The following is a 142,853-nucleotide window of genomic DNA, read 5'->3' on the forward strand; positions in this document are numbered from 1 at the left end:
CTCCTTAAAACTCCTGTGCGTAGCCACGTGGTAGTGGTGGGCAGGACTCAGTTACATTTGGAGAGGGGAGCCACAACAACCGGTTTTCACAGACCCTTCTGAAAGGGTTAGGACAGCTCTGTTTAACTCCATGTCAATGAGAAGAGACTTGGCCCATTACATTTTATACCTGTGTCTATGGGTAGGAAAATGTTGTCCAATGATTCTTGTTTTACGTGACCAGTTTCAAGCTGTCTGGAAGGGCTCAGGAATTTGAGTACCAACATCAGGGCAGAACAGCCAAGAAGCGCAGTGCACCCCTCCAAACTAGTTGTGAGTTCTGAACTTAGATTTCATCACCCAAGTATCAAGTGTGAACTCCTCAGGCACTACAACAGCCTTAACATGGAGTCACAGACTGTCCCCTTGGGCTCTCCGATCTATCTTGCCACCCAGGCAAACTTGCCTTTGACAGATGGTCCCTGACACCAAAAATCACAACAATAGTCAGGTTACTCCCAGTCCCAAAAGGATCAGTTACTTACCCCAGGTCAATTGCACTTTAGATCCTACACAGAAGACAACTCTTGTAGCCAATCCTATAATAAATTAACTAAAGATTTATTAACTAAAAAAGAAATGAGAGAGTTATTTACAAGGTTAAAGCAGATAAACATACACACAAATGTATTAGTCTTAGATTATAAAAGGCAATAGAAGCTTCTGTAATATGCAAGCTGTGTGTCCTTTAGGGCTAACCCAGGCCAACCGTGGGGAGCTTTTGCTTAATAATCCTTGCCCCTCAGAGTCCAAATGGCATAAAGATACAGATCTTTCCTGTCAGAGATTTTTATTCCCTTCCCCCAGAGTTCAAACTGATGGGGCAAGTCTCCATGCACGTCTCCTCTTCGTGTTTGTGGGAGAAGCCATCAGCAATGTCTTTTGTCCTTCGATGTTCCACAATGGCACATTTGGTTTCAATGAGCCACCTTGTGGGCAGGACTTAACGCCTTCAGTGGTAAACTAACATGGGAAACTTGGTAATGCTTCTCTCCTGACTGGGGAGAGGGGTTTCCAGTTTCAGAAAACACACTTGTACAATCACAGAACAAACTCTGAAATCCTCCCTTATAACGTGAAAAAAGAAAAGGAGTACTTGTGGCACCTTAGAGACTAACAAATTTATTAGAGCATAAGCTTTCGTGAGCTATAGCTCACTTCATCGGATGCATTTGGTGGAAAAAACAGAGGAGAGATTTATATACACACACACAGAGAACATGAAACAATGGGTTTATCATACACACTGTAAGGAGAGTGATCACTTAAGATAAGCCATCACCAACAGCAGGGGGGGGAAGGAGGAAAACCTTTCATGGTGACAAGCAGGTAGGCTAATTCCAGCAGTTAACAAGAATATCTGAGGAACAGTGGGGGGTGGGGTGGGAGGGAGAAATACCATGGGGAAATAGTTTTACTTTGTGTAATGACTCATCCATTCCCAGTCTCTATTCAAGCCTAAGTTAATTGTATCCAGTTTGCAAATTAATTCCAATTCAGCAGTCTCTCCTTGGAGTCTGTTTTTGAAGCTTTTTTGTTGAAGTATAGCCACTCTTAGGTCTGTGATCGAGTGACCAGAGAGATTGAAGTGTTCTCCAACTGGTTTTTGAATGTTATAATTCTTGACGTCTGATTTGTGTCCATTCATTCTTTTACGTAGAGACTGTCCAGTTTGGCCAATGTACATGGCAGAGGGGCATTGCTGGCACATGATGGCATATATCACATTGGTAGATGCGCAGGTGAACGAGCCTCTGATAGTGTGGCTGATGTGATTAGGCCCTATGATGGTATCCCCTGAATAGATATGTGGACAGAGTTGGCAACGGGCTTTGTTGCAAGGGTAGGTTCCTGGGTTAGTGGTTCTGTTGTGTGGTGTGTGGTTGCTGGTGAGTATTTGCTTCAGATTGGGGGGCTGTCTGTAAGCAAGGACTGGTCTGTCTCCCAAGATCTGAGAGAGCGATGGCTCGTCCTTCAGGATAGGTTGTAGATCCTTGATGATGCGTTGGAGAGGTTTTAGTTGGGGGCTGAAGGTGATGGCTAGTGGCGTTCTGTTGTTTTCTTTGTTGGGCCTGTCCTGTAGTAGGTGACTTCTGGGTACTCTGAAGTACCGTGAAGAACACGGCTGCTACTCTGAAACTTATAACGTGAGATACAGATATTTTAAGTGAGGTTACTGTATGCAGCACCTTGCAAGCATTTCAGAGAGTCTAAACACGAAACACATTTTTATAAATCTAATACCTATTTTAATAATACTAACACACAGGTGAGCCGGACTGGTTTCAGCTATGCAGTCATCAGTATTCAGTTGGGGCCTAAGGGCCTTGGCATGAGCTGGCACCTGTCTGCCAACATCACAACCAGATCAACCAAAGTCCCTGGCATAGCAGAGGTGAGACAAAACTCCACCGGAAATTCTGGGGGTGCAATTTGGAACCATGTTTACACCTGGCTATCTTCCCAGGGAAGACAGTACCTGATGGAGAGGAGATGGAGAACCTTTTAGGTTCAGCGTAGCACCCAGAGAAAGGGATACAAAGCCAAGAAGAAGAAGAATAACAACAACTGATGCATCCAATGAAGTGAGCTGTAGCTCACGAAAGCTTATGCTCTAATAAATTTGTTAGTCTCTAAGGTGCCACAAGTACTCCTTTTCTTTTTGCGAACAATTGTACAGTGTGTAGTATCCCTCCACCCTTGCAACTGAGGGGGTAGGGGATACGTTCCTTTAGAATCATGTGATGATCCTGCAACCTGTACTCATAGCAGTAGACCTGGAGGACTCAATGGGGTTATCTGGGTAAGGATTACTTGTATGTGTAAGGGTTGCAGGATCAGGCCCTAGTTGAGTATACCCACAAATCAGAGGTAATTTTTCAGCAATCCCTACTAGTCATGAGAAGAGATTAATAAAACTGGGACTTTTCAGCTTGAAAAAGAGACGATTAAGGGGGGATATGAGAGAGGCCTATCAAATCATGACCAATGTGGAGACAGTAAATAAGGAAGTGTTATTTACTGCTTCTCATAGCACAAGAACTAGGGATCACCAAATGAAATGAACAGGCAGCAGGTTTAAAACAAACAAAAGGAAGTATTACTTCACACAACACACAGCCAACCTGTGGAACTCCTTGCCAGACTATGTTGTGAAGGCCAAGACTATAACGGGGTTCAAAAAAGAACTAGATAAATTTATGGAGGATACGTCTATCAATGGCTATTAGCCAGGATGGACAGGGATTCAATGCCATGCTCTGAAGTGTCCCTGGCCTCTGTTTGCCAGACGCTGGGAATGGGCGACGGGATGGATCAGTTGATGTTTACCTGTTCTGTTCATTTCCTCTGAAGCACCTGGCCTTGGCCACTGTCGGAAGACAAGATACTGGGCTAGATGGACCCTTGGTCTGATCCAGTGCGGCCATTCTTACGTTTTCTTGTCATTTTGTGGTGCAGCAGCCTCAGCATGTGAAGTTCTGACCCTCACTTACCGCAGTTTTCGCATGAGCAAAAAATCTACATCCTCTCACCCAGTCCTGTAGCCTTACAAAACCAAAGCAATGTTTTTTTTTATGCTACCTCACTTTCCTGGTACTCTCTCACCAGTCCTTCAGACAATATGCTTTCACCTTGAGGCATCTCAGTTCTTCATAAAGAGACTTTCTGTATAATTCTCCCTGCATTGCCACAGCAGATGCTCAACTCTTTCATGGCCTTCAAATGTGTCACACAACCTGTCTTTGTACTTGTTTAGTAAATATAAATTCCCATTCAGGTCAGAGTGACCTGTTAGCACTCTAAATACAGTTACTTCACTTCTATCATAGCTATTAAGTGTGGCATTACCCTCAAGTTTAAAACATATTTCATACAACCTTCATCCTTTTTTCTCTTTGGTCCACAGTTTTCGTCATTCCTTCTTAAGTTCTCTCTTAACCAAACTTTTGAAGTCCTCTTTACTCAGAGTGATCTTTATATCAACATCCTCATTTTTTTAACACATTTTTCACTGCTTTATCTGCCATTTCATTGCCCAGTATCCTGACTTGTCAGCCTCCGCATCCATATTACTATGTGTATATCTAATTGTACAAGCTCCATAGCCAAGAACAATATTTCATTGATGAAGTCATTCCTGCTTTTTGAGGCTCTCTTTCTAATTGATAAAGAGTCGGGATACCAGTCACGGTTGGTCATACATCCCTTATCCAGGTCAGCGCCAACAGTGGGCCCATCAGTTTGGCCATCACAATGACCTCAAAATTGGATAGTCTAATAGATCTCTTAATTCCAGATTCAGGGATACAAAGGGCTGTTCCCTTCCCACTCTGCCTCTGATGTCATCTCTAGAGCTGTCAGTATAGATTTGGCAATGCTGAGTCCATTTGCCATGTATAAACTCAAAAATTTTCGTTTTCATATTTGATGGTCTTACTCTTTGTTTTATTGTATAATTCCAAATCCACAACTGGAGAGACAACTGTCCAGCTAGACTCTTAGTTTGATTTCCCATGACTAAATATTTTAAATTTCTTTCAGACCTTGCTTTTCACCCATAAGAACAGTCATACTGGGTCAGACCAATGATCCGTCTAGCCAGTATCTTGTCTTCTGACAGTGGCCAGGTGCTTCAGAGGGAATGAACAGAACAGCAATCAACAGGTGATCCATCCCCTGTCACCCACTCCCAGCTTCTGGCAAACAGAGGCCAGAGACCAATAGCCATCGATGGACCTAACCTCGATGAACTTATCTCGTTCTTTTTTGACCTACTTATACTTTTGGCCTTCACAACATCCCAGGGCAATGAGTTCCACACTGGCTGTGCGTTGTGTGAAGAAACACTTCCTTATGTTTGTTTTAAACCTGCTGCCTATTCATTTCATTGGGTGACCCCTGGTTCTTGAGTTATGAGGAGTAAAGAACACTTCCTTATTGACTTTCTCTACACGAGTCATGATTTTATAGCCCTCTACCATATCCCTTCTTAGTCGTCTTTTTTCCAAGCTGAAAAGTCTCAGTCTTATTAATTTGTCCTCATATGAAGGCTGTCCCATACCCTTCATCATTTATGTTGCCCTTCTCTTGACCTTTTCCAATTCTAATATATATCTTTTTTGAGATGGGGTGACCCAAACTGCACACAGTATTCAAGGTGTGGGTTTATGGTACCATGGATTTATATACTGACTGGGTTTATGCTATTTTCTCTCTTATTATCTATCCCTTTCCTCACAGTTCCTAACGTTGTTATCTTTTTGGACTGCTGTTGCACATTGAGTGGATTTTTTCTGAGAATTATCCACAATGGCTCCAAGATCTATTTTCTGAATGGTAACAGCAAAGTTAGACCCCATCATTTTATATGTATAGTTGGGATTATGCTTTCTAATATGCATTACTTTGCATTTATTAACATTGTATTTCATCTGCCATTTCGTCATCCAGTCTCGTCAGATCCCTTTGAAATTATATTATATTAATATAGATGGACTCATGCTCCAAAATTTGGATCTGGTTTGAAGGCCTGGATTATAAACTCCCTGGAGTTTGGGTGGTGTTTGGTTCTAAGGACCTGGTTTGGTTCACTATACAGAGAGGAGGCTGTCTGAAAAAAATCATATCTGATTAGCCTGTATGGAATTTTTATCACCTCAAAATAGCTGGCCAATGCTTATGTTATTAACAACCTAATTCTATAGTCAACCTGTGGAATTAGTTGCCAGGGGATGTTGTGAAGGCCCAGCGTATAATTGGGTTCAAAAAAGAACTAGATGAGTTCACAGAGGATAGGTTCATCAATGGCTTTTAGACACAATAGGATGGGATGCAACCCCATGCTCTAGATGTCCCTAAACCTCCAACTGCCAGAAGCTGGGACTGGATGACAGGGGATGGATCCCCTGAAACTGTCCTGTTCTATTCATTTCCCTTGACTCTGAAGCATCTGGCACTAGTCACTGTCAGAAGTCAGGATACAGGGCTAGACAGACCATTGGCCTGACGCAATATGGCTGTTCTTATGGTATTATTTACTATTAGTGCCTAGAGCCTGGGTTGAGGCCCCATTGTGTTAGGGATTGTACAAACACCTAGTAATAATAATGCCTTGATCTCACCTAATGCTTTTCATCAGGAGGTCTCAAAGCACTTTACAAAGGAGGTCAGTCTCATTATTTTACAGATGGGGAAAAGGAGGCACAGAAAGCTGAAGTGACTTGCCCCAGGTCACCCAGCAGGCAAGTGGCAGAGCCAGGAATAGAACCCAGATTCCGGTCCAGTGCTCTGTATACACGGCAGTCCTGCCCCCCAAAAGGTTATAATCGAAATAAACAATGGGTGGGACGGAAAACAGCGAAGTGACTGGCCAAGCTTACGCAGCAGTTAATAGTGGAGATGGGCCTAGAGCCAGGTTTCCTGACTCCCAGTCCTGGCTCCTATTCATCAGCACTCTGGACTCAGGCATCGCCCTAGCCAGGGTGGTAAATGTTTTCGGCACCCCTCTCACAGTGGCCAAGGCAAACCAACAACAACCACCCACCACACACAACTGACCAATCGGCAGAGGGAAATAAATAAATAAATAAGCCCAGCGGCAACGGCAGTTCAGTGCCCCCTGGAAGTTGGCACCCAGGGCAACCATGCTGCTTGCCTGCCCCTAGAACTGGCCCCTCATATCCGGTAGTGCTGTTAGTGTCACAGCTCCAGTCTACAGATCCCAGGCACAGAGAAGGTAAGTGAGATATCCAAGGTCACCCAAAAAGCCAGATGAAGAGCTGCTACTGGAACCCAGAGTGTCCGACTCCTAGTTCTATGCTCTATTCACTGGAGCACAGGGCTTGGTGGGCTCCTAAGTCCAGGGGTGGTTAGCTCTGGACTTCTATTTCAGTCTTTTCTCTAACCCAGAATGAATTCATTTTAAAAGTGTATTTTCCCCCTCTAAATACCCATTGCGGGCAAACTGGACCAGATTGCACTGTGTGCTCCAGCCCTACTGGGAGTTTGCCAACTCCAGTCAGGCTGCTGCTGCTGCAGTCTTTCCTTTGTGCTCTCTGCAGGTTAGATATGGGATGTCTACCTACATTACTCATGAAATGCCAGACTTTAATTCTGCTGCGTGGACTCCGCTCCTGAGTTCCAGCAACACGGTATCAAATATGCAGTGATGGGCACGGTGTAACAACTGTCTTTTTGTAAATTCAGCTTTGTATGAATTAGAAATAATTCTTTAGAAATAATTCCCCTAATTTTAAACTTTTTGTGTGTTTCTATCATAGTTCAAGATGGCCCAGACTCAACCCCCTCAACTCAGAAGTCTTACCTGACTCCCAATACTGTAGTATCTGAACACTTCACAATCGTTAACATATCTAGCCTCACAACACTCCTCTGAGGAAAGGCAGTGTATCTCCATGTCACTGATGGGGAACTAAGATGTAGAGGGTAACATACAGGGTATGTCTGCACTGCAATAAAAAACCTGTGGCACCAGGTCTCAGAGCCTGGGCCAATTGACTTGGGCTTGCAGAGCTCAGGCTGCAGAGATAAAAATTGCAGCGTAGTTGTTTGGGATTTCAGAGCCCGGGCTCCAGCCCAAGCCTGAATGTCTACACTGCAATTTTTAGCCCAGCAGCCTGAGTCCTATGAGCCTGAGCCAGCTGACCTGGGTCAGCCACATCCAGGAGTCCTTTATTGCAGTGCAGACGTACCTAGAAAGGCTAAGTAATTTACCCAGGATCATGCAGGAAGTTTCTGGAAGAGCAAAGAATTAAAGGGAGGTCTCCTAGGCTAGCACCCTAACAACTGAGCCATCCTTCCTCTCTGTGCTTGGAATTCTGGGAGGCATTTTGGATCTGAGTTGCCAGAATCAAACCCACTGCTATGGGGTCACATATAGCTTCTAGTCCAGTTTAGATGCAAAACCAGAAAAGGCCTGTTTCCTGGATCCAGTTTAGACATTGCCCAGAATGGTGAAAAATCTTGTAAATTGCAGCTGATCTTGCAAGAGTCCTATATATGGCCAAGATCTCATAAGACTTTCTTGTGAGAATTTGGCACCATCCACTATGAACCCAACCTGATGCCTTTGTTTAGCACCAAACCCGAACCTTATCTAACCTCTGGATACAAATACCTCCTATATCACATAACACATGATACTGGATTGAAAATCTGAGTCCAATACATTTGTTAGCCCATGTAGTAAACATTCTTTTCTCTTGAAAATCTGATGAAAATGATTGAGGCCTATAATGTGTCTCATAAATGTGGTTGCTGGGATCTCATGTGGATTAAATTAGGGGACCCTGTGGGAAATTCCAGGTGGCAAGTGACTCTCTGGATACGTCTACACAGCAAAAAAACCTCACAGCGGCAATTTTCAGTGCCAAGTTCAAGTGATTTTGGCTTGTGTTATGGGGCTAAAAGTAGCAGCGTAGATGTTCCTACTTGGGCTCTGAAAACTTGGCAGGTGGGTCTCAGAACCCGAGCGGAACATCTACATTGCCATTTTCAGTCCTGTAGTGTGAGCTCCATGAGACCAAATCAGTTGACCAGGGCTCTGACACTTGCTGCCATGAGTGTTCTTTTGCAGTATAGACATACTCTTTCTGGTCCCAAAAAACAACTAAATTTTAGCATGAAGCAAACAGGTTTGTGGGGCTAGATGCAGGATTGCCAACTCCAAGCATTAACAAATCATGTTGGGCTCCCAAAAATCATAATATTGGTTTAAAAATCATGAGGTTCTTTTATTAGGGTGCCCTTGGTTCACATTCTCAGGCTTTTTGGTGCAACTGTGAAGGCTAGGAACTGTCTTGCTTGCTTTTCTTAAATGAAAGCTGAGAGTCCCATGTAATCACTTGCCTCTAGGAGCAAAGGCATCAAGAAAAACCTCAAATATCATGAGGTGAATGACAAAATCATGAGAGCCGGCAACACTGCTAGTGGCACCCGGGACTGTGGTTCTTCTAGTGGGAACTGAGGGATCAGATAAAGGATTTGAGCAGAGCCGCTGGCATTTCCAGCACGGCAGCTTCCAGCCCAGTGGGATGGGCAGCAACTCTCTGGCCCTAAAGCGTGGGCACTTGCAGGAGGCGAGGCGGAGGTATAGGGTGGCAACTCACACGTTCCCAGAACAGTGACGCTCTGGCGCGTCTGGGAACGAAGAGACCCCGTTCCCTTGGCAAACGCCTGGACATGCTGCATGGGGGTGGGGGTGGGGGGCACCGTTTTGAAGAGCAGACCGCCCTGCCCCCACCAACTTGACCCCACGCTCCTTGGCCTAACCTCAGCCCCTTGGCGTAACTTTGCCCGGTCGCGCCAACAGGGGCCGGTGCTCTTCGCTAGGGCTTTCCCACCCAACCCCAGGCCCCGTTTTGTCTCAGGGCCACCCAGCTCACAGCCGGGCGAGGGGCTGCAGGGAGCTGGGGTGAGCCCTTGGAGGGTGGCCACAGGGGGCTGGAAGGGGACCCAGAAGGGGGCTCGCCTGGGCCCAAGCCCCCCCCCCGCTGCCGTAAAGCGCCATGAGGCCCAGCACCGCTGGCTGCTGAAAAACTCCCGCCACAGTCGCGAAATTGCCGTAAATCGGAGGAGGAGCGTGGGAGAAGCCTTCTGTCTCCTCTCAGGCAAGCGTGCTGATTGCTGCCGGCGCCCGTGGGCGGGGCTAAGAGCGCCCGGTGGCCAAATTAGCCAATCAGAGGAGAGGACTCGCCCGTTGAGCCTATCGAGAGGGGCGGCGGCGGCGGCAGCGGCAGCAGGGGCGGTTGCGGCCCACGTGGCGCTAGGCGGGCTGTCCCCGTGAGGGCAGGCACCGGAGATGAAGCTGGAGCCGGGAGCGGCCGCGGGCGGCGGCGAGCGGGTAAGGCCGGGGGAGACCGGGCGAGACCGGGCTTCCACGCCCCCCTCCCCCCCATCTTCCCAGCCCGCCTAGGGGGCTCGTCGCCACCCCCCCCCCCGTTGTCCGTGGGGAGACGTTTCCGGCTGGGGCCGGGCCGGGCCGCGTCTCCTCCCAGCCCGGGCGACACACGGCCCTGGTGGTGGGGGGCGGAGCCGTGTCCCCGCCTGGCCCGGGCTTGGCGCTTAGGTGGGGCCCGCCTGTTGAGTGAAAACGCGGGGAATTTAGCGGCCACTCCCGGCCCATGCCGCGCTGTCACCGGGGCGGTGCCAGGGCGAAGGAAACCGATCCCTGCCCAGAGGAGCTTGCCGTGAAAAGCCCCAGATCAAGCCGTGTGGTGAGGCTGCAGTACCTCCGTGGTCTTCACCGATATGGTGCGTGTGGCTTATTATAGTAGTCGTAAGGCAAAGGAAGCTAGTGAATCGTTGGCCTGGCAGGCAAAGTGCTTCCCGGCGCTGGGTTTCTTGACTCTCCGTTAAACATCCGGGTAAGCGAGTGCAATGGGGAGTAACTTGCATCGCCTCTCTAGATGTGGGCCTACATATTACAAAGAGCTGGGGCTGGAAGGGATTTCGGGAGGTCATCTAGTCCGTGCGGAATTACCTCTTATTCTGAAAAAAGAAAAGGAGGACTTGTGGCACCTTAGAGACGAACAAATTTATTAGAGCATAAGCTTTCGTGAGCTACAGCTCGCTTCATCGGATGCATTAGCTCACGAAAGCTTATGCTCTAATAAATTTGTTAGTCTCTAAGGTGCCACAAGTCCTCCTTTTCTTTTTGCGAATACAGACTAACACGGCTGCTACTCTGAAACCTCTTATTCTGAAAGATCCCAAAGTACTTTACGGAGGAAGGATGAGCCAACAGTTAGGATGCTAGCCCCAGGCCTGGATTCAATTCCCTGCACTGCCCCAGGCTTCCTGTGTGACCATGTGTGTTTCAGAGTAGCAGCCGTGTTAGTCTGTATTCGCAAAAAGAAAAGGAGGACTTGTGGCACCTTAGAGACTAACAAATTTATTAGAGCATAAGCTTTCGTGAGCTACAGCTCGCTTCATCGGATGCATGAGCTGTAGCTCACGAAAGCTTATGCTCTAATAAATTTGTTAGTCTCTAAGGTGCCACAAGTCCTCCTTTTCTTTTTGCTTCATGTGTGTGATTTAGTCTCTGTGCCACAGTTCCGCATCTGTAGGGTGGGGATGACAGCGCTGTTCTACCTCATCACTAACGACGCTAAAAATGTGTGACGTGCTTAAGCACTGTGGTATCCAAACACAGACGCACAACACGCACAGTTGCCAATGCAGAAAGAAAACCAGCTAAAACCTCTCCTTGCTGTTTTTCCTCTAACTTGAGTAACAGTGATCACAGTTGCGACATGTACAGTAGAGCCTCAAAAAGAACAGGAGGAACTTGTGGCACCTTAGAGTTTCGAACGCCAGAGTGTCGAACTGACTGGTCAACCAGACGCCTCGTTTGGAACTGGAAGTACGCAATCGGGCAGCAGCAGAGACATGCGTGGCCCCCTTCCCCCGATAAAAATAATGTAGTGCAGCGTTAAATGTAAATTATTAAAAATATAAAAGGAAAATTTAAATAAAAAAAATTTGACAAAGTAAGGAAACGGTTTCTGTGCTTGTTTCGTTTAAATTTAAGATGGTTAAAAGCAGCATTTTTCTTCTGCATAGTAAAGTGTCAAAGTTGTGTTAAGTCAATGTTCCTTTAACTTTTGAAAGCACAACCTTAACGTTTTGTTCAGAGTTAGGAACATTTCACAGTTACGAACAACCTCCATTCTCAAGGTGTTCGTAACTCTGAGGTTCTACTGGAACACTAATAAGGAAGACAGTCTGAAGTGACTCTTCTTTTAAATTCAGTGCCTCAGTTTCCCCCTCTTTAAATGGGGATAGCATTTACTGACCTCTCAAGGGTGTTTTTGTTTGTAAAGCACTTTTCAGATGGCAAGGCTATGGGTAAGAAATAAAAGACATTTGATGGTCTGATTGGGTATATAAATTACTTTCCCGGGGCCGTGCCAGCTTCTCCCTCTCGTGCTAGCTGTGCTTCAACCCTCTTGTGTAAGGCAGAGGATTTCATTCAGTCTCCATGGCCCCTTTAGTCTTAGACTATTCTATGGGGGATCTGTGGGGGCCAGTCCTGGAGGTGGCTTGGATATTAAGGTCACTTACCCATTAGGAACTGGGCTGAATTCCACCCAACCTTGAGGTTTCTTACTGACTCTGCTTTGGTGACTCACGCTTTCTCCCAGTGGCATTTATGATCAGATCTGCATGGCTTCTAATCGGCTTGTTTATGTCATCACAGGTGTTTGACAATGCGGAGGGAGACATGGAGACAGAGGAGGAGAATCAGGATCTCCCCAAGAAAGGCAAACCCCAGGGAAGGAAAAGGGCTTCAGCCCCAGAGGGTGTAGTGAAACAGGTGAAACTCAGCCGAGCTGATCTGTACAAGCTGCCCACCAATGAGGAGCTGAACCAACTGAAGGAGACGGAGAACCTCTTCCATTCCAGCCTTCTCCGTCTGCAGGTCAGGAGAAGCCAGGGAGTCAAATGGGACCCACTTTGTGCTGCATTCGATCTGATTCTTTCCAGCCAGGAATGTGTGTTGGGGATTGGGGAGGCTTGGGAAGCAGCAGATGGATTACGGCACTGGGAACTGCCAAGCTCCAGTCCCGGTTCGGCCCCAACCATGGAGTGAATCTCTTGACTTCTCTCCAGTTTGTATAATGGGGATAACAACTCTGAGCCTCTGGCGGCGGCACCGAAAGGAAATTTGATGGGTTTGTTCATTTGGGGTGATTTCATTTTCAGTGGGTGAACAAACGATTCTCTGATTCTTCACCTGCAGCATGATGGCTAGACAGTAGCGCTGGCTGAAAAATGTATGAAACTTTTGGCCAAAAAAGCCTTAATTTTGGGGGATCAGAATTTTTGAAATAGACTTTGTGCCTGAGATGGTAGTTTTCACGATGATATCGCAAGACTGTCCTGCTAGAAGCACTACTGCTGCTGAGCTCTTTCTATCTGCACGTTTCTACCATCAAGCGAAGTGCAGGGTCCTGAGCTTTGGATTCTGCTTCTCCTGTTGGGGTTCCGCAGTGTCCCATGGGTCAGCACTAGGGGAATCTAATTGCAGGATCAGGGCCTCCATTTGGGGGAAGAAGGCGGTTGGGGAGGCCCTTGATTTTGGCTGCTGTTGGGACATTGGCTTGACTTTGAGTGAGTGCTGAACGTGCGCCTGGAATTGTGGATAGTGCACTGGGATGCCTCGGGTGTGGGTGGGACACGTTTGCCTGCTGGGGGTGGGGAGGCATTGGACATCATTCTGGAAGTGTAGGAATGTGCATTTGCTGTAGAATTTGCAGAGCTAGATAAAATGGCCCGATGGCCTAGCAGTTTGTCTTGTGTTTATGATCTCGGAGGCCTTGGGTTCAAACCCCACATGAACCCTGTCTGGAAAACTGAAAAGTATATATGCAAGTTATTGGGCTCAGTATAGGGCTAGGTGAGTGAAATTTAATGGTCTGCGATAGACAGTCGGTCAGGGTAGATGATCTGAGCATCTCTTCTGACCTTAAACGCTCTCAGTTGAAGAGGAGCAGTTCTGAGCCACGTTCTGTGCTGGCTTGATGGCTGGGCAGGCAAGCCCACACCTACCTCTCAGCCCTAGCTCCTGGATGCTGCGGTGTCTTTTGCTGTAGCAGGGATTCTTTCCCTTCACCCTTCCCAGCCACAGTGAAACTGATGTCAGTTGCACCCCTTTGTTCTGGCTAAGCATCAAACAAGAGCGGAACTGACACTTGTAAGTTTTTGTGCTGCTTAGCAATTAGCAGAAGCACAGGGACCGACGTGAATTACCACTGGCTAGTGGAGGAGAATAATTCGTTTTTGGTATCATGCAACCATACTACCTGTATGTCTGGGTGCTGGAGAAACCTACCTGGTGTAGAGGAGTCGTTGAGAGGGGCTGGGAGCTCCCGTCTTACCCTACAGAGAGCGTTACCCTCTGGTCCTGACTGGGAATCCCCCTCGAAGGGCAGGATAAAAGTCAGCAGTGATTTCCATTGCTGAGGCTGCCCTTCACAGTCTCCCCTTCTCTCTGCAGATCGAGGAGCTGCTGAAGGAGGTGAAGCTGAAGGAGAAGAAGAAGCAGAAGATCGATGCCTTCCTCCACGAAATCAACACCCTGCTGAGTGCTGTCCCAGAGACCCCGGAAACCGATGTATGTCGTGGGGTGGCCGGGGGAGGCGACGGGACTGTCTGCTTACAAATGAGCAGTGCTGGCAACGAGCCACTTCCAACCAGCTTTGCCCTTTGTGTTTCACGTGTTGTGTTTACGACTCAGCCGAGTGGTGCGGCGTTTCCACCCCCTGCTGGGTGTACTGCCGCTCTCCCTCCGGAGAATGTTTCTGGGGTGCATAGATCCTGCCCTCCCCACCCTGTAGCTGTAGGGTCCATGGATATCATGGCTGGGATGTATAGACAGAGAATACAGGAGAGAGAACTGTGAAACAAAGGGGGAATCCCTGCAGGACCCATGTCCAGCCACTGAGTTATGCCTTTGGTTCAGGGTCCTACACTCCCCCTTTGATGCTCTGGGCAGTATTTTGGTGGGTGACTGAGTCCCAGCTCACTTGGCAGAGCCCTGCTCGTACTTGGGTGAGCTCGGCCACTGCTGGGAGCTGGAGCATGGCTATTTATTCTTCACCCCCTTCCCTATCTTTCACAGCTTGCTGACCAGTCCTGGCTCCCAAAGGATGTGAAGGTTCCCTTCCTCCAGGTGCCTTCCAGCGTGAAGGGGAAGTTCCGCTTCCTGCCGCCAGCCGCGGTGACGGTGGTGGGGAGTTACCTGCTGGGCACATGCATCAAGCCGGAGATCAACGTGGACTTGGCAGTGACGATGCCCCGGGTGAGTCCAAGCATCCTGGCAGGCGTGGGGTTGGTGTGGTGCCACAGCTGAGCCTGCAACTTCCCGAGTTCCATGGCCGATGTCTTGTCCTGTAGCACTCAGCGTAAAGCTTCTGTCACAGGGTAACGATGCACAGTGCATGCAGGTCCCGGATTCTCTATCTAATGTGCCAGGCTTACTGTTCAGGGCTTAGATCAGATGATACATCCGTCTCAGGCCTTGGTTTGTGCCAGAAGTTGTTAAGGGAGTTGGACCTCCTCCCACGGGGACTCCATTGTCCCTGCTTCTCCCAATCTAACCAGATCAAAGCTTCCTGCTGCTTGATTTCCAGCATAACCTGTCCACTTCTCCTGTCTGCTCCCTCTGCCGGGGTAGGGACTGGGCCTTTCCTTTGCACCCAAACTCATTGGCATTAATCTGGCTTCCTTAGCCACCATGTGGCCTGCTCCTGAGCCTGTGTCAAAGAGCAGGTGAAGCCTTTGCCCCATTCACCTGCACTTGTAGTAGGTTGTATGCCAAGAACTTGCATAAGAGCGCTTTCCGTGCCAGGACTTCCTGTCTCTCTTTTCAGCTCACTCCTCAGAACGACTCTGCTTTTTATGTGCCTGGCTTTCAGCTAAAATGACCCACCTGGGCTGGCTGTCAGGGTGAGTCAGCCGAATAGCTCTGCACTTTCCTGCAGGAGGCATGCGGTCTGCTAATGCTTGGCAGGCTGGCTGCAGTTTGCTGGCACTGTTAGAGCTGGAGCGGATGGCTCTTTGTTCTGCAGTGCTGTTTCTCTGCCGGTCACCTTCTCACCCCAGAGGTAGCTGCATGTCTACAGAGGAGTGAGGGGCATGTGTGCTGGGCTGAACTGGGCTCTGGAAGCATCAGAAATGATTCCTCTGTCCCCTTCTTGCTCAGGCAATTCTCCAGGACAAAGACAACCTGAACCAGCGATACCACCGGAAGAGAGCCCTGTACCTGGCCCATATTGCTCAGCACCTCTCCAAGGAAAAGCTCTTTGGCAGCGTGCGATTCACGTACATGAACAGCAACCATCTCAAGCCGATCCTGCTCCTGCAGCCTCAAGGTACCATTTCTGTGAACTCCCCACCCACCCGTCATTCCCCTAGGGCCTCCTGATCCTCAGGGCTCTTCTCACCTTGTCAGTGAAGTTGCATAGTTTGGTGGCGCCATCACATCGAGCAATGCCAGGTCTGCATGCTTGCTGCACCCCCACCCAATATCACTGGCAGGGCTGTGCCTAAGGGTCTGAGACTGGTACCTGTGTGCACAGGACATGGGGCTGGGAAGAAAACTGGCCTGAAATCACCATTGATGTGAATCATTCTGGGAGCTGGGCTTGGACTCCTGGCCTCACAGACTAGAGCGATCAACAGAAACTGGCAGTGCAGAGGCACTAATGGGACAGGGTTGCTCTGGGGGCTGAAGACTTTGGAAGTAGCCCAGGCACCTGGGCAAAGCACTCGGGGATGGGGGAATGGACCTTCCAATGTTGTCCTGGGTCCTCCAGGAGATAGGAGTCTGTTTGGCTGCATTAGCAAAGGGCTGGAGAATAGTGGGGACTCCAGTGAAATGCCACAGCATGCAGCACTGATGCACCCCATCTGGTCCACCTTATCTCGCTGCTTGTGCAGCGCCCTCTGTGCCCATGACGCTTTCCAGGCCAACTGGAAGAGGCCCATCCCGGCCTTGGAGCCAGGTTAATCCCAGGGGTGGGACGTCACTGCTGGGTGTGACGCTCGCTGCCAGGCGTCGCATTGGCCATGGGTCGCAAGCTGAGAGCCTGCTCTTGCAGGCACAAAGTCCGGCTATGGAGAGCCAGGGGCGATTGGCAGAGCATTGGGCGGGGGCGATAAGAGGGTGCTAGGAAAGGTTACTGAGAGACGTGGTGTTCTGTGCCTTCCCTTGGCCCCTCCCCGGGATGGGAGTTCGGAGTGGCTGGAGACGTGGGCAGGGGCAACTAGGAGGAGTTATCGTCAGCACTGTTGATTCATCGTCCTCGTTACCGATAATGTCTCCGTCTCCTGCTGGGAGCTCTAAGGAGTAAAAGGGAAAGGCCGGTGCTCTCGTCCCTTTAAGAAGAAGGGGTTGGTGGACCCTTCCTGGGTTAATCCCCCCTCCTGTGTCACTCTCTCTGACCTCACTCCCCCTTGGTGCTTACAGGTAAAGACGAGAAGCTGGTGACTGTCCGGCTCTATGCCTGCCCCGCCCCTGGCTTCTTCAAGCCCAGCCGCTTGTACCCCAACAAGAACAACGTCCGGATGGCCTGGTTCCTGGAGCAGGGCTCCCCTGGAGAAGGTAGGGCTGGGACATGCAGAGCTGTGGTGTGGCTTGGGGTGTGCAGGGCTGGGTGTGCGGCTGATCCTGGGATAGAGGCCATGAGGGGAGGGGAGCGGAATTTCCTGCGGGGGGGGGTCATGGTGTAGCCCGCAGCAGAGAGAGGGAGTGTGTATGTGGGTTTCTCACTCCCTGCAGGGTCTCTGGACCCACCAGCATTCCCTGCTTGTTCCTGTCTGGTCAGTGGGCTCAGTACACCCCATATAGGGGCATCGAGTCACCGGATGGTCTGCCCTCACATTGCACCGTTTCCTTTCCCTGCTCGCTGCAGTCTGGCTAAGACCTTCCCCCACTGTGATGGGGAAACAGCAATTTGCTGCTCCCACCCCACAAAGATGGGAAGGCTACAAGGCAGCGCCAGCTAGAGTCTGCAGCCAGCCCCTGCTGCCATGCTCCGGTGCAAGGGGTGTCACGTTCTGCAGCCAGCCCCTTGTGATGCTGCAGGTTCTGTGGGAGTTTGTAACTGAGAAGGATGTGGAGGGTTGGATTGGGTTAAAAGTGATAGTACCTTGTCTGATTGGGTCGGGCTGCCTTGTTCCCTCCCCAGGAGCCGCTGAGTCCCCCACGCCCCACTACAACAACTCCATCCTCTGCGACACGGGGCTGGAGTCCAACCTGCTCTTCCTCGCCAGTGCTGGCGCCGACTTCCCTGGCATGAGGGATGGAGTTGCCCTCCTCAAAGTCTGGCTGCACCAGCGGGAGCTTGACAAGGTAGCCTCATCGGGGGGTGGGCTGGCCTGCTCAGCTCTGCCCCTGCAACCCCAGTGTGTGTGTGGGGCCTGGTCTCTTTTATTCCTGCATGAGGAGTGGAGAAGGGACGGGGGCACATTGTCCCCGGCCTGCTCTGCCTTTGGGGGGCAGGGGGAGAGGCGCACCGGCCTGGTATGCTCCCCGCTGATCTCCAATAGCTCCCTCCTGCCGCCGGGTGCCTGCTCTGTAGATGGGATTGGAAGGTGTGCAGGGTCGGTGCCCCATTGAGGTTGAGCTTCCCAGCCCTGTCTGGTGCCTGGTCCCTCAAGATCTCATGATGCTCCATTCAGACCAGTCCAAGCAATTGGTTCGCTGCCCTGGCTGGGGAAGTGTGAACTGCAGAGTGTCGCCCTGGGGCAGGCAGGCCCTCTGTCTGCTGTCCAGGGTCCAGTGGTGGTCTCTGGAGTCAGTGCCTGGCCCTGCCACATTCCTTGGCTGGCTGTTCTGGTTCCCTGAGGAAGGGGTTTTGGAGCCACGGGAGATGAAAGGTGCTTAGATCCCTGGAGCAGTCCAAGAGGCAAGGGTGCCCGTGCCGGGGCTGCTGGGTGAAGGGCAGCTGAAGCTGGCATCGTTACTCAGCTGAGCCTGGCACTGCAGGGAATCGGGCTCCGTGCTCTCAGGCTCTCTGGAGTTGCTGTTGCATTCGCCAAGGCAGCCTGTGACTCCAGGGCAGGCCTGGAGCTTGCCCTAGCTTCATGTCTTGTCTCCCAACAGGGCTTGGGGTGTCTCAACGGCTTCATGGCCTCCATGCTGGTTGCCTACCTGTTGGCTAAGCACAAGATCAGCCAGGGGATGAGCGGCTACCAGGTGCTGAGGAGCGTTCTGCAGTTCCTGGGTGAGCTCCACGATGGCAGCACCTTTTGGCTTGGATCACAGCCGAGCCTAGAACCCAAAGGTGTAAGGCTGGCGCATAAACCTAAGTGCGCCATGCAGTCAAGGCTGGGCTTGGAGGGGCCTGGAGGACAGACGTGCCTCTGTCCCTGTAGGATCCCCAGTTAAATGTCCTATGGCAGATGGGTAAGAATTCTGAGCAAAACCAGCCAGATCCTCTGTAGCTCCCACCCTAGTGTGAAGGCAGGATGACGCCCTGTGATTTGATCTCTAGAGAGAGAATAAGAAACCACGGCAGTCCTGTTTATTTGATGGTCTGGAAACTTACAGCAAAATGCAGCCTAGAGCTTCACCCGCAGGGTTAAATGGCTGTACAGGGAGAGTATTTTACAGCCCGGTCCTGGGGTGCGGTACGATATACTCCCCCCAGCACAGAGCACTGACCCTTTCTTTGTTTGCAGCTACCTCGGACCTGAGTGCAACTGGGATCAGCCTGTCGAAGGACGCAGACAGCTCGCTGGTAAGGAGCAAGCGTGGCTCCCGGCAGCATGGTCCAGTGGCTAGGATGGGATACGGACACCTGGGTTCTATCGTTGGTTCTGCTGTTGACTCAGCGTATGCCTGTGGACGAGTCACTTAACCGCTATGCCTTGTCTTCTCTGTCCAGTGATGCAAATACTCCCCTGTCCACTGTGCTGCGCGGGGGAATGGCCTGCATGGCACATGGGCTGTGCTCCGCATTTGCGAGTTGCTGTTACTCTAAGGGTCTGGATGGCTCAGAGTCTGTTGCTGCGTGTATCTCTGTGGGTGCTAAGCCGCATGCTCTGTCTTCCAGCCCACCCTGGCCGACTTCCACCAGGCGTTCGAAGTGGTCTTTGTGGACCCCTCGGGGTTGGTGAACCTCTGTGCCGACATGACAGCTAGCAAGTACAAGCAGGTACTGGCAGTGTTACGGATGGGCATCCCCATAGTGTCCTGCCTCCCTCTCTTTCCTCCAAGGCTCCCTTTGCCTGCTGTTTCCAGGCTGGTCTTGCCAAGTGGCTTTGTCCTGGCACAGGTCTGTTTGGTACAAGGAGCCAATTTCCCCTTGCCTGGGACGCCGCTTCCCCTTTCAGAGTCAGAGGCTTTTCTATCCCAGCCGTAGTGTATTACAGACAAGCAAGTGTAGGAAGGATGCAGCTTGTGTGTTGGCTGCTTGTGCTGTGTCCTGCCCAGCAAGCTAAACAAGGTGAGGCCCTGTGTGTGCTGGGATGGGAGACCTCAGAGGAACGGGGTTCTGTAGGTGGTGCTCTTCCTATCAAGTGAGTGTCCCTGCATGGTTCTAGAGGTTGCAGTACAGCTTAAAGTGCTGTCTTCGGACACCATGTAGAACCAGGCTTTCTGCCTGCTTGTGTTCATTGGAGATCTTTGGTACTTTTCACAGGAGCTGGGATCTGAGTATGAGCATCTACCTTTTTATCCCTCTGGGGATGCAGGATTCTTCCTCCTAAACCATTGTGTTCTCTCCCATTTCATGCCGGTTTTCATATCACGCTCTTCACCGTAGCATCCGAGAGCCTTCCATTAGCGCACTAAGCAAAGCGATTAGCATGTCGTGTGTTGGCTGGTCTCTCCTCTTCTTCTCAGAGGGAGCAATGTGTGTAGTGGAGTGTCTTGTTTTGCTAGGGTTTTTGTTGTTGCTGTTGTTTAAATGCACCTTTTGACCAGGGAAGAGTATAAAAATATTGCTCGGGCATGTAGGAAAGATATCAGGAGGGCCAAATCGCACCTGGAGCTGCAGCTAGCAAGAGATGTCAAGAGTAACAAGAAGGGTTTCTTCAGGTATGTTGGCAACAAGAAGAAAGCCAAGGAAAGTGTGGGCCCCTTACTGAATGAGGGAGGCAAGCTAGTGACAGAGGATGTGGAAAAAGCTAATGTACTCAATGCTTTTTTTGCCTCTGTTTTCACTAACAAGGTCAGCTCCCAGACTGCTGTGCTGGGCATCACAAAATGGGGAAGAGATGGCCAGCCCTCTGTAGAGATAGAGGTGGTTAGGGACTATTTAGAAAAGCTGGACGTGCACAAGTCCATGGGGCCGGACGAATTGCGTCCGAGAGTGCTGAGGGAATTGGCGGCTGTGATTGCAGAGCCCTTGGCCATTATCTTTGAAAACTCGTGGCGAACGGGGGAAGTCCCGGATGACTGGAAAAAGGCTAATGTAGTGCCCATCTTTAAAAAAGGGAAGAAGGAGGATCCTGGGAACTACAGGCCGGTCAGCCTCACCTCAGTCCCTGGAAAAATCATGGAGCAGGTCCTCAAAGAATCAATCCTGAAGCACTTAGAGGAGAGGAAAGTGATCAGGAACAGTCAGCATGGATTCACCAAGGGAAGGTCATGCCTGACTAATCTAATCGCCTTTTATGATGAGATTACTGGTTCTGTGGATGAAGGGAAAGCAGTGGATGTATTGTTTCTTGACTTTAGCAAAGCTTTTGACACGGTCTCCCACAGTATTCTTGCAGGCAAGTTAAAGAAGTATGGGCTGGATGAATGCACTATAAGGTGGACAGAAAGCTGGCTAGATTGTCGGGCTCAACGGGTAGTGATCAATGGCTCCATGTCTAGTTGGCAGCCGGTGTCAAGTGGAGTGCCCCAGGGGTCGGTCCTGGGGCCCGTTTTGTTCAATATCTTCATAAATGATCTGGAGGATGGTGTGGATTGCACTCTCAGCAAATTTGCGGATGATACTAAACTGGGAGGAGTGGTAGATACGCTGGAGGGGAGGGATAGGATACAGAAGGACCTAGACAAATTGGAAGATTGGGCCAAAAGAAATCTAATGAGGTTCAATAAGGATAAGTGCAGGGTCCTGCACTTAGGATGGAAGAATCCAATGCACCGCTACAGACTAGGGACCGAATGGCTCGGCAGCAGTTCTGCGGAAAAGGACCTAGGGGTGACAGTGGACGAGAAGCTGGATATGAGTCAGCAGTGTGCCCTTGTTGCCAAGAAGGCCAATGGCATTTTGGGATGTATAAGTAGGGGCATAGCGAGCAGATCGAGGGACGTGATCGTTCCCCTCTATTCGACACTGGTGAGGCCTCATCTGGAGTACTGTGTCCAGTTTTGGGCCCCACACTACAAGAAGGATGTGGATAAATTGGAAAGAGTACAGCGAAGGGCAACAAAAATGATTAGGGGTCTAGAGCACATGACTTATGAGGAGAGGCTGAGGGAGCTGGGATTGTTTAGTCTGCAGAAGAGAAGAATGAGGGGGGATTTGATAGCTGCTTTCAACTACCTGAAAGGGGGTTTCAAAGAGGATGGCTCTAGACTGTTCTCAATGGTAGCAGATGACAGAACGAGGAGTAATGGTCTCAAGTTGCAATGGGGGAGGTTTAGATTGGATATTAGGAAAAACTTTTTCACTAAGAGGGTGGTGAAACACTGGAATGCGTTACCTAGGGAGGTGGTAGAATCTCCTTCCTTAGAGGTTTTTAAGGTCAGGCTTGACAAAGCCCTGGCTAGGATGATTTAACTGGGACTTGGTCCTGCTTTGAGCAGGGGGTTGGACTAGATGACCTTCTGGGGTCCCTTCCAACCCTGATATTCTATGATTCTATGATTCTATGATTTTGCCGTGTGTGCTGAGCCAAGCGGCTGCCTAGGCTGAGAGCTCACTAACGAGGCTCTAGCCTGCTGTCCTTTGATCCTTAATTCCTTTAGGATCCCATGACAAGGGAGTGGGGCTAACCCAGGGAGAAGCTGACTCCAAAGCAACCAGAGGAGCTAGCGGGCAGGGGTTTTGCGAGGGAGTTTTCCAGGTGAAGGAGGAGCAATTGAGTGACCCTGGGGGTGAGTTTGTCTGGTAGTTTGTCGTGTGCGTGCTTGCTTGCTGTGGTGTGTGTGTGTGTGTGTGTGTGTGTGTGTGTGTGTGTTTAAAAATGATAGCGTGCACTGTATGCTGAGCCTAGCGACCTGTGACAATAATCGAGGCAGAAATCCAGCGGTAGAGTGGAAGTGATCCAGTCTATTGCACCGAATGCAGCATGTACAGTTACCTTTAAAACAAATAAAAGGAAGTTGTTCTTCATTCAGCACACGGTCAACCTGTGGAACTCCTTGCCTGAGGAAGTTGCTACGGTTAGGACTATAACAGGGTTTAAAAGAGAACTAGATAAATTCATGGAGGTTAAGTCCATTAATGGCTATTAGCCAGAATGGGTAAGGAATGGTGTCCCTAGCCTCTGTTTGTCAGAGGGTGGAGATGGATGGTAGGAGAGAGATCACTTGATCATTACCTATTAGGTTCGCTCCCTCTGGGGCACCTGGCATTGGCCACTGTCGGTAGACAGGATACTGGACTGGATGGACCTTTGGTCTGACCCAGTATGGCTATTCTTATGTTCATACACTGCAAGCACCTCATGGCCCTCAGACACGGGACTGTCTCTTGAGGCCGGGGTGCTGGAACAATTGTATATTGGGGGTGCTGAGAGGGTGTATATTGGGGGTGCTGTAAACCCTGTGTATAATGGAAACGACTTCAAGCCAGGAGGTGTGGTAGCATCCCCCACACCTAGTTCTAGCACTTGTGCCTGAGGCCTGGAGGGGCTAAGGGAAACAGAGGCACACAGATGGAAAAGTCACGAATGGTGTGGAGATAATGAATAGGGTGGTGTTATTTACCACTTCAGGAGTCACCCAAGGAAATTAACAGGCAGAAGGTTTAAAACCAACACAAGGAAGTATTTCTTCACCCAATGCCGTCAACCTGTGGAACTTGTTACCAGGGGATGTTGTGAAAGCCAAACGCATAACTAGATTAAAAAAAGAATTGTCCAAGTTCAGGGAGGATAAGCCCATCAGTGGCCATTAGTCAAGATGGTCAGGGATGCAACCCAATGCGCCGTGTGTCCCTAAACCTCCAACTGCCAGCAGCTGTGACTGGACAACAAGGGGTGGATCGCTCAAAATATTCCTGTTCTGTTCATTGCACCTGGCGTTGGCCACTATCAGAAGACAGGATCCTGGGCTAGATGGGCCACTGGTCTGACCTCCAACATGAACGTAAGAATGGCCACAGTGGAAGGCAGATCAAAGACTTGCTCCTTGCACTTGGAGTGGAAAGTGATGATGTTTGTGATGGTCCTTAGCTCCTGGGGCATTTCATTCTGCAGTCTCTGATCACCCCAAGAGACGGTTCCGTCTCCTGCACAGACGAGCTTTACCCTTATTGGTGAGAGTTCCATTGTGCCGGAGGAGTGACATTGTCGGCCACGGTCTTTGTCCTGGAGCTGTAAATGGTTTTTTAGGTATCCTGGGTCCAGGCCATGGAGCACTGTGATGACAAGGACCGAGACCTTAAACTTGATTAGCAATTCTAGGGGAAGCCAGTGTAGAGAGCAGAAGGTGGGTGTGATGTGCTCACCATAGCCTGTGCTGACACTGACAGCCTTTTATACTGCTGTATACTATACTTGTACTATATCTATACTTAGGAATTACCTAAGTGCTGCAGGTTTTGTGCCCAGGTATGTTGCATTTAAACAGCTGCTGTGCTCCACCTCAGAGGTGGCTGCGTTTCAGTGGTGTGGGTGAATCGATTCCTTTCTATTACTAGTGTTGTGTAAGCTGCTTTGGGCTCCTAGGGCAAAGGGCCATTATTTAAAATTCTCTCTGTAGGTTTTTAAAGTGTATATATTGCTGGTGAACGTCTCTAGATTAACAGCTCTGAACTCCTTGAGGTGCAGACCATTCTGCCACCCCCCAGGGCAATGGGAGGCCAGTGTCCGGGGCCCAAGACAACCAGTCACAGGGGAGGGGGAACTGCTGCTTCAAGCTGGCCCCGCAGACACCCCCTTGGACGCGATAAGGGATCCGGGTCCCGCTCCCCAGGCAGGGCTGTTCCTGGTTCTAGCCCCAGAACTGTGTCTGATGCTTTAGAGGTGGATCTGAGAGCTCAGCACAAGTGCCTTGTGCCTTCTCCTTCCTAAGCTGAATTGTCTCCAACCTGGAGTCATTTTATTTAGGGTGCATCCTGCCCAACAGTGAGATCTGGGGTCCCACTGGGCTCCTCCCAGATTGGGGTGGGGTGTGGGTTGCAGCTGGGCTGTAGATAACCGGGCAGCCGGCATGCTCTTGGGCACTGAAGGACCTAGGCTCAGGTTGCCAGTGGAATGAACTCTCCCCTACCCTCAGTTCACAACTGCCCCTCCCTCAGGTCCAGTTCGAAGCCAAGCGCTCGATGGAAGTCCTGGACGACCCAACGGTGGATGGATTCCAGTTGCTGCTCATGACCCACAAGCCCCTGATCAGGACCTTTGACCACGTTTTCCAGTAAGTCTGGTCACCATGGCTTGGGGACGGTGTGGGAGGGATCAGTCGGAGAGCAGCTGGCTGTCCCAAGCTCAGTGCGGGATCCTGGCAAAAGCGCAGCGCAGATGCGGCCTGGTAACTCTGGTCATCATCTGCTCCCCCAGCTGCCTCCCACTCCCCCTGCAGGTCAGGGTGGCAGCCCCCTGCTTCCCCCCGCCTCAGAAAGGGTGTGCTATGCACGCATCCCAGCAGTTTAATTTGGCTAGCCTGGGTGGCCATTTCAAGGTCTGATCTCCCCTGAGCCACGAGGGCTGGGAACTCCAGTACGCACTGGGAGAGAGCTGGGAATCCCAGCTTAGCTGGTCCACGCTGTATCGGACTTTACCTTGCCAGCTGGATGATGCTGTGTGCACTTGATCCCATGACAGTGGCCCAGTTCCTAGCTTGTGACCCCCCTCCCAGCATCCCTCTTACCTTGGGGGCATTCTGCAGGGGCCACTGCCTTGAAGAGGCTTGGCGGGGGAAGCCCAGGGGCATTTCCCAAGGTGACTGAGGCTCTCTCCTCCCTCGCCGCAGCCTGAAGCATGTCTCCAAGCTGCAAGGGGCCTGCAAGAAGATGCAGCTGCTGAATGAGCTGATGGATCGAGGCGGGAACTACGTAGCTGCGGCCCTGCCCTTCGTCACCTCCCTGCTGGCGCAAGGGCTGGCCGGGAGGGTGCTGCTGCTGACGCACTCCCTGCCCCAGGCACCGCAGGTAACCCCCATCTTCACAGAGCCTCCTGTGTAACGCAGCAGCTGCTTCTCTAATAGCCCCCTCTCCTGCCGACTCTTCCCTCTGGCCTCCTGACTCCTTCCGTTGCTGTACTGCCTGGGGAAAGGTAGGAAGGGAGAGTCCTTGCCCTGTGCCCCCTTTCAGAGGGGGCTGGCTAGCTCAGGGGGTTGGGTTGCAGCCTATCGTGCCTTTTGCATCCAGGCTGCTGGTTCAAATCCAGCCCAGGGTCAAAAGTTGTAGCTGTTTGCTGACCGATTCGGGTGGAGCTCCGTCCAGTTCCCAGCTGTCCTGGCTTGGTGGTCTCAGCAGAGAGGTCAGAGGGATTGCACCCACCTTTTCCCTCTCTCGGTGGGGTCCCTTCCAGACAGGGATTGAGACCCGTTGGTGATGAGGGTAGTGAGAGAACTTGCATTGCTGGGCTGTAGCTGATCTGGATAACCAGGCCGCTGCTTGGCAGCACTACAGCAGAAGCTGGTATGGGCTGGGGTGGGGCTCTTGCATGGGGGAGAGGTTCTGAGTGCATGGCTGCCCTGTCTGCCTGGCTCCAGAGGGCAGGGGTTCTGGGGAGCAGCACGGCTGGGGGGATCTACCCAGCAGAGGGGCAGTGGTGCCCGGGCAGGTGCTTCTCTGCTAAAGGTGGCTCCGTTCATGCTATGTTCCCTGTTTCTCCCCAGTGGCCTATCGGTGCCGAGCCCCCGAAGCACAAGGACGCTGGACACCTGTCGTTCGGGCTCTTACTCACCCCTGAGTTTGCCAGTAGTATTTTGGAGAAGGGACCAGAGGCAGATCGACCAGAGGTGAGGGCGAGGCTGCTCCTACCTGGGGTTGGGAGCATGGCGCTTATATTGCAGTAGCCGCTGGAAGCCTCGCTCAGGGTCCTGTCCTGCTAGGTTCTGTACAAAGGGCTAACGAAGCCGGTTTTCTGGCACAAGCAGCTTATGACGCACGTACCAGAGACGACAGAGAGATGCGGGTGGAGGAGCAAGTGATGGCAGACGATCGTTGCGCTAAGCATCAGCCCCAGCATGTTGGCTGCCAAGTATTCTGTCGGCATTGCAGCAAGGGCTGGTTAAAGAGGGGTCGGAAGGAGGCTGGCGTGGCGGCTTTGCGGATGTTTACCAGGAGCGCTGTCCCGGTGTAGGGGCAGGCTGGGAGGAAGCGCCAAGGTGTTGGAAGGGAAATTGGACACTGCAACTGGCAGCAGTGGCAAAGCGGAGAGGGGAGCTGAGCCCTTGCTATCGGTTTGTGGATGGCGATAGGGGGAGGCAGAGCTGAGGTGCGGGGAGCAATACGCTGTGTGTGTTTGTGCTGGAGGATGGGACGCCCGGGGAGGGACTCAAAGGGATGAGTCCGGAAGAGGAGCGATGGAGCTGAACTGAGACCCTGCACCTGGTCTCATCCTCCGCTCGCTCCGTGGATCGGGATCGGACCCGACTCTGACGTAATAACAGGGAAAATCCTCAGGCCTTTGAGCAGTTCCACGGGCTGGGGCGGGGGCTCTGCTGCATCAGCTTTAGCCACATCCTGGGCATATGGGGGCCTGGGGCATCACTGGAATAGGTCTGGGGGCTGTGGTCACTCCCTAGCAGGCAGCCCCCTGTGTGCCTGACTCTGCTCAGTCCATTTGAGTGGCTGTGGTGCCCCAGGGCACAGTCTGAGCATCCCATGTCTGCCCTGCCAGTGTGTGCCTCCATGACCTGGAGGGGCCCCGCCTCCGTGGATGGGGGGCGTTCCATCTCCAGGGCCTTGCTAACAAGGTTGGCAGCCAGATAGAGGGGTGGCTTTTGAATGCCTGTCTAGAGGGAACTGGCCTGAGACACCCACGCCAGACATGAGGTGGTAATAGCTGGCAGTTGCAATCGCCATGGGCTGCATTTGAACCCGCGGCTTGCTCCCCCACGCCATGCTCTGACTGCTCTCTCCGCAGGCGGCCGAGTTCCGGAAGTTCTGGGGGGAGAGGTCTGAGCTAAGGCGGTTCCAGGACGGCGCTATCTGCGAGGCCGTGGTGTGGGGCGCGGAAACTATGTGCCAGAAGCGCCTCATCCCTGAGCAGATTGTCAAGCACCTGCTGTGGCTGTGAGTAGGGTGCGACCACTGCACTGCCTGGTCAGGAGCGCTGTGGAGCTGGGGGGTCAGCTGGTGGGTTGCCGCTGGATGGAACCAGGTTCGATCTGCATGGCTGTACCAGCTCTGGGGCGGATGGGGGTCAACCCATGTCACATCCAGACTTGCACTGTTCTCAGACACAAGTTACTTGGCTCAGGATAGGGGTAACTGGGTGAGGTTTGAGACTTGAGGACGCTGACGTCAGTTAGCCACCGTTACCCCATCGATACAGCTAGGGCTGTTGGGAGTAGGGACTCCTGGATTCTATTCCTAGCTCTATATGACCTTAGGGCTGGGGAAGGGGAAGGAGAGTCGCCTTGCACTTCCGTGGCTCAGTTTCCTTATCTCTACAATGGATTTTACTCCCTTGTAAAGTTCTCTGAGATCTTAAGATGGCAGGTGCTGTATCTGTGCAGGGTGTTCATCCACGCAGTGCTCTGAAAAGCCACAATTGGCAATGTAGGCTTGGTGTCCAAAAACGAGACCCTCGCCCGGAACTAAAAGCTTCCCTTGGCTCTACTGATCCCTTCGAGCCCCACCCCAAAGAGATCCAAGAACAGCTGCAGCTTGCAGTGCCACTGGCAGGTTGGGAGGTTTGGCTGTGAACCCAGCAAGCCTGTAGTTCTCTGAGCTCTTCGAGTGGTTCTGAACCCATGCTCCTTTGGGAATATTCCTGATAACTAGGTTCACCGGGGGAAGGAGACCAAAGCCCTGAGGTAAGTGGGAAAGCGGGATACCGGGAGGAAGCACAGGCAGGAAGGTCTGTGAGGGGAGGGCTCCTGCCTCATACTGGGAATGAGGGGCGATCAACAGGTTATCTCAAGTGCTTATATACAAATGCACAAAGCCTTGGAAACAAGCAGGGAGAACTGGAGGTCCTGGTGATGTCAAGGAATTATGACTTGATTGGAATAACAGAGACTTGGTGGGATAACTCACATGACTGGAGTACAGTCATGGATGGTTATAAACTGTTCAGGAAGGACAGGCAGGGCAGAAAAGGTGGGGGAGTAGCACTGTATGTAAGGGAGCAGTATGACTGCTCAGAGCTCCGGTACGAAACTGTGGAAAAACCTGAGTGTCTCTGGATTAAGTTTAGAAGTGTGTGCAACAAGAGTGATGTCATGGTGGGAGTCTGCTATAGACCACCGGACCAGGGGGATGAGGTGGATGAGGCTTTCTTCCGGCAACTCACGGAAGCTACTAGATCGCATGCCCTGATTCTCATGGGTGACTTTAATTTTCCTGATATCTGCTGGGAGAGCAATACAGCGGTGCATAGACAATCCAGGAAGTTTTTGGAAAGCGTAGGGGACAATTTCCTGGTGCAAGTGCTAGGGGAGCCAACTAGGGGGAGCGCTTTTCTTGACCTGCTGCTCACAAACCGGGTAGAATTAGTGGGGGAAGCAAAAGTGGATGGGAATCTGGGAGGCAGTGACCATGAGTTGGTTGAGGTCAGGATCCTGACGCAGGGAAGAAAGGTAAGCAGCAGGATACGGACCCTGGACTTCAGGAAAGCAGACTTTGACTCCCTCAGGGAACAGATGGCCAGGATCCCCTGGGGGACTAACATGAAAGGGAAGGGAGTCCAGGAGAGCTGGCTGTATTTCAAGGAATCCCTGTTGAGGTTACAGGGACAAACCATCCCGATGAGTCGAAAGAATAGTAAATATGGCAGGCGACCAGCTTGGCTTAATGGTGAAATCCTAGCGGATCTTAAACATAAAAAAGAAGCTTACAAGAAGTGGAAGCTTGGACATATGACCAGGGAAGAGTATAAAAATATTGCTCGGGCATGTAGGAAAGATATCAGGAGGGCCAAATCGCACCTGGAGCTGCAGCTAGCAAGAGATGTCAAGAGTAACAAGAAGGGTTTCTTCAGGTATGTTGGCAACAAGAAGAAAGCCAAGGAAAGTGTGGGCCCCTTACTGAATGAGGGAGGCAAGCTAGTAACAGAGGATGTGGAAAAAGCTAATGTACTCAATGCTTTTTTTTGCCTCTGTTTTCACTAACAAGGTCAGCTCCCAGACTGCTGTGCTGGGCAACACAAAATGGGGAAGAGATGGCCAGCCCTCTGTAGAGATAGAGGTGGTTAGGGACTATTTAGAAAAGCTGGACGTGCACAAGTCCATGGGGCCGGACGAATTGCATCCGAGAGTGCTGAAGGAATTGGCGGCTGTGATTGCAGAGCCCTTGGCCATTATCTTTGAAAACTCGTGGCGAACGGGGGAAGTCCCGGATGACTGGAAAAAGGCTAATGTAGTGCCCATCTTTAAAAAAGGGAAGAAGGAGGATCCTGGGAACTACAGGCCGGTCAGCCTCACCTCAGTCCCTGGAAAAATCATGGAGCAGGTCCTCAAAGAATCAATCCTGAAGCACTTAGAGGAGAGGAAAGTGATCAGGAACAGTCAGCATGGATTCACCAAGGGAAGGTCATGCCTGACTAATCTAATCGCCTTTTATGATGAGATTACTGGTTCTGTGGATGAAGGGAAAGCAGTGGATGTATTGTTTCTTGACTTTAGCAAAGCTTTTGACACGGTCTCCCACAGCATTCTTGTCAGCAAGTTAAGGAAGTATGGGCTGGATGAATGCACTATAAGGTGGGTAGAAAGCTGGCTAGATTGTCGGGCTCAACGGGTAGTGATCAATGGCTCCATGTCTAGTTGGCAGCCGGTGTCAAGTGGAGTGCCCCAGGGGTCGGTCCTGGGGCCCGTTTTGTTCAATATCTTCATAAATGATCTGGAGGATGGTGTGGATTGCACTCTCAGCAAATTTGCGGATGATACTAAACTGGGAGGAGTGGTAGATACGCTGGAGGGGAGGGATAGGATACAGAAGGACCTAGACAAATTGGAGGATTGGGCCAAAAGAAATCTAATGAGGTTCAATAAGGATAAGTGCAGGGTCCTGCACTTAGGATGGAAGAATCCAATGCACCGCTACAGACTAGGGACCGAATGGCTCGGCAGCAGTTCTGCGGAAAAGGACCTAGGGGTGACAGTGGACGAGAAGCTGGATATGAGTCAGCAGTGTGCCCTTGTTGCCAAGAAGGCCAATGGCATTTTGGGTTGTATAAGTAGGGGCATAGCGAGCAGATCGAGGGACGTGATCGTTCCCCTCTATTCGACACTGGTGAGGCCTCATCTGGAGTACTGTGTCCAGTTTTGGGCCCCACACTACAGGAAGGATGTGGATAAATTGGAAAGAGTACAACGAAGGGCAACGAAAATGATTAGGGGTCTAGAGCACATGACTTATGAGGAGAGGCTGAGGGAGCTGGGATTGTTTAGTCTGCAGAAGAGAAGAATGAGGGGGGATTTGATAGCTGCTTTCAACTACCTGAAAGGGGGTTTCAAAGAGGATGGCTCTAGACTGTTCTCAATGGTAGCAGATGACAGAACGAGGAGTAATGGTCTCAAGTTGCAATGGGGGAGGTTTAGATTGGATATTAGGAAAAACTTTTTCACTAAGAGGGTGGTGAAACACTGGAATGCGTTACCTAGGGAGGTGGTAGAATCTCCTTCCTTAGAGGTTTTTAAGGTCAGGCTTGACAAAGCCCTAGCTGGGATGATTTAACTGGGACTTGGTCCTGCTTTGAGCAGGGGGTTGGACTAGATGACCGTCTGGGGTCCCTTCCAACCCTGATATTCTATGATTCTATGATTCTATGATAACACCTTGTCCTGGGCAGGGGAGAAATGAAATGACCCCATCTTGTAACCCTAACCTTCCTTGGGTGATGAATTCCCAGGGCTCCAGCAGGCACTCACCAGTGATTGGGGGGGTGGGATTTCTGCAGGAGGTTGGACTTCCGAGGGTGGGGCCACATGCATCTCACAGCTTCTCTTGCTTTGGTTTGTCTTTGTAGCCATGCAGATATTCCTGAATCCTCTCTCTGCTACGCAGGAGCTGTGCTGGAGTCTGTGATCAGAGCTGGGCGAGAGGTGAGGTCTTGTCTAAAATCCCAGGGCTGGCGCAGGAGGTTTCTCTCTGGCGTTTGTGGAAGGAGGCAGGGTGTGAGGGGTGTAGCTCTGGGGCCTAGAGACTCCTGGCTTGCTACTTGTGAGATGCTGAGGTTAACAAAAGGACAGGAAACGTACCTGTCTGAATGCTCAATGAGGCCCTGAGCCAGTGCAGCAAATTCATTGGTTCTATGGCGGTCTCATAATCCTTTTCCTGCAGTCCCCCTGCTATTCCAGCTCTGAGGCTCCCCACACAAACACCGCCTCCTGTTGCCCTTGATCCTGACCCAGAACCTTCCTGCTTTTCCAGCCATGGGGCTCCCTGTCACCTCTTTCCCCTTTGAAATCCACACTTTCCTCTGTTATCTCCAGGTCTGCGACTAGCTTCCTTGCTCTGGTTCCTGTAACCTCCTTTCCTTCCCCTCCACTCTTTCCAGGATTCTGCTGCTAACGTCCTCTCCAGCTGTTCAGTCCCCTCTCTTCCATTCTCCAACCTCCTGCTGGCTCCCTGTCTGTGCCCCCATCCAAGCCAAGTCCTGCCTCCTTCACCTTTAAGGAGCTATGTAATCTCACCCCGCTTTATGTCCCTTGTGCACCTCCCAGTTCTCTTCTGTCTCCTCTTCACAACCCAACCTGCTGCCTGTGCTAGGGAAAGTCTTATGCTGCTGCTTGGTACCCTCCAAATCCCTTCCTAAAACTCACTGCATATGTTCTTTCCTCCAGGAGCCCTTCTCTTTCTCTCTCCCATCTGAGAATAGCCCTCCTGGGACCTTCATAGCCTACGTTTCCCATCTCTTCTATATTAAGCTCATCAGGGTAGGGAAAGCGTCTCTCCCTGTGAAGGGCTGTGTAAGTTAAGAGTACTATATCCATGATTTTTACTGCCCGTGCCAATCCCCGCTCCAGAGCTGGCCCCGGTCTGTCTATCGCAGGTAGAATATCATTGTTGCTCGGCATGTTGGCTCCAGCAGTTGGGCTCCTCTCTTAGAGAAGCTATTCCTGCTTAGGCTGTCGGGACTGATTTATTGCCACAGGGAAGGCTTAGTGTGATTTTCCCCCCCCCCCCCCCCCACCGGCACCAAGCATGTTGTTCAAATGTTCCACAGAAAAGTTTCTTTTTAGTGAAAAATCCAAAGCAAAAATACTTCAGCCAAAACCAGCAGTGTTTTGATTGGAAAATGGTGCCATGCTGCCTCATGGGAGTTGTAGTTTGGATTCCTCATACTTCCATTCTCCTCTATAGGCCGAGCTCTCTGGTTGGACTATATCTCCCATGATGGACCACAGTCTCCCCATCTCTCCATCATGGGAGTCCTTGGGAGATGGAGTCCTTGGGAGATGCAGCCCAGTTGGGGAGCCCAGCCCCTAGAGGAGAATGGCCACATGAGGAAACCAAACTACAACTCCCATGAGGCACCAAACTCTCTTGATGCAGGATATCTAAATCGAAATATTTCAGGTTTTAGACAAAATAACTTGATTTTGGGGTGTTTGATTTTTGCTACCAAAATTCGAAATTTTCCACAGAAAACAGACGCTTTTTGTGAAAAACATCTTTTGATCAAAAATCAGATTTTCTGTTGAAAAACAGTTTTGATGGAAAACTTTCACCCAACCCTACCACTTGCCTTAAAAGCTATAAAAGCACTGTCGGAAGTGGTCCTGCCATGACCCTGAGGGATGGATTTGATGGGACCCATCTCTAACTTCCATAATCCAAAGCAGTTTTGCATGGAGCTGTTTATCATATCACTAAGGCTAGGATTATGTCATGGAGCTCCATTGTGTTATGGTTATTTTTAGTAAAAGTCAGGGACAGGTCATGGGCTTACGTGAATTTTTATTTATTGCCCATGACCTGTCCCTGACTTTTACTAAAAATAACCATGACAAAATCTTAGTCTTACTCCTTGCCCATGAGCTCATAATGCTGCCCAGGTCCTGCTGTGGCTTGTTCCGTGGCTGCCCTTAGATGCTGCCCATGGCCCATAGTCATCTGAGAGAAAACATCTCCAGGTGGCTTTGGTGCTTTTTCAGTATAAAAAGCCATAGTGCTGAGAGGGATCCATATTGCCCTTTTCATCTTCCTTGGGGGTGGCTCTCCAAGCTCTGCTAACATTACCTCCAACTTAAGCTGTGCAGGAAGGAAGCTTTTACAGTGTCCCACTAGTGACTTGGGGTAAGAAACCAGCGTATAAAGCAGGTCAGTTTTGTCACCCGATAAATTGGATAGCGTATTCCAAGACAATTTGGATCAGCATTGGTTGGGATGGGAGGCATTAGAGAAACCCAGTCCACATCCAGACCTGTTCTGTGGCCTGATCTTTGTCCCCCGTCTCTAGCAGGGAGCAGTTTGGATGGCAGGCTAGCGCCAGGATACAGAATTCAGATTTGAGGAGCTGCTAGGGTTGTGCACAGACTCCAGTAACTTCCATCTACGATGCTGCTTCTGGGAGCTGAGCAGGAAGGAATCCAAAATGGGGCCTGGGAGCAAGGGTGGGGAGGGTCTTGAGGTGCAGGGTTTCCTTACCAGTAAGGCCAGAAAATACAGTTATAATCCTCTGGTCTGACCTGCTGCTTAATTCAGGCTAGTGATTCCCGTTTAGTGTGGCCTTCAAGCCTGTTGCACTGCCTGGGTACATCTACACTGTGATAAGAGACCCTCAGCACAGCCGTGGCTGGCCTGGGTCAGCTGACTCGGGCTCTGCCTATGGAGGTAAAAATTGCCGTTTAGACATTTGGGCTTGGGCTGCAAAGGGGGCAAGTCTCAGAGCCTGGGCTCCAGCCCAAACGCCCGAATGTCTACACAGCAATTTTTAGCTCCATAGCTCGCTAGTCCAGAGTCATCTAACCCGAGCTCTGAGACTTGGTGCCACAAGTGTTTTATTTCAGTGTATCCCGATCCTCTGAGGCTATGCTTCTGTATTGCCTATTTGCATGTCCCCTGCTAGCCAGGCCAGGCGACTTTGGGAACACTAGGCAATGAGAGAGACAGTGGAGAGAGAGAGTGAACAAACGATCCTGCTATCCTTTGTTGGGGCAGCCTTTTAAAGACTTCAGTCTGCAATTACCAACTGGTCCGGCAGAGGGCACTGCGGCTCTCCCATAAAATCAGGCATCCTATAGCTGTCGGATCCATCTGCCTTGGCATGGTCCCTCTGAGCTGCTCCTTTGAAATCTGTCTCCGTTCCTGTTCTTTTGTTTGTTCCAGGCCCTCTCCTGAGGGTGGTGGATGGAAATCCCTCTCTCCTCTGTGCTGACTATGTGCCCATCACTGGGCTCTCTAGTACCCTCAATGTTTCCTCTCGCTCCTCAGTGTTACACTCTGCAGATGCCTGTCCCATTAGTTGTTGCTTCGCCAGCTGTACAGGCTGGGCTCTTGTCCGTCCCACCCATCAACCCTCTCATCGGATGTTGCTCTTAGTGACTGTCTCTAGTGGCGCGGTACCCGGAATGGAATGCAACAGCTGAGCTGTGCAGCGGGAGGGACTGGTGCCTCCCTTCTCCATGATCCAGTGCCTCCCCCGGCAGCTTTTCCTTTATTTGCACCTATGTTGCATTGCTCTGGGCATTCCTAATTTGTTCTCTACTGGCTCTTCCTCCGATTGGGGGGGGGTGTGCATTTGTTTCAGCCTTGCTACTTCCTCAGCTTCTCCCTTAGCGCGTACAATCTAATTCTTTGTGCTTTCTTTAGTGCCTTTTATAGGGATCTCTTCCTCCGCCACTGAAAAGCAGCCACTTCTGGGGTGGGACATGGCAACTGTTGCACAGCCCACAGCAACGCTGTGCTTGGCTCCTTGTACTCCTTGCCCTCCTTGTCGTGCAGAGCTGTGGTGGGAGAGAGCAGCAGCCTGCTCCCGCTGTCCCTAATGCTGTTGGCCTGGTGATTGCGTTTGGCAGGACGCAGAGAAGTTGGAGGGGGAACTGGTCAGTTGGCAGAGCTGTGCAGTGGGAGAAGCAGCAGGACGGTTGCAGCTCCCCACTGCTGTGGTTGAGGATGCAGGGGGAGGGTCCCTGGTTGATTCTGTTGCACCTGCACTTACAAAGTGGGGCGGGGGCAGACTGAGCACTGCCATCTGACCGTCTGGGGTTCTCTCAGCTTGCAGGGACTGGGGAGGAGGCCATGGTCAGCATCGTCCGCTCCTATGATGACTTGAGCCGCAAGCTCTGGAACCTGGAGGGGCTGCCGCTGACTGTGACGGCCGTGCAGGGGACCCATCCGACCCTCAGATACACGGATGTGAGTCTAACGTGGCGGGGAGAGCACGAGGGATGGGAATGATTGTTCCCCCTTTGCCCCGCAGCAGGCTTAGCATTGGGGGGGCTGGGTAACAGCCTAGCCATGGTGAGGAGCCAAGTGTGATGGAGACAGGAGCTGGGAGTGGAAGGCTGGGAGCAGGGAATGGCTGCTATGAGGTACTGGAAGGGGCTTGAGGTTGCAGCTGTCGCTTCAGATCCAGCCTGGCCAGAGGAGCCAGCCTTGCTAGGGTGTAGCGCTTGGTACCCTTCTCCCCTCCAGGGCCTGAGCCCCCTGCCTGCACAGCACTCCCAGTCCCTGCCTTGGGGAGCGGAGGAGCTGGTTCGGAAGGCCAACCTGGGTCTTGCATGTGGCCATAGGGAGCACTAGGCCCCAAGCCAGCCCTGGATGGCTGGGGTTTGGATGGCGGCACCTCAGGGGTGGCGATCCAGGACCTGGGGAGCTATGGGAATGGTGCCCTGCCTGTACCGTGATAGGGAATTGTTTCCTCCTGGTACCGCAGTAATTCTCCGAGGCCCCAGTCGGGGAGAAGGCTCCACTGCGCTAGGCGCTGTACGTGCGCTCGCTCTCGGGAATCCTAGGAGCTGCTACAGAGGAACAGACCCAGTGGCTTCTCCTGTGCATCTTTCCCAGCCGATCACCCACCTGTGCCCTGGAGCACAAGGCTTGATAGCTGTGGTGCTGGTGTCATGCACATGGCTGCTTGTGTCGCTGCGATGGTGGGCACGAGTGTGGCACCGTGTTTGGGAGGGACGTGCCGCCTTGCCGTGTGCATCCTGCTTTCTCCAGTCTCACCCCATTAAACTCCAGTCTGGCTGTGTCCTAGGTCTTCCCTCCAACCCCCATGAAACCGGATTATTCGTACCATGTGAGGATCAAGGATAAGAAGTCATTGCTTCCATTGGCTGAGAAACCCTGCCCAGCGTATATAGCTCCAATGAAAGGTAGGGTAGCAAGGAGGGGAAACTGAGGCATGGGGTGGGGGGGAGAAATAACTTGCCCAAGTTTACATGTGAAGTGCTGGAGCTGGGAACCAAACCCCAGAGTCCTGGCTCCCAGTGCCTTGCTCTAGCCACTAAGCTGCCCAGCCCTCTGCATTGTGACCGTGTCTCTCACGGTTGCCCCGGGCTCACCATGTTCCTGTTGCTGATTTAATCCCTCAGTCGTGTGCCACATGGAAGGGAGCGGCCAGTGGCCGCAGGACAAAGAAGCCATCACACGTGTCAAAGCCGCTTTCCACCTCCTGCTGGCCGAGCTCCTCAGCCAGCAGCACCAACTCCTCTGCCGGCCTGCGGCCACCCACACAGATGTGTACAAGGTACAGACACAGGAACCTGGGGCGGAGGCAGTCTGGGATCCTTCTCTGATGGGCTGGGCTGGTCTCAGAAGTCAAGGAGTTTTTTGCCTGGCTCCCTGATAAGGAGCCAAAGGAGCTGTGGAGTGGGTACAGCGGCTGGCACTGCCAGCTGCAGAGCTGGGTTTCTGGCTGGTGGGTTGCAGGGACCACCAGGCATGAGGCTGGCGTGCCGCTCTTTTTCTTGGAAGGCTGGTCCCTACATGTATTCCACCGTGCGTACGCGTGCACTCGGAGCTTGAGGACACTGAAAGCAGCGTCTATTGTTCCGCACGCACGCCCTGGCTCACCTTGTGCCTCTGACCAAAGAGATAAAGGTTGGGGCAGACCAACAGCCTCCCTAGTTCCTTCTTGTTGCCGCATGGTCAGACCTCCAGTGTCTGAAGCTTCAGCTTTATTCCTTTATCTGTGAGCACAGAGTGAGGTAGCTGTAAGTAGCTTTTAGAGATTTGAATTTAAAAGTTTTATCTGATAATTTTTATTGTTAGTCACTCTCCAGGCTTGGGGAGCTCTCCTTCCACTCACCCAACCCCTGTTTCTGGTAGTGGGCTATGCGCAAGACTCTGGGCTGATCAGACCCAGAGTGGGGCAGCCCCCCATACATTGACCTGACTCAGCAAGGGGTGCCCCCTGCCACAAGATCTGAATCAGGAGCAAAGGATTCTACTGCAGATCCCTCGTCGGGGTTTTCTCAGGAGAGCAGGGAACATTCTCGTAAGCATGAGACTAAGTCTTCCTCCAAATCCACTTGGAAGAAGGCAGTCTGATTCAGCCCTGGCTAAACCGAGCAAGTCTCTAAGTCCAGCCCAAGAAAATGTAGTACGTCCTAAGTCTCAGCGGCGTGAAAGCTCATAAGTCTAGGGCTCCCATCGGCACCAGATGGCGATCCGGCAGCAAACACAAGCCACTGACCGAACACAGATCACTGAGAGCATCGGTTACCTGTAGTACCATCCTTGTCTTCCATGGCAGTGGCACAGATGGTCTCGCTGCGGCTCCGGTGGTTTGGGCAGATGGGACCCCTCTCGCTCCAGGAAGAGCTGAGACCTGCGCTCCTCCTGAGAACAACTTCTTTCTCCCAGGCCGAATCTCCCCTCCTTCTGGTCCCTCCCTCTCGAGAGAGGTTACGACTCCCACAGGAGAGCTGACCTTTGGGAGGAGTTGGTCTCCCATTCCATTGTCGGGCTATGACTTCCCTCCAGTGGCGCTGTTGGACCCAGAATCAGCTTTCTTCTCATCAGGAGATTCTGAACTGCCCAGTGAACCATCACTCCCTCCTCCAAGATGCACTTTCCTGGTCACAAGGCTTGGACCAGTTTGGGACCAAACCTCCACCTCATCACCTAAGGCTAAGATTTTTGTCACGGATATTTTTAGTAAAAATAAAAGACAGGTCATGGGCACTAAAGCAAAATTCACGGAAGCCTGTGACCTGTCCCTTTTTTTTTACTAAAAATATCCATGACAAAATGGGAAATGGCTGGGCAGATGCCCGTGGCTGGGAGCTCCAGGCCCCCGCAACCTTCCTGCAGCTGGGAGCTGCAGGGATCCCCCTGCCCGCCATGCCACGGGGAATTGTGGAAATCCCCCTGTGATGGGTGGTGGCAGCCAGGGAGTTGCAGGGATCCCCCTGCTGCTGGAGGCTGTGGGGAGCTGCGGGGATCCCCCATGCCACCAGGGAGCTGCGGAGTACTACCCCGCCCACAGCAGCTGGGAGCCTGGGGGCACCACTTCCCTGCAGCTCCCAGCCGCCAGGGCTGAAGTCATGGAGGTCTTTGGAAGTCACAGATTCTGTGACCTCTGTGACTAAATTGTAACCTTACTCATCACCTGCCTTGGAACTGTCAGTACCCCATGCCATGGGAACCTCCGCAACCCCCATTCGATCCATCCAGTTGGTTATACTGGGGCTATGGGACCAGTACCATCTCACAGAGCTGGTCTGGTCTGCTAGGGAGTCTCCTTTTCCCTCCCCTTTGAGCGGGCAACTGGATCTGCCCCCGACACAACTGAGGAGGAGTATGCGCCGGCTCTCCTGGCTTCACCGGAACTGATGAGATTGTCTTCTCAGTCTCCAATATTCTCAAATGAGAAGTGGAGTCCTTCTTACAGTGCAGAACGACACAGTGAGTTCCTCGGTACCAAAGGGGGGGTTTTTGCTCAATGTATTTCCTAGGCAGTTGGAGACTCATTCTCGACCTCTGCCGTCTTAACTGCTTTATTCTCAAACTCAAGTTTTGCACGGTCACAGTGGCATCTGTAATTACATCCTTGGAAAAAGACATGCGGTTTACAGCCCTTGACGTGAAGGATGTCTATTTTCACATGGATATCCACCCTACTCACAGACACTTTCTCAAACTCATGGTGGGCTCTGGCTACTTTCAAGACAGAGAGTTCCCTTTCGGCATTGCTACCACCCCCAGGGGTTTTACCGAGGTGTTCTCTATAGTAATAGCCTGTAGCAGTCGCCGTGGTGTCACTGTCTTCCTCTACCTCGATGATTGGCTCCTTGTCGCCAGGTCATGCCAAGAGACCTATGTGTTGACTTGACAATCTTGCTATCCCTTTCCTCTTTGGGGGTCAGCGTAAATGCCAAAAAGTCTGAGCTTGCGTCATGCCGACTTAGACTTTATTGAGGCATCCTTAAATCCTCAGCAGGCAAGCCCTTGCTGTGACTGAGACAGGTTTCAGGCTATGACCAATCTTATTTACCAGATCATAAGCAGCGTCCCAATACTTGTCAAGATTTTCCTCTCTCCTAGGTCATATGGCTTCATGTGGTGATGTCATGCCATTTTCAAGATGCCATCTCTGTTGCCTACAAGTGTGGCTTCGAACAGTGTACTTGCCAAACTGGCAGTCTGTGAACACCATAGTGACTGTTCCTGTCCAAGTGATACCATCCCTGTCATGGTGGCAGAATCCCAGCAGGGTATGTGTTGATGTTCCCTTTGTCGCCTCCACTCTGGACAGAAGGATCATTACCAACACGCCCCTGTTGGGTTGGGGAGTCCAGAAGGACAACTGTATAGCCCTGGACATCGAGAGAGTCAGAGAATCATAGAATATCAGAGTTGGAAGGGACCTCAGGAGGTCATCTAGTCCAACCACCTGCTCAAAGCAGGACCAACACCAACAAAATCATCCCAGCCAGGGCTCTGTCAAGCCTGACCTTAAAAACTTCTAAGGAAGGAGATTCTACCATCTCCCTAGGTAACACATTCAAGTGTTTCACCACATTTCTAGTGAAAAAGTTTTTCCTAATATCCAACCTAAACCTCCCCCACTGCAACTTGAGACCATTACTCCTTGTTCTGTCATCTGCTACCACTGAGAACAGTCTAGATCCCTCCTCTTTGGAACCCCCTTTCAGGTAGTTGAAAGCAGCTATCAAATCCCCCCTCGTTCTTCTCTACCGCAGACTAAACAATCCCAGTTCCCTCAGCCTTTCCTCATAAGTCATGTGCTCCAGCCTCCTAATTATTTTTGTTGCCCTCCCCTGGATGTCTTCCAATTTTTCCACATTCTTCTTGTAGTGTGGGGCCCAAAACTGGATACAGTACTCCAGATGAGGCCTCACCAATGTTGAATAGAGGGGAACGTTCACATCCCTCGATCTGCTGGCAATGCCCCTACTTATACAGCCCAAAATGCCATTGGCCTTCTTGGCAACAAGGGCATACTGTTGACTCATATCCAACTTCTCGTCCACTGTAACCCCTAGGTCCTTTTCTGCAGAACTGCTGCCGAGCCATTCGGTCCCTAGTCTGTAGCGGTGCATGGGATTCTTCCGTCCTAAGTGCAGGACTCTGCACTTGTCCTTGTTGAACCTCATCAGATTTCTTTTGGCCCAGTCCTCTAATTTGTCTAGGTCCCTCTGTATCCTATCCCTACCCTCCAGCGTATCTACCTCTCCTCCCAGTTTAGTGTCATCTGCAAACTTGCTGAGGGTGCAATCCACACCATCCTCCAGATCATTTATGAAGATATTGAACAAAACCGGCCCCAGGACCGACCCTTGGGGCACTCCACTTGATACCGGCTGCCAACTAGACATGGAGCCATTGATCACTACTTGTTGAGCCCGACAATCTAGCCAGCTTTCTGTCCACCTTATAGTCCATTCATCCAGCCCATACTTCTTTAACTTGCCTGCAAGAATACTGTGGGAGACCTTGTCAAAAACTTTGCTAAAGTCAAGGAACAACACATCCACTGCTTTCTCCTCATCCACAGAGCCCGTTATCTCATCATAGAAGGCAATTAGATTAGTCAGGCATAACTTGCCCTTGGTGAATCCATGCTGACTGTTCCTGATCACTTTCCTCTCCCCTAAGTGCTTCAGAATTGATTCCCTGAGGACCTGCTCCATGATTTTTCCAGGGACTGAGGTGAGGCTGACTGGCCTGTAGTTCGCAGGATCCTTCTTCCCTTTTTTAAAGATGGGCACTACATTAGCCTTTTTCCAGTCGTCCGGGACCTCCCCCGATCGCCATGAGTTTTCAAAGATAATGGCCAATGGCTCTGCAATCACATCTGCCAACTCCTTTAGCACTCTCGGATGCAGCGCATCCGGCCCCATGGACTTGTGCTCATCCAGCTTTTCTAAAAAGTCCCAAATCACTTCTTTCTCCATAGAGGACTGGTCACCTCCACCCCATGCTGTGTTGCCCAGTGCAGTAGTCTGGGAGCTGACCTTGTTCGTGAAGACAGAGGCAAAAAAAGCAATGAGTACATTAGCTTTTTCCACATCCTCTGTCACTAGGTTGCCTCCCTCATTCAGTAAGGGGCCCACGCTTTCCTTGACTTTCTTCTTGTTGCTAACATACCTGAAGAAACCCTTCTTGTTACTCTTAACATCTCTTGCTAGCTGCAACTCCAGGTGTGATTTGGCCTTCCTGATTTCACTCCTGCATGCCCGAGCAATATTTTTATACTCCTCCCTGGTCATTTGTCCAATCTTCCACTTTTTGTAAGCTTCTTTTTTGTGTTTAAGATCAGCAAGGATTTCACTGATAAGCCAAACTGGTCGTCTCCCATATTTACTATTCTTTCTACACATCGGGATGGTTTGTCCCTGTAATCTCAATAAGGGTTCTTTAAAATACAGCCAGCTCTCCTGGACTCCTTTCCCCCTCATGTTATTCTCCCAGGGGATCCTGCCCATCAGTTCCCTGAGGGAGTCAGTCTGCTTTTCTGAAGTCCAGGGTCTGTATTTTGCTGCTCTCCTTTCTTCCCTGTGTCAGGATCCTGAACTTGACCATCCTATGGTCACTGCCTCCCAGGTTCCCATTTACTTTTGCTTCCCCTACTAATTTTCCCGGTTTGTGAGCAGCAGGTCAAGAAGAGCTCTGCCCCTAGTTGTTTGCACCAGGAAATTGTCCCCTGCACTTTCCAAAAACTTTCTGAATTGTCTGTGCACCGCTGTATTGCTCTCCCAGCCAATATCAGGGTGATTTGAAGTCTCCCATGAGAACCAGGGACTGCGATCTAGTAACTTCTGTTAGTTGCTGGAAGAAAGCCTCGTTCACCTCATCCCCCTGGTCTTGGTGGTCTATAGCAGACTCCCACCACGACATCACCCTTGTTGCTCATATTTCTAAACTTAATCCAGAGACTCTCAGGTTTTTCTGCGGTTTCATACTGGAGCTCTGAGCAGTCATACTGCTCTCTTACATACAGTGCAACTCGCCCACCTTTTCTGCCCTGCCTGTCCTTCCTAAACAGTTTATATCCGTCCATGACAGTACTCCAGTCATGTGAGTTATCCCACCAAGTCTCTGTTGTTCCAATCACATGCATAATTCCTTGACTGTGTTAGGGCTTCCAGTTCTCCCTGCTTGTTTCCCAGGCTTCTTGCATTTGTTTATAGGCACTTGAGATAACTCGCTGTTTGTCCTGCTGTCTTAGTCTGAGGCAGGAGCCCTCCCCTCTTTCGCTCTCCTGCTTGTGAGTCCAGGGTGCACATCAATGTTCTGGAATTGCGGGCTGTTCAAAGGGTTTGCAAAGCTTTTCTCCTGCTCATTCAAGGTCACTGTGCCATTGTGATGTTGGACAACATCACAACAGTCTTTTATATCAACCAACAGGGAGGAGTGACATCCATTTCTCTGTGTGCAGAAGCGGTCAGTCTGCGGAGCAGTTGCATTGGCAGTCTGCCTCCCTGGAAACCAGAATGTGCTAGTGGATTTTCTCAGCAGACGTTGTGCTGTTGATCGTGAGTGGGAGCTACACAACTCTGTGATGAACAATATTTTGACTCCGTGGGGAAACGCCGCCAAGGACCTGTTTATCTCCCAAACAGTCAGGAACCATTAGCTTCTTGCGCCTTGTCTTTCTTACCCATGAAGGTCGCATTCCTGGTTGCCAGCACCTCAGCCAGGAGGGTTGGTGAGCTTGGAGCATTGATGGCGGATCCTTTTTACCCTATATTCCATAAGGACAAGATTTCATTAAGTTCACACCCTGAATTCTCCCCCAAAGCAGTTTGCATTTCACCTGAACCAGTCAGTTCACTTACTTGTGTTCTTCCCAAAACCTCACACTGTCAGAAGAAAGGAGGCTCCAAACCCTCAATGGTCAGCGAGCCTGAGCCTTTTACCTGCAGAGTACAAAACCAGTCAGAAATTCTCCTTGACTGTTTGTCACCAAAGTGGAAAGGGTCAGGGGTCAGGCTATCTTCTCTTAAAGAATCTCCAAATGGATCTCGGCAAAGCAAAATACAGCCCACTTGTTGGCCAATCTTTCCCCTCCTCATGGGGTAAGAGCTCATTCCACAAGAGTGCAAGCAATGGCCATGGTGTCGCTTCAATAAGTGACTTTTACTTGATATCTGCAAGGTGGGTACCTCGAGCGGCTTTCACACTATTGTGAGATGCTATATCTTGGTAGCTGATTCCTCTGTCTGTTGCATCTTCTGGAATGGCAGTCCTTGGTTTGGCTCTGCCATCCATGACCTCACACTCCCCTCCTTTCGAAGTCTTGCTTGTCCGTTGCCCACAGTGGAATACAGAGAGGGACCAGCACTCAAAAAAAGAAAAGAAAAAGTTATTTTACCTTGTAATAACTGGAGGTTTTTCAAGATGCGTGGTCCTTTCTGTGTTCCACTACCCACCCTCCTTCCCCTCTGCTTTGGATCTTCTGTGCTTGGTGGTGGAGAAGGAACTGGAGAGGTGGTCGGCCCTCTGTATCCTTTATCTCCTTGGTCAGAGGCACCAGGTGAGCCAGGGTGCATATGCAAACTAGTAGTTGCTGCTTTCAGACTTTTCCAGCTCCGGGCACATGGCGTGCGTGCATGCCCACAGTGGATAACAGAGAGGGACGAGACATCTCCAAGAACCTCAGATACTAATAAGTAACTCTTCTCTTCTGCATCCTTGACTTGGAGATACAGCATCATCCCTGCCTCAGAGGGACGTACCTTGGCTCGGGCTGTAACGAAACTCAAGGCATAGCCTGTGTATGTTGCTTTGGGCTCCTGCCCCCACCCACCGTGGCTCACTCTCGCCCTCTCTCAGGATGGCTATGTTTTCCGTCTCCAAGTGGCCTACCACAGGGAGCCCCACATCCTGAAGGAGGTGGTCACTCCGGAGGGGATGCTGAAGTACAGGGACACAGAGGAGTCTCAGCAGCTGGAGCTGGAGACACTCCACCTGCCCTACCTGACCAGTTCTCTGCACGGGTAAGGAAGAGGGTATGCCCCGCACGGGGAGGGGAGTGCATTAGGGGTTGGTGTGATCATTGATGCCTGGAGGTGCCATACTGAAATTGCTTAATGGGGGAAAACTGCAAAGAATGGGACACGCGATTCCCCCAAACTAGTGGTTATTCTCATAATTAGGTTCACCATGCCAGCAACAAAACAGCATCTACAATACCTTCCTGGCTACCAAGAAGCCAAAACCACAGCTCCCTTAAAGCAGCCCAGCCTTGAGCTCCCACTCAGACAGCCAAGTCAAATATGATGAAGATTACGAAAAATCTTGTTCATCATATAAAAAGTGCTACCAATCCCAAGAGATCAGACACATTACTCACCAGGTCAATGAATATTTCAGATCTTACCCAAATACGTGCTTACAGCCAATTCTTGTTAACTAAACTAAGATTTATTTTTTAAAAAAAGAGAATATTATGGTTAAAAGATTATTCATCGGTCAGTTCCATAGTAGAGATAGTGAGCTGCCGAGTTGCACAAAGTTATTTCCAGAATCAGTTCATTTAGGTTATAATCCGAATAGGCAGTCCATATAAAGAGTTTGTTCAATTTCTTCCATGGGAAATAGCAGGGCAATCCAGATTGGAGCTGGAGAACTCCATCTCGTGACTCAGGTTTCCCCTGACCAAACTTTAGCAGATCTGAGATACAGGATCGGGGCCCCGGAGTTATTTTATAGATCACTGGCAGGCTATCAATAGCCTCTTGACAGCAGCTATTCCTTGGGCTTTCAGGTAAAACGTTCTATTTCCTGTGTATACACAGTATCAGAGGGGTAGTTGTGTTAATCTGTATCCATAAAAACAATGAGGAGTCCGGTGGCACCTTAAAGACTAACAGATTTATTTGGGCATAAGCTTTCGTGGGTAAAAAATCCACTTCTTCAGCTGCATGGAATGAAAATTACAGTTACAGGCATAAATATATATTGGCACATGAAGAGAAAGGAGTTGCATAGGTAACTAGTTGCATTCATCAGCATAAGATAACTATCCATTAAGCAGTTCATAGATAGTTTACTACAAACTTCAAAGAGAAATATAGGCACTGGTATTATTACACCATCTAAATGTTAATAAATCCCTTTTGATCTCTTAATCAATAGAATATAGTAACAGACCGGAACCATCTAGTTGCATTGTTAATCTCTAACAAGATATAAGTAAACACATAAAAATACCTTTTAGTATTTACCTCTAATTACCTAACAATGTAGGTTTGCATCTCAAAGCTCTAGTCTATCGGACATGGCTATGTTAGCTATTTATAAGGAATGGTCCTAATGACCATTTACATACTTTTCTAATATGTCTTTAAAGGTTGCATTTGGGTCGTTTAGCCTGCTAATTGCATAACTCTTTCTGGCTCAGTGTCAGTCAGGAACTGGTCCTTCAGCTCTCTACACCTATGAGGAATGGGCAGAGCACTGTGGGGGGGGGGGAGGCAGAGGGAGAGAGGAGTGCATTGTGGGTAGGGAACTGATTGGCGGCTTTCTGCTAGATCTGAGACTCCTTCCCCTCTGGTTATGACAACCAGTGGGTCTGGGCAGTCGCTACAGAGTGAATGAGACTGACCCATTCCCCCTTCCCTCTCCAGAAAATCCCAGCAAACCCAGTGCCTGCAGCTCGCTCGCAGCAAACAATCCGTCCACTCACAGCTCTGCACTCAGAGGTCATTGGGGTGGCTTGGGTGACTGGAATAACAAGGTGATGCTGCTGCTTATCTTCCTTCTCCCTGCAGGCTCCAGCAGCAACACCCCGCCTTCAGCGGCACCTCCCGGCTAGCCAAGCGCTGGGTCTGCGCCCAGCTGCTGAGTGACAGCCTCTCGGATGAATGCGTGGATCTGCTGGCGGCGTCTCTGTTCCTGCACCCCGCACCTTTCACCCCGCCGAGGTGAGAACCAGGGTTCTCTGGCCTCCCTGCTTTTTGTGTTGGATTAACTCCCTCCAACTCACATCCCATTTTCTTGGGATGCTTTGGGTGAGGGAACAGAGGACAGGGCTGGGAGTCTGCCCGGGCAGCTGTGGGAGGAGGGCGGGGGGTGGGGGCTGGGAATCTGCCCGGGCAGCTGTGGGAGGAGGGCGGGGGCTGGGAGTCTGCCCTAGCACATACTATGATTTTAATGGCTTATTAATGAAGCGCAGCTGGGGACCAGTTCAGTCCTGAGAAGCTGAATGGGTGGCTAGTCCAAAGCCCTGAGCCACCATGGGCTATGAGTAGGGACCTACCAAATTCTCGGTCCATTCTGGTCAACTTTAGGGCCAGAGGACTTTAAAATTGGTCAATTTCATGATTTCAGATGTTTACATCTGAAATTTCAGGGTGTTGTAACCGTGCGGGTCCTGACCCAAAATGGCATTGGGGTGAGGGGGAGGTTTGCAAAATTGTTGTGGGGGGGGGGGAGTCCCGAAAATTGCCACCCTCATTTCTGTACTGCCTTCAGAGCTGGCCTCCGAGCTTCCTGCAGTTAAAGGAGCTTCCTGGGGGTGCATGTGGGTAGGATCTCCCCCATGCTGCCAGGAGCACCCCAGCCTGGGTCTCCTACCTGCTGGTTGAGGCCAGTTACAGATTAAGGCAATATGGGGACTCCCCCAGGGAAAATGGGTGCCCCAGCCCTGGAAGAAGCCCCAGAAGCGGAAGCCCTGAGCCCTGGCAGGAGCTGTGTGGGAAGAAACCACCACCCTGGGCTGCTCCTAGAAGCCCCGAACCCAGGCTACAGCCGGCAGGAGTGGAAGTCCCCAGCCCTGGCAGGAGCCACTCGGAGATGAAGCCCCGAGCCTGGGTTGCCCTGGCTGCCGCCGCCAGGAGGGGAAGCCTGGGGAGGAAGCCCTGAGTTTGGCACCATGGCAGAAGCCAAGGGTGGGGGGCATGGAAGCCCAGAGCCCAGCTTTCAGTCTGCTGCAGCATAGAAGTGCCGCTGTATCACCCTCATTTCTGCACTGTCTCTGGAGGTGGGTCTGATCTCCCCACCAACAGAAGCCGTGCAGGGGAAAGACAACTCCTGTCCCTCCCCAGCACAGCCAGACTAGTAGCTGCTGGGAGCCCTGAGCTCCCAGCAGCAGGGGAAATCAGATTTCATGGGGAAGGGCTGATTTCACAGTCCGTGACATGTTTTTCACAGCTGTGAAATTGGTAGGGCCCTAGCTATGAGACCTTGCACTTCCAGGCCACCAGTTGGACCCTGGGCCCCATCAGCAAATGAACTGTGTTTCCATCTGAGGGCTGTGATCAACCCAAAATGCGTGTGTTGAGTCCCAGCCCAGTTCCCCGTGATTCGCTCTTCACCAGTGGCTCGGATTAGCCCGCTGGCTGGCAGACCCAGCAGAGAGGCCAAAGGCCATCATGGTAATAGTTAGACTCTGTGGTACTGGCTATTTGCTGTGGTGCAGCCCTGCCCCAAGAACACAAATCAGAGTAAAGTCACTAGCCAGGCAGGATAACATGGGTCAGCGCTGGCAGATGCTTCAAACCCAGATCATGGGCTGGTCAGTAGCTGACAACGACTTCGCTCAGGAGATGGGATGCAGGGAAGAGTGAGGCCCAGTAACCTGGCTAGGGATTGAACTAGCCATGGAGAGCCAGGCCCCCGCTCTCCTGCGAGGGGCGGTGTCTTTCCAGGTCAGGGCGGAGGGGAAGGGCGGGTTAATGGTTCTGCGCCTTTCTCCATCCTGGGACTGCCCTCTCCCTTTATCGAGGTGCGCAGGGCAGCGGTCCGAGAGCCCATGGCACAGACTAAGCAGGCGCTGCTCTCCAGAGGACTCCAGTGTGTCTGAGCCTGGAGAGCTTCCTGGGTTTTCTTTCTGGCCCCCTCACTGCATCGCCGAAGTCTATGGCTTTGCTTGGTTTGGCTCCCTTGCTCAATCAGATCGGTATGGATGGAGGCGGGTGGAGCAGTTACTTCCTCGGGGGCCCTGATTTCTTCTGGTGCCTGGCTTGGCTGGTCCCAGCATGCTGTGCCCTCTAGGAACAGAGCTCTCCCAGTCTGTGTTCGGGGTGACTGTCGCTGGCACGAGGCATCTGGGTAATGCTGGGAGACTGTTGCCTTCAGCCATTATCTGCACAGCTGCTAGGAAGGAAAATGTGCTTTGCATTGCTTCTTTATAGGGGCAGCCTCTCCAGTGTAACTTCAGTGTCATCCCTGCCAACAGCAAACGGGCCTGGCTGCAGAAGGGCTGTGGGCTGCCCTGTGGAAGCCCTGTGCCATGGGAGATAAAGGGGGATGTGTGCCTCAGGCCAGGTATGGGGAGGCTCTGGAGATGCAGTCACACTAAGGGGCTATGAGAATAAACATCTGTGCAGTTCCCCTGGTATTAACCATCCCTCTGGGGTTCACAACTGTAGCGCTGTGTGTTCCTGTGTCCTGTGATCCTCGGAGCTGCCCTAGCTGGGGTCATGTTTATTTTTGTCTCTGAGTCATTGAGAGGGAATCCTTGGTTGGGGTCAAACTCTCGCTTTCCTGCAGCTGAATGTGAGGCTGGGACAGCGTGAACCCCAGTTACTCCCATCTGCTGTTCCTGTCCTGCTTCTAGACAGGGGCAGTGTGTTCTGGGCATGGGTGTCGGGACTCCTGGGTTCATGATGTTGATGAGATGGCTTCCACACACCCATTGGCAGCTTCATGCTTGCAGCGGAAGGCTGGCTAGTTAGCCGGGGAAACTTGGTATGTTTAAAGCTAGATGGAAGAAAACACTAGTAAATCTACCATAGAGACCAATCCTACACTAGCTCTGGACTCAACAGAACCCCACTGGGCTTTAAAATAATGATCCGTTTTATCCCTGTGTGGAACTGAGAGACCTCCCAGTCGCTCTGTAGCTGCACTCGGGATCCGATTTCTCCACGTAAGTTTGTGCTGTTTATAATGCCACACACTGCCAGGGAGTCTTTCGTCTGAGGCTCTCAAAGCATTTAATTAAACCTGTCCGTTGCCTTGTGGTCCTGGCAAGTATCGTCCCCTGTTTTATGGGGAGGGAAACAGGCACAGAGGTGAAGTGACTTGCCCACTACAAGAGTGGCTCACTCCAGCCCCCCTGCTGTAACCACTAGACAAAACTGCCTCTCTGTGGAAGAGGCAGGCACAGGAGATGGAGAGGACCGAGGAGAACGTTTTGCCCCATTCCTGGTTTCAGCTGCAGGGACATGAATGGGGAGAGGCTCCCACCTGACTTTAATGAACAGTCTCTCAGAGAGGCCAAAATGCCCATGGTCCCTGGCTGTGAGGAGGCTCCTTCCTAGCTCCCCTAGCTGGGGCTCTCTGTGGATCCCCAACAGAGCCTGCCTCGTTGATGTACCACCGCCTGGCTTGGAGCTCCTCTCTGTGCAGGGGGAGCATTCTCTCTCTCTCTCACCCGTTACATTGGTTTCTGTCTTGCCTGCAGCTCCCCTCAGGTGGGCTTCCTTCGCTTCCTCCACCTGCTCACGGCCTTCGACTGGAAGAACAGCCCCCTCATCGTTAACCTGAACGCTGACCTCAAAGGTGAGTCGATAGGGCCCCGTGCGGCCCATGGTGCTGTGCAGCATGTCCTCTGGCTGCCCTTGGCTCAGGTCTGGCTGTGAGATGAGACGCCAGCAGATCCTGGCCTGCCTTGTTCTCTGTGAGAGCCCTGCAGATGATGCTTCTAATAGGTGGCTCGGGATTGGGAATGGGGTATATGGAACCTTCCACCACAAGGTTTTGGGGCTCACTGTGACCCAAGTGGCCTGCATCTGTTGTGGCTGGCAGGCAGGCTTTATGGAATAAGATGGATGGGCCTCGCTTCCTTGTAGACAGGTTAGAGAAAAATCACTATCCCTGTTGGCCCTAACAGCACTGTGGCTGCCATGGAGACTTCACTATTGGGAGATCTCTCCATAGCAGGAGACAGGTGCATTGACTGGGCCATGTGAGGAAAGCCTTCGTACCGTCCTGCCTCAGGGTCATGTTACCTCAGTTAAATCCTCTGGGAAGGGTCTTTGTACGATCCCTGTGTATGTGTTCAGGAAGAGGGGAAAGGCCAGGGACTTGGCCTATTCAGAGGCTGGTTGGGTTGCCATTTTGGGGGTGGGAGCAGCTACCTTGCTAGGAACCAAATCAAGACCACCTGCTGTCGTTTCACTGCAGCTACCCAGCAGCTGTTGGGAGAAGCTGCTTTTCAGCTGCCGCTGATCTGGGCCAGTTTGGAGGCAGAAGCTGAAAATCTCCGTATCCTGTTACCAGTCACCAAAGCTCGCTCTGGCTGGGAATGCCTTCCTCGTTGGAGTGGTTGGCTGGAAACCCAAGCAGCAGATTATCTGGGGTTCAAAGCGCATGGGATGCGGGCTGGTTTCTTCTTCTGTTTTCCCCGTGTAGGTTTTCATGTCTTAATCCCCCAGGTGTTTGGGGGTGGGGGAAGGTAGGTGTTTTGTTTTATTGCTTAGATCTCTTGGTGTAGCTGTCTCTGATTTCCAAGGCGTTTGGCTCATTTCCTCCTGGACATAGTTTGCCTCCAGGCAATACCTGAGCTCTAGTCTATTCATTGTCAGATATGTTTACAAGCACCGCCACCTGGGATGCTATGTGGACATGATCATATAGGGCATTGAACTGGGACTTGAGAGACCCGAGTTCAATTTGTGGCTTTGCCACTGGCCTGCTGGGTCACTTTGGGCTGGTCACCACCACTCCCTGTGCCTCAGTTTTCCTGTCTGTAAAATGGGGTTGAGGATACTGACCTCCTTTGAGATCTGTGGATGAAAAGTGCTATATAGGAGCTAGTGTTGGTATTATTTTTAGGGCTGTCAATCACAATTTTTTGAGTTAATTGCGATTAAAAAAATTAATTGCAATTAATCGCAGTTTTAATCACACTGTTAAACAATAGAATACCAATTGACATTTATTAAATATTTTTGTAATTTTCTACATTTTCAAATATATTGATTTCAGATACTACACAGAACACAAAATAAACAGTGTTCACTTTATTTTTTTATTACAAGTATTTGCACTGTAAAAATGTCAAAAAAAAAAAAAGAAAAGAAATTGTATTTTTCAATTCACCTTATACAAGTACTGTAGTGCAATGTCTTTATGGTGAAAGTGCAACTTACAAATGTTGATTTTTATTATTTTTTGTTACATAACTCCACTCAAAACCAAAACAATGTAAAAATTTTCGCCCACAAGTCCACTCAGTCCTACTTCTTGTTCAGCCAATCTCTAAGACAAACAAGTTTGTTTATATTTACAGGAGATAATAAGAAGCGGGCAGCATTTATAGTGTCACCTGAAAGTGAGAACAGGCTTTCACATGGCACTTTTGTAGCTGGCATTGCAAGGTATTTACGTGCCAGATATGTTAAACATTTGTATGTCCCTTCATGCTTCGGCTACCATTCCAGAGGACGTGCTTCCATGCTGATGACGCTCGTTTTAAAAAAAAAAAAATGCATTCATTAAATTTGTGTCTGAACTCCTTGGGGGAGAATTGTATGTCTCCTACGCTGGGTTACCCTCATTCTGCTATATATTTCGTGTTATAGCAATCTTGAATGATGATCCAGCACATGTTCGTTTTAAGAACACTTTCACCAGAGATTTGACAAAATGCAAAGAAGGTACCAATGTGAGATTTCTCACGATAGCTACAGCACTCGACCGAAGGTTTAAGAATCGAAAGTACCTTCCAAAATCCGAGAGGGATGATGTGTGGAGCATGCTTTCAGAAGTCTTAAAAGAGCAACACTCGGATGCTGAAACTATAGAACCCAAACCACCAAAAAAGAAAATCAACCTTCTGCTTGTGGCAGCTGACTCCGATGATGGAAAATGAACATGCGTTGGTTTGCACTTCTCTGGATGATTATTGAACGGAATCCATTATCAGCATGGACACATGTCCATTGGAACAGTGGTTGAAGCATGAAGGGAATTATGAATATGTAGTGCATCTGGCACATAAAATGTCTTGTGATGCCGGCTACAACAGTGCCATGTGAACGCGTGCTCTCGCTTTCAGGTGATTATTGTAAACCAAGAAGCGGGCAGCATTATCTCCTGTGAATGTAAACAGACTTGTTTGTCTGAGCGATTGGCTGAACAAGAAGTAGGACTGAGCGGACTTTGTTTTATTTTTGAATGCAGTTTATTTTTTTGTACTTTAATTCTACATTTGTAAGTTCAACTTTCATGATTAAAGAGATTGCACTACAGTACTTGTATTAGTGCTGATATTGGAAGTGATTATGACCTTGTGATGCTAAACTTTTGGCTGCAGCTAAGGAAAATCATCAGGCCAAAGTTCACCAGAATCAAGTTTGACTTCGGAGACTTAGAGACCAAAGCATTGCAGAGTCATTGCAAGCAATGATCGGTGGAAAATTTGATCTGCTGCTTGCTCTAGAGGAAGACGTAGAAACCATGACCAACAGTTTCAACGCTGTAATGAATGAGGCAGCAATGGACATTCTTGGGAAACTCTGTAAGAAGACAAAACTTTGGGTCACAAATAAAATACTACAAATGTGAGACAGAAAAGAACTCAAGAGAGATAAGAACAGCACTGAGGGGGCTGATCAGTACAGAGCGATTGGCAGAAAGATCAAGAAAGGAAAGAAGGTGGCCAAGGAGATACGGATTGAAAAACAATGCTCTAAAATTGAAGAGTGGGATCAATATTAAAAATAGCAAATTAGCCTTCCAGATTGTAAAAGATCCGATGAAGGAAAGATGGACCAAAGCTAACACAATTCAAGACAAAGAAGGGAACAATCTTGGAGAAGAAAAGGACATCATCAATAGGTGGACAAATTACTGCTCAGATCTATATAACCACCAGACAAATAGCCCAGATTCAACGGAGCAGGATGACTTTCCAATACTGCGTGAAGTGGAGACACCTGTGAAATCACTCAAGAACGGAAAGGCTACAGGTATTGACAACATCTCAGCCAAACTGACGAAATTCGGAGAAGAAATAGTAATAGATACACTCACCAAGATCTGGCAGACCGGTGAGTGTCCCTCCATGTGGACACAGTCACTAATAATCACTCTGCCAAAGAAAGGCAACCTGCAATTGTCAAAATTACCGGACCATAAGCTTGATTAGCCATCTCAGCAAAGTGATGTTGAAAGTCCTACTGAACAGATTGAAGCCGCAAGTGGAGAGTATCATCGCTGAGAACAGGCTGGCTTTCATGCTGGAAGAAGTACCACAGAACAGATTTTCAATCTTCATGTTCTATGTGAAAAGTACTTACAACATCAGCAGAACATCTACCGTGTCTTTGTCGCCTTCAAGAAGGCGGTTTACGGAGTATGGCATGAAGCTCTCTGGGAAACCATGAAGAACTACAATGTTGGTCATAAGCTTATTCTTACCATTAAGCAACTGTATGCCAAGGCCAGCAGTGCAGTTCTCGTCAATTGCACAATAGGAGAATGGTTTCGCACAACTGTTGGAGTTCGGCACGGCTGCCTTCTTTTGCCCACACTGTTCAACATCTACTTGGAGCACATAATGACTGATGCCCTAGAAGATCACGTATCAGTCAGCACTGGGGGATGAACAATCTCAAATCTTTGGTTCACTGATGACATTGACTGCCTGGCAGGCAGCGAAGATGAACTTGCTAACCTTGTGAAACAACTGGATGAAACCTCCACAAAATACAGCATGGAAATCAGTGCAGAGAAAACCAAGCTGGTGACAAACAAACATGACTGGATCAGCTCACATGTCACTGTCGGTGGACAAGAGCTGGAGACAGTGAAACAGTTCAAGTATTTGGGGGCAGTTGTCATTGATCAAGGATCAAAGGCAGAAATTCTGGCGAGAACTGAACAAACAATAGCAATGGTGGCAAAGCTAAAGCCAATTTGGAGGATCAAGAACATCTCCCTGGAATCCAAACAAATTGCTGCACGCACTGGTCATCTCCATTTTACTGTATGCATGTGAGACGTGGACCCTTATGGCAGAAGTTGAACAGAAAATACAAGTAGTAGCGATGAGATACTTCTGTAAAATCCTGGGCATCTCCTACTTTGACCACATCACTAATGAAGACCTCCTGACAACTGTGAAGAAGCGCCAGCTGAAGTGGTACAGCCATGTAACAAGATCATCTGGCCTATCAAAGATCATCCTCCAAGGGACAGTACAGGGGAAGAGAAGAAGAGGTAGACAGAAGAAGAGAGGGATTGACAACATACGAGTGGACCGGAATAGACTTCACGGAGACTCAAGTACTGACACACAATCGTCAGGGGTGGAGACAATTGGTTGATTGCTCATCAGTGATGGTGCCCTAATGACCAATGCAGTTATGGGAGTGGTGGTGGTGACTTGTGTTAGGTGAATTGAAAAATACTTTTTTTTTTAAACATGGCAAATATTTGTAATCAAAAATAAATATAAGGCGAGCACTGTACACTGTTCTGTTGTAAATGAAATCAATATATTTGAAAATGTAGAAAACATCCAAAACTATTTCAATAAATGGTATTCTGTTATTGTTTAACAGTGCGATTAATCGTGATTTAATTTTTTTAATCACTTGACAGCCCTAACTATTTAATATATTGTCTGTTTGTAAAAATATTTTTACTGGTCAAAAGAAACAGTATGAAAATATTTTATAACTCTACTTGAGAGCCACACTTGGCCATAAACTCTGCAGCTTCCCAGTGAGAACAAGCCATATATACACTGGACCCTTGCTAAAACGTGCATCTATATAACGTGAATTCGGTTATAATGCAGTCACGGCCATGGATCCCAAATTTAACCCTAACCCCCAGCAACCTGGGGACGGGAGAGGTGCCTTTCTCCGGCCACAGCAGCTTTGGGGCAGGAGGCAAAGCGCCTTTCTAACTGCTAATTTTGCTAGTTTTGATGCCAATTTCATTTTAACGCGGTCCCCGCTATAATGGGGTACTTGGCATGGATCCCAAACCCTGCGTTCTAGCGAGGGTCCAGTGTATAGTTCTCAGTGTTAGGGTAGGAATAAACATAACTGAATTTTTGGAGAAAAAAAGTTTTTTTTGATTTTAAAAGAAGAGGGAAAAACTCGGTTTTTGAAAACCAAAAATGTTTACCCAAAACTGAAAGTTTTTTTTTTTTTTCATCTAAATCAAGAAAATCTCAGACAAAACAAAAAAATGTTTTTGGTTTGGTTCAAAAACCATTTTTCAGAGGACAAAAGTGTATTTAGATGAAAAAGTTTTTGAGTAGCTCTATTCAATTTCAACAGTTCTACAGTATTGATGCCTCACACAGTTGTGCTGCTCTAGTTATTAACAATAACTCCTGCATATAGAGCCGCCATCCATCCCAAAATTTTTTACATGTTAAACTGCTTTGTGAAGAATTGCCCGCCTCGAAATGCAACTGCCTTTGGGTGGAATATAGCAGCCATTTTGCACCAGCAACAGGTATTTTTGGGAAGAGACTTGAAAGAAAACTTCCCCTCCTAAAAATGATTACATGGTGTTGCTGTTCACTGTTAAACAGGTGCCATGCTCCACTCGGAGGTGGCTGCATTTCAGTGGTCGGTGGCATGATCCCTGTGCAGAGTTAGTATAGTGAATTATAAACGTAGTGGCTAGAGACAAAAGGAGCCTTAAGAGTGAATTTAGTGCTGACAGAAGATTCCAGCTTGACCACGTTGGTGACTGAAGCTCTCTATTGATCTGCAGAACCCGTTCTACACGTAGCTCCATTTTAAGTTCCTGTTGTCCTACCAACAAGGTTCAATTCTGCTCTGCAGTGACCACTCGGAAGGGGTTAGAAGAAAGCTTAGGCCTTGGTGCCTTGGCTGTGACAGTCAGCGAGGGTTACCTGTGGCGTACGATTTTTTGCCCTGTGGGATGTCTAACTCTGTGGGGATTGGACTTAGCGCTACCAAATTATTTCATGTTGCGGCCCCTCAACAGTAGCAGCTCCCCACGGGGGCTGTAGTTGAACGAGCGCGGTGGAGGTGAAATGTAAGGTAATTTTACGGAGCAGCCATCCCATAATAGTGATGCCAAGGCTACATTCTGTCCTGAGAGCCTGGTCCAAAACCCTTAAAACTCCCGTTGACTTCAGTGGATTTTGGATTGGGCCCTAAGCCCTATTTGTGACTCTTCCCCTTAATGGCCATCTCTAAACCTTTCTTGACCTGCAGCTGTTGTAACAGAGCTTCCCAGTGGTTATATCCACAGGCCTGTGGAAACTGACCCAGCAACTGAGCATGGATCCCGAAGCCTTATGACATGCTGTGTGTAGTGTAGCAAGTTCCCATGTGGCACCCAGGTTTCTAAGCTGTTCCTGGCTCCTCGCAGGTGTCCTTCCAAGCCAGCTGCTAGGTAGAGAAGCCCTGACGCTGGGAGAAAAGATGCATTTCAATCAATGAGTAAAAATAGTTCCGTCCTGTTCCTTGGCTTGCATGAAATTTAAGCAACACTCAAAGATTTTGTTCTGTTTCATGCTTTCCAAGATCTATGGGACAAAGTCATAATGCCACTATATAAATCCATGGCACACCCACATCTTGAATGCTATGTGCAGGTCTGGTCACCCATCTAAAAATAAAACGGTATATTCAAATTGGAAAAGGTGCAGAGAAGGGCAACAAAAATGATGAGGGGGATGGAACAGCTTCCATGTGGGGAGAGATTAAAAAGACGGTTACTATTCAGTTTGGAAAAGAGACGACTACGCGGGGGGGATATGGTAGCGGACATGAATGGTGTGTAGACAGTGAATAGGGAAGTGTTTTGTTTATCCCTTCACCTAACACCAGACTAGGGGTTACCTGATTAAATTAATAGGTAGCAGGTTTGGAACAAACATGAGAAAGTACTTCATACAGTCAACCTTTGGGACTCATTGTCAGGGGATGTTTTGAAGGCCTAAAGTAAAACTTGAAAGAGAGAGGTTTGAAAGAGAACTAGATCAGTTCCTGAGGATAGGCTTATCAATGGCTATTAGTCAAGATGGTCGGGGACGCAACCTCATGCTCCAGTTGTCCCTAAACCTCCAAATGCCAGAACCTGGGACTGGATGACGGGATGGATCTCTTGAAGTTGCCTGATTCTGTTCATTCCCTCTGAAGCATCTGGCATTGGCCTCTATCTGGATACTGGGATAGATGGATCATTGGTCTGACAGTTATGGCCATTCTTAGGTTCTGTACTGTGCCTGCCCAAGAGAGGGGCCCGTGGCTGGGCTTGTAAAGAAGAAACCGGGGACACTTCCTGAAGATCTTGTGCACCCCCGAAGTAGGACCGTGTCTGATGACAGGAGCTCTGAGCATATGTCCACGTGGCAGGTGTGATTGTAGCACAAATAGCCATAGCTGTGCAAGCTTTGGTCTAGCTAGCCTGGGTAACAATAGTAGTGTAGACATGGCTTTGTGGGCCAGCTGCCAGAGTACAGGCCTGCCCAGGACCCTAGGTATGTACTCTGGTTGCTAGCCTGTGCTGAACCCTGCCATCACATCTACGCTACTGGTATGTGAACTAGTTAACTTTGAACTAGCACAGATATGCCTACTTGTACTACAAATGCACCTTCCCTTGCAGTGTAGGCGCACTTGATGGGCACACAGGGGATCTCCCGGTTAGCCCCAAGCCTCTGTGCCTAGGTAGCAATTCTGCAGTAGTTTGAAGACTCTAGACATTTCAGAGTTTAATGTCTGCTATGGGGCCTATTACTCGGCTGTTTTAATGTGTGGGGTGAAACCTCTTATGCAAAGTCTGGTGAGCCCGGGAGGGGAATGTTTGTAACCAGGTACTTTTGCTGAGTGGAGTCGTTGGATGCAGAGAAGGGGAGCCAGTGGCACCCCCAGGCATTGGCACAGAGTGCTGGCTGAAGTTGTTATATTTCGTAAGCTATTTCAGCTGGCATCAAACACTGACTGTAGGGTCAGTGGTGCTGGAGATTTCAGCGCTAGTGTGTGATAATGCTGTACGTATCCCTGACCTCAGACTGGCTGCAAGTGACCTTGGGGCCATGTCAGTGGAAGCATCTTGGCCAGGATTGGTCTGTGGGCTTTGTATTTAGTTGGTGCTGTTCTATACACCCCCACAATCTCCTCACACTACTTCTCCACTTCAGGTGTTGGCTTTGACCAACTTAAGAGAGTCAGAAAATGCAGACTAGGGTTGCTGCCCATATCCCAGACTGTTTCCCTGCTCAGCCTTGTGTTTGGTGACCCGTTCTGAACACCCATATTCAAGAAAGATGAAGGGCCTGTCTTATAAGAGGAGACTGAAGAAGTTTGCCTCATTTAGCTCAGCAAAATGAAGGCCGAAGGGGAGCCGATTGCCCTCTGTAAATACATCAGGGAGGGTAAACTCCAGGGAGGGAGAAGAGCTGTGGCAGCCAAAGGACAATGTTGGTTCAATTGCAAATGGGGATAAACTGGCTTTGGGTAAATTTAGGACCTTGGAGGTCCCCCTGCCAGTCCTGTGTTCCTATGACGAGAGTGCAGAGTGGTGGCTTCCCATGCTGCGTGTGCTGGGCAGGGCTGCTGGGGGCAAAGAGAGACGTGACTGGCACCCGGGCAGGGCTGATGGACAGGGTTTTGGATGTTGCTTTTGGGTTTGTTCCCCAGATGCAGATTACACCGAGATCAGGAACGAGTTTGTGGCTGCCCGGCCTCACCTCCCCGTCATGTTCATCGCCACCCCCAGAGACAAGCGGAGCTCAGTGTGGACCAAAGAGCGGCCTTCTGCGCAGGTGAGCCAGGCGTCATCCCACCCAGCTGTTCCTGCTATTCTGGGGTGCCTGCCTGCAGCCAGCCAGGAGTAATTTCTGCTTCCCCCTCAGATCTCCTTGCACTGGAGTGCTCTGATTCCCATCCACCCTCCTCTGGCAGGGTTATTCCAGATGTGCCTCTTTGCTGGGCCTGCTGCAGAGATGCCACTACCCAGGAGGCATGTATTGTGCAGGCTCTATTTACTCCCTGCGCCTGAGCAATGCCCCCAACTGACCCCCAGCTCTTGTTCCCTTGTCCCTCCCTTCCTCATGCCCCTCACTGTAGCACTGTTGTCTGGCTGAGATCAGTGTGTCTTCTCTGCCCCTGTTGGAGCTGGGCACCTGCCCCAGCACCTAGTGAGGTGTCCCTATCGCAGTGCAGGGGCTGTGTGATGTCTGGGGTTGTCCTTGGTTCTACCCTCCAACTCTCTGCCTCTCCTCAGATCCTGCAGCGCCTTCTCGTGCTGGCGCTGGAATCCCTCCGGGCGTTGGAGGAGCAGCTCACGGACCCGCTTGGGAGCCAGGATGTGAAGGTAATTCCTTAGCACACCTGAGCAGAGCGTTCCTGTGAATTGGGGCTGGTGAAAGGAGCTGCATGCGCCACCTCTGGAGATGGGCATCCCCGTGCCCCAGAACAGGTTCAGCATGGAGGCAGCCGTGCGAGCTCTTCACCCTCACCCTGCTGTGCCTCACTCCTGCCCTGGAGGGACTGTGCAGGGGTGAGTGGTCTCTAGCTGTTTCTGCAGCTGGGGTTATTGCCCACATCCTTTCCCTATGCCAGCAATTCTCAAACTTCATTGCACCACAACTCCCTTCTGACAGCTAAAATTACTACACGATCCTGGGGCGGGGGACAACTAAAGCCTGAGCCCACCCGAGCCCTGCCACCCCTGGCTTCAGCCTCAGGCGGGGGCCTGAGCTCCACTGCCCAGGGCTGAAGCGAAGCTGAGCCTCGCTACCGAGGGATTTAGCCCTCTGGCTTCAGCTTTGACTCTAGGGGGGTGGGGCTCAGGCTTCCGCTTTGGCCCTCGGCCCCAGCAAGTCTTACACCAGCTGTGGCGACCCCATTAAAACGGGGTCGTGACCCACAGTTTGAGAACCCCTGCCCTGTGCTTTATTTGAATGGTCATGCTGGGTTAGACCAATGGTCATCTAGCCCAGTGTCCTGTCTTCTCATAGTTACCAATGGCAGGTGCTTCAGAGGGAATGAACAGAACAGGGCATTTTTATTGAGTAATCCATCCCTGTCATCCCAGCTTCTGGCAGTCAGCAGTTTAGGGAAACTCAGAGCCTGGGGTTGGACCCCTGACCATCTTGGCTAATAGCCCTTGATGAACCTATCATCCATGAACACTCCTGGCAATGAGTTCCACAGGTTGGCTGTGCGTTGTGTGAAGAAGTACTTCCTTCTGTTTGTTTTAAACCTGCTGTCTATTCATTTCATCAGGTGACGTGATATTTTTGTGGGCAGGAGGGAGGAAAACCCCTAAAAAATATTGTCAGTGTTTAGCCAAAAAGTTGAAAAAAGTCCATTTTTGTATGAAAATCTGTCTTGGTTGAAAAAATTTTCACCTCCTGTTAGGCCCAAGACAAGGGTAAATATTGTTGAGAGAAGAGAGAGCCAAGTTTGATCCCTGTGGGGCGCTTGTAGAGTTTCTCCATATCGGTGCTGGGCCGTTTTCAGTGCAATCTGTGCCAAATGGGCAATTAGTGCCAAATGGTAGTCTCTTAGCTCGCTCTCCCGGGTCTTCCTCCTCCTCTTTATGCTGCAGTCTGAGTTACTTAGCATCATGGAGCGGGAGCTGTATTCTGAAAAATAACTGCTCTGGAAGTGGCCGTTCTCCAAAGAGCCCAGAAGAGGGTGCGCTTGCTTCAGGCAGCTGATCCTCTTCACAGACAAGCATTGGGAAAGTGAGGATGATTACATGTACCGTACAGCTGTTCTGTAAATGGAAAAACTCTTCATGTTAGGCCAGAGCCATGTGGGGTCAGTAATGATCTTCCGTAGCTGTTCCCTGCTGTGTTTGAGGTGCTTAATATTGCTCAGAGGAGTCTGAAACTCCCCACGTGAGGATTAAGCCACCTGCATTCCTGTGTGGTAGGCAGGGGATGTACAGAATTGCTCTTCCACCACTGAAATAAAACCACCTCTGGGATGCAGTGTGACAGCAGTTTAACGTTTGAGCACAGCAGCGTTAAACGGACGTTCAGAAAGGGAAGAGAAGGATGGTGCATTTAACTGAAAGTGCAGGTGGAATTTCGGGAGGCAGAATGTAATGACTGGAGTAACAATGTGGCCCGGACTTTGGGGCTCATGCCACTACTCTTGCAAAAGGATCTCAGGTTTAACCTGTCAGCAGAAAAATATCACCCCTAAAACCAGGCTTGGGCATTTGTATGAAAATCTGTCTTGGTTGGGCAGTGTCGCTTCCTGCAGAAGTCGAGTGTTCCTTGGAGGCCTCCTAAACATAGGGTGACTATATTTCCCAAAAGGAAAACGGGACACTGCATGGAGCTAGCCTGAGCTCCCCCTCCCCTGTATGGAGCTGAGCCATCTTCTCTTCTCCCTTCTCCCCCTCCCCCCGGAGGAGGGCTGGCCTGGGCCCCACTCCCTGCACGAGGCTGGTGTGGATGCTCGCCCGAGCCCTCCGTGCACCCCCCGCATGAGGCTGGAGCTGGCATTGCTGCTCGCTCGATGCCCTTGCCTACTTTGCCGCCTGAGCCCTGCCTTCCCTTCTGCGTGGAGCTGGAATCACTGTTCACCACCCCTTCCCATGTTCCTCTGCACCCCACTCTTTGACAAAGTGGGCATTTGTCCCGTTTGCTCTCGGGACGCATGGTGACCCTACCTAAACATGTATCTGTCTTGGTGGACCCTGCTTAGCTTGTTAGACGGGAGCACAATGGTATAGGTACATAATGAGATCAGTACAGTTTAGCAAGAGAAGTCTAAGGGAGATCTGAGCGTTGGGTTGTACCGTGTATGTGTGGGAAGTGGCGAGACTCTGCCCTAAGCTCGGCTCACAGTCCTGAACTCCTCCTACAAGCCCAGAGGAGCTGTCTGTTCCTGCTAAAACGATCAGCAGCAAAAATGGTTAACAGTGATATTTAAGTCTTGTCTACACTAACAAATTGAAGAGTTGCTGAGAAACGATTAGACCTCGATGATCATAATACCCAGAGTCACACTTCTCTCTCCTGAAAATCTGTTCTGAGTCTCCTTTTTTCTGTTTCTATGCTGCCACCATCCATAGTTCCTTGTGTCTCCTCAAATATCACTGTCCGTGGTGCAATACATTTGTTTGTGTGTTCTCTTTGTGTGCATGTCACTGATTGGCTCAGATCCTCTTATCTGCTCGCTGTTAAGAGCTATGGCCCAATCTTCCCTATGTGGCGAGAACCCTCTTGAAGTCAGTGGGTCTATGCAGGCACATAGGTCCATCTATCCAGAATGTCCTGGAGAATAGGAACTATTTTTTATAAGGACTCCCTACTTGTGTTAGTGATGTCATTTTGTTCCTGGCATAGATCGAAAATGTGGTTGTGTCTTCACCAACTTGAGTCGTTAAATCCATTCTCCATCATTTATTCACACTATTTTCTCCCCAGCACCTCTTTCTGCATCTAAACCCTTTGGTTTGTTCCACATCATAGTCTGCTGGATTAGGATTAACACATGATGCTCACTTGGCTGCCCTTATCTTTTACCCTGCAGTCATTAACTGATGCTGGAGTTCTCGTTTGGTCCCCTCTCCACACTTTCCATTCCAGAGCAGGTCTGTTTTTAAACCTCCGGTCTCTGAACGGCCTCTTGTGGGGAAGCCCCATTAGTTGCTGCCTATTCCTTGAATTCTTGTTTCAGAGGAAGTTAATTTGTTGGTTGCCAGTGCTTTATCTAGAGCTTTACCCAGTAGAATTCCTGCATTTTGGATGCTGTGATGTAAGGGAGAAACGTTAATTGAGTCTGCCAGTTGTTGTTGAGGTGGAAAATTTTGTGCGTCTGATCATGATCAGCCTTTAATAACTTCTAATGAGACTGGTCACAGCACCAAGAATAGGCCCAGATTCTGAACTCTTGCAATGCTAGGTATTGCAAGGCCCAAGTCTCATTTTCAAATTGGCACGGAGCCCACGTCACGGGGATTCAGTGGGACTTTGGTTTGTTGGTGTTGAAGCCCCGAGCGGAGCAATCCCTCGGAGCTCTGCAAATCTGAGCCTGTGCCTGGTAGTAAGTGTGAGCAGGATGTGACCCCAAACATTTTCTATTTTATTCCTCTTCATGTTGTGTGGCTGCTGGAGCGCAAGCTTCCAGGGCCTGATGCCAGGAGGTGCTGAGCATTGAAGCTAGCAGGGCGTAAGAGGAAGACAGGCCTTGTGGTTAGGACAGTAGATTGGCGTTCAGTAGATCTGGTTCAATTTTCCAGCTCTGCCACAGACATCCTGGGTGGCCCTGGGCCAGGTTTGTAAAGCTATTTAGGCATCGTTAAAATCAGCAATCGCGTTAAGTGCCGTAATGCCTGAACAGCCTTAAAAACCTGTGCCTTAATCTGTAGTTGGGCTCATACAAATGAGAACCACAGCACTTCCTTTCTCCAGCACTTCGCCCGTCCTGTCGCTTCGTATTGTCAGCTTTTCAGTGCGGGGAGTGTCTGTCTGCTACTAAGCGTTTGTTTGTACAGCTCCTGGCTGGATCAGAGATGGAGCCTCTGCGTGCTGCTGCAGTACAAACAAGGAGCTGATTACTGGTCCTACACACCTTGTAGGGTTGGCTCTACGGGTTTATTTTTGGCCAAACACTCAACAAACTTGTGGTGGTAGACCATAGACACCAAGCTTTTTAAATTTGAAACCAAAAATAAATTAGTTCTTATGTGGCTGAGGATGCCATGGTGGTTCAGTGACTTCAGCCTGGAGTCTGTGAATGAGCCTCACTGAGAGGCAAAAGCTTTATGCAAAAACAGGTGTCTGCATGGATCTGATTGCAGGATTGGGGCTTAATTTTTACGTAAGAGGTACAACTAAAAAATAACAAATGTCTTGTTTTTCTGGACTGTGTTCTTGTAGCTGCCGTATGAGGCTTGGGGAATCCTCTTCCCGAGTCCAAGTTGATCTTGGGTTTTAATAAGCTGTGGTAAAGCTTTAATTTACGTTTTTTTTTTTTTTTTTTTATTATTTTTTGAACCAGGTCAGGGACAGCGTGCAGTTCCAAAGATTCTCTATAAAACAGTGGCTTTTGTTTTAATCCTGCCTGCTTCTCTTACTCATCTAAATGGCAGTGTGGGAGCTGCAGCCAACTCCTGCAGAGAATAGGAAACCAAGAGGGGCGAGGGAAAGGGACTTTAAGTGCAAAATAATAATGTTAATGACAGCTCAGAATGGAGATGTAGAGCATGGGAATTGATTCCTATGACAACTGTAGCTCCAGCAGCCCTGGAGCATGTGTATTGTTTTCTGATGGTCTGTGCTCTCAAGTTTTACATAAGTGTATCCTAGTTATTTCTGACTTCACTGCTAGTAAGGACTGCTGGATTTGTGTGTGCACGCAAGGGGGTATCTGTGATCCCTTAGGCTTTATATGGGGTCATGTTAACTTGTGGCATCCAAGTCTGTGAATTTCAGACTCTTGTATGTTTCCTATCTCAATCCATGATGTTTTGTGGATGCTGTGCACTTTTCAAGGGCTCTGCTGATTTGGGGCACTTTCAAGGTGGGCACCCACAGTGAGACGAGCAAGGCCAGATATTTCCGAGGTTCTGAGCACCGGTGCAACTGCTGATGGCTCTCGTTGAAGGTGTGAATCCCCAGAACCTCCGAACCTGGGCCTCCGGAGATGCTGAAAATTAGAGGCTGCTTTTAAAACGTTTTTTTTTTTTTTTTTTTTTCAGATTCACGCTTAGTGTCCTTTTCAGTTTGGGGGGGAGTATGGGGGAAAAAATGGCTGAAGGTGCTGAGACACTTCCTGGACTGATCACTGCCAGGTCGGAGTCAGCCTTTGCTGGATCGCTGAAGGGCCTTCTGCGTGAGGGGCTGTCCGTCTCTCTGCCATGGTTTGTCGTCGTGCTCCCTATCTACTTTGATGTTAGAGCTGGTGGGGGTGAGAATTAAAAGGGAATAAAAAACACTACTTTTTTTTTTTTTTTTAAATACCGGATGTAGCGAGGTCAAGGCTCACTGGTGTGGCGCCTCCTGCTGGGAATTAGGTCGTCTGGGAATTAGCTCTTTTCCAGCTTACGGAGCATCCTTTGCAGGCTGGTGTCTCGCCTGTCACTGGCCCCATGTGCCTCACGAACCCCGGTGCCCTTTACCTCGGTGTCCTGCCCCCAGCAGTACCTCCACACTCCAGGTCTCCCCTCCCTGGGGAACCCCCAACCCTCTAGACCTACCTTGCCTCAGTGGCTACTGCCATTCATCACGTAGCCCCTGCTCACTGGGCCAGGCTGCAGTCTGTAATGGCCACTCATCACTGGCAAGGAGGTTGGACCAGCTGCCTCTGCCTGTCCCCGGGCTGTACCTCTGCATCCCCAGTACCTTTCCTTAGGCCTTGCACAAGGCCTGCAGCCTGGGGGTTTACCAGGCTGGTGCTCTCCAGCTCCTTTTGCCCTTCCCCAGCACTGCTCCACTTCAGGAACCTTGCTCTCAGGCAGCTAGCCCTTCCCACTCTGGGGCTAGAGTGAGAGACCTCCAGCTTCTGGCCCACAGCCCTCTTATCAGGGCCAGCTGGGCCCTAATTGAGCTGGCCACAGCTGTGGTCAGCTATTCAGTCAGCTTCCCCAGCTGTTCTTCCACGGCTGCTTTTAACTCCTTTTCTGCTGCAGTAGGGCAGGTGCCCCACTACACCGAGGAATTTGTAATCCCCTTTGCCCATGAGAAATAGCTTGAGTATTCTTGTTGAAATTTTTGCATGTACACCACACACACAAGATTTTCCGTGGGGTAGAAGCCAAGCCTGGAATGCTCCAGCCTGAGTAGTGGAAACTTCAGGAAGTCATGAGTGACTCGCACTGATGTTTAATATGGGACGGTTCGGGCAGCTGGGACTCCAGCTATCACTAGTGCTCCAGCTGTAATCCCCTTTTGCACATACCCCCTTATTTTCCCCCCTCCCCCCAATGGCTGGTTGTGTTGTTCCATCGGCCCATGTTGCTGCAGAGGAAGGTGGAGGTGTTCCATGCAGCCAGCCCTTGGCAGAGCTTACAGCAGCTTGGGTGAGGCCTTGTATTTCACTGGGTCAGGGATTGACAGCTTTCTTCCCTGGTTAGCCTGGGCCCTTCTCACGGGGGAGTTTGGATCTTGTGTGTCTTGACGTCTCTCCCTGTTGAGGTTGGTGGAAAGCTGCCTAGAATAACTCAGGAGCCGCCTTTGTTAGCTGCTGTTTGTTTCCATGAGGAGGTTGTCTCTAGCTTGGATTGGCTTTTATATTAAATTACTCAGCTGGAAAGAAAAGGCATCTGGAAGCAGGATGTGGGGAAGGAGGTGGGCATGGGCAGCACCCGTGAAGCTTGCCTTGTCTTTCCAGGGTGGGACTTTAGCGTTGCCGAGAGCAGCATGCGGGGTAGGGATGTGGGGATCCAGCCCGGTTGGCTCCTGAGCCCCTCAGGCTGGGCACGAGGGCAGAGCTTTTTCTAAACTCATAAGTCTGTGTCTGAAAGCGGTGTGGTTTCCAGAATGGCTGCCCAAGGGGGCTCTGACCTGCTGGGCCATCTAGCCCCAGTCCTAGGACCCTACCAAGAGGGACTTCAGCTGAAAGAAAGCACCAGCCATTGCCTTGCCCCCTCTCCGTTTCCTCAGCTGCTTCTCTCTCATGTAACCCCTCTTCCCCCGCCATCCTGACTCTCTCTTTGGCTGCCCCCGGCTCCATGCCAGATCTGCTCCGGCCCTTGCTTCTGAGGCTGGTTCCCTGAGTGAGGCACACGATGGCGCCCTGACCTGACAGGAGGCAGGACAAGGCCCTACACGTGGGCTAGCAAGGAGGCAGGGCAAACCATTTGTATTAAGACCATAGGAGCCATTGGAAGTGGGGATAAGGGTGGAGAGAGGGGGAGGCTGTGTTGCCATCAGTGTCTTTATTCAGAAGCACTGTCGTTTTACTGCTGAACAGTTAAGTGATACTTTTTGCATGTCACCCGTTCACTCCGGGCACTGGGGAGGTGTTCGTGACACCAGCTCTGTAACTTCCCTTCTGTGTGATGCTGAGCAAGTCCCTTCCCCTCTGTGTGACACTATTTCCCCTCCTGATCTTTGCCTGTCTTGCCTATATAGATTTTAATGAATAATAACAGAGCAACGTACAAACAGGAATTAAGTCTTTCAAAACCTGAAAGAGGTTTTTGTCCCCTTCTACAGGTGGCTAAACAAAGGCACAGAAAGATGCACTCACTTGCCCAGTGGGTCATTGGCAGAGCTGGACCCTTCAATTCTCTGCTCTAACCAATGGGCCATATCGACCTGTGAAGGTCAACAGGCAGGAACCACAAAGACTTCAGAGCAGAGAGGTTTTTCATAGTAGCTAGAGAAGAACAAATTCCTGAGCCCACAAATCTGTCAAGAAACAGCTGCGCTGACCTGGTTTATATTCTTGAGTGGGTTGGCAGTGCCTAGCAAATCAAACTGGGATATGAAATCCAGACTTCCAGAGGTGCTGGGAAGTGTATTAGTTTTAAAACAAAGAAGTTGACCAGCTGCCATTAGAACGGAGCTAACAACAACTCGGAAAGTCTGCGTCTTTCCCAGATTCTGCAATGCTGTGCCTCCATTCGTTTCCCAGCAGTTCCAGTGTGATTAACTTCCACTGCGGGAAATGCCTGCACCATTCATGGATACAGAGAGAGTATGAAGAGGGGGGCATATATTTTTGAAACCCCCTGTTTTGCTTAACAGGCCTCAGCCAGATTAAAAAAATCCATAGCTGAGATTTTTTCAAAGCAATTTAGGGAATGTAGAGAAACTCACCATAAATACCAGTGGAAGAAATGTGCCTGAAGCCCCGAGACAGCTTTGAAAATCGCAATCTGTGTGTTAAAGGAAAATAAAACCTCAGGAAAACTATCTCCTCTGCCAATATTAGAAGTAATATCTTAGGATATTAAAGTTGAGTCAATATATTTTTGACACTGGTAGCTCACTTTTTTCCATTTCTCTCAGCTTGGGCAATGAAAATAGACTAGTTCGTCTCACCTTTGTGTCTAATAAGTTTCTAGTCAACTTTCCTTTTGTGGTCTCGTTCAGTGCAGTTATGTTTGGGTTGGAAACACTGCAAGAGGAAGGTGTGGTGTGTGGTTTTTTTTTTTTTTAAATACCCTCTTTTGTTAAGAACATAAGAATGGCCCTACTGGGTCAGAACAAGGGTCCATCTAGCCCAGTATCCTGTCTTCTGACAGTGGACAATGCCACGTGCCCCAGAGGGGATGAACAGAACAGGTCATCATTAAGTGATCCATCCCCTGTCGCTCATTAGTTGTTAAACTAAAAAAAAAAGAAAAAAGAAACATTTCTGTTGGTCTTTGGTGTTGTGAAAACTCATTTTAATAAGGACTCTTCGGGGCCAGTTGGAAGTGGCAGTTTCCTTTAAGAACATAAGAATGGCCATACTGGGTCAGACCAAAGGTCCATCCAGCCCAGTATCCTCTCTGCTGACAGTGGCCAATGCCAGGTGCCCCAGAGGGAGCAAACCTAACAGACAATGATCAAGTGATATAAGTAATATATAGTCTTATTTAGTCAATCTTTATCTAACTTCCAATTCAGCTTTTTTTTCACTATAGCAGTTGCATGGAAATTCTTTCTGATGCTGGGAATAAGTAAATCCGTGGTGCAAAGACTTGAGCAAAATGACCCCCATTAAGCAATGTTTGTGGCTCAGCAAAGCCAAGCACCAAGTGACGTGGGGACATCTGGAAGGTGCTATAAAGAAGCTGCAAATAAACATGTTGGCAAGATGTTACTAGCTAACAAAAAAACATTGATACCAGATTAAATTCTTGCTCTGCTGGTCAAAAGAGGGAAAGTAAAAGCACCCGGATTGACAACAGGAAAAGAATAGCAAAGATTTAATACAATGATAAAGGATAAATGCAGATTAACAAAGTTTGAATGGCTGAATGAGAAATGCAATGAAATTGAACAATTGGATGAGATAAAGTAAGATGCATTAGAAGATATGAGTCTTTAATTACAAAAGAGAAGTGATCAGTATGATCCTTAAGGACATAAGTGGACAATGTTTGACAGACCCTAAAGATAAGAAGGAGAGAGAGTGAGAATATATCAAGGAATTATATAGTGGCGATGGGCCTGAAAAAACCAAGTGCACCAGTAATGAATAAAGAAATCATGGAAGCAGTAAAAAGACTTCAGAATGGAAAAACACGAAGATGTGATGGAATATTGGCTGAATTATTAAAAACCATAGGCAATGAAGGCTTGAAAGCCCTGCCAGAGGTTATAAAAGATATGTTTGAGATGGGGAAAACTGCCAGAAGATTTTACAACCTCATTGTTTATCCACATCCCCCAAAAGAACAATGCTATGGACTGTAAAGACTATAGAATAATCATCATGGTATCACAGGCCTCTAAGATACTCTTGTGAGTTGTTCAAGACTGAATACAAGGAAAGAGTGATAAGTCAGTGAACAACAATACAGCTTCAAAGGTGGAAAGGACCCGATAAACACCTTTATGAACTTGAAGCGCATATTAGAAAGATCAGCTGAAATGGGGAAACCAGTATACTTGTGTTCCATTGAGTTCCAAAAAGCATTTGGCAGAATCTGCCACCACAAATAGCTCAGTATATTGAGATCTGTAGGGATTGATGGAAACGAATGCTGAGTAATAAAACAATGATGCTGGAGTCAGAAGAGGTTTGTAATGGGAGATGGAAATGGAAATCTAATGGAGATTCAGAGGAGTGAAAGAAGGTTGTATAACGTCCCCAATTTTTATCAACATTTATAGCGAGTGTTTTATGAAATTTAATTGAGAAACAGAAAAGGGTATTAAGATGAATGGAAAATGGGTTAATAACATTTGCCATGCAGATTGACACAGTGCTGTTGGCTGATTCGGAACGTCTGATGAAGTTAGTGGAGATGATAAATGAATATAGCAGGGGAGTATAGTCTAGAGCAGGGGTTCTCAATCTTTTTTTCTTTCTGAGGCCCTCTCCAAAATGCTATAAAAACTCCATGGCCCACCTGTGTCATATTAACTGGTTTTCCGCATGTAAAAGCCAGAGCCAGTGTTAGCGGGTAGCAAGCAGGATAATTGCCTGGGGCCTCATGCCACAGTGGCCCCCACAGATCTATATTGCTCAGGCTTCGGCTTCAGCCTTGGGTGGCGGAGCTCAGGTCCCAGGTGTCAGCCCCATGCAGCAGGGCTTCAGCTTTTTACCCTGGGCCCCAGTGAGTCTAATGCTGGCCCTGCTTGGCAGCCCCCACGAAACCTGCTCGCAGCTCCCCAGACGGGCCTTGGACCCCTGGTTGAGAACCACTGGTCTAGAGTTGAGTGGGACAACATAAGAACAGCCATATAGGGTCAGACCAAAGGTATATCTAGCCCAGTATCCTGTCTTCCGACAGTGGCCAATGCCAGGTGCCCCAGAGGGAATGAACAGAACAGGTGATCATCAAGTGATCCATCCCCTGTTGCCCATTCCCAGCTTCTGGCAAATAGAGGCCAGGGACACCATCCCTGCTCATCCTGGCTAATATCCATTGATGGACCTATTGTCCATGAATTTATCTAGTTCTTTTTGAACCTGTTATAGTCTTGGCCTTCACAACATCCTCTGCCAAGGAGTTCCACAGCTTGACTGTGCATTGTGTGAAGTAATACTTCCTTTGGTTTGTTTTAAACCTGCTGCCTGTTAATTTCATTTGGTGACCCCTAGTTCTTGTGTTATGAGAAGGTAAATAACATTTCATTATTTATTTCTCCACATTAATCATGATTTTATAGACCTCTGTTATATCCCTCCTTAGTCATCTTTTTTCCAAGCTGAAAAGTCCCAGTCTTATTTATCTTTCTTCATATGGCAGACACTACATACCCATAATCATTTTTGTTGCCCTTTTGTGAACCTTTTCCAATTCCAATGTATCTTTTTTTGAAATGAGGTGACCACATCTGCACGCAGAATTCAAGATGTGGGCGTACCATGGATTTATATAGAGGCAATATGATATTTTCTGTCTTATTATCTCTCCCTTTCTTAATGATGCCCAACATTCTGTTATCTTTTTTTGTCTTCCGCTGCACATTGAGTGGATGTTTTCAGAAAACTGTCCACAATGACTCCAAGATCTCTTTGAGTGGTAACAGCTAATTTAGATGCCATCATTTTATATCTGTAGTTGGAATTATGTTTTTGAATGTGCATTACTTTGGATTTATTAACATTGAATTTCATCGGCCATTTTGTTGCCCAGTCACCCAGTTTTGAGAGATCCTTTTTGTAGGTCTTTGCAGTCTGCCTGGGAGTTAACTACCTTGAGTAGTTTTGTGTTATCTGCAAATTTTGCCACCTCACTGTTTGTTTACTCCTTTTCTAGATCATTTATGAATATGTTGAATAGGACCGGGCCCAGTACAGACCCCTGGCGGACACCACTATTTACCTCTCTCCATTCTGAAGTCTAACCATTTATTCCTACCCTTTGTTTCCTATTTTTTAACCAGTTACCAATCTGTGAGAGGACCTTCCCTCTTATTCCATGACTGCTTACTTTGCTTAATAGCCTTTGGTGAGGGACCTTGTAGAAGACTTTCTGAAAATCTAAATACACCTTATCTACTGGATCCCTCTTGTCAACATGCTTATTGACCTCCTCAAAGAATTCTAGACAAGACATAAACTATGGTGATATGCAAGGATCCTGGGAAAACATGCAATATTCCAGTGAATGACACAGCTGTACAGCAAGTGAGAAACTATTACTACTTAGGAACCATTATTACAGAAGATGGAAGATTGGATACTGAAGTTAGCACAAGCATGGCAAGAGCAAAAGAGACATCCTGGAAGAATAAACATCTGATGAGGAGAGACAAAAATCTGAAGACTAAAGTCTGACTCTTAGAAACTTACTTTTGGTCTGTGTTAAATTATGACTGTGAAACATGGACATTCAAACAATCAAGAGTAAAGAAGATACAATCCTTTGATGTATGGCGTTATAGAAGAATTCTGAAAATATCATGGATAGATGACCAAAGAAAAAATATTGGAGGTGATTGGAAATCGGCAAACTCTAGTTAGAGATCTTATGGAAAAGGAGATTAGATTTGATTTGAAGGGTACATTTTTAAGAGGTTTAGTGGGTGATGTATATTTATGGGCCCTGGAAGGAAAGTTTAATGGCAGAAGAACATGAGGCAGAAAAAGAGAAGATTGTGGATGGGTGACGTGGTATCCTGGGTGATCAAAAGGACTATTTATCCACAAAGAGATTAGCACAATGGGCTACTCTGTTTGCAAACTTCCAGTAACGGAGAAGCCAAGCAACAGGAGCAGGGCAGCCGTACCAAAAGGCAGAGCCAAAGTGTGGCTAATCCCTTTCATCAGATGAACGGCTTGTCTGCCCACCAGAATTGAACCTGTTTCAACTAAAGATGTGATGTTGTACGATGTTAAACAGGTGCAACTTTTTGTGTAGAGTGGCCTAAATTAGATTCCTTTACTTTTGGACACTGGCTGGAAGGGGTCTTGCAGTACCTGAAAATTAGCTCTATGTGGTTGATCTGACTCTCAGACCAAAACTTCAGCAGCATGTTGGAGGATACAGCAGAGAGGTAAGGGAAGCTGTGGCTAGTGAAAGGAGCTGGTGGAACTGGGTTCCCTGTGGCTGGGCGTTAACATCACAATGCCCCAACCGGGGAGCTTGGTATTCGTGGGTTCCTTAATTGGCAGTTTCAGCAGGGTAGTTGAGGATCTCATGGGTTATGAAAATGGAACTCTCCTCTCTGTCTTAGAGGTGGTCCCTCCAGACCTGAGTCACCTTAGCAGGGCAGCGCGGGAGATGCTTGCTTTTCTACCCTCGGAGCTGTAACGTTCTCTGGGGAGATCAGAGGACACAGTTTCCAGGGCCGTGAAGAAAAAACGCCTTGTAAAATGCAGCTGTGAGCTGTGCCCTCCTCAGTTGAACCAGAAGGGATGGAATGTGGAGCAGGGAGTGGCTGCCGTAACCAGGCCACGCTGCACCCTGACCTTTCTCATGTTTTTGAGACTCTGGGGGCTGCAGTTCAGACAGGTCGTGGGGCTGAGCACCACGTCCTCTGTCCATGCCCCAGAACTCTGCCTCGGGCTGTGCAGGGCAGCGGGACCCCTGCTTTTCTCTATTAGCATCCTAGCTGTTCAGCCTCCTTTGGCAGGCAGCACTGAACAAAATCGCCTGCCCATCGAATCTCCTCTACGGCAAAAGCCAAATCTTCCCAGGGCCCTGTTCTCTAGACAGGACTACCCGCCAGGCTCTTACCTTCCTTCTCCCTAAGGGCAGAGCAGGCCAAATGGAGCAAGCAGGAGGCCTTCCATCTGCAAAGGGACCTTGCAGATGCTCTGCGGCAGCTTCTCCCAGGTGAGAAGCTCAGTCTGAATAACTCTTTTTCGCCTGGCCCTGCAGACTAGGCCACAGTGCTGCTCAGAATTATGGGCTGTCCAATTGTTACCCTCCACAAAGCTTGGCTGCTGACCAGCCTCTAAGCCCCACACGTATTTTTAGCCCTCACCTTCCTGGGTGGCGTTCCCCCAACCTGTGCGTTTTGGTGCTGATGGGCCTGTGGCTGGTGACGTCATTTATTCCACAGGTGAGCTGCTCTTTCCATTTTAATGCAGCGGCGGCCAAATCCCCACATCTCTCTCTGTCCAAATATTATCTGCCAGCATCGCTCCGCTCTGTTCATAATAAACCTGTCCTCTCCTCCGCTGTGATGATCGAGCAACTGTCCTCTGAGGGACCAGCTGCGCACTGGGGTGGTGGAAGGCCGGAGATGGAATCCTCACGTCCCCTGGCGCAGTGGCTCGGGGGTTCTGCGGGAGGGGACTGTCTCATTGTGTTACAGAGCCCTAGAGATGCCCTTCAGCTTAGTTCAGCTCCCTATGCCCTCTGCAGGGAGCCTGTTGATGCTGGGAGTCCACGCCACTCTACATCCTCTTTGTCTCCCTAGCCAGTGTCACCCTTGACCTCCATGATCTTTAGGTGTCTCCTTACTGCACCCCTGAAGGTCCCCGACATTGGGAGAGGGACAATCAGTTTTCTGTCTCCTAGACCTTACCCTTGTCTCACACTAAGGAAGCCCCGTGGGTCCACCGGCCTCCCAGCCAGGATGGGAGAGGATATGCTTGGTCCCTAAGAAGGCTGCTGTCAGATCTTCTGGCCAGGGCTGCCTGAGGGTCTGGGACTTCCATGCTCCTCTCCTCTGAGCTAGTGGTATTACTGATCAGCATTGCTCTTAGCTTCAGTGGGCCGGGGAGTGAGACGCAGAGCCCAGCTGGCCCCTCCCCACAGCCTGGCCAGAACATACTGGCTAGGTCTCTCAGCAGGCCGGGGAGCCCAGATTGGTGTGGAAAGCAGCCGCCCTCTCTCCTGCCCCAATCATCCAATGGGACCAGATTGCGACTGGCTCTTCTCAAACTGTGTGTGGGTGAGAGAGTTCAGACAGCAGCTGGGCAGTGCATTTTATTCCCTTCCTCATGGCTGGCTTCAAGTGGCCTTGCTGCAGAGAGACAATCCCAGGCTGATGAGAGGAGGGAGGCAGCATTGAGCATGGTTCCAGGAATCCTGTTTTTTTGATTGTTTCCTGCTTCCTCTGTTTGAACTTGGCACAAACTTCTCGTTCCCTTTTCAGAGAGGAAGCTGAAACACGCAACCCACCAGAAATGAATGCTTTTAGGACGCTTGGTTTTATTCCCTGGCCTGCTAACGAATAATCTAACATCCTTTCCGTTCCCCCTCCCTTTAATGTGTCATGACTCTCACAGACATGCCCTGAGCAAGTATTGCAGAAGTGTTCTACACCAAGAGAGACCCCGACTTAACTTCACGTGCTGTGTGTGACACTGGATTTAAATCCTTTCATCAGCGTATCCACATGTTGCTTGACTTTGCTGGAGGGTTTTCCTGTCCCCTGCTGCACCCATTAGTGAGGGCTGCTCTGTTTCCACCATAGTGTGAATCTGATTCACGGGGAAAGTTCGTTTGCAGTGACATGCACGTAGTTACTCTACTGCATGCCACTGACCCGGGTGGTGTAGCCACAATTGTGCTCTTAGGATCTTTCGTTCTGAGGCCGTCAAAATGTTTTACGGGGCAGATACAATTAATCTGACTTCCCAGATGGGGAAGCCAAGGCAAGGAGAGAATAAGAGTGTGTCTACACAACAACTAGACACTCACTGCTGGCCCATGCCAACTCGGGCTCATGAGGCTGTTTCGTTGCAGTGTAGACTTCAGGGCTCGGGCTAGAGCCTGGGCTCTAGGACCCCACAAGGTGGGAAGGTCCCAGAGTTTGGCTTGTCTACACAGCAATGAAATGGCCCCGCAGCCTGGGCCCCCTGAGCCCGAGTGGCTGGCACAGCCAGCCGCGGGTTTTTCTTTGCTGTGCAGGCGTGCCCTCGGTGACTTGTCCATGGTCTCATAGCAAGTCAGTGGCTGGGCTGTGAGTAGGGCCCAGAAGTCCTGACTCCTTCCTGCTTCAGTCACTAGATCACGCTCCCAGGTCTCTACTCTTAACTAGGGATGTAAAATGTTAACTGATAAACCTCAGTCTTATCAGTAATGTATTCAATTAACGTTTAAACTCCGCTATGGTCCCAGGACTCCTGGCAGCCGGGACCTGGGGCGTGCTGGGGGCTGGCAGGGGAGCCCCCTGTAAACCATGGGGATGCTGCAGCAACCCCCCTGCTTTCCTATTTCCCCACCTCTGTTGTGAACTCCTTAGTGGTTAAACGTTGAACTGATACAACAGGGGTCAGCAACCCAACCTATGGCACGCGTGCCAGTTTTTAATGGCACGTGCTGTCTGCCGGACCTGGGCAGACAGCAGCGTGCCACTAAAATCCTGCCCAGCCCGGCCCGCTTCTTTCCGCCCACTGCTCTCTCCTTGCAGGGCAGGCAAGCTTCCCCCTCTCCCCACCCTTGCCCCAGCGTGCTGGGTTCCTGTCTCCTCCTCTCCCTCCCTGCAGCTACGAGCAAGGGAGAGGTACAAGCGGAGCTACAGCATGCTCTCTGCTCCGGGGACTTTGGGGACAGGGATGGAATCAGGACATATCCCCTTCAGCCCCCTGCCGTGACCCGCTCAGGGCAGGGGGCTGGGAGTACCCCTGCACCCTCCTCACACACCCCAGCCCCCCATGCCCTGCCTCTTGCACCCCCCACATCCCCACTTCCACCCTGAGCACCAAATGGGAGCTCCTGCACACCCCCTTCCCCCACACACATTCCCCCTTGCACCAAATGGGAGCTGCCCAGGTAAGCACTCCACACCCAAACCTCCTGCCCCAACCCTGAGCCCCCTCCCTCATTCTAGCTCCTGCCCAGACCCTGCACCCCAATCCCCAGCCTGCTCCTTCACCCCCAGCCCTGTTCTCAGCACACTCCCACCCTCATCTCAGTGCAGAGAGAGGAAGAGAATGGCTAGAACCAGGGAGAAGGTAGGTACCTACTTTATGTGGACAGGGCCGGGACTCCGGGCTGGCAGCCAGGACCCTGGCTGGCAGGAGCTGGCGGATGAAACCCCAGATCGGCAGCAGGTTGTGTGTCAGTGGACTGAGCAGCTCAGCCTGCTGCCGGTCTGGGGTCCCGGCCACTGGCCCTGCTCAGCTCGCTGCCGGTCTGGGGTCCCGGCCACTGGCCCCGCTCAGCCCGCTGCCGGTCTGGGGTTCTGGCTGCCTGCCCCTTGCCAGCCGGGGTCCCAGCCGAAGGCCCCGCTCAGCCCGCTGCCAGCCTAGGTGAATGGAATCGCAGGCCGGCAATGGGCTGAGCAGGTTGGCTGCATAAGATCAGCATTTTAATTTAATTTTAAATGAAGCTTTTTAAACATTTTGAAAACCTTGTTTACATACAACAATAGTTTAGTTATATAATATATAGACTTAGAGAGAGAGACCTTCTAAAAAACGTTAAAATGTATTACTGGCACGCGAAACCTTAAAGTGAATAAATGAAGACTTGGCACACCACTTCTGAAAGGTTGCCGACCCCTGCGATACAATTTTAATAGTTTAAATGGTAACTTTTTAAAACGCTATTTTCATCTCTAACTGTAACTACTTGGGTTGATTAAAAATCCCTTTCATCAGAGGCACTGAAACAGATGCTGGCCCGGAATGGGACATTGAAGGGTTAATGATGCTGGGAACTACATGGAGGGTAATGATGCTGGGAACTTGGTGGGGGATGGTTCCCTCCTCCGGGATACTGGGCATAAGATCCAAGGCTCCTACACTATATCCTGCTATTGCGAGCAGTGTTACCCCTGTCTTCCTCTCCTCCCCTTCTGCAGATGGTCTTCCGCCCACCTCTGGATTTCTATGACATCCTTATCCACCTCAATGCCAAGCAGATCCCCAGGCACCTGGAGGGCGTGGACAGACCGGCAAAGTCATTCAGCCGGGGAATGCTGAAGAGTGATGCTCCAGTCAAGACCCTTGTTTTCCCAGTGGTGGGTTATGATCCAGTGCAGTGCTACCTCCAGGAGCTGAGGGTAAGTGTGGCGGTGAGCCTCAGAGGTGTGTGCGCTTGTGCTGCTGCTCTGTGGGGGTTTGTGTGCAGATTGCTTTCACTGCAGGAATGGATAATGGAACCTCTCCATCTTCTGCATATAGTGATTGCATCCCTGTTCCACGGGAGTAGGGATGTCAGCTGGTGAAAGAATCGCCATAGCGGATAGCACCTGGAGCCCTGCGTAGGGACTTCACAATCCCAGTGCAAATGATGGCCCTAACAGTGTCTTCCTGGTTCAGTTAATTTAATGTTTCTGGCCCCCTAACCTGGCCTTGCTGGAGCAGTGGGATCACTGCAGAGAGCTCTCTCTTCTCTGATAGAAAAGAGGAGTATAGGGTGCGGGGGAGTGAGTGGCTCACAGGACTGATCATGGGAGATGGCTGTGTCCATATCTAGGTGATAGCCTGTGTGACATAAGTCTGGATGCTGCAGGTGTCCACAACATGGAAATCACTACAGCTGGCACTAATTGGCCCCGTGGTCGTCTCAGCAGGGAAGCTAAGGATTGAATCGGCCATGGGAACTGAAGTCCTTATTCGCTCATGGAGGGTGGTCTCTCCAGGGTTGGTTTCAGGCACGTTAGTGAGGGGAAGCCTACTCTGTGGATAAACAGAGGATATCCGTGCAGCACGTTTCACCAGTGCATGCTGGCAAAGCCCTTATCACCCCACCTGTGTCAGCCACCCAGTGGGCACGTGGCAGCAGCTTTAGCAGCATTCTATCTGGGCAGCAGATGCTTTTCAGGCATGCAGCCCTGTCTCCATCAGCTGCTGTGCGAGGAGCACTGTGGTTTGGGAAGGGCCTGTGAATGGCTTCCAGCTTTGCATGGAAGATCATGGTGCAGAATGTGATTAGCAGGACACTGGTGTCACACCTGGCAATGGAGACTGACCTAGAGGCACAGTAATGTTCATAGATTTCCTAGTACAAGACACGGTGATCCCAGCTGAGAGTGATTTTCCTCCTCAAAGACCAGATGGATGGGAAGATGGACCCCTTTCTTAAGGAAGGACTTTGAAACCTCTTCTGCGTATCCAGGAGGTAGGCTCTTTGGGGAAATCCCTCTCCCGGTGTCTGGAAGTCAAGATACTCATAGGGCCCCAAGATTTGGGAGTTGTCACCGCAGTTCTCTCCAGTCGATGTCAGTCTCAGAGAAAGGAGAGCTCATTCAAAGAACAGATTCATACAACGGCATGGATGGAGAAGGAGCTTTGACATAGCATTAACTGCCTTGAGCTCAGAGCAGTTAGCTATCCCTACTAGCACTAGGCGCAGAGTTGAGCCACAGATGTTCCAACGATGTCCGAGCACAGCTAAAGTAGCTTTTGTAAGCAAACGAGGCACCAGGTCCACAGCCATGTTGCGAGAAACCAACCTGTTATGTTCATGGGCAGAAAAGAACCCTCTGTCCCTTTTGAGCTCTCAGCATAAGAGGATAGCTAAACACCCTGGCAGAGGGGTTAAGCAGACAGGAGAGCCAGAGAAGTGGAGTCTTCACCCAGAGATCTTCGATTCAATACTCAGAGCTCTTGGTCACCCATTTGCTTCCCAATTTAATGCAGAGATTCCCACTTTCTGCCCCCAGGTGGAGGGTTCACTGACCCGTAGCCATGCATGCACACTTTCTGTGGCTGGAAGGGCTGCTGCTGTTTGCCTTTCCACGATTTGCAGTGCTCCCCAACACAGTTTACAGGATACAAAGCAGAGGGCAGAGGTAATTCTGGTGGCCCTGCTTTGGATGTGGAGAGCCTGGGCTTCAGACTTGGTGCAGCAGGCAGAATACCCTTTGTTTCTCCCACGCTGATGGAATCTTCTATGACGAGGACTGATCCTCCACCCCGACCCAGGGAAGTTGAATCCAGTTTCTTTGTATTTGTGAGGTTCCAGCTAAAACAAAAAAGGATATTCGGAGCCCCTAACAGGCATGCTCTTAGCATCCAGAAAAAGCTCAACAAATAAGGCATAAGAAGGATTTGGTCCAGATCTGAGACCCCGTGTAAAGACTTGCAGATAGATCCTATCAAGGCTAAGGTCAAACATGTTTTGGAATTCCTGAACGAAGGTCTCACGTTGATCTTTAAACCTCAAACGTTAACATTTCAAGTGACTGCAACCTCTATCTTCCAGACAACAGGAAAACACAGGAACATGTTCCCCCAAGATTTTTTAGAGCAGTATCTTGTGTCAACCCTACTCCAATTTGCAGGATTCTCCCTTGGTACCTGAACTTAGTGCTAAATGGCTTACTAAGAACCCTTTGAACCTCTGTGATAAATGTCCTCATTTCCTTAAAAGTGGTTTTCCTCATAGCTGTCACATAACGCTGACTTCTGCAAGAAGAGTTTTTCAGAACTGGGAGTCTCATCAGTAGAACCACAGCTCTGCACCTTCCATCAGGACAAAGTTTTAAGACGCAATGCAGCTTTCATGTCCAAGGGAAATTCAGTATTCCAGAAGACGCAAGAGAGTCCGTCCCATCTTTCTGTCTACATCCGACTGAAAATCTTTGGCATACCCTGGATGTTAGGAGAGAGTTGAAGATCTACATCAAAGCTGTAAAACAGTTCAGAAAATCACTGACTCCTTTTTGTTTTATTCCATCCATTGATGTCCGGGTGGATAAAATGTTGCAAAACAAAGTTTACAAGGCCAGAAACTTAGAGCTCCCCCAGTGGCTACCTCCTGGACTGAAAGATCTTGTGGACTCTGTTCATAGCGTGCATACGTTTACAGAGTATTACAAGCTTCTCCAAGGCAGCATTTGAGCAAAGGATTCTGCTTACTTTGGTTCCACAGATTGGGTCTATTTACTCAGCTGCATAGAGTTTCGTATATCATACCCTCCCGGACTGCAGACTGCTCCTGGACAGCCCACTGTAAGGGGTCTGTGAATCTTCTGTGTGCAGAAGAAAAAGAAAAACCTTCCTTCTGGTGGGCAGGTCCACAGATCCCGTACAGTGAGTCTTCTCATGTTACGGTTTGCCGAGCGTCAGAGCCAGAACTCTCAGGGCAGGATGGGAGTGGCCAGCCCTTTGAAGATCCTGGTAGGTTTGAGATGCTTCCATGCACTGAATTCTCTAAGGATTAACTAACAGTAAAATTTCTGAATTTCACTATGTTCAATTAATGTGAACATTTCCTACTGCAAAGCAACTTTTATTTCTTCCTTAAAGCAAGGGTGGGCAAATGTATATGCTCATATGTTGTGAGAGGAGGAAAAAAATAGACTTCTGGGGATGAAGAAGGTTTTTGTCCTGGATATAATGGAATCTGTGGACCCTTCCCTCTAGAAGAAAGGAAATGTTTCTATTCTGAATAAAGGCCCCTCTGACGGGTGAATCTGGCAAGTGGCTTTAGGAAATTCTCTGTCACATTGCAAAACAGGTCGGTGAGTCGTAGTATACGGGCAGATGTGTTGGTGTGTGCATGTACACATACTCGCGCATATTTTGGAACAATTTTTCTCCCACATTCTCTCTGAGGTTAACCTCAGCTAAGAGGATTTTATTAGTCACTTGATGTGCTCTTTATTCTCCACCGTTTGCAACACCCTCCTCGAAATTGCAGAACACTGTCTCCCTACAAATTCTGTGGAGCAATCTTCCAAAGAAAGGTGTGAAAATTCAGTCACGCGAGACATTTGCAAGACAAGACAGTGCACTAGTAAACAATATTAGATGGAACAGTTCTTCCTTTGTCAAGGAGATGGCCCAATGGGGCATTTACACCTCTATCTTGTGCGATTCGCTGACTCCTTTAGCAACTCTTTTATTTAATGCAGCCCAAAGAACATGGCTGCTTTCCTTCTGTGGTCGACACACGCAGAACAGTATGTCGGCAGGCCCACGCAAATCTCTCTGGGAACCCACTCATTGGTTTTTAGTGTTGCACAAAAATGGTAGCTTTTTATGTTTCTTTTTTTTTTTCTTTTTTCTTCAAATTTCTTGTTGACTGTCAATCTCTATGGGCAAATTCCAATTCTGGTGTAATTTTCCCTCTATAATGCCATTGAATACCGAAACAATCCCTGGCTGGCTGCCTAGACGTTGTCACTGTCTCTTCTCACTGACCCTGGGAAAACAAGTTCCTGATGTGCTCCTGAGCCTCAGAGTGCCTGTAGCTCACGAAAGCTTATGCTCTAATAAATTTGTTAGTCTCTAAGGTGCCACAAGTACTCCTTTTCTTTTTGCGAATACAGACTAACACGGCTGCTACTCTGAAACCAGTCAAGAGAGTGATTATCCTGACAGCGAGGCCTGCAGAGTGCAAATGGCAAGTGCTTTTAGGTAGTATCTTAAGCAGATAGCTACAGTTTAATTTTAATTAGGATTTAGAGGCAGGTTGTTAACGAGAGCACTTAGCGTGTTCAAAACCCTGAACAAACCTTTAATTAGTATATTTATTATTTGTGCTGTAGTAGTGTGGATGTGCTGGACTCTTTCCAAAGACCAAGTGAGTGAGAGACCCTTCTCCAGCGAGCTCCCGATCTGAAGGCAGGCATGATGCAATCAATGAGCGAGAGCAGCAGCCGGGAAGCAAGAGGAGGGGGGGGGGGAATGAGGATTAGAAAAACAAGGTCACACAGTTTAAATCATCCTTCATGCACTATGTACCCCTTCTCCAGAAAATCCGCCCCCTCCGCAGTCCGGCCACCCTTCCCCGTTCTTGAGATCAGAGGCTCCCAGGTCATGGAAGATCAACATTTTTGGTTCCCTGAAATAATTTAACTGAGAGCTTTTCATGGACTTCTAAAGCCAAATTGCAGGGGAAACTTTAATTACCCCCCCTTCCCCTACCCAGTGTTTGCAACCTCAGAATTACAGCACTGGGCTAGAGCTCGAGAGGCAGTCAGGGAAGCAACTCCATGATTAGTGAGACACAAGTACTCTACAAACAGCACAGAGGCTGCAAATAATAAATTAGACCTTTTAAGGCTGCAGTTTTTCAGGTAGCTGAACGAGGCGGCTTTCTGAATCTCCACCCAAATGTTCTCCGATATCAGGTGGTGGTAGTAACACAGGTTCAGAGCTCTGCCCTTCAATAAGGTTTTTGACCAGACATTGTCCCTTTAATGTCTGTGCTGGCCTTTGTTACCCAGGGGAAAGGCGCTTTGTATTCACAGAGCAATAACTTTATTGGGAAATAATCCGTCTCAGTGCTGTATCGTGTGAAGGCTAATGGCTGTCATCCAGCCAGACATGCCTGTGTAGCACCTCCAAGCCCTGCACATAGGCATCAGTGTGTTACTCTGGAGAACTCGCGCCTTAGAATAACCAGGGCTTTTTCCAGATTGTCAGAGACCTTATTCCCTTTTATGAGGGATGGCTTTCCCTGGCTCTAAACATGCACACACAGCACAGGCAACGTGTGCTTAAGTGTATTCCCTTAACGGGCTCATTCCCAGCTGGAGCCGGTTCACACTGATTTGTTGGAATGGATTGTTAAATTTAGAAGCCCTTTTAGAACTGGTTGTCCCGCTTCTAAATTTAACAGCCGGCCAAAAGTGACGCCTTAGGCACCGACTCCGTGGGTGCTCCGGGGCTGGAACACCCACGGGGAAAATTTGGTGGGTGCAGAGCCCCCACCGGCAGCTCCCTGCCCGGCCCCAGCTCTCCTCCGCTCTGCCTCCTTCCCTGAACGCACCGCCCCCGCCCCTGCTTCTCCGCCTCCCAACCCCTCGATTTCCCGTGAATCAACTGGTCGCGCCGGAAGCCGGGGGGCTGAGAAGCAGGCAGCAGCTTCCCGCTCAGGCCCAGGGAGGCGGGGGTGAGCTCGGGGAGGGGGAGGGCTGCCCGCGCCGCAGCAGGTAATCTGGGGTGGGAGCGTGCAGGGGAACCGCTCCCCGCCCCAGCTCACCCTGGGGAGGAGGCGGAGGTGGAGGTGAGCTGGGGCCTGGTGCAGGGCGGGGAGCTGCCGGTGGGTGCTCTGCACCCACCAAATTTTCCCCGTGGGGGCTCTAGCCTGGAGCACCCACAGAGTTGGAACCTAAGACGCCACTTTCGATGTGATCAGTGGGGGGAGCAGACACTCCCTCTGCTACCCCGCCTCTAGGAGCTAGAGCGACCTACCGGATACTTCCTGGGAGGTGCCCCAGGTAAGCACCGCCACGACTCCCCACTTCGTCCCCCCCAGCAGGTCCCTCTGGCTCTTAGGAGTGGGGTGGGCACCCACTACAGTGGCCCACAAGACCCTCCTGCCTGGTTCTGGGGGCAGTCAGGGGACAGGGAGGGGGGTGGATGGGGCAGGGGTCCGGGGGGCATCAAGGAATCTGGGGGCTGGATGGGGCAAGAGTCCAGGGGGCGGGGGTGGGCCATGACCCCCCTCATGGGGTGAGGAGGGAACCGGTGGTTAAGATTTTGGCAGCTCATTACTGCTCGTCCCCCTTGGCTGGTGTGAGCCTTTCATCCAAGAGGAATTTGGTATCAACCTACCTCTGAACATTCTAGATTTGCCCACGTCAAGTAATGTGCGGGCGGGTAATTTTGGGAGGCACTGATTTTAAAACTAGTTTTGCAAGATGTCCCCTGACTAGCCTAGCCTGAATGAAAGCCCTGTCAATGGGATGAGCTGGCGGGTATCAGTCCATTTCCATCCCATCAAGCCAAGCACGTCACCGTCTGCTTTGAATTCCTCCTTTCGGCACCACCTCGGATTTACAGCTCTGCCTTTCAGGCCTGATGACTCTGCCGCTCCTTTTTTTTATCCTCTCTTGCCTCTTAAGACACCCCTGTCCCCACCCACTCAGCTCCAGTGCCAAGGATGCCAACCTGGTTCACCTGCTCCTTCCACAATGATGTGTTCATTCTTCCGTGCCCGCCCCTGCATAGACAAGATCCTTTCTGAGATGGCTGGCAAGGCTGCTACTCCATTAAGAGCCACTTCTACTGTGATATGTACAAGGATATCAGAGCAGTGGTAGCAGCTGAGTAGAGGGGCACTTAGGAAAGTTTATCGGCAAGCACCCACCTTGCAAAGGACCCAACTATTAGTCCGCTTGTTTGCCGTCTCAGCAGAGACGTGACTAGGCATGGTGTGGAATTGTTATACTCCTGGGGGGGGGGCCTCCTGGCAATGTGGGTTGTGTCATATTAGCAGGACAGTGGTGGGAAGCTTGTACTGCCACTGCCCAAGCTCTAGCTGTTCTGTGGAGAAGTGGTGGACTTTAGTCTGCAGAGCTAGCAGAGGAGAGTACAACACAATCCCTGACTGGAAGCTGAATAACAATGAGTGTAATTAACAACGGGAGCAATTTACCAGGGGTCGTGGCGGATTCTCTGTCACTTCCCATTTTTAAATTAAGATGGGACGTTTCTGCTGTAGGGATTCGTTTTGGGGCAGTTCTCTGGCCCGTGTTCTATGGGAGGTCAGACTAGATGGATGACAACGGTCCCTTCTGGCCTTGGAATCTATGGATCTGTTCCTGGCAGCTGCTCCCATGAGTTCGGCCCTAGGAGTTGCTCTTAGTGGAGTCCACAAGGTTCAACAAGATCAAGTGCAGAATCCTGCTCTCGACGGAAGAATCCCATGCACCACTACAGCCTGCGGACCGAGTGGCTAAGCGGCAGTTCTGCCAAAAAGGACCTAGGGATTACAGTGGACGAGAAGCTGGATATGAGTCAACAACGTGCCCTTGTTGCCAAGAAGACTAACGGCATATTGGGCTGCATTAGTAGGAGCATTGCCAGCAGATGGAGGGAAGTGATTATTCCTCTCTATTTGGCACTGGTGAGGCCACATCTGGAGTATTGTGTCTAGTTTTGGGCCCCCCCACTACAGAAGGGATGTGGACAAATTGGAGAGAGTCCAGTGGAGGGTAACGAAAATGATTAGGGGGGTTGGAGCACATGACTTACAAGGAGAGGCTGAGGGAACTGGGCTTGTTTAGTCTGCAGAAGAGAAGAGTGCGGAGGGATTTGATAGCAGCTTTCAACTACCTTAAGGGGGGGCTCCAAAGAGGATGGCGCTCGGCTGTTCTCAGTGGTGGCAGATGACAGAACAAGGAGCAGTGGTCTTGGGTTGCAGTGGGGGAGGTCTAGGTTGGATATTAGGAAAAAAGATTTCACTAGGAGAGTGGTGCAGACTGGAATGGGTTCCCTAGGGAAGTGGTGGAATCTCCATCCTTGGAGGTTTGTAAGGCCCAGCTTGACAAAGCCCTGGCTGGGTTGATTTAGTTGGGGATTGGTCCTGCTTTGAGCAGGGGGTTGGACTAGAGACCTCCTGAGGTCCCTTCCAACCTTAATCTTCTATGATTCCTCCCTTGGCTATCCCTGTGTCTGAGATCCGATCCCTGTTCCCCAAGTGTCTGGTGGCGCGCATTCAGGTAGACCCACACCTGATCTTGTTTACTAATCTCAGTCGTCCCGTCCCCCCGCCTGCCACACTGGGAGTTGTCGTGTGGGCACAGGGCAATCAAGCTGGGGCTGCTGTTGTGGTTCATGAGCGTTCCTTCTGAACCCTTGTTCCAGGCAGCCACCTGAGCAGGCTGTGGGAGGATGGGCTTGGTGGGTCATTCACATTGTTGAAGTATTCATGCCATGAGAGCAAGTCCGTGCAGAGCCCCACATAGTATGATAGCAGTTCTAGAGGCAAACTTTTAAAAGGAAACTGAATTGTCTAGTTACCGTGACCTGAGGTGCTGTATTGCTGGGAACGAGTCTTTCCTTGTGATTATTTTGCAATTTCAGTGTAGAACTGGCAGCGCACCTGGAGTTTTTGTGTGGGAGCTCGGTTGTGGGGGCAGAGGAACTGCAGGAAGGAGCTTCATTAGCTTTAGTGCCCCGGTCTAGCGATTGACGTGCTATGAGTGGGCTTCCCTACCCCACTTTCAAGAGCAACCTGCAGCAGAGACGTTTTTCATCCTGAAGGAGTTAGCCTCACTCGAGCAGAAACTTCATAGCAAGAAAGGCCAGTGCATGGCACACAGGCTAATTGCAAACCATATGGTTCTGCAATATGGCCCTCCCCCCAATCCAGGGGAGCATGGCCTGCTGGGAACTGTACTCACTGTGGGCTGCACTTCTCTCTTAAATGTGCAGTCTCCTCTGTTTATGTCCAGCCTAGCAAGTGGCAGATAGGACTCTAGTTTAGAGGAGATATTCTGGGATAGGTTGAAGTCTCTTTTATTGACCTTTCACCGGGCTCTAAGTGCCTGTTATATTATCCTTACGCTGCAGTGGGACTCAAAAGAGAAACCCTGATCATTGGGGGCTGCTTGCTTGCTGCACTTCTCTTTCCTTCCCTTATGCTGCAGGGAGCTGTTCCATATTGTAGTGGTTTCCCTGGTGTTGCTGCCTTGTAGTGACCTTTATTACGGGCAGAGTTGGTGGCTGGCAGATCCCGCCCCCTCCTGCATGACAAGCTCCAGTGCATTAGAGTTGATACGGTTCTGTTGCAGGATGGGTCGGGGGGTAGCCCTGTGGCCAGCACCTGGAGGGCAGGTCATTTTAATTGAAGTTGGGATGTGTTGATCCGTGAAACAGTTGTAGAATCTGCACTTTCAAGAGGCTTTCACCAGATCCTACCTGGCTGTGAGCCAGTGTCCTTGGTGCATCTCCCTCCTGGGGAGCATTACACAGGGTTTGTGACGTGATTTCTGACGCCTGAAATGACTCCCTTTCAAATCCTCTTCCAGGAGGCCTTTGGAGACCTGGCCTTGTTCTTCTATGACTTGCACGGCGGGGAGGTGATTGGAGTTTTGTGGAAACCCTCCAGTTTCGAGCCCCAGCCTTTCAAGGTGAGTTTTTGACCCTCTACTTTTAGTTTCTTGTTTGTTCCGGTGCTGTGGGAAGTTTGGAGGGGATTGTAGTAACACTAGTGTCACCTAGTCTCACAGAGCAGGTCTCAAAATGCTTTACAAAGGCAGGCAGTATCCTCTCATCTGACACTTGAGGAAACTGAGGCAGAGAGCAGTGAAGTGACTTACTTCGGCCAGTGGCCGAATCGGGAACAAAACCCAGATCTCCTGAGTTCGAGTCCAGTGCTCTATCCACTAAGCAATAATACCGCCCAAGACACACATCCTTTGACCAACACACACCCGCGCGCGCGCGCGCACACACACACACCCGCCTTAGCTCTCCTGGAGAGTAGGTGAGTGCTGTCTCCATTGACAGGGAAACTGAGGCAAAGAGCCCCATTTTCAGAGAAAGCTTGTGTTTTTGGTTGCCCAGTTTGACACCCCAAGGCCTGATTTTTCAGAAGTGCCATGTGTCTGTAGCTCCCACTGACCAGTAGATGTCCAGGACAGTAGCACTGGGATCCCAAAGATCATGCTGAGTTTGTGCCATGCAGTTTAACATGCAAAGCTATTTGGGAACAAGAGTGTGGCTTGGAGAGTCCCTGGAGGATGGTAAAGGTGGGTCTGATGCACCAGGTGTGGACGTGAGTCATGCTGCTTTATATGAGGAACTCATCAAAGACTCAAAAACTTGTGATTATTGGCCCACACTTCTTCTAGCAACCCTGGCTGTTCTGCCATCCCTTTCATTCCCTAGGATCAAGTGTAGCTCCTCTCTGTGCCTGGGGCACTTGCTGCCCTGCAGTGCTTCTGCTTGGAAATCTAGTCATTCACCTGTGATGAAATGAGATGATGCCCTCAAGCCCATGCCTTGCTTTACACATCTGAAGAGCTCTGTTGACTTCAGTGAGATAACTCCATGCTTACAGTAGCTTGCTGGATTCAGTTCTTAACTCCCAGTAACAGATCAAAGCAAAGGCAGCTCAGACATGTTGTCTTTGACCCGTTGACCTTTAACGCACCCTCTATGCATCGGTTGCTTGGGGCCATCCCCAGCTCCTAATATCATCAGTGAGTAATTTTCCAGTGTTCACTGCGCACATATAAAGGGTAATTGTGATTTGGAAATTGTATCATTGCTATATTGATGGGCTGCTTGGTTGTGTATGCTCTGAAGAGGGTTCTTTTGCAGCCTTCTGCTTTACACTGTGTATTTTGCAGCTCACTTGACTGTAACCGGAGCTGTTAAAAGTGAATGTAGTGCTAGCAAAAGGGGACAGGATTGAAAGAGAAGTGGTGAGACCGAACAGTGGCAGCATTTACTTGTCATGTTGCGCTCACTGCGGAATGGGAGGGGAGGGATTGCATTAGAGATTTAACTTCTGGAGAAGAATACAGTATTGCTGGGTACAACATGCAGATGTCAGTTAGCCCAACCCGTATGCATGTGTGTTACAGGCATCCAACATGAAAGGAAGAATGATGGCGTCTCTAAGCTGTGAAGAGCTAGTCACCGTTCCCAATGTGGAAGCCATCCTAGAAGACTTTGAGATCCTGGGAGAAGGTCTGGTCAGATCAGTGGAGGCACGTACAGAGAAATGGACTATCTAAGGCCATCAAGAGCTTGTTAGGCCTCCTGTACCATATCTGTAACCCTTTGTTTATAAATCTGTTCAGGGGAAGAAAATTCATGAGCAATATCTCTAATCCTGTTAATCTGGTACACATTTCATTCACAGAAACATTGCACCCCTTGAAAAGGGATAATAATTTCTATAGACATAAGACACCCCCTCTTTATACCTTCTCCAAAGTCATCTCAAGGTGAGATGAATTGTTCATAAATGTTCCTATTTGTTCCTCATGGTGAATGTTTTTATATAAAATGTCCATGTCTCAAATACCTGCTGGGATGTGAAACAGGAAGGGCATTTCCTAGTATAATAAAGAGTAATTTTAATAACTGCTTTTATTTTTGTCACCAATAGCATTTCTCTCATAAGAGCAACACACCCCCCACACCCACACACCCACGCTGCATTTATATAGAGAGCAAGATTATCCAGAGTTGTAATAGTGAAAAGAGAGAAATCGGGGGATATGATAAAAGTATATAAAACGATGAATGGGCTAGAGAAGGTAGATTGGGAGTCTCTGTTCTCCTGGTCTTATAGTGCAAGAACAAAGGGACATTCAATGAAGTTAAAAGGTGAAGTATTCAAAATTGGTAAAAAATACTTTTTTTTTTTTATGCAGTGTGTAATTAGACTGTGGAACTCACTGCCACAGGAGGTCATTGAGGCCAAAAACTTAGTGATCGGACGCATAACTTTGAATATTTTCAATACCCATTTAGTTCCTGCTTACAAGCATTCTGGAGGGGATATTAAACCTAATGGTTCAGGGCTTAAGCCAACCTCTAACTACTTGAGATCAGGATGAGACTTAATATGGAGGCAGTTTATCCCACATCTGCTATTGCAGGGTTCTTGAATCTGAAGCAGCTGGTACTGGCCACTGTCAGAGGCAGGATACTGAGCTAAATGGACCGTGGGTCCGATGTAGCATAGCAGTGCCTGTGTTCCTCTCTCGCTGAAATTGCTTTCCAAAGTCCAAACGTGTCTCTTGGGACACAGACGCAATTTTTAAATGCTGGGTATGTTAATATTGTTGAGGAGTTAGACATGCCAGGAGCTAAGCCACCCCCAAGGGGTTAAATTGCCTGTAAATAGCCTTTGTTGTAGCAGTCTTTTTCCGCCCCCACCCCTCAGTTCTGTTTGCACCAGGGAGTTTTAGTGCAATTTAGCTATAATGTCAAATATAATTAGTGGGTGAAATGTGTCACATCTGGGAGCAGATTTATGCCTCTGCTGTGACTTGGGAGACCGGGGGGGGGGGCGATGCTGACAGGCCCACGTTGAGTTCCATTAGCAAACAGCTTGAGCAGCTATAAAACAGGGTTGAAAGCTTTTACTTTTCAGTTTTAACTTTAAGGCCCTTCACAATGTATCTTTGCCCTGGCTACTCATCTCTTAGAGGCCTCCAACCCGGCCTTAATTGTTCATTGTCAGATTTACTCAGAAGCCCCTTCACACTTAGGTGTGGGAGGAGTGCCCTGTAAACTGAAATCTGCGGGTTTTACACTAGACTGCTCCAGATTCCCCCTTAAATTTGCCTGTGCCGTGATGCCTTGAAAAACTTGGACAGTGGCTAGGCAGCTGGTGTGCATGAATCTTTGCTTCTCACGCTGGTCTCATGAGCTCCCTGTCTGGTCTGTTTGTATCCACTTGTTGTCCACTTCGATTGTGGGCGGTTTGTGGGAGGGACCATCTTCTTGCTAATTGTGGCCTTGCCCTCACTAGGGCAATCAGGGCTTTTCTAATGTGTTAGAATCATAGCGCAGGCAAGGCAGCTGTAGTTCTCAGCCTGGGTAGCTGGTCCAGGTAAACCCTAGGTTCTGCTATAGGGGGTGAGCTCCGCTTTCCACTCTAGGTCTGGGCTGAGGTCCAGTTGCACGGTGGGCATGGAGAGAGCTCAGCCCTGCTGCAGCCTGTACTCTACCTGCCCCCTGAATTATTTAAGGAGGGACAGTCCCTGTTTTGGAGCCAAGCAGTTGCCATATTCCCTGCCCCCCCCAGTTCTTTCAATGGCTCCCCTACTTCAGTGTTTCAATACATTAAAACCTGTGTCCCTGTTTTCTTTCCTAAATAGCCCTCATTCTAGCCATGACCAGATGTTGGCCTATAAGGGTGTGTGGGCTCATTGCTTTCACCCCAGCATCTCTTGCCAGCACTGAATTCCCTTTAGAAACATAAAGGCAAATCAAAGCTTCGTGGTAGCAGTGACCGTAAGGTGTTTTAAACCTGCCCTACCCTGCAGTGATGCCGCAGCATTCCTCCTCCTTGTCTTTCCTGAGTTCTGCCTCGGGTAAGGCACAAAACTTTGGAGAACGTCCAGGCTGGTCTTTGCAAATGCGTTAACTCCCTTGAGTTAACTGACAATCCGTTATCCCAAATGTAGACAACACCTTGTTCAGTACCCAAGTGCGGTGCAACCCGGAGGCGCTGTCTACACTGCAAACTTTTGCCGTTGCAGCTATGTCAGTCAGGGATGGGAGGAGGTGTGATCCTTGACTGACTTGGGCCAGCAAAAGACCCTAGTATAGACATGGGGGTGAGGGTGGAGCTTATTTTGCTTGGGGGCAGAACTGAAATACGTGGAGTGTTGTCGGTATAAGCTGTGCCAGCAGGAAGGGTATTTTGCCTCTGTAGCATGCTGGTATAGTTGTACTACCAAAACCGTCTAAGTGTAGACCTTACCTTGTAATGATCCATTTTGCTGCAATTAGTCTGTGAGAGCTGGTCTACCACGGTGAAGTAGGAGCGAGTCTATGTGGTGGGGTAGACACAAGCTGTGATGCTGTGATGCAGCTATTTCCCACCCCTGGGCATTTCCGCCCTCTTCTTCTACTGGGGGGAGAATTATATCACAACAACACAAAGCTTCAAGCATCCCCTTGCAGCCATGAAAAGGGAATCCCAGACAAAAGGTCAAAGGCTTCTACTGAAGGGTGTGCTGCATCCAGCCACTAAACAGTTAAAGGGACATGGTCAGCCTTTATAGGTGCCCCAGATTACCTTCCTTAGTAATATTTTGGGTTTATGTAACGTAATTTACCTTCTACTGCACCTTCACTCCAGGGATCTGGCTTCCTCCTCTCTTATCTTTGTGTTCTCGTCAGTGATATCAAACTGTAGTGTGGCCAACTCCCACGAGTCTCATGGTCTTAGTGCTTTTCTAAAGCCCTAGCTCCTGCTTGGCAGTGCTGAAGGCTCAGAAGAAAGGCAAATAATTGCAGGGACCCTGGAGACTGACAGTCTTCTTCCTGCGGTGCAGTTTGCTGTGCTGGTGACACCACTGGGTGTTCTCCCACCTTAGTCAGTGACGGTGCTTTTTGCTTTTTACTTTTCAAATAACTGCAACATCAAATTCTCACGCCACCCCATGAAGCGGATAAGTATCATTATCCTTTATCTTACACAAGATAGCTAGTCTGTTGAGTGCTAAAGAGATCATTAGCTCTCCCCTGCTGCCTCCCCCCATTGACAATAAGAATCCACTCAGATGTTGGCAAAGTCAGATCAAATGAATACATCTTGTACTGCAAACCGCAGGGAAGTTCAGTTCTTGATCTGGACCCCCAGACTGTTCCATTGTTTTCCGTACACAATGAGCAGCTGTAGACCTTCACTGGACTGACTTTTTATTTAAGATAAAGGGAACCCAACCTAGAAAGAACAAGAGAAGCATCTATGAGCTGGCAAAGCTGTGAAGACACACTCAGGGCTACTTGAATGTTTTAGGGTCTTCCATCCCTTTAAATATTCCAGCAGTAACTCTTTATTGAGCTAAGCTTAGAGGCCAAGATTTTTCAAGGAGATTCTTGGGTGCCTTGTATTTTTGGCAGCCCAGTTAAAGAGGCCTGATTTTCAGAAGTGCTGAGCACCTGCCCTTTAAAGATCTGGCTGCTCTAGGACACCTGTCCCTAAGGTGCCACAAGTACTCCTTTTCTAAAATCACTAGTCACTTTTGGAAACGGTGGCATGAATTTCCACATCTGAGCAGCTTTCTTTGCATGAGAAGGAAATTGGTCCAAGGCCCCATGCTGAGCTGGTTGAGGATTGTCCCATTACAGTGGGGTTTTAGCAGAATGAGGGGCGTGTGTCTCACTGACTCCCATTTCTGCAGAGGAGTTAACCCTGTATCTTTTTGGTAGCTCTGTTTGCATCATCATTTCCTGGTTCTCAGGAAAAATTCTGATGAAATGCCCTGGAAGGGAAGTGATTTTCCCCAGACGGTGACAGGTGTCTCAGCCGGGAAGTTTTGATGGCTTGGCGTTAGTGTTGATAAACGGCAGCTCGCTGAACTGTGTGCGCGCCATTCTGCCTCTCTCACGATGGCCGACAGCAGACTTTTTAGCAATTGAACTGTGAAGTGCACGGGGGAAGACGGGGATCAAAATAGATAGAAGCAAAACAAAACTCTTGAAAAATCAAAATTAGGGATGCTTTGGGCAGCCCCTGTTAGCAGAAACAGAGACCATGTGTGAGCATCAGGCGTGCTCTTAGCTTGTGGAACTGTCTTTCAGAGAAAAAAGAAAAGGAGGACTTGTGGCACCTTAGAGACTAACAAATTTATTTGAGCATAAGCTTTCATGAGCTACAGCTCACTTCATCGGATGCTCACGAAAGCTTATGCTCAAATAAATGTTAGCCTGTAAGGTGCCACAAGTATTCCTTTTCTTTTTGCGAATACAGACCAACATGGCTCCTACTCTGAAACCTGTCTTTCAGAGGTGATGCAAGCTGCATTGCTTGGCGCAGTCCCAGCTAGACTGGTTGGAACATAGGTGAATGATACAATAGGAGTAAACCTGCCCTGACAGAGAAACAGGCTGGGTGGCACTTCCTAGATCTATAGATACTCTATAGATGCTAATTATTGCAGGATTGGCTATTTCTCCCCAACTCCCCAAGCAGATCCCCCTGTCATTCAGGTCTAATCAAGCTGGGTTAAGTCTGTTGAAGGAGATTGCATTCAGAGATCAACTAAAGTCAGAAATGAGGCGGAAGATTGTCACAATTCTATTGTTGGAGCTCTTGGTAAACAAACTCAGTGGGATCATTTCATTCTGACAAGCTTTGCCCCGGCATGACAAATCCTTTATCTAATTACAATTTACAGATAACCTCCTGATGATTCATCTTAAAGATCAGGAGAACACGGCCTCTGAGAAATGGATACCTACTTTGCAGGTCTGGGAGGATGCTGAAAACAGCAGGATTGTCTCTTGCTGTCCAGGTTATTATTTGTATAGGGACTGTCTAGATGAAGAGGTGAAGAGGGCGTCCCTTGGACACAACATCCCGAGCAGTGTCATTATTTTGGGGCAATGTAGATGTAGATAATAGCCAGTGGGTTTTGCGTGGCATTCAAAAAGCAGACAGGAATCAGCTGGGCTAGCTCCTGGAAATGAAGATGTACCAATTTGTGATGAGCGTGCACAGGTTCATGGAAATCCGGGTTATGCTCCCACGGCTGTGGATTCTCAACCTTTGAGACATTAAGGAAAGGGGAAAAACTCTTCAGATGCCAGGGTCTGCAAAAGGCTGCTGCTTGCCTTCTCCTGGGTGCAAAGGAATAAGACCATCTCACCTCCCTCTTCAGACAGCTGCCCGCCTGTATCTTTTAAGACCCAATAAAAAACTGTAGGACCACAGGAATTAGAGAGAGAAAATACTTACTAGGCCTAATGTCAATGTAGGACTGTTTCCTCCAAATTATTGTAGTATTCAAAAATGACTTTCCTATTAAAATAGATCTTGTTTCTTTCTACGCCAAAACACTGCTTGTCTGACATTCCCATTTATCTGCACCGCCCCCACCCCCCTCCGATCACAGTTGCTGCCAGAGTCTTCTCTGCAGTTCCTGTAATCCGGAATAGCCTTCCTGTATCTCTACATCGTCAAATCCTATTGTATCCTTTTTTGATCCCAGGGGCTAGCCCAATTTCGGGGCTTTGTGGGTTGTTTCCACTAGGAGGAGAAATTGATAGTCAGGTACTTTCTTTGATGCAATCTTGTTTATTTACAAAGATTTGTACGTTATTATTAATTTATTATTTGTATTACCATGGGTGTGTACCAAAGTCATGGACCAAAGTCCTGTTTCCCTGAACACAGTAAGGAACCAAACAGCAGGGGGCGGTTCTTTTGCTTGCCATTTCCAACGTGCTTTTCCAGCAGCACTCTGTGCCCAAAAAGCTTTCTCTTAGGGTCGTGTTATCACCACTTCTGTTATCGTCTGCTTGGCCTTCTGGCCCCTTCTCTCTCGCATACAGACAAAAGCAGTTCCCCCAGTCAAAACCCTAGTCAAGAGGTGGGCAAACTACGGCCCGCGAGCCACATCTGGCCCGCGGGACCGTCCTGCCTGGTGCGTGAGCTCCCGGCCGGGCAGGCTAGCCGCTGGCCCCTCCCCTGCTGTTCCCCCTCCCCCACAGCCTCATCTCCCAGCCTGAGCAGCGCTCTGGGTGGCGGGGCAGCACGCTTCTGCAGGGCAGCGCGGCAGCATGTCTGGCTCCGGCCGGGCAGCGCGGTTGCCAGATATGCTGCTCTGAGCGGCATGGTAAGGGGGCCGGAGCGGGGGGGTTGGATAAGGGGCAGAGGGTTCCAGGGGGTGGGCAGGGGACAGGAAGTAGGGGGCAGTTGGATGGGGCGGAGGTTCTGGGGGAGGTGGTCAGGGGAACTGGGGGTGCGGGTTTGGATAAGCATGGGAGTCCTGGGGGGCCTGTCGGGGGCGGGGGTGTGGATAGGGGTTGGGGCAGGCAGGGAGCTGGGGGGGGGTTGGATAGGGGGTGAGGTCCTGGGGGACAGTTAGGGGCTGGGGATCCCAGGAGGGGGCAGTCAGGGGACAAGGAGCAGGGGGGCTGGATGGGTGGGGAGTTCTGAGGGGGGCCGTCAGGGGGTGGGAAGTGGGAGGGGTCAGATAGAGAGCAGGGGTCAGGCTGTTTGGGGGGCACAGCCTTCCCTACCCGGTCCTCCATACAGTTTTGGAACCCTGCTGTGGCCCTCGGGCCAAAAAGTTTGCCCACCCCTGCCCTAGTCCCTGCATTTGAGGCCCTTTGGGTCACATAGTTCAGCTTCTACTCGAGCTTTCCTGTGTGCCTGTGTTTTGGGTGCTAGGGCTATTGTTTCAGGCACTTCCTTTTAACTTGAGTGAAAGGTGGTTACACCCAACACCTAACATTATCTTTCTCCCCTAGCCTAGGCCTGGCTTTTCTCTTCCTCTGCTCATCATTATAGGGCCTGAAGTGGCACACCCGCTTCAATGGGAGGGTGCTTCTATTGAGTCATTATTTCTGCACGACAGCAGTGTGCAGAATTGCAGGTGATCGGCACCTCTTGTAAAGGCTTCCGAGATTACGGTTTATGTAAAAAATGCTGTACAAAACAAAGCCGTATTGCAGTGTGCTGTTTGCAAGTGTCTATGTCAGGGGTGGCCAACCTGAGCCTGAGAAGGAACCATACTTTACCAATGAACATTGCCAAAGAGCTACAGTAATATGTCAGCAGCCCCGCCAACCAGCGCCTCCCCCTCCCTCCCCGCATCGCCTGATCAGCTGTTTTGTGGCATGCAGGAGGCTTGGAGCAGGAGGAGCGAGGGCACGGCGGGCTCAAAGGAGGGGATAGGAAGGGGTGCAGTGGGGGCAGGGCCTGTGGCATAGCCAGGGATTGAGCAGTGAGCATCCCCCAGCCCATTGGAAAGTTGGCACCTGTAGCTCCAGCCCCGGAGTTGGGGCCTATACAAGGAGCCACATATTAACTTCTGAAGAGCCGCATGTGGCTCCGGAGCCACAGGTTGGTCACCCCGGTCTATGTGGTCTCCATTAGAATTAGGTAACATTCAAGTGACCATATGTCCCGGTTCTACTTTATGCAGTGTTGTTGTAGCCGGTCCCAGGATATTAAAGAGACAAGTTATTTTTTTTTTATTGGACCAACTTTTGTTGGTGAGAGAGACGAGCATTCGAGCGACGCAAAGCTCTTCCCCAGGTCCAGACCTCACCAACTTTGGGTCTCTGGTTCTACATTGACAGTCCCAGATTTTCATATGATGTCTGCAGAACTTCTCCAGGAGCACACAAGATGTCTTCATTTTTCGTTTAATCAATTCATAATGTTTGTTCAAGACAGGCTGCTGCACTGAGTAGAATTGGCTCCGTATTTACCAGGAACAAACAGTGCAGGGGAATGATCAGTCAGAGTAATGCTCAGTGTTAGTGGGAAGGGAGACATAAAGGAAAAGATATCTGGTAAACAATCTTGCTGACAAAGGCATAACCAGATCCAATGGCTGGAAGTTGAAGTTACGCAAATTTATCCTTGAAATGAGATACAGTTTCCTAGCAGAGAGGGTAGTTAAACATGGGGACGGCTTACCAGGGACGTGGTGCAATCACCATTGCTTGGACTCTTTAAAATTAGATCAGGTATCTTTTTCAAAGAGCAGCTTTAATCCAGTTGATGGGAGAAATTATACAGCCTATGTGCACAGGGATTCGGGCTGTATAGCCATGGTGGCCTCTTCTGGCTTGAAATATATGAACCCCCCTGTTCCTCCACTTCCTGGAATGGGTTACCTAGAGAGGTGGTGGAATCTCCTTCCTTAGAGGTTTTTAAGGTCAGGCTTGACAAAGCCTTAGCTGGGATGATTGAGCTGGGGATTGGTCCTGCTTTGAGCAGGGGGTTGGACTAGATGACCTCCGGAGGTCCCTTCCAACCCTGATATTCTATGATTCCTTCCTAGGCCATGGAGCAGCAGGAAACTATTGCCCTCAAAATGCTCACAACACTTGCAGCTCTGGATTAAGACACTGCTCATACTTCAAGGCTTCAGCTGGTCTCCTGCAGGGGTCAGGAAGCCTCCCCCCCCCACCCCCGATGCACTATTGGCCAGATGTATTCTGTTTCTCCCCCACCCCTCATTCTCCCAATACCTTCCTCTAAAGTTTCAGAGATTGGCCACAGCTGGCCACAAGACAACAGCCGGGGAGGACCTGTGCTCTGCGGTGGTACTGAGAGCCCTCTTAGATGCCTGGCTGGTGTGTCTTGTTCACAAGCTCAGGGTCCAGCTGAGCGCCAGATGTGAGGTTGGGAAGATTTACACCCTCAGTCAGATTGGCAGGGACTTTGGAGGTTTGTCACCTTCCTCTTCAGCATGGTGCGTAGATCACCTGCTGGGATCATCTGGGCATATCCCATCTCATTGATTCCCTCCCATTGCAGGGGTGTCAGGCATTGGTGGCACCTTAGTCTCTCCTTCTGCGTATGGCTTACAAGTTCAGTCTCCTGGGGCCTGAAATGCTTCAGTTTAACGAAAGTCATTGCGGGAGGAAGGGGTGAGATTCTATGGCCTGTGTGGTATAGAAGGTTAGACTAGGTGATCGAATGGCCTTAAACTCTCTGAAATTGAAGTAGCTATCAAAGCTGTTCTTTTGCTCTGAGTGAATGTTAACAACACCCTGTTCAAGTGCTTAATGCTGGTGGTTCCAACGTTCAGTTATTGCAGCCCACCTGTGGAGAAGGTTTCTGATGGCAGAGGGCTCTTTCTCTGATCAGACAAAGGCTGACCAAGATGCAGTGGCTGGAACCTGAAGCCAGACAGGTTTCAGAGTAGCAGCCGTGTTAGTCTGTATTCGCAAAAAGAAAAGGAGTACTTGTGGCACCTTAGAGACTAACAAATTTATTAGAGCATAAGCTTTCGTGAGCTACAGCTCACTTCATCGGATGCATTTGGTGGAAAAAACAGAGTTGTCAGAAACAACTCTGACATCATAATCATAATCAAAAAAGCTGACAAAGGAGGTGCTGTCGTCATCATGAATAGGTCGGAGTATGAACAAGAGGCTACTAGGCAGCTCTCCAACACCACTTTCTACAAGCCATTACCCTCTGATCCCACTGAGAGTTACCAAAAGAAACTACAGCATTTGCTCAAGAAACTCCCTGAAAAAGCACAAGAACAAATCCGCACAGACACACCCCTGGAGCCCCGACCTGGGGTATTCTATCTGCTACCCAAGATCCATAAACCTGGAAATCCTGGACGCCCCATCATCTCAGGCATTGGCACCCTGACAGCAGGATTGTCTGGCTATGTAGACTCCCTCCTCAGGCCCTACGTTACCAGCACTCCCAGCTATCTTCGAGACACCACTGACTTCCTGAGGAAACTACAATCCATTGGTGATCTTCCTAAAAACACCATCCTGGCCACTATGGATGTAGAAGCCTCTACACCAACATTCCACACAAAGATGGGCTACAAGCCGTCAGGAACAGTATCCCCGATACTGTCACGACTAACCTGGTGGCTGAACTTTGTGACTTTGTCCTGACCCATAACTATTTCACATTTGGTGACAATGTATACCTTCAAATCAGCGGCACTGCGATGGGTGCCCGCATGGCCCCACAGTATGCCAACATTTTTATGGCTGACTTAGAACAACGCTTCCTCAGCTCTCGTCCCCTAATGCCCCTACTCTACTTGCGCTACATTGATGACATCTTCATCATCTGGACCCATGGAAAAGAAGCTCTTGAGGAATTCCACCATGATTTCAACAATTTCCATCCCACCATCAACCTCAGCCTGGACCAGTCCACACAAGAGATCCACTTCCTGGACACTACGGTGCTAATAAGCGATGGTCACATAAACACCACCCTATATCGGAAACCTACTGACCGCTATTCCTACCTACATGCCTCTAGCTTTCATCCAGATCATACCACTCGATCCATTGTCTACAGCCAAGCGCTACGATATAACCGCATTTGCTCCAACCCCTCAGACAGAGACAAACACCTACAAGATCTCTATCATGCATTTCTACAACTACAATACCCACCTGCTGAAGTGAAGAAACAGATTGACAGAGCCAGAAGAGTACCCAGAAGTCACCTACTACAGGACAGGCCCAACAAAGAAAACAACAGAACGCCACTAGCCATCATCTTCAGCCCCCAACTAAAACCTCTCCAATGCATCATCGAGGATCTACAACCTATCCTGAAGGACGAGCCATCACTCTCACAGATCTTGGGAGACAGACCAGTCCTTGCTTACAGACAGCCCCCCAATCTGAAGCAAATACTCACCAGCAACCACAAACCACACAACAGAACCACTAACCCAGGAACCTATCCTTGCAACAAAGCCCGTTGCCAACTCTGTCCACATATCTATTCAGGGGATACCATCATAGGGCCTAATCACATCAGCCACACTATCAGAGGCTCGTTGACCTGCGCATCTACCAATGTGATATATGCCATCATGTGCCAGCAATGCCCCTCTGCCATGTACATTGGCCAAACTGGACAGTCTCTACGTAAAAGAATGAATGGACACAAATCAGACGTCAAGAATTATAACATTCAAAAACCAGTTGGAGAACACTTCAATCTCTCTGGTCACTCGATTACAGACCTAAGAGTGGCTATACTTCAACAAAAAAGCTTCAAAAACAGACTCCAACAAGAGACTGCTGAATTGGAATTAATTTGCAAACTGGATACAGTTAACTTAGGCTTGACTAGAGACTGGGAATGGATGAGTCATTACAAAAAGTAAAACTATTTCCCCATGGTATTTCTCCCCCCCACACCACCCCCCACTGTTCTTCTGATATTCTTGTTAACTGCTGGAACTAGCCTACCTTGCTTGTCACCATGAAAGGTTTTCCTCCTTTCCCCCCCCTGCTGCTGGTGATGGCTTATCTTAAGTGATCACTCTCCTTACAGTGTGTATGATAAACCCATTGTTTCATGTTCTCTGTGTGTGTATATAAATCTCCCCCCTGTATTTTCCACAGAATGCATCCGATGAAGTGAGCTGTAGCTCACGAAAGCTTATGCTCTAATAAATTTGTTAGTCTATAAGGTGCCACAAGTACTCCTTTTCTTTTCACTGGTAATGTTATCTTAGCACCTGTGAAACTGGATGTCACAGTCATTTGCATGTTTGATTGTAGCACTTTAGGGAGCACTGGCAGTTCTGTGACTCTTACTGCTCCGTTAGAAAACATAAGAAGGGTCATGCTGGATAGACCAAAGGTCCATCTAGCCCAGTATCCTGTCTTTTGACAGTGGCCAATGCCAGATGCCCCAGAGGGAATGAACTGAACAGGTCATCATCAAGTGATCCATGCCCTGTCGCCCATTCCCAGATTCTGGCAGAGGCTAGGGTCACCATTCCTGTCTTATAGCCATTGATGGACCTATCCTCCATGGACTTATCTAGTTCTTTTTTAACCCTGTTATAGTCTTGGCCTTCACAACATCCTCTGGCAAGGAGTTCCACAGGTTAACTGTGCATTGTGTGAAGAAATACTTCCTTTCGTTTGTTTTAAACCTGCTCCTATTAATTTCATTGGGTGACCCCTAGTTCTTGTATTATGAGAAGGAGTCAATAACACGTCCTTATTTACCGTCTCCCCACCAGTCATGATTTTGTAGACCTCTCTCATATCCCCCTCAGTGTCTCTTTTCCAAGCTGAACAGTCCCAGTCTGGTTAACCTCTCCTTGTGTCAGGGTCTCTGACATTCTGTGGACATACAGGCTTGGGTCTGATGCTTCTCTCCCTCTCGCCAATGTTGCTGCGGTATAATTCTATTGATTTCAGAGGTGTTTACATCAGTAGAAGTGAGAGGAGAGCCAAGCCCCTTGGGTTTTCATTTGTGGCCAGCTCCTTGTGGGGAAGTTAATAAGGCTTTTGCCTGAGAGAAGTCTGAATAAAAATGCCCAGCTAAGGCCACTTGCATCCAAAGTGTCTTATATTGGCTGCTCCATTCCAGGTTAAGCCAGCAATTGATCATTTAAATTCACTACTTATTTTGCCCAAGAGATCCTTCATCTACCAGGAAGGGCAGCAGGGAGGTCTTGATCCAGAGAGGACAAAACAGATTCGAAGCTGTAGCGACTCTTTTGGATTCTATCTGTGCTGGGGCAACATGTCATGTCACTGGGCAGGTGTGTCTAGTGGTTAGAGCAGGAATCGGTAGCCAGGAATCAGAGCCAAGGGTCAGAACTGAGGCAAGTTAATCAGAAACCCTCTCAGATGGGCAAATCGTTTAATAACTGCCTGTTGTATGTTCTTTCTAACATGTGCCACTGCTGCCGACTGGCTACTGGGCTAGATAGACTACAGATCTCTTATGGCATGGGATGGAGTATTTCAGGCTGGGCAGAGGCAGGTTCTCCTACCTCCTATGTAGTCAGGCTTCATGCTAATAACTCCAGCAGCTCTATTCAGAGACACCAGCAATATCACAAGGCAATGGACAAGGGCGACTTTATTTAGTGCCCCTCTGAGGGCGGCCAGGGACTTCCGTTAGGTATATTGGGCTGTCCCAATTCTGAAGTAGCGTGCAGGTTGCTCGTGGACTTGCACGCAACTTGCGAAGGAGCACGTAACATGGGTATTAGCCCTCTGTAACCCTGGGGGATGCAGGACTAGGGCTAGGACATAAATCACAGCCTCCCTTCTGCGTGTCATGTTTTGCTATGTGATAACAGAAGTAAGTTCAGGAGGGCCGGCATCAAAGCTAGTGGTATAGCTCCAGTTGAAGCAAGTGGACCAATGCTGATCCACATCAGCGGAGGACAGGGCCCTAACTCCGGGCAAGAATGGAGCAAATGAAGCCAAACTTCATCCAAGACTGGAGGTATTTGGACCAGAGGTTTGTTTCAGGCCCCAACCCTCATTCCCCTCAGAGCTGATGAGGAAGAAGTGAGGGCTAAAAGCTAGATGTGGTCGAAAATGGTCTGACAGGACAGTGTTCCACCAGGAGACACTGATCGGGTGAAACCGCAACATTCCATGGGAATGTGTCAAAAGTGTCAATGGAAGCCAGGCCGAGAGGCCGGTCGGCCGGCCGGCCGGTGAGCTGCCCAGCCCCCCGGTTATCCTCTTGCCCTCTTCCTCAGCGCCCTGGGTCCCTGGCTCCCTGTGTCAAGAATCAGAGCCAGTCTTCAGGAAACCTAACAAGCCTGGCTGGCCTATAGTAGGCTGGCTATGTGGCCTCATTGGTGGCAAGAGTCAGCAGGCCCGCTCGTAAACCCAGCAGCAGTTCAGCAGCTGCTCAAAGCATTTCCCCGAGGCCATGATAGCTCCTGGGCCCGCTTGTGCCCAGCCTGGCTTGGGCCCAACCTTGCCCTTGCCTCAGTTCTGACCCTTGGCTCTGATTCCTGGCTACCGATTCCTGCTCTAACCACTAGACACACCTGCCCAGTGACATGACATGTTGGCAGCCTGCCTGGCTCCTTAGTAGCCTGGCTCTTCAGTAACCCACATGGCAGATTGCCATGGAGCTCGGCATCCCGCACTGCCTGGGTGTGTATTTTGTGTTGGAAACAATGAAAGTTTCCAAAATACAATATTGTGCAATAACAATTCTGGGAGGTGAAATGTATTTTTTGGCTTTTCTCCCAATTTGGGATGAAAAATTTTCCAACAATTCAACATTTTTCGTGGCCCCATAATTTTGTTTCCTGATCAGTTCTGCTAAAAAAAACAGACTGGAGCTTGGGCAACTTTTCTTTGCCTGCTCTGAAACTGCCTGGACAGGTTTCTGGCCTAGGTGAGGCGCTCTGTCAGCTGGTAAGTGTAGGGGTGTGTGTTTTAGACTGAAGCAAGTCAAGGTGCCTTAAGGTTGCATCAAGCCCCAGAAGGGATTAAAATCTCCGGACACGAGGAGGCTGGCGGTCGCCCTCATATTCTGGCTCATCCCTCTGCTTCGCCATTCTCATCTTGCTGTGTTTACGATGGTTTGCACGTGGCTCTGAAGCGCTGCTCTGATTGTCGGGGTTTCCTGGCCTCTGGCTGAATTCACCTTCCTCTCTAGATACGGCTCATTATTATTTGTGTCACAGTCACGCCTAGTGGCTCTAGCTGGTGAATTAATTAATGTTGGGATACAGTGTTAGCTGGGCTCAGTGGAGTTACAACCCCTGCACCAGAGCGGTGGATCCCACCCTTCCAGTGGAGTTGCTCAGACGTTGGTGGATGATGTTGCATCTCCTCCACCCTGGGTAGTATCAGAACAGGAGGAGCAGGGAAAGGCTTATACAACAGCTGTCCAACAAACACACTTAGAGGCCGATCCAAATCGCTTAGTTATGTCTCGGAGACAGATTAATGAGCTTGTCTAAAGGCTTGCCCAGGTGGAATAATCAGCAATTTAACACTGGGGTCCTTCCTGAACGATCCTCTCTCTGAGTCAGGGCGAGGGTTTTAGGAGGCAGCGTGTTGACCAGGGCACGAATACAAGAACACAATGGTTGATGAGAAATAGCCCTGCAGAATGATCCCATGGGTGCAGCCTCTGCTCCTGCCGCCAGGAGCACATCAGGACGATGGGCAGTGTGAGAACATGGAGTCGGAGCCTGTACCTTTTACAGACTTTGTTCTTCAGTTGTCACCTGAACACAGCCTGCTGGGGCAAATCATGGTCTTGACAATGCTGGGGTGAATTGGGAGTAACTCCAGGAGACCGCGCTGGGGCTAGCCTGTCTTCATCTCCAAGTACAGCCATACCAGATGCAAGGATCAGCACCAAATAGCCTCAGCTCACCCACGCCCTTTCAAGTGCTTCCAAGGGAACAAATAGAACAGGCAATTATTGAATGATCCATCCCCTGTCATTCACTCCCAGCTTCTGGCAGGCAGAGGCTAAGGTTGCATCCAGCCCATCTAGACACCCAGAGCATGGGGTTGCATCCCTGCCCATCTTGCCTAATAGTCATTGATGGACCCATCCTCCATGAACTTAATTCTTTTTTGAACCCCGTTGTAGTTTTGGCCTTCACAACATCCCCTGGCAAGGAGTTCCACAGGTTGACTTTGTGTTGTGTGAAGAAGTATGTCCTTATGTTTGATTTAAACCTGCTGCCTACTAATTTAATTGCGTGACCCTTAGTTCTTGTGTTATGCGAAGGACTAAATTTCAGCAGGTGAGTTCCACCTTCAGGGGTCAGGCAGGGACTTCTTTCCATCCAATGTATTCTGGGAGGTTTTTTGTTTTTATTATTTCCTTTCTCTGAAGCATCAGGGATGGTCCTGGCTGGAGATGGGACCATGGGCCAGGTCTCCAAGGTGGTACTGAGTCTTCTCTCTCATGTGTGCTTGGCTGGTTGGTTCTTGCTCTATGGTCAGGGTCTAACTGACCCCCCAAGTTGGGGTTGGGAAGCAAGTGTCCCCCAGGTCAGACTGGCAGTGACCTTGGGGTTTTTTCACCTTCCTCTGCGGCACGTGGGTATGGGTCTTTTGCCAGGATTATCTGGGTATATCTAACTCCATCATTTCCCTGCTATTGCAGGGCCTTCGGGCACCAGTGTGCCTTGGTCCCCCTATTCTCTGCCTGTGGCACACAATAGTCTAGTCTCCTGTGGGTCTCATTTACTTTGGTCTCTTTTCGGTCATAGGGTTTTGTGTGCGGGTGTTGGGTGGTGGCCTGTGATACACAGGCGGTCAGACTAGATGACCTCATGGGCCCTTCTGGCTTTAGTGTCAGTGGGAGCATGGCCCTTGCCTTTACATCCTCTGCACATGGAGGTGTATGTTTAAGGTGCTGTGTAAGGATTTAACCCCTTCCTTTACGTATCCCAGTCCTACCGCCTTCCATCTGAGGATCTCAAAGCACCTTAGAAAGATTAACTCAGGAACCCTCTGCGGTAGGCAAATAGCATCATCCCTATTTTACAGATGGGGAAACAGAGGAGGGCAGGGACTTGCCTGAGTTTCCCCAACATGTCCGGGGCAGAGCTGGGAATGGGCCCTGGGTCCCCTTTGAGAGCTTTGAACACGTGATGTGCTGTGTGAGCGTGCTGTGTTGCCAGCGGGCTCGCTGTGCTGCATGGAATGAGGCAGCTGACACACGGAGAGATTTGGTTTTGCCGTGACAACAAAACACATTGCTGGTGACAGTCCCTGACCATCGACAAGTGGCTAAAAGTAGCCCACAAGGAGTTGGCACCGCATCAGAAATGTCTAGTGTCCCTACTCTGAGCTGATGGGAAGGGAATACGTAGATACCTTGCGAGACTGGTCACAGGTTCAAATCCAGCCTAGGTCATTGCTCTGCTGTCAGATGGGTTTGGTGGAGCTCGGTCCAGTTCCTGGCAGAAAGGAGCGCAGACCACTGCAACTGGCACTAGTTGGCCCCTTGGCTGGCAATCTCAGAACTGAGCCACTGGAATTGAACTACCCTCTGATCTTTGCAGTCGCTCCCACCAAGGCAATGTCGAAGGAGATGCTTCTATGTTGTACTGGCGCTGTAGGTAAATAAAACTGCCTGGTAGCCTGTAGCTGTAGTCTCTGTCTCCCACTCCTTCAAAATAGACCCAGAGCTGTCTTGTGAAAGGGACATGGGCCCGGTTGGTTGTCCCTTGTTTTTGTCCACTTGTGACCCACTGCGAAATCAGATCAATTCGGAGTCACTCCAACCTGGCAGGAAACTAGCTGGAGGAAACCTTAGGACAGCACTTCTGCTGTGGAGGAGCTGCACCAAACCCTGCCCTTGGAGGTCCGCTGGGGAAGCCAGAATAGAGGCACTGATATAGCACCAAACTGGGGCAAGGCTGCAAGCTCGGTGCTGGCAGTCTCGCTGGGATCTCGGCTCTCAGAGAGCAGCGTGGTACCAGGGCCGCATTAACCTTTTGTGGGCCCGGCGTCAAACTTATTTGTGGGGCCCCATGGAGGCAATGGAGCATGGCGTGCGGAGGTCAGTCCCCGGAGCGAGGGGCCAGCCAGGGGCAATGGGGCATGGCATGGCAGGGGCCGCCCAGCTGTGCCCAGCCCAGTGCGAGGGCACTATTTGCAAACTGGCAGTTGCCAGACACACAGTGGCCCGCCTGGCCCTGTGCTGCCAGCGTGCCCCTTCCCCTCGGGGGGAAGGCCCCTCCCCTGCCCAACGCCCCCCGACTCCCTATGGCCAGAGCCCCCGCAGCCCCATTATGCCCCAGCACCCCCACAGCCCCCGCCACCCAAATGCCCAGCGTCCTGCACAACACCATCCCTGCCCAGCGCCCCACTGCCCACAGCCCCCCCACAGAACCCCCACTCCCTCGTGCCCCAACATATGGATCTTCCCTGCCCCCTCACAGCCCAGAACACCCCCCCCAAGGAACCCACTCCCCAACACCCTGCCTCCCGTCTGCCCTCACTGCCCCGTTGGGAGGCGACAGTGTCTGCCAGGCTGAGCGGCCAGTGCAGCCAGGGCTGGTCCCGGGCCGGGGAATCGCTCTGGTCCCTGGGGTGGGGTGCGATCAGCCAGGCCAGGGCCTGCCCCGGCTGGGCTCCCTCAAGACTCACTTCCCCAGGAGGGGCCCAGACAAGCTCCCCGCACTGTCCCCTTTCCCCTCCGGCCCCAGCCTGAGTCAGGCCAGGCTTCTGCACCATCCCAGGCTGCTCAGCTCTGGGGACACAGGTGGGGTCCCACAGGTGGTGGGAGGCAGGGACTGCCCGGAGCCGGAGGTGCACTAGAGTCCGGCCAGGGGGCAGAGAGGAGCAGGAGGATGGGGCCGAGGACGCAACAGGTGGGCAGGCCAAGAGGAACAAGTGGTGGGCAGGGGGAGCCAGAGGGGTCTCGGGGTGCAATGCAAGCGGAGCAGGCCAGGGCCTCTTCTGAGCATAGGCCCGGCTCCATGGAGCCACTGGAGCCATTGTAAACCTGGGACCGGTGGTGACCTCGCTGGCCGTAAGGCAGTTCTGCGGCGGTGTCTCTCTATGCTGGGGCAGAGTGAAGTCATGCAAAGTCCTGCCTCTGACCTTGTGAGACCTCCTGTAAGGATCTGTCTTCCCTGAAGTTAACGTGGGCTCTTACTTGGGTGTTGCCCCTGTCCCCCCCTCCGGTCCACACACAAAACCCTCTTACTTGAGTGTGTTGGTGCTTTTAACCCAGGCTAGCTAGGTCTGATGGGGCTACAGGCTAAAGCCTGAGTGAGGAAACCAATGCACGTGTCGGCTAAGTGACTTGCTCAATAGCACACAGGAAGCAGGGAACTGAGCCCAGGTCTCCGGTTAGCACCTTAATTGATGGATCACCTCTTTATATCAAGAATGACCAAGGTGCTAATGGAACACTCAAGGAAGACAAGGCCATTGTGGAGAATTGTTTGCACTGATCTTACTCCTTTTCTTTTTATTGTAGGTTGTGTGAGGGAGATTCCTACGTGTGAGCTGTTCTTTTTAGGTGACAAATCTGAGAACTGTCCCAAATTGAGGTGTCGATAGAGGAGTTATTGGAACAAATTGATAAATTAAACAGTAATAAGTCACCAGGACCAGATGGGATTCACCCAAGAGTTCTGGAGGAACTCAGATATAAATCTTCAGAACTACTAACCGTGGTATCAGAGTAGCAGCCATGTTAGTCTGTATTCGCAAAAAGAAAAGGAGTACTTGTGGCACCTTAGAGACTAACAAATTTATTTGAGCATAAGCTTTCGTGAGCTACAGCTGTAGCGCACGAAAGCTTATGCTCAAATAAATTTGTTAGTCTCTAAGGTGCCACAAGTCCTCCTTTTCTTTTAACTGTGGTATGTAATTTACGGCTTAAATCAGTCTCTGGACCAGATGACTGGTGAATAGCTAATGTAATGCCATTTTAAAAAAAAGAACCAGAGGTGATCCTGGCAATTACAAGCTGGTAAGCCTAACTTCAGCACTGGGCAAGTTGGCTGAAACTGTAGTAAAGAACAGAATTGTCAGACACATAGATGAACATGATTTTTGTTCATCATCTTCATTAATGATCTGGATGACGGGATGGCTTGCACCCTCAGCAAGTTCACAGATGACACTAAGCTGGGGGGAGAGGTAGATATGCTGGAGGGTAGGGATAGGGTCCAGAGTGACCTAGACAAATTGGAGGACTGGCCAAAAGAAATCAGATGAGGTTCAACAAGGACAAGTGCACAGTCCTGAATTAGAACAGAAGAATCCCAGGCATTGCTACAGGCTGGGGACTGACTGGTTAAGCGGCAGTTCTGCAGAAAAGGACCTGGGGATTACAGTGGATGAGAAGCTGGATATGAGTCAACAGTGTGTCCTTGTTGCCAAGAAGGCTAGCGGCATATTGGGCTGCATTAATAGGAGCGTTGCAGCTGATCAAGGGACGTGATTATTCCTCTCTATTCAGCACTGGTGAGGCCACATCTGGAGTATTGCATCCAGTTTTGGGCCCCCCATTAAAGAAGGGATGTGGACAAATTGGAGAGAGTCCAGCAGAGGGCAACAAAAATGATTAGGGGGCTGGGGCACATGACTTAGGAGGAGAGGCTGAGGAACTGAGCTTATTTAGTCTGCAGAAGAGAAGAGTGAGGGGGGATTTGATAGCAGCGTTCAACTACCTGAAGGGGTGGTTCCAAAGAGGATGGAGCTCAGCTGTTCTCAGAAGTGGCAGATGACAGAACAAGGAGAAATGGTTTCAAGTTGCAGTGGGGAAGGTCTAGGTTAGATATTAGGAAAACTTATTTCACTAGGAGGGTGGTGAAGCAGTGGAATGCGTTACCTAGGGAGGTGGTGGAATCTCCATCTGTAGAGGTTTGTAAGGCCCGGCTTGACAAAGCCCTGGCTGGTATCATTTAGTTGTGGTTGGTCCTACTTTGAGCAGGGGTTTGGACTTGATGACCTCCTGAGGTCTCTTCCAGCCCTAATCTTCTATGATTCTGTGATTTGGTGGGGAAGAGTCAACACGGTTTTTGTAAAGGGAAATCCTGCCTGACCAATTTACTAGAATTCTTTGAGGGGGTCAACAAACATGTGCACAAGGGGGATCCAGTGGATATAGTGTATTTGGGCTTTCAGAAAACTTTTAACAAGGTCCGTCACCACAGGCTCTTAAGCAAAGTAATCAGCCATGGGATAAGAGGGAAGGTCCTCTCATGGATCAGTAACTGGTTAAAAGACAGGAAACAAGGGGTAGGAATAAATGGTCATTTTTCAGACTGGAGAGAGGTAAATAACTGGGACCCCCCAGGATCTGTAGTGGGACCAGTGCTGCTCAGCACATTCAGAAATGATGTGGGAAAAGAGGTTGCCACAATGAGGTGGTAAAGTTTGCAGATGATACTAAATTGTTCAAGATAGTTAAGTCCAAAGCAGACTACAAAGAGTTACAAAGAGATCTGACAAAACTGGGTGACTGGGCAACAAAATGGCAGATGAAATACAATGATGATAACTGTAAAGTAATGCACATTGGAAAACATAATCCCAGCTCTACATAGAAGTGATGAAGTCTAAGTTAGCTGTTATCACTCAAGAAAGAGATTGTGGAGTTGCGACTAACTCTCTGAAAACATCTGCTCCATGTGCAGTGGCTGTCAAAAAAGAGAATAGGCTCTTGGGAATCATTAGGAAAGGGATAAATGAAAAAACAAAATATATCATCATGCCACTACATAAAGCCATGGTACACCCACATTTTGCACACTGTGCAGTTCTGGTTGTCCCATCTCAAAAAAGATATATTAGAATTGGAAAACGTGCAGCGAAGAGCAACAATAGTGCTTAGGGGTAAGGAACAGCTTCCGTATGAGGAGAGATTAAAAAGACTGGAACTGTTCAGTTTAGAAAAGAGACGATTGAGGCAGAGATATGATGGAGGTCTATGAAATTACAATTGTTGTGGAGAAAGTGAATAAGGAAGTGTTATTTACCCTTCACATAACACAAGAACCAGGAGTCACTCAATGAAAATTAATAGGCACCAGATTTAAAACAGACAAGAGGCTGCACTTGCTTACACAACACAGTCAACCTGTGGAACTCGTTGCCAGGGGATGTTGTGAAGGCGAAGATATAACTGGGTTAAAAAAAGAACTACATAAGTTCATGGAGGATAGGTCCATCAATGGCTATTAGCCAGGATGGTCGGGGAGGCAACCCTATGCTCTGGGTGTCCCTAAGCCTCTGATTGCCATATGCTGGGACTGGACGACAGGGGATGGATCACTCAATAATTGCCCTGTTCTGTTTATACCTTCTGAAGCATCTGGCATGGGCCACTGTCGGAAGTCATGTTTCAGAGAAGCAGCCGTGTTAGTCTGTATTCACAAAAAGAAAAGGAGGACTTGTGGCACCTTAGAGACTAACAAATTTATTTGAGCATAAGCTTTCGTGACCTACAGCTCACTTCATCGGATGCATTTGGTGGAAAATACAGAGGGGAGATTTATATACACACATACAGAGAACATGAAACAATGGGTTTATCATACACACAGTAAGGAGAGTGATCACTTAAGATAAGCCATCACCAGCAGCAGGGGGGGAAAGGAGGAAAACCTTTCATGGTGACAAGCAAGGTAGGCTATTTCCAGCAGTTAACAAGAACATCTGAGGAAGAGTGGGGGGTGGGGTGGGGGGGAGAAATAACATGGGGAAATAGTTTTCCTTCGTGTAATGACTCATCCATTCCCAGTCTCTAGTCAAGCCTAAGTTAATTGTATCCAGTTTGCAAATTAATTCCAATTCAGCAGTCTCTCGTTGGAGTCTATTTTTGAAGATTTTTTGTTGAAGTATAGCCACTCTTAGGTCTGTGATCGAGTGACCAGAGAGATTGAAGTGTTCTCCAACTGGTTTTTGAATGTTACAATTCTTGACGTCTGATTTGTGTGCATTCATTCTTTTACGTAGAGACTGTCCAGTTTGACCAATGTACATGGCAGAGGGGCATTGCTGGCACATGATGGCATATATCACATTGGTAGATGCGCAGGTGAACGAGCCTCTGATAGTGTGGCTGATGTGATTAGGCCCTATGATGGTGTCCCCTGAATAGATATGTGGACAGAGTTGGCAACGGGCTTTGTTGCAAGGATAGGTTCCTGGGTTAAAAGAAAAGGAGTACTTGTGGCACCTTAGAGACTAACAAATTTATTAGAGCATAAGCTTTCGTGAGCTACAGCTCACTTTATCGGATGCATTTGTTTTCCACCAAATGCATCCGATGAAGTGAGCTGTAGCTCACGAAAGCTTATGCTCTAATAAAGTTGTTAGTCTCTAAGGTGCCACAAGTACTGCTTTTCTTTTTGCGAATACAGACTAACACGGCTGCTACTCTGGTTCCTGGGTTAGTGGTTCTGTTGTGTGACTATTTCCCCATGTTATTTCTCCCCCCCCATCCCACCCCCCACTGTTCCTCAGATGTTCTTGTTAACTGCTAGAAATAGCCTACCTTGCTTGTCACCATGAAAGGTTTTCCTCCTCCCCCCTCCCCCCGCTGTTGGTGATGGCTTATCTTAAGTGATCACTCTCCTTACAGTGTGTATGATAAAACCCATTGTTTCATGTTCTCTGTGTGTGTATATAAATCTCCCCATTGTCTTCTCCACTGAATGCATCTGATGAAGTGAGCTGTAGCTCACGAAAGCTTATGCTCAAATAAATTTGTTAGTCTCTAAGGTGCCACAAGTACTCCTTTTCTTTTTGTCGGAAGTCAGGATACTAGGCTAGATGGACCCTTGGTCTGACCCAGTATGGCCATTCTTATGTTCTTAAAATAATTTCCCCGATAAGGAACACTCAATAAACCCCAGTCACTACTGTTAGTTTTTCATGAGTAATTATCCTTTATCTAGCACTGCGGGTTTACACAACACTTTACAAACAGGGAGTAAGATACTTTCCCTGCCCTGAAGCGCTTACCATTGAAGACAGACGGACAAGCTGAAGCACTGTGCAGCAGCACCATTGAGAAAGCGTGGTTGTGATTGCTGGTGCTGAAAATAAGGCCAGGAAGATGCTTTGAAGAAGGAGACTTTTAAGGAGAGTGGGGCAGGGACATTGGCGAGCTTGAAGTGGGAAAGTCTTTTAGCCAGAGTACCACGTACCTAATGAAGCCAGGGGCTGGATGTCTAGAAGGCCCAGGAGCAGCCGCCTATTATGGCTGCTTGTTGTGTTTTGATTTGGAGTAAGCAAGTCACAAGGATGAAACTAGGTACTTTGTTCCAGCAGAGTCACACAATACAGCACTCCCCACCTGCCTGTTCTTCCCTCTTCTCTCTAGAGTGCACCTCCCAAGGTGCTCACTGCCTCGCTTTTCAGCTGGGATCAGCGCCCGCACAGCTCCCTCGTCAGAGCGCCCAGGTACTGTTTTTCTACTGTGCTCGTTGCTGTGACCTCTGTCCCGCCTCTCAGATGTACACTGAGCACTCTTGCAGAGGGCAAAGTTTAAAATGTTCCCTGTGCCCATGGCATGATACAGCACTCCTTGCAAGGGTATCAGTGCACTCCGCTATCTGGCTTCAGGCTGGGTGTGTCCAGTTTTGCTTGGGCATCACAGATTGAATCAATGTAGACATGATGAATGATTTTCTCTCATCTTCGCTCTGACACACTCATGGTTACTCCTTCCTGAGATATTTCATGCCTACTGTTTGTTGCCTTCTCTCCAGGCAGATCAAAGTCTATAAAAAGCCCCTTGATTTTACTGCACGATTGTGGGTTATAATGATACTTTCCCAGCTATAGCACTGTCGTCTCCAAATATCAGATCTCTTCACGAAATACTCTTTATGGCCAGCCCAGTTAAGTATGGATCTTTAGCCTCATTTTACAGATGGGTAAAGATGGAGATACAGATACAGATGGAGATACACAGAGGCAGAGTGACTTGGGCAAGGTCATAGAGTGAATCAGTAGCAGAGCTGGAATTAGAAATCAGGTGTCACTTGCTCCTCTAGCTAATAGGTAATGCTTCCTTAGTTTTTTGGGGGAGGTGGGCTGGGCGGGGGGGAACTACAGCCTCAAACTGATACCATTCTCCTAACAAGACTGCACTCTGTTCCAGGCTGCTTCTGAATAATCTAATGGGCAAGTGCTTTTGTCCAAAGACTAAAATTAAAATAAGCACAAGCAGCCAGTTTCTGTTTATTTCACATGGGTGTTTGCATGTCTAACTGACCCATTCGATGTACTGCAGAGTTTCAGGGAAAATCCATTAAAGACTATCAGGCAGTAACGTCCTTGATCTTTTTTCAGCTCTAATAAGCAGCTAATGCATTTCAGCGAGAATTAGTACAGCAGCTGGTTCAGCGGCCCTGGGCAGGGTGGAAACTGATGAGCTCCAAGCTGACTGTTTTTCCAGGTGCTGATGACTAAATAGTGCCATGCTTGAATGGCATTAGCTGCTGGGTGTTCCTGCAGTGTGGCCTCCCCAGGAAATGGCAGGTGGCTTGCTTACTGCTCATTGGTGGCAGGAAATTATTAGCAGCTCTGTGAAAGGGCCAAGGAGCAGGGAGTGGAGGGAGAGCACCAAGAAAACTTCAAAAAGAAAAGGAGTACCCGTGGCACCTTAGAGACTAACAAATTTATTTGAGCATAAGCTTTTGTGAGCTACAGCTCACTTCATCGGATGCATTTGGTGGAAAAAGCAGAGGAGAGATTTATATACACACACACAGAGAACATGAAACAATGGGTTTATCATACACACTGTAAGGAGAGTGATCACTTAAGATAAGCCATCACCAGCAGCAGGGGGGGAAAGGAGGAAAACCTTTCATGGTGACAAGCAAGGTAGGCTAATTCCAGCAGTTAACAAGAATATCAGATTTCAGAGTAGCAGCCGTGTTAGTCTGTATTCGCAAAAAGAAAAGGAGTACTTGTGGCACCTTAGAGACTAACAAATTTATTAGAGCATAAGCTTTCGTGAGCTACAGTTGCATCCGATGAAGTGAGCTGTAGCTCACGAAAGCTTATGCTCTAATAAATTTGTAAGAATATCAGAGGAACAGTGGGGGCGGGGGGTGGGAGGGAGAAATACCATGGGGAAATAGTTTTACTTTGTGTAATGAATCATCCATTCCCAGTCTCTATTCAAGCCTAAGTTAATTGTATCCAGTTTGCAAATTAATTCCAAATTTGTTAGTCTCTAAGGTGCCACAAGTACTCCTTTTCTTTCTCCTTGGAGAGATACAGTTCTGTGGTGACCTAGAATCCTATTTTCGACGTCTCAGACTCAAGGAATATTTCCAACACACCTCTGACCAACATATTAACCCACAGAGACCTTCCTGCCAACATTACAAAAAGAAGGATTCTGGGTGGACTCCTCCTGAAGGTCGAAACAGCAGCCTGGATTTCTACATAGACTGCTTCCGCCGACGTGCACGAGCTGAAATTGTGGAAAAGCAGCATCGCTTACCCCATAACCTCAGCCATGCAGAACACAGTGCCATCCACAGCCTCAGAAACAACTCTGACATCATAATCAAAAAGGCTGACAAAGGAGGTGCTGTCGTCATCATGAATAGGTCGGAGTATGAACAAGAGGCTTCTAGGCAGCTCTCCAACACCACTTTCTACAAGCCATTACCCTCTGATCCCACTGAGAGTTACCAAAAGAAACTACAGCATTTGCTCAAGAAACTCCCTGAAAAAGCACAAGAACAAATCCGCACAGACATACCCCTAGAACCCCGACCTGGGGTATTCTATCTGCTACCCAAGGTCCATAAACCTGGAAATCCTGGACGCCCCATCATCTCAGGCATTGGCACCCTGACAGCAGGATTGTCTGGCTATGTAGACTCCCTCCTCAGGCCCTACGTTACCAGCACTCCCAGCTATCTTCGAGACACCACTGACTTCCTGAGGAAACTACAATCCATTGGTGATCTTCCTAAAAACACCATCCTGGCCACTATGGATGTAGAAGCCTCTACACCAACATTCCACACAAAGATGGACTACAAGCCGTCAGGAACAGTATCCCCGATACTGTCACGGCTAACCTGGTGGCTGAACTTTGTGACTTTGTCCTGACCCATAACTATTTCACATTTGGTGACAATGTATACCTTCAAATCAGCGGCACTGCAATGGGTACCCGCATGGCCCCACAGTATGCCAACATTTTTATGGCTGACTTAGAACAACGCTTCCTCAGCTCTCGTCCCCTAATGCCCCTACTCTATTTGCGCTACATTGATGACATCTTCATCATCTGGACCCATGGAAAAGAAGCTCTTGAGGAATTCCACCATGATTTCAACAATTTCCATCCCACCATCAACCTCAGCCTGGACCAGTCCACACAAGAGATCCACTTCCTGGACACTACGGTGCTAATAAGCGATGGTCACATAAACACCACCCTATATCGGAAACCTACTGACCGCTATTCCTACCTACATGCCTCTAGCTTTCATCCAGATCATACCACTCGATCCATTGTCTACAGCCAAGCGCTACGATATAACCGCATTTGCTCCAACCCCTCAGACAGAGACAAACACCTACAAGATCTCTATCATGCATTCCTACAACTACAATACCCACCTGCTGAAGTGAAGAAACAGATTGACAGAGCCAGAAGAGTACCCAGAAGTCACCTACTACAGGACAGGCCCAACAAAGAAAACAACAGAACGCCACTAGCCATCACCTTCAGCCCCCAACTAAAACCCCTCCAACGCATCATCAAGGATCTACAACCTATCCTGAAGGACAACCCATCACTCTCACAGATCTTGGGAGACAGACCAGTCCTTGCTTACAGACAGCCCCCCAATCTGAAGCAAATACTCACCAGCAACCACAAACCACACAACAGAACCACTAACCCAGGAACCTATCCTTGCAACAAAGCCCGTTGCCAACTCTGTCCACATATCTATTCAGGGGATACCATCATAGGGCCTAATCACATCAGCCACACTATCAGAGGCTCGTTCACCTGCGCATCTACCAATGTGATATATGCCATCATGTGCCAGCAATGCCCCTCTGCCATGTACATTGGCCAAACTGGACAGTCTCTACGTAAAAGAATGAATGGACACAAATCAGACGTCAAGAATTATAACATTCAAAAACCAGTTGGAGAACACTTCAATCTCTCTGGTCACTCGATCACAGACCTAAGAGTGGCTATACTTCAACAAAAAAGCTTCAAAAACTGAATTGGAATTAATTTGCAAACTGGATACAATTAACTTAGGCTTGAATAGAGACTGGGAATGGATGAGTCATTACACAAAGTAAAACTATTTCCCCATGGTATTTCTCCCTCCCACCCCCCCCCATTGTTCCTCTGATATTCTTCTGAGTAGCAGCCGTGTTAGCCTGTATTCGCAAAAAGAAAAGGACTACTTGTGGCACCTTAGAGACTAACAAATTTATTAGAGCATAAGCTTGAAGTGAGCTGTAGCTCACGAAAGCTTATGCTCTAATAAATTTGTTAGTCTCTAAGGTGCCACAAGTATCCTTTTCTTTCTGATATTCTTGTTAACTGCTGGAATTAGCCTACCTTGCTTGTCACCATGAAAGGTTTTCCTCCTTTCCCCCCCCCTGCTGCTGGTGATGGCTTATCTTAAGTGATCACTCTCCTTACAGTGTGTATGATAAACCCATTGTTTCATGTTCTCTGTGTGTGTGTATATAAATCTCTCCTCTGCTTTTTCCACCAAATGCATCCGATGAAGTGAGCTGTAGCTCACGAAAGCTTATACTCTAATAAATTTGTTAGTCTCTAAGGTGCCACGGGTACTCCTTTTCTTTTTGCGAATACAGACTAACAGGGCTGCTACTCTGAAAGAAAACTTCAGTGGGAGGAAGAGAACCCGAGGAAGGCTTGGAGGATGTCTTCACTGGAGAAGCTAAAGCCCAGCAAAGCAGCTGCTGGCCTGGCATGGCAGGGTAAATACACTGGGCAAATGTGGCTGGCATCCCAGACTGGGTTGCTTCTGTTTTTAGACGTGTCTAATGCTGCTCCCCACGGCTGATCTCCCCGTCACAGAGAAGCAGAGAACTGGCCCCTCAGCAGGAAACAGAGCTGACTCCACAAACTGTAACATCTCAGAGCTGTAAAGCAGATAATTGTAGAGTGTCCCCAGCAGCAGGGTGGGGCCGGCACCACCTTCGGGGTTATGGTGTTTCTCCATGACTTGAAGGCAGTCAGCCAGGGCAAGGTTCCAGGGGCAAGAGACCAGACCCAGCCAGGGACACAAGGGGGAAATCCTGGTTGAGAATCTGGGTGGAGCGAGCAGTTCGGTGAGCAGACCAATGCCAAATGAAGGAAGGAAAGAGAAGAAGAAAAAATATTTGTGAGAGAAGATGGTGACTTAGGGCCAGACCCTCCCAGAAATTTAGGCACCTAATTCCCCTAAATCCCTTGGAGGCTATGGGCCTTGGAAGCCCTGAGGCCTGCTAAAGGAACACCATCTGCCTAGGGAGCAGGGCACCAAGCAGTCTAGTGACAGGAGCATCTGGGCCCTGCTGGATGAGAGTTGGTTGGATCGGGTGGTGCTTTTGTAACCCACACACCTCCTGGGTGTGGTGTTCTGTCCCATCTAGTGGCACTGAGACCACTGAGAGAGAGTTAAATGAGCTGCTTTTTAAATGAGTCTGCAGCTGGCTTTTAGCTTATGGACTAAGCTCATGGACTAAGCTCCAGAGTTCCCCGGTTCGATCCCGCCCATCGACAACTGGGGTCTGTCGGTGTTGCAAGTGGGGGCTTGTCTGGGATTTCAAGTGGAAAGTCTCTGAAGCTCGGGACACGCTTCCTCAGGTAGGGGAATCCCAGACGAACCAGCTCATTATAACAGGTAGAGAGAAGGGCCAGCCACCCTGCGCAAAACCTCATGATGTGCCAGCCTCACAGGGGCTCACCAGACAGCCCAAAGCTGTGATGGGCTCTAGGCTTGAATGGAAGCTTCTGATAACGTTTTCAAAATTGCCCAAGTCCCATTTTCAAAAGCAACTCAGCTGCTTTGGCTCCTAAATCCCTTTGGCATCCCACTAGCCATAAGCTACTACATGCCTGTCACTTTTGAAAATGGGACTTAGGCTCCTAAGTCACTTAAGTGCTCTGAAGATATCGCCTTCTGTCCCTTCTTAGCTGCACCATCTCCTTCAGGATCAGCCCAATTAATCTGTCTCCCCGTCCCCCGAGAAACATCCCAGCAGTGGCCACCTCTCTAGAGTATGAAGATGAATTGAAGGTGCCCCAGCAGCCCCTGGGGAAGCAAACAGGTTCCTAGACAAGCTATGTTACCTTTATGCAGCTGACCCAGTCCCGGGGCAAAGTGGAGCGGATATGACTGCAAAGAACAGCACTGCTGCAGAATCTATCCCACGGGGGCTGCTGCATTAGGACCCCCAGAACCAAATGTTCTCGTGATGAAGTGCCAGCACATGAGTCGGGTGATCTGGGTCTTCTGGGCTTGGCTCTGCCATGCCCGCTGAAGTTTCTGAACCTTTTCCAGCAATTCTGGAATGAGTTAATCTGGGATTTAAAGCTTCAGCTGGGATCCCTGAGGAACATGGAAGTTGCAACCTGATCTGGGGTAAAACGAGGGACACCAGCAGAGATTCACTTTGAGGCGCTAGGGTGTCTTCCTAGCTGAAAATCAAGAGGAAAACTCACAGGGGCATGAACCCCCCTCCAAGGAAACAAACTAAAGGGAATGAAATAGAACCTGAAATCTGAACTCTCTGCCTATTCCGTGATGGGCAAATTCAGAGCCAGCTCTACATTTCGTGGCTTCTAAGAATAGCAAAATATTTTTCATGACTCCCTGTGAGCCAGGATTGCTGGGTTTCCCACTACTCTGACTGCAGTTCTCTTTGTGCAGGCAGACAAACATCTTCTGCTTGGAACTGAGCATGTCCTGTCCTGCTTTGTTCAATGCATGATAACAAATGTGTTGCAACACACCAGTGGGAGGGAATCTGACTTCCCTATGCGGCTGGGATGCATTCATGTGTCAAGACACATGATCCCACGCAGCACATGCTGCCAGTAGAAACAAGTGACGTAGGTGGAGGAATGCAGGTGTAAACCAGCAGCACACACTATTCTGCTGGAGAAATTAATGTAACAGGAGAGTCTATTCTCAGATTACATTGGAGTGACAGGGAGACATTAACCTTCCATCTGCTGTTACTCTCTGAAAGGGCGAGGAGCGGGCAAAGCATTTTGGATACTGCTATGCAAATGAGCTGGGCAGGCCAAGCATTCTGGGCAGTGATTTGCATGTCACTATCCAGAATGCCCTGCCACCTTACAGCTGTTCTGCACCAAGCGCCACGTTGTGAGCTCCAAGAGCCAATGGAAGGGTGAGGGCGAGTGGTTCACTTTTATAACCTGCAAATGCGTCCCTCCCGAAGCCAATCAGCTGCGCAAACCAGCCCAGGGACTAGAGAATGGACCGACTGTCAGCTCAACTGTAGCTGAGGTTGGTCAAGCAGCCGGAAGAGCTGAGGACAAATGCCATCACTCCAGGATCCTGATGGCTCTGTGGTGATTGGTGTGAAAGAAGCTTGGTGATGTCAGTCCAATCCCTAGGGTACAAGTGTCCCATAGATCCACAGTGTTAACATGGATCCAGCTAGGAAGGGAATGTCTAGCTGGGTTGCCCCATACTTTAACCCCTGAGATATCCGCCCACAAACACCAACACATTTAATAATTGGCCTCCAGATTGGCAGGCTCCGCAGAGAGGCTGAGGATTGAATGCGCCCTAGCCTCTGACCTCATTTCTCACCCCTAGATCTTCCAAGGCACCTTGGTGTGGTAGGATAGGTGCCAACTTTCTAATGTGCCGGGGGGGGTGCTTCCCCCCCCGGCTCTTCCCCATCACCTGGTGCTGCCCAGCACTTTCAATCCCCCTCCCATGCACCTGCCCTGACACTTACAGATGATCTATTAGGAGTCCATGTGCTAACCTGCTAAGAGCAGCAAAGGAAACCACTGAGCCTGCGGTGGTGACTTCAGGCATCAGCCACCCAAAGTAAGTCCACCAAAGCTACAGGGGTGACTCATTGAGGTAGAGCAGGTGGGTGAGTGTGGCATTCACTTACCACCGAAGATGAAATGCTGACCCCATAGAAGTCAATGGGAGTTTTGCCGTTGACTTCAATAGGGTGGGGATTTCATCCCTAGCTGGCAAAATAAAGAATGCCTAGAACACTCATTAAATGTTGCATTGGAAAAATCAGTCACACTGTATATTAAAAGTACATTTTAAAATAGTTTGTGAAGGGTTAAACATGATGAATAGCTGTAGGAGCTGTTTTACTAAATAGCTGAAATGAAGACACTACTACACCAATGGGAGAGCTTCTCCCATTGGCATAGTTAATCCATCTCTCTGAGAGGTGGTGGCTATATCGATGGGAGAAGCTCTCCCGGTGACAGAGCACTGTCTACACCAGGGTCAGGTTGGTCTAACTGCATTGCTCAGGTATGTGGATTTTTCAAACCCCTGAGCAACATTTTTACTGATATAGGTTTGTAGTGTAGGTCAGGCCAAGGTGGGTGAGATAATATTTTGTATTGGACCAGCCTCTGTTGGTGAAAGAGACAAGCTTTTGAGCTCCCCAGAGCTCTTCTTCAGGCCTGTGTGGAGTTTCCATTTCAGACGGCAAATTTGATATCTTCCATTGTTGTTTGCAATGTTTTTGTGGCCGTGTCGATCCCAGGATGTGAGAGAGACAAGGTGGTTGAGGCAATAATATATTTTATTGGACAAACTTCTGTTGGTGAGAGAGACAAGCTTTTGAGCTCCGTTCAATAAAACAGCTCTTGTAACTCATTGTTATAGAAGCCAATAGGTTGCTTATTACCATGACTTATCATGCATACTAATCATCTCTTATAACATTGGTTAATCATCTATTAACCCTTCATAAGCTGCTGACAAATGAACCCTTAGTAGAAAGTGTAGTAAATTTGGTTTGATTCAGAGCCCCCAGAAACTGCCTGTAGTAAAAGCAGATTCTGTGCTCTGTGCGGTGAAGGCTCGGCCTCTGGTTGAGTTTCATGCAGGATTGGAGCCTATATTCAAAATTGAAGGTAAAATTTCTCTAAACTCCATCCGTAAACAAACAAAACCTAATCACTTATAGCAGGGTGGCTTTAAAAGAAAGTGTGTGTGTGTGTGTGTGTGTGGGTGGGGGGAATCTGATTAATAATTTCAATATGTTACTGTTCTGGTTTAGAAAGGGCTTGAAATTGACACATTCAGGGTTTTAACAAATGTTTACTGGGAATGTTTTAATTGAAAATACCTTCAAATATTTTTGGTTTACCAAAAAAACTTTCAATAACATTTTTGATTTAGAAATAAGAGGTGCAATTAAGCTCTTTGGGGCAGCAGCTTTTTGTTCTGTGTTTGACACCAAGAGCCTAGGACAATGGGGTCGTGGTCCTTGACTGACAGGGGCGCTGAGATGCTGTGGTAATACATGATTTTTCATGTCCATTTTTATTTTAGAAAAAAAATCAATCTTTTGACAAGAATTTAAGAAACATGAGAAAGGCCATCCTGGGTCAGACCAAAGGTCCATGTAGCCCAGTATTCTGTCTTTGACAGTGGCCAGTGCCAGGTGCCCCAGAGGGAAAGAACAGAACAGGGCAATTATCGAGTGATCCATCTCATCGTCCACTCCCAACTTCTGGCAGTCAGAGGCTTAGCATCTTGGTTAATAGCCACTGATGGACCTCTCCACCATGAACTTATCTAGTTCTTTTCTGAACCCAGTTACAGTTTTGGCCTTCACAGCATCCCCTAGCAATGAATTCCACAGGTTCACTGTGCGTTGTGTGAAGAAATACTGCTTTGTGTTTGTTTTAAATCTGTTGCCTATTAATTTCATTGGGTGACCCCTGAGCTTTGTGCTATGTGAAGGGGTAAATAACACTTCCTTATTCACTTTCTCCGTACCAGTCATGATTGTATAGACCTCTGTCATATCTCCCCTTAGTCACCTCTTTTCCAAGCTGAAAAGTCCCTGTCTTTTTCATCTCTCCTCACATGGAAGCTGTTCCATCCCCCTCATCATTTTTGTTACCCTTCTCTGTATCTTTTCCAATTCTAATATATCTTTTTTTACGTAGGGCAACCAGAACTGCATGCAGGTGTGGGCGTACCATGGATTTATATAGTTGCATTATGAGATTTACTGTCTTATTATCTCTCCCTTTCCTAATGATTCCTACCATTCTTCTTCTTTGAAATAGTATTTTGACCAGCTCTAACCTAAAGCAAACAGAGTCTGAGAAATCCGCTTCCTCTTTCTATGCTCTGCTGTGTCATGTTACATCTTGAGTTGCCTCAAGTCATTATCCTGGCTCTTTTCACAGTATCAATATTTGATTGTCTTTCCCATAATACCAGTGGTAACATTGAACCTCGTGTACTGGGAAGAAGCTGCACAGTGCTGGGAAGTATAAAATGCAATGAATTAAACTAATACCAGAAGGGAAAAGCAATCACGTCTACTCATAAGTTAAGAGAGAGAGACAAATTAAAAAACACTTTTTATTTATAGTCACCTTTCATCCTGAAGGATCTCAAAGATCAGACAGCGAGAGTGACCTTGCAAGCACTGAGATCAGTGGTGAAGTTCCATTAACTTCGGAATACATCCAGGTACTGCTCATGGCTGGTGCGTGAACTGTCCATTCGGGGAGGCTATCCCTTGGCCCAGCCCCTACTGCCTGAGGCCCCACCCCTTCGACCCCCTCCCCTGCTGGAGCCCCAAACCTGCCACCCTGGCTGCCAGCCCCCCCACCCCAGCCCTAGGCCACCTGAGTGCCCCCAGCCCCGGAAAAATGGGAAGGCAGTCCCAGTGCCCCCTGCCCTGGAGCACCGGTTGGCATGGTCCCAGCACCCCCGGAATGCCAGGTGGGCAGCCCCGGCCACCCCCAAGTCCCAGACCCCAGCCCCAGCCCCGGCCCAGCGCCGGCCACAGGGAAAGGGTAGGAAGCAGGAGGGGGCCTCGGGGCAGAGTGTGGGCAGGGCCATGCCTGGCTCTTTGGGGAGGCTCAGCCTCTTCTGGCCTGCGATACCCACCACCCATGGTACTGCTCAATCACTGCTAAAATGGCTCCATTTCTGGGGTGGAATGTAGCTGCCCTATGGATCAGGGACTCAGCTCAGCATTTCTGGAGCTGTGTCTAACTTGTCCATTTTAAATTGCTGCGGGGGTCTGAGAAGCCACAATGCTTTGGGTACCGCAGGTCAGATTCTGCTCTCCATCATGCCCCTGGATTTGGTGCGGCTGTCTCTGAGGATGCTCACAAATGTAACAAGAGTGATCAATTTATTACAGTCACAAAATTCTGAATGAGTAGCAGCCCAACCTGGCGCCTGGGGTCGCATCACCACTCGCTCAAATTTGGCCTGGATGCTCCATCACCATTATGGAGGGGTGGCAGGCCAATACCTGAGCAGTGCTGCCACCCCATACCCCAGGTGACAATGCCTAGAGCGGGGAGCCGGGCCAAGCCCTGCCGGACAGGAGCTGCCAGTGTGGGGTGGGTGGTGCACACGGTATGAGTTCTATGTTTTAGAAGCCACCCTGAACCAAATCGAGGAGCGGTATTTAGAATCCAGCTGTGCCAATGCAATTACTTCAAATAATTTTGCTGTGTAAAGAGCAAAAGCCACAACGGTGAGCTGAGGGGGTCAGCTGAGATGGTAAAATCTTGATCCATTTGGAGGGCTTGAGTTCTTGTCTATGCTTGGAGGAGGTAATAGTCTGGCTGGGGTGGGGTTCTGTGGGCAGTGGGAACCATCTGCTATGTTCAGGCAGGAGAGAAATAAGATATCCACCCTGCCACCACGTGGTGTGGCTGTGCAGGCTATTGAACATATGGAACAAGAAAGAACAAACATGAAGTCTTCAGAAAGAGCACAGTTTATGTGTCTCCCCTGCAACGTGTTGCATCCACATCAGCTGATCTGCTTCCCAGAAGGAAAGGGGCCTCGCAACAGAAAGGTAGGTGGAGACTTTAGAAATATAAAGGTGCAGCACACTGCAAAATCATCCCAGCTCCATGGATCCAGCCAGCTCCACACCATTGCAATTGAGCCCTTCCTCTGTCTCCTCCACGAGAGGATGACTGAGTTGGTGTTTTGAGAGCCGGACTTGTGGTGGCTGGTGGCGTCTGAGGGCGACGTGCTCCAGGAGACCTGGCCCGGGTGGAGGCTTGCCAAGCCATCCATTTGGTGGTCTCCTCTGCCCAGGTCAACTGGGTCAGGAGCTCGGGACTGGTGGTCAGGGATGGATGGCAAGTAAGCCCCCGCCCCTTTTGTGTGCACTCCAGGCCATCCAGTGTGGCTTGGGTCTGCTGCTGTCTCTGGGCATCTACCTTTCTGCTACCGATCCTCCTTGCTGGAGAATTGGAGCAATCCCAAGGCCAGGGTGGCTGGCCAGTTGTGGAGGTGGACGGTGCTGTTCAGGGGCCTTTTCCTTTTGGGGGGGGGGACAATGGTGCTCCATCAGCTGGTCCTGTCCATGCCCTAGCTCCTGTTCAACACCCTGGGAATCACTCCCAGGAACCCTGGCCAGCCTCCAGAGGAAGATCCTGGAGTTTTTCTGGCCATGGCGGCACTGGGTGTCTAGGGGGCGTCCTGTACCTCTCCCTGGAGGAGGGGTGACAGGATCTGGTCTGGATCAACAGCCAGGTTCACTCATTCTGCCTTCATAGAATCATAGAATCATAGAATATCAGGGTTGGAAGGGACCCCAGAAGGTCATCTAGTCCAACCCCCTGCTCAAAGCAGGACCAAGTCCCAGTTAAATCATCCCAGCCAGGGCTTTGTCAAGCCTGACCTTAAAAACCTCTAAGGAAGGAGATTCTACCACCTCCCTAGGTAACGCATTCCAGTGTTTCACCACCCTCTTAGTGAAAAAGTTTTTCCTAATATCCAATCTAAACCTCCCCCATTGCAACTTCAGGCCCTGCCCCGACTGTATTACAGTGTGGGTAACTGGAATGAAGCGTGCTGACACACCCCTTCCTCCGCACCTCCCAGGGCTCTGATACGCCCGGCAGCTCTTGTATTTCCACCCAAGGGGTTTCCCAGAGACGTCTCTGAGCTGCTGGTCTTCTTGCAGGAGCTCCGCAGGACCTAACGGAGCCCCTGCTGCACAATGCAGACCTTCGTGTGCAGCTGGCAGAGTCCCCCCCGGTGCGCCAGAAGTCGGTCCTGGCTGGGGCTGCTAGAGTCGGAGACCTCCTGGGCTTTGATTGGAGGGACTGGGTGGACCCCGGGGTGCTTAGTCAGTGCATGGGGCTGCCCCCCCATGTGTCCCCTGTCTTCTGCTCTAGGAGGTGAGGGCAGCCTTGCCTCCCACTTCTCTTGCCTTCCTCGAGTGGCTCCTGTGGCAGGGTGCTTGCCACCCACCTCTCACCCCAGGCCCTCTGGACATTGTCATCAGGTCCCTTCCCCCCAGAGCCTCCCTGGCTTCTCCCAATGCACAGCTAAACACCATGCTGCTGGTCTGCCTCCAAACTGCACCCAGAGAACATCTGTGCCTGCTCGGGCTTCACATCCTCGCCCGCGTGTCCCAGCCTGACACCAAGCAGCAGGACCTGCTGCCACCTGAGGAGGGTGAGGAGCCCTGGTGGGCCAGTCTGTGGCCTGCTCCGGTCCCACAGCCTGCCGGGGATCTCTGTGGGTGGCTCCTTCACGGAGGTGTGTGCCTGGCGGGGCTCAGCGATTCCACCAACCCCTGGCCTTTCTGTGCTGAGAGGGAGACCCTGCCGCACATCTTTGCTGAGTGCATCAGGTTGCAGCCCCTCTTTCGGCTCCTCCAGAACCTCTGACTGAGCGTCCGGCTGCACTTTTCTCTGCACCTCCTCATCCACTCCCACCCCATCCGTGGCCCCACAAAGTCCCGGGACTATCTCGTCAGCCTCCTCCGGGTGCTGGCCAAGACGGCCATGAGCCTTGTCAGGAGGAGGAAGCTGGATGGGGGGTAATCTGAGACTGCTGGCCCTATTTCCATTCTCTTGTCCAGTCACGCCTCTTTGGGCCATGTCCACTGACTCCCGAGGTGCCTTTGAGGAGCAGAGGGCTCTGTCTGGGGCTCGCTGCTCGGTGTCTCTTTCTGGCCACCTGATTTTGGGCCTGATGACCTTCACTCCCGTTCCTGGTTTGTCATTTGTTGTCTCCTGGAATTGGTTGTAGCCTGGGTCCACCGACCTCTCCCCCAGCTAAGGGGGAGGGCCTTTAGCTAGGGTGGGCTTACAAGGACCTACAAGAGGTAGAGATCTATGCAACTGACTCTCAGGAAAGATCTGACTTGGTTGTTGCCAAAAGAATGATGAGATAACCCAGCCTGTGCCACACATTGCATCGCGTCAGCCAGGCTCTCAGTCACAGCCCTGGAATTTATTATGCTTCGAAAGATCAATGCTTATTTCATTGTTGTTGCTGTTTGGTTTTGGTTTTTGACTCATGAGCGCTGACCCGTCCACAGCACCTGCGTCTCTTACAAACCTTGGCAGCCTTCCTAGCCACTCTGACTGCTTCCCAATTCTGCACCATTCTAGAAAAGCCAATCATGTCTCAGGACAGGCTTGCAGGTTGGTTTTGCACTGATATCAGGCGCTCCAAATTCTGGTTTAACGTGGCTGCGCGCTGGTAAACACCGGGTGTGTCCGATCCTGGAGGAGGCTGCAACTAAGTGGTGGCTAAAGGGATGCCTTATCTAATATCCCTTGCCTCCCTCACCAGGGTGCTGTAGGCCTGGATTTTGTTTAATGCTTGTAACACCCTTTGGCAGGGCCAGATGAAAGGGTCTATTGACTGATGTGCAGTGTGGCAGCCCCGTGGATATTCAGGAGTTAGGGGTTTGTAGCCAGTACTGCGTACGCGGGCACAATGGCTTTTTGTATTTGCTGTTCATTTGTGGGTTCATTCGCATGTTACAAACTGATAACGGGAACAGCTACAGAACTTGTGATTTCCCGCTTCCTGGCTGTCAAAGGCCAAAGTCTATGGGGCTGACTTTGGACCTTGTGCAGTCATTTAGGAGGATTAAAATGCTACCACATCCGATTGCTAGGATTCTCCAGGCAGTTTGCATAGGTATAACTGACAACACTGAAACATCTATCTACAGTGCTTATATGGCCCTCATTCCCATAGGCTCTGAGCACATCACCCCAGTAAGGTAAGGCAGTGCTGTGACCTCCATGTTACACATGAGGACCTGAGGCACAGACAGGCGAGGTGACTTGCCCAAGGTCACAAAGCAAAGTCTGTGGTGGAGCAGGGGATCCCTGTCTCCCAAATCTTAGGCTGATGCTGTAAACAGTGGACCATCCTTCCCCTCACACTCTGCTCAGGTCCTCAATCCCAAATCTTGCTTTTGTTTTTTGAAAACTGATAAGAAAAACCACCAACCTTGGAAATGATCTATCTTTACCTTTCTTATCAGAAGAGCAAGAGGTGATTTAACAAGTATAAGTAACTTGATGGAGAGAAAACAACAGGTACAAAGGGGCCCTTTAACCTAGGGCAAAAAGGCATTGCAAGCACCGATAGCTGGAAGATAAAACCAGACCACTCCAAATAAGAGATAAGGGGCAAAATTTTAACAGTGAGGGTGATTTCAAACTACCATGGGGAAGTGGTGGAGTCTCCATTTCTTGATGTCTCCCGATCAAGGCTGGCTGCATTTCTGGAAGAGCTGCACACAAGTTATCAGCCTCAATCCACAGGCAAGATTCTCAGGACTGTGTTATGCAGGAGGTCAGAGGAGAGGATTTAATGATAATGCACGTGAGAACAAAGTGGGAGGAGTTACTGAGGACTGAGCTGAGACCAGCAAAGAGAGAGCTGTATAATTCAAACTCATATCTAAAGACCTATAACCCCACTGTACAGTCACTGTCACCTCTTGGATTGCTAATGGTCAGACCCCCTTTAATTGTTCAAAGCAGAAGAATTTGACGGGTCTGGTTAACCCAGGGGATTGCTAATAAGTAGGAAAAGTCTGTTCCCTCTCGGTCACCAGTCTGAATCCAGATCACTTAGTGACTGAAAACAGCTACCATGTAATAACTGTTTGGTGGTAAGGCAAATTGGTGGGTATCCATCTAGCTCCCACTAAACCAGTGTCCAGATCAAAGGGGCCATGAGTGGGTGATAACTTTTCCTTTTACTGGCAGCCTGGGCAAAGCAGCTTACTCTACAGATCAAGAGGTGACTTAACAAGTATAAGTAACTTCATGGAGAGAAAACAATAGGTACAAAGGGGCCGTTTAACTTGCTGGGCTTCTCCTTAAGCCAGGGCTTGCTGCTCCCTGGCTCCACAAGCCCTTAAAGGAACAGCCTGTCCTGCTACATTTCCATTTTTACACATCACAGCAAACTGCTCCCCCATGATTTAAGCTCTGAACCTGTTGGGAACCTTGACTATTTCAGCTACCAACCTTTTGAATAAATACTGAGTGATTACTCCCCTCCCTCCTCCCCACGCATCCAATGTTATGTTAGTGCAAAGACTTTAACTCAAGTAAAAAAATGTAGAAAGTAACTTCAACATTTATCAGTCAAAAACCCTGTTCCTTCCAAGCAGCCATGTAGTTCTTTATATCTACTGAAGAATCAAAGAGTGAGAAATGTTAGGTCTTAAGAGTGATTTCTTTACTCTGATACTCTCACAAGAATCTTTCCCAGGGCTAGTCAGGGTTGCCCAGAGGAATGCTGGCTTTCTAAGAGCTATTAGTGTAAATAAAGATATATCTACAGCCTAGAAGGGACAATTGTAAGGGCTGATCTACACTTAGTCTGCAGATTCTCTGGGGTGATAATTCCACTTTCCTTTTAAACAACTGGCTGTGAATTTTGCTTCCTCATCTTTCCCAGATTCCAGTGGCTGGATCCCTCATATGCTGAAGGGAAGTACAGTTTTTCTGAAATTAGAGTTAATGGTGAAGCTAATGATTCAGGCTTTTTGGTCTTGTTAGTCCAGTGTTTCAAGGAGCCATCACAAAGAGGAGTTTCAGAGTAGCAGCCGTGTTAGTCTGAAACCTGTCAATATGTAAGGTACTGAATTTAGCCGTATGGAGTGGAAATCCACAAAGAGGAGGGGTTGGTCTATGAGATTGCCTACAATGGCCCATCCGCAACAGCTAGTAGCAAATATCCCCAGTGGGCCCAGAGATAAGACTAGATGGGGCCGGCTCTGAGTTGATACAGAGAATTCTTTCTCAGTTGTCTGGCTGATAGGTCTGGCCCACATGCTCAGGGTCCAACTGATCACCATATTTGGGGTTGGGAAGAAATTTCTCCCCAAATCAGATTGGCAGAGACCCTTGGGGTTTTTGACCTTTCTCTGCAGCCTGGGGCCCAGGTCACTTGCTGGTTTAAACTAGTGTCATTGGTGGATTCTCTGTAATTTGAAGTCTTTAAATCACGATTTGAGGACTTCAGTAACTCAGCCAGAGGCAATGGGTCTATTACAGGAGGGGATGGGTGAGTTTCTGTGGCCTGATGATCATCAGGATCATGGTCCCTTCTGGCCATAAAATCTATGCGTTGTATTATTATCTAGTCAAATTATTGCATAAGGAAGAGAAAAAGCCTCTGGAAGGCTGAATCCTTGCTAATTATACAGGACCATTGTCCAGTAGTTAAACTGGAGACAAGGGAACACACATGGGATCCAAGTTCTATGACCTTGGGAAAATCTTTTAACCTCCCTATGCTTCAGTTTTCCCTTCTTTAAACTGGGGATAGTCCTTACATATGCCACATATGAAGAGTAATTAATATTTTTCAATATCAAGTGGAGGGCCCACATTTGAGATGTTTTAAAGGGTTTATAAAGCCCAATATGAATGGAAATATTTTCATTAGGATTAAAAAAAATTCAATTAAAACAGGCTGGAAGAAGTGTGAATTTAAAAAAGACCTCCCAGCCATGACGAAGACCCAAACTCAACAGCATTGACTAATGCATGAGAACCAGAAAGTGAAATTGCCATGTCTAGCGTAATCGGCTGATAGGAGCTAGGCGCTCCCAGTGAATGAGAAGCAGAAATGGTGACAAGTAAGCGTTTTTTTTAAACGCTTGTGTGTATTTGTTCAGTGCTAGGTTTTGACCACTCTGCAGCCTGAAGTCTTGTTTATCCAAAGAATGGATGCTGCACAGGCTGTAACAATTTAAGCTTCCCCTCTCTCTCCTGGCAGCATGCCAAACCCTCGCCTGGAAGAAATCACTGGGACAGGTGTGACAGCTGATCCAACTAAGCAGCAGTTAATGATTGGCTCTGGAAGATATGAATGGGGGCCCAACCAGCTGTGTGAGGGTGTGGCAGGAGAGATGAATGCTTCCCTGGGCAGCAGCAGAAGGTTGTAATAGGGCAAGTAGGGCCTGCAGTAGGACACCAAGCGGGGGTGGGAGCCTGTGATCCTTGAGCCACTGGGGTAGCGGACCCTGCAGGGCCAGGCCAGGCCTGTCACTTTTCCATATCGCTTGTGATCTAAACAAAAGCTGGTGTAGAAGGGTGAAACAGAGTTGGGGGTGGCTGACTGTTTTCTCCCCAAGCCGAAATCTTTATCAGCTGGATTCAGTATCGCTAAGGCAGGCACAGATCTCTCTCACTCTCCCATGCAGAGCTCTTATTAATGTGAACAATTCACAACAGCCTTTTAAAACTCGTCACGCCAGTTTTTGGGACAGAAGGTGAAATCAGCCGTGATTGACATTATTATTAATAATTTCTACCTAGTCCTAGCCCCCGACTGGTGCTAAGTGTTGCAGGAAAACAGAACAAAAAGACAGGCCTTGCGCCAAAGGAGCCAGGTCAAGTCTTGCAGGATGCTGAGTTCCTCCTAGGTTTAGGCCCTATGATCTAAAACCTTCCAAGACTAAAGACAGGGCAGGCTGGGAAGATGTACAGCAGCTTTAGTTCCTGCGCCACAAGAGAATGGAGCAGAATCGGAGGCATACTAAAGCTCTGTAATAGTTATGGCTTCAATGTTTAACCTCTGCAGGAAGTTCAGAGAGGCCACCCATCCTGTAGGACACGAAGGATCGCTGTGCTTCTTTCTGACTGTGCTACACAGACAGGAACCAGTGGCTGAGAAGAAAGCCAGGCTAGATTACACCAGCATCACAATGGGGTTTAACTTGTTAAGTTGCCCTAAAACCTGGCTATGTTACTATGACCCATTGAGGTAGAGCTTCAACAGGTGGCTGCATCTGCTACTAAGTTACATGCAACCTATGTGCAATGATGACTCTCCTCCCAGAATGCTGGCGGGAATGCAGAGGCAGCTACACCTAAATGGTGGCGCGATTGTAAAATCAAACCTTTATGACTCATAAAACGGCAAAGTGGAGAGCAGTGCGGCCTGACCTTTAAGGTGGTGGGGAGGCCAGGTACAGGGTTTATCTTATGCACAGCAAATATTAGCCTGGGAGAGGGCAGGAAATTGCATCTTCAGAAACATGGTCTGTGAAGGTACAAAATGGGAAAGTTGGCAGCTAAGCCAGGTCATTCTGCAAAATGTTAATCTACTAGGGGGGGAGGGATAGCTCAGTGGTTTGAGCATTGGCTTGCTAAACGCAGGGTTGTGAGTTCAATCCTTGAGGGGGCCATTTAGGGATCTGGGGCAAAAATTAGGGATTGGTCCTGCTTTGAGCAGGGGGTTGGACTAGATGATCTCCTGAGGTCCCTTCCAACCCTGATATTCTATGATATTCTATGATGATACCTGGGCTCTGTTATGATATTTGGGGAGGGAAGGATCCACACCAGCTGTAACCATCAGCATAACCACCCCCTACATGAGCCATAGCTAGAGCTTCCCGTCCTGTGGGGAAATTCTACTATTTTGATATTTGTTTTCATCCGAAGTCAGGACGAAAAGTCAAAATATCATTTTGTGGTTTTGCAGAATGGAAAGTTCCCCAAAATTTTGATTCGGAATTGTCAAAATATTTCATCCTGAGCTAGTTCAAGAGTGAATTGTTGTTGCCTCAGCTGCTGCAGCCTCAGCCTCCTGGGAGTTGTAATTTGTGTGCCTTGTGCTCCCGTTTTCCTTGATGGGCCAAGTTCTTTGGATGGACTACATCTCCCATGATGCACTGTGGTTGTGGAACTCTCATGAAGCAGTGCATTATGGAAGTTATAGTGTGGTCAGAATTCCAGTACATAGAAGAGAATGAGGGTATGTGACTCTCAAATTATAATTTCCATGAGACACTGTGACAGCACAGGAGACCCTGATTAATTCGAAACTGACCTGAAATTAAATGTTTTGATTTGCATCAGCCTGACATGAAATGAAATATTTTATTTAGATTTTCCTAGTGGAAATTCCCTGCCAGCTCATACTCCGAGACCTGCAACACTGCTGCTCCGGCCTCTATCATTTGAGCTATAGGAATAATTTGGTTAGCTAGGCACAGAAGTAGATGATTATTCTCTATTGGGCCAGCCTCTAGAAGGAGATACAACATAAACTTTGTCAGCGCATCACACCAGTTCCACAAAGTTCTTTGCAATTTTTTTTACCAGCCTGGTTATTGGGGTAAAGATAAAGGGGGAGCTTTTCAAAGGCACAAAAGCTGGTTGAGTTCCCATTTCTGCCTTTGTAAAATTCCCCCATAGTGCACAATATTCGGAGCTTTGCATGTCCCACCTACTTGACCATTACACACTCTCTTTGGATCTGCCTCTCACATATTTTATATATTTGGGCTCTGGACTTCTGTGGGAGCAGAATCAAGCCCTTAAACTCGTGCAAATGGTGGAGAAGGGTGTGAAGAACCGCTGGCTCACCCTGTGAAAGGATTGGACGTGAAATGTTCTATAATCAAACCAATGGTCTGTCTAGTACGACCAGGGCTACCACTACCTGATGTCTCACAGGGAGGTGTTACCTTCACTTCTCCTTATGCCTCACCAGCTGTGCAATGCAAGTACCTACATGGGGAACAAATATTTGATAATGGGCTCCCCAGTCTAGCAGAGGAAGGTCTAACAAGATCCAATGGCTGGAACTTGAAGCTAGACAAATTCAGACAGGAAATAAGGTGTACATTTTTAACAGTAAAAAGAAAAGGAGGACTTGTGGCACCTTAGAGACTAACAAATTTATTTGAGCATAAGCTTTCATGAGCTACAGCTCACTAGCTCACGAAAGCTTATGCTCAAATAAATTTGTTAGTCTCTAAAGTGCCACAAGTCCTCCTTTTCTTTTTGTGAATACGGACTAACATGGCTGCTACTCTGAAACCTCTCATTTTTAACAGTGAGGGTGATTAACCATAGGAACAATTTACCAAGGGTTATACTAGGTTCTTTATAACTGGCCATTTTTAACTCACGGTTGGATCTTCTTCTGAAAGTTATGCTCTAGTTCAAACAGGAATTAAACAAAGAAACTTCTCTGATCTGTGTTCTGCAGGTCAGGCTAGATGATCAGAGTGGTCCCTTCTGTTCCTGGAATCTATGATCAAATGGATGAAGAGCGGACATTAAAGGTGAAGGCCTGGTGGGAAACTCAGGACCGGTGCCTAAAAAAAAAATCCAGGCTTTCTCCAGGAAATGAAGGAGATCAGCTCAGTTGTTCAGCCTGCATAGCAGTCTTCTCTTCTCCACACCCTTTTTGCTGTGTCCAGGTCCCAAACGTGCCCTGGCAAGACAGTGGTGCTAGTACCACAATGAGTAGATAATTACCCGAATGTTGATGCTCCTTCCACGATTTAAGACTAGACTTGCCAATCAGTTTTATTAAGAATTTCTACTGTGCTACCCCCTGGGAAGGCTTTGGTTCTCAGGCCAAGGAGTGGCACAAAACTGGAGGGACCAAAGGCCCAGTAGGAGCTGTGTGTCAGATTTTCAGCTGCTGTAAATCAGCTCCATTGGAACGGGTGCTGTGTACAAAGCTGCCCTTTGGGTGTGGTTCTGATCTTGCAAAATGCCTTTTAATTTATAGCATGCAATAAAGACAGTGGCCTGTTTATGTCAACAAGTGGGAGCTTCAAATACATTTATGTCAAAATAATTCAGTGGGGAAGCAATAACTAATGTGAAAGTAATTGTTTATTGTCACCATAAACCCACATCTCTTCCCATTCTTATCCCCTTTGCAGGCTGTTTCTCCTGGAAATGGGATAGAAGAAATTGTTCCATCCTGGTGGCATCTGCAATGCACAAGGCTCTGATGACACACACACTCACATCAGGACCCAGTCCCTGCCCCGAAGAGTATACAGTCTAAGACCCACTCTCCAAAGTTGCCTTTTGCTGTTTTAAGTAAGAACTCCCCACAAATGCCCCATGGTCAGCTGTCATTAGTTATGATGTATTTGCATCACAGCAGCCCATGGAGGTCTCAGCCAGGTCTGGGTGTCTTGGGTACTTGTATGGTCCCCAGCCCTGTAGTATCTGAGCACCTCATAATCTCTGTGAGGTAGGGCAGAGCTATAAGCACCGTGCTACAGATGAGGAATTGAGGCACAGAGAGACAAAGGCCCAGATCCTCAAAGGAATTTAGGTGGCTAACTCCCATTGGTTTCAGTGGGTCTGGGCCCAGAGGGCCTTTGGCAGGGCAGGGAGCCAGTTTACATGAGTTGCAGGCTAGTACCATAATATTAAACCACGCGTCTTGGTGGAGGCTCCATTCTATTATGTGTTGTACCAATGTGTATTAGAAGAGGAAACAAACCAACCCCCAAAATTTATTATCTTAATTTCTTGTAGGTATTGGGGTAGAAAAGAGCCTTCTGGAGGGACTTAAAGGGGAAGGTAGTGGCTTTATGGATCACATGTGTAAGGGATGGATTTAGTCCATCTCCTGGAACCTGCACAGAGTGGTTCACGATTATATGGGTTTTCAGTGTGCTGTCTAGTTTACATGCCTGGCGTTTCTTTGGGAGACTGTTCCACCACTTGATAGATCTCACTGTCATGGAGTTTCTCCTGATAGCCTACATTTTCTTTCTGAGTTTCATCCAGTTGCTTCTAGTTACACCTCTTTGTCTCACCTGAAGAAGTTCCTTGCCTTTCTTCGGCCACATGTAGTCTGTTACTCTGTGCTCCCCAGTGTTAAGGAAAAGTTAGTATATGTGACTCTATTTTGGTTTGGGGCCCATTGTCTAAAAGCAAGCACATCATGCACCAGGAGGAGTGTTCCTTAGATACTGCATTTCTGTGAACACCCTCCCCCTTGTTTCCAGCCTGTCTCGACTCCCGGTTTCTGTTCTTTGTCTGTTCCTAACTCCCTGCCTCCTGGCCTTGTGATGTGGGCCTCCCATCCTGATAAGAAAGGTTACTGATGCATTGCTTTAGGACCATGTTGTGTAGTTGAAGTAATAGTTTAGCATGGGGAATGTACCTAGCAGGGATAGGTGGTAGATAAGGAAAGGGTTTGTCTATTGGGTAAAGTTTCCGATGCACGAGGGCAACATGCTTTGCTAAAAGGTATATAATCTTTGTATAACCTGCATTTGGGGTCCCCTTCTGACTAGCAGGGGGGCACCACGCTCGAGCGTAATAAATTAAATATCTTTGAGAACTTTGCAGTTGTAGACTTTGTTCGTGTGCCTCAGCCTAGACTCGAACTGCGCGTGACCTATCAGGTATAATTCTCAACACCAGCTTAGCCAAGCTATACACAATGAGCTCTTGCCATTGCTCCCCATAAGCAAATCTCTCGAGCATTCTGATAATTCATGTGTTGCTCTTCTCTACCCTCGGTCATTGGAAGGGAGCATGTTCTCTCTCTGCAATCAAATCAGTATGAATAGGTACAAGAGCTTCAGCGTTGCTACCGGCATTTGTAGTTATGCAAGCTAAGGGTCTGTCCACACGGGGAAATTGACCGGAACAGCTACTGTAGAATAAACTGTTCCACAATAGCTATTCTGCAATAACTCCACATATTGAATCTATTTCCCCATGTTAAGTTAAGTATCCTCACACCTTCTTGTCAACTGTCTAAATGGGCCATCTTGATTATCACTACAAAAGTTTTTTTCTCCTGCTGATACTAGCTCATCTTAATTAATTAGCTTCTTACAGTTTGTATGGCAAATTCCACCTTCTCTATATGTATATATATATCTTCTTACTATATGTTCCATTCTGTGCATCCAACAAAGTGAGCTGTAACTCACGAAAGCTTATGCACTAATAAATTTGTTAGTCTCTAAGGTGCCACAAGTACTCCTGTTCTTTTTTCCCTATGTGGACACATTCATTCTATGAATGCCTTTTTCTGATTCAGTTTAATCCTCTTGCATAGCCCTGAAACCCTTTTACCCATTTCTATCGACTTTCATTTGGCTAGAGATTTTGATGGGAGCTTTGGGTGAGGAAGGGCTTCCAGCCCGTAATTAATGATCATAATCATAGTCATTATCGGTTTCAGAGTAGCAGCCGTGTTAGTCTGTATTCGCAAAAAGAAAAGGAGTACTTGTGGCACCTTAGAGACTAACAAATTTATTAGAGCATAAGCTTTCGTGAGCTACAGCTCACTTCATCGGATGCATTTGGTGGAAAAAACAGAGGAGAGATTTATATACACACACAGAGAACATGAAACAATAGGTTTATCATACACACTGTAAGGAGAGTGATCACTTAAGATAAGCCATCACCAGCAGCAGGGGAGGGGGGAAAGGAGGAAAACCTTTCATGGTGACAAGCAGGTAGGCTAATTCCAGCAGTTAACAAGAATATCAGAGGAACAGTGGGGGGTGGGGTGGGAGGGAGAAATACCATGGGGAAATAGTTTTACTTTGTGTAATGACTCATCCATTCCCAGTCTCTATTCAAGCCTAAGTTAATTGTATCCAGTTTGCAAATTAATTCCAATTCAGCAGTCTCTCGTTGGAGTCTGTTTTTGAAGCTTTTTTGTTGAAGTATAGCCACTCTTAGGTCTGTGATCGAGTGACCAGAGAGATTGAAGTGTTCTCCAACTGGTTTTTGAATGTTATAATTCTTGACGTCTGATTTGTGTCCATTCATTCTTTTACGTAGAGACTGTCCAGTTTGGCCAATGTACATGGCAGAGGGGCATTGCTGGCACATGATGGCATATATCACATTGGTAGATGCGCAGGTGAACGAGCCTCTGATAGTGTGGCTGATGTGATTAGGCCCTATGATGGTATCCCCTGAATAGATATGTGGACAGAGTTGGCAACGGGCTTTGTTGCAAGGATAGGTTCCTGGGTTAGTGGTTCTGTTGTGTGGTGTGTGGTTGCTGGTGAGTATTTGCTTCAGATTGGGGGGCTGTCTGTAAGCAAGGACTGGTCTGTCTCCCAAGATCTGAGAGAGCGATGGCTCGTCCTTCAGGATAGGTTGTAGATCCTTGATGATGCGTTGGAGAGGTTTTAGTTGGGGGCTGAAGGTGATGGCTAGTGGCGTTCTGTTGTTTTCTTTGTTGGGCCTGTCCTGTAGTAGGTGACTTCTGGGTACTCTTCTGGCTCTGTCAATCTGTTTCTTCACTTCAGCAGGTGGGTATTGTAGTTGTAGGAATGCATGATAGAGATCTTGTAGGTGTTTGTCTCTGTCTGAGGGGTTGGAGCAAATGTGGTTATATCATAGCGCTTGGCTGTAGACAATGGATCGAGTGGTATGATCTGGATGAAAGCTAGAGGCATGTAGGTAGGAATAGCGGTCAGTAGGTTTCCGATATAGGGTGGTGTTTATGTGACCATCGCTTATTAGCACCGTAGTGTCCAGGAAGTGGATCTCTTGTGTGGACTGGTCCAGGCTGAGGTTGATGGTGGGATGGAAATTGTTGAAATCATGGTGGAATTCCTCAAGAGCTTCTTTTCCATGGGTCCAGATGATGAAGATGTCATCAATGTAGCGCAAATAGAGTAGGGGCATTAGGGGATGAGAGCTGAGGAAGCGTTGTTCTAAGTCAGCCATAAAAATGTTGGCATACTGTGGGGCCATGCGGGTACCCATCGCAGGGCCGCTGATTTGAAGGTATACATTGTCACCAAATGTGAAATAGTTATGGGTCAGGACAAAGTCACAAAGTTCAGCCACCAGGTTAGCCGTGACAGTATCGGGGATACTGTTCCTGACGGCTTGTAGTCCATCTCTGTGTGGAATGTTGTTGTAGAGGCTTCTACATCCATAGTGGCTAGGATGGTGTTTTTAGGAAGATCACCAATGGATTGTAGTTTCCTCAGGAAGTCAGTGGTGTCTCGAAGATAGCTGGGAGTGCTGGTAACGTAGGGCCTGAGGAGGGAGTCTACATAGCCAGAGAATCCTGCTGTCAGGGTGCCAATGCCTGAGATGATGGGGCGTCCAGGATTTCCAGGTTTATGGATCTTGGGTAGCAGATAGAATACCCCAGGTCGGGGCTCCAGGGGTGTGTCTGTGCGGATTTGTTCTTGTGCTTTTTCAGGGAGTTTCTTGAGCAAATGCTGTAGTTTCTTTTGGTAACTCTCAGTGGGATCAGAGGGTAATGGCTTGTAGAAAGTGGTGTTGGAGAGCTGCCTAGTAGCCTCTTGTTCATACTCCGACCTATTCATGATGACGACAGCACCTCCTTTGTCAGCCTTTTTGATTATGATGTCAGATTTGTTTCTGAGGCTGTGGATGGCACTGTGTTCTGCATGGCTGAGGTTATGGGGTAAGCGATGCTGCTTTTCCACAATTTCAGCTCGTGCACGTCGGCGGAAGCAGTCTATGTAGAAATCCAGGCTGCTGTTTCGACCTTCAGGAGGAGTCCACTCAGAATCCTTCTTTTTGTAGTGTTGGCAGGAAGGTCTCTGTGGGTTAATATGTTGGTCAGAGGTGTGTTGGAAATATTCCTTGAGTCTGAGACGTCGAAAATAGGATTCTAGGTCACCACAGAACTGTATCATGTTCGTGGGGGTGGAGGGGCAAAAGGAGAGGCCCCGAGATAGGACAGATTCTTCCGCTGGGCTAAGAGTATAGTTGGATAGATTAACAATATTGCTGGGTGGGTTACGGGAACCATTGTTGTGGCCCCTTGTGGCATATAGTAGTTTAGATAGCTAAGTGTCCTTTTTCTTTTGTAGAGACAGCCCCCCAATCTGAAGCAAATACTAACCAGCAACCACACACCACACAACAGAACCACTAACCCAGGAACCTATCCTTGCAACAAAGCCCGTTGCCAACTCTGTCCACATATCTATTCAGGGGATACCATCATAGGGCCTAATCACATCAGCCACACTATCAGAGGCTCGTTCACCTGCGCATCTACCAATGTGATATATGCCATCATGTGCCAGCAATGCCCCTCTGCCATGTACATTGGCCAAACTGGACAGTCTCTACGTAAAAGAATGAATGGACACAAATCAGACGTCAAGAATTATAACATTCAAAAACCAGTTGGAGAACACTTCAATCTCTCTGGTCACTCGATCACAGACCTAAGAGTGACTATCCTTCAACAAAAAAGCTTCAAAAACAGACTCCAACGAGAGACTGCTGAATTGGAATTAATTTGCAAACTGGATACAATTAACTTAGGCTTGAATAGAGACTGGGAATGGATGAGTCATTACACAAAGTAAAACTATTTCCCCATGGTATTTCTCCCTCCCACCCCACCCCCCACTGTTCCTCTGATATTCTTGATAACTGCTGGAATTAGCCTACCTGCTTGTCACCATGAAAGGTTTTCCTCCCCCCCACCCCCCGCTGTTGGTGATGGCTTATCTTAAGTGATCACTCTCCTTACAGTGTGTATGATAAACCCATTGTTTCATGTTCTCTGTGTGTGTGTATATAAATCTCTCCTCTGTTTTTTCCACCAAATGCATCCGATGAAGTGAGCTGTAGCTCACGAAAGCTTATGCTCTAAGAATATCAGAGGAACAGTGAGGGGTGGGGTGGGGGGGAGAAATACCATAGGGAAATAGTTTTACTTTGTGTAATGACTCATCCATTCCCAGTCTCTATTCAAGCCTAAGTTAATTGTATCCAGTTTGCAAATTAATTCCAATTCAGCAGTCTCTCGTTGGAGTCTGTTTTTGAAGCTTTTTTGTTGAAGGATAGGCACTCTTAGGTCTGTAATCGAGTGGCCAGAGAGATTGAAGTGTTCTCCAACTGGTTTTTGAATGTTATAATTCTTGATGTCTGATTTGTGTCCATTCATTCTTTTACGTAGAGACTGTCCAGTTTGACCAATGTACATGGCAGAGGGGCATTGCTGGCACATATCACATTGGTAGATGCGCAGGTGAACGAGCCTCTGATAGTGTGGCTGATGTGATTAGGCCCTATGATGGTATCCCCTGAATAGATATGTGGACAGAGTTGGCAACGGGCTTTGTTGCAAGGATAGGTTCCTGGGTTAGTGGTTCTGTTGTGTGGTGTGTGGTTGCTGGTTAGTATTTGCTTCAGATTGGGGGGCTGTCTGTAAGCAAGGACTGGTCTGTCTCCCAAGATCTGTGAGAGTGATGGTTCGTCCTTCAGGATAGGTTGTAGATCCTTGATGATGTTTTGGAGAGGTTTTAGTTGGGGTTTAGGTTTTAGGTTTTAGTTTAGTTGACGATAGTCATTATCGTCACTGACTTGTGTAACTGCCAATGGCAAGCCTGCTTGCATTTCTAGCTAGTGAGGATCCACTGACTGGATGACTCCGGTGATGCATAGAGGCAGGGGAAGGAAAATATATCATGCTGTGGAACGTGTGAATGGAAATGGCAATTTAGGTCTATTCCACACACAGACTGATACTGATGCTAATATTATTCGAGACACTTTCTCCAGCTGAAAAGAAAAGGAGTACTTGTGGCACCTTAGAGACTAACAAATTTATTTGAGCATAAGCTTTCATGAGCTGTATCTCACAAAAGCTTATGCTTAAATAAATTTGTTAGTCTCTAAGGTGCCACAAGTACTCCTTTTCTTTTTTGTGAATACAGACTAACACGGCTGCTACTCTGAAACCTTTTCTCCAGCTGCACATTGGAAGCAGTTTACAAACCAGACTAGCAGGGGGGAACCTACAGCTTGGTGTCCGTCTTCTTCCCAGGAAATTTTACTTCGAATACAAATGCCACAGTCACCTTTGGTGCATCTCGTCATGCC

The 142,853-nt window shown here is 49.1% G+C and overlaps 1 protein-coding gene across 4 annotated transcripts; it reads left to right on the top strand.

Annotated features, from left to right (window-relative positions):
• Positions 1-9,584: 9,584 nt before the first annotated feature.
• NOL6 (nucleolar protein 6) lies at positions 9,585-90,382 on the top strand. Of its 4 annotated transcripts, none has more exons than XM_038402226.2 (26): positions 9,585-9,901; positions 12,260-12,481; positions 14,060-14,176; positions 14,684-14,863; positions 15,767-15,935; positions 17,033-17,167; positions 17,754-17,917; positions 18,671-18,791; positions 19,249-19,307; positions 19,623-19,724; positions 24,990-25,105; positions 25,661-25,838; positions 26,531-26,653; positions 27,784-27,932; positions 31,834-31,909; positions 36,027-36,167; positions 37,012-37,129; positions 37,349-37,503; positions 45,060-45,223; positions 47,000-47,152; positions 50,638-50,735; positions 59,822-59,946; positions 60,408-60,497; positions 78,463-78,663; positions 88,315-88,416; positions 89,878-90,382. In XM_038402226.2, exons 1-26 carry the CDS (start codon positions 9,860-9,862, stop codon positions 90,028-90,030), a joined length of 3,453 nt encoding a protein of 1,150 aa, XP_038258154.1. In that variant the 5' UTR covers positions 9,585-9,859; the 3' UTR covers positions 90,031-90,382. The 4 variants fall into 4 exon arrangements, with proteins under 4 accessions (XP_038258154.1, XP_043370945.1, XP_038258156.1 ...); XM_038402228.2 differs by lacking the exon at positions 9,585-9,901 and adding an exon at positions 10,143-10,424; XM_043515009.1 differs by lacking the exon at positions 9,585-9,901 and adding an exon at positions 11,101-11,422.
• The last annotated feature ends 52,471 nt before the right edge of the window (positions 90,383-142,853 follow it).

The sequence above is a fragment of the Dermochelys coriacea genome, chromosome 5 (assembly GCF_009764565.3).
Source record: "Dermochelys coriacea isolate rDerCor1 chromosome 5, rDerCor1.pri.v4, whole genome shotgun sequence".
Lineage (NCBI taxonomy): Eukaryota > Metazoa > Chordata > Testudines > Dermochelyidae > Dermochelys > Dermochelys coriacea.

Bases quoted from the DNA above. Each gene is read 5' to 3' on its own strand.
- NOL6 (XM_038402226.2), top strand. From the start codon at position 9,860: ATGAAGCTGGAGCCGGGAGCGGCCGCGGGCGGCGGCGAGCGG. The intron at 14,177-14,683 runs GTATGTCGTGGG...TATCTTTCACAG, and splicing joins CAGAGACCCCGGAAACCGAT to CTTGCTGACCAGTCCTGGCT. The intron at 15,936-17,032 runs GTACCATTTCTG...TGGTGCTTACAG, and splicing joins CCTGCTCCTGCAGCCTCAAG to GTAAAGACGAGAAGCTGGTG.